The sequence below is a fragment of the Anopheles moucheti genome, chromosome X, assembly GCF_943734755.1.
Source record: "Anopheles moucheti chromosome X, idAnoMoucSN_F20_07, whole genome shotgun sequence".
NCBI lineage: Eukaryota > Metazoa > Arthropoda > Insecta > Diptera > Culicidae > Anopheles > Anopheles moucheti.
In genome coordinates, this window is record NC_069142.1 from 5,297,711 (window position 1) to 5,441,889 (window position 144,179).

Sequence of the window (144,179 nt, forward strand, 5' to 3'; positions counted from 1 at the left end):
TAAGCGTTACTCAAAGGACTTCCTGACGGAAAGTGTAAAAGCGAATCGGAAAGGCATGCACGCCACAATCTCGACCAGTACGGATGAGGAAAGCATGAGCGAGGACGGGAACCATGAGGATAGCTTGGAAATGTTGAACAACAAAGTTGCCGCTACGACACTGTTCGAGGCACAGAGGGATGTACCCGGGGCCGGTATTTATGGTTTCCAAACGCCCAAGAAACGAGGCTCAATGAGCGCTCTTGCGCAGGCTAGCAGTGCGACACGTACACCACGGTCGCCTCGTTGCTCGGTAACCGTGTACGGCAATGTTCCCACTACACCGCTGCACGTGCGAAGAAGGAACAAGAAAGGTAATATAATCGTCATCTATCCCTTGTTTGCTTGTTTTTGAGAATGAGAATTCATTTTAGAGTTGTCGAAGGCACTGCAAGCATCTATGCGAGAAGATTTTTCGGCTAGTGAGAGCGACTACATCCCGACCGATGAGGACGATGAAGAAGACTCCGAATCTGAAGAGGCAGAGGAGGATGAAATTGCGAGTCCTTCATCTGATGATGAAACAGGAAGTGAACGTCCACAAAAGGGACGCAAGTCGACGGTTGAAGCTAATATCACACCACTCACTCCAGCGGTTCCAGTTCCGGCTATGTTGCAGTCGCAATCAACAGCCACCGGCCGATCAACTCGCACCACCCGAGGTGCATCGAACAAGGCCACATCCGACATGCAGTACATCGTGGAAAGCGACAACTACTTCTCGGCCTTTTCCGGTGCTAAATCTGTCACTTCCGACCATACGCTTGATCGGCTGAATACACCACGGCTCGCGCAGGATGTTTTGCACCGACTGCTGCAGGCAACGAACGCCTCATCGCGGCATGCGTCCGCCATACAGGACATGCTGACAGAGTACGAGCAGCAGTTTGATCGCTGGTTGTTCCTGCTGGACGAAGGTTTCAGTGTGTTGATGTACGGGGTCGGTTCGAAGCGTTCGCTATTGCAAACATTCCACCACAAGATGCTGGCGGACCGTCCGGTGCTGGTAGTGAACGGATTCTTCCCAGGGCTAACCGTCAAGGATGTGCTGGATGCGGTGGCAAACGATTTGCTCGATCTGCAGCTACAAACCTCCGTCCATCACGAAGCGATCGATGAGATCGAGCACGAGCTATCGCTGCAGCCGGACCTGCACGTGTTTCTGCTGGTTCACAATCTCGACGGTATTGCAATGCGCGGTGATCGCATGCAGACGACCATGTGCCGGTTGGCAAGCATCCCGAACGTCCATCTGGTCGCGACAATCGATCACATCAATGCGCCGCTGCTGTGGGACGCATCCAAGCTAAGCCTGTACAACTTCTGCTGGTGGGACGTCACCACCATGCTGCCGTACAGCGTCGAGACGGCGTTCGAGAACTCGCTGCTGGTGCAGAGCGGTGGCGAGCTGGCTCTGTCCTCGATGAGTAGCGTGTTCGCGTCGCTCACCAGCAATTCCCGTGGCATCTTCATGGTGATCGTGAAGTATCAACTAGCGAACAGTGGTCCCGCAAACCCTCAATATGCCGGCATGCAGTTTAAGGATCTGTACTGGGCCTGCCGTGAGGCGTTCCTCGTCAGCAGCGACATTGCGTTGCGTGCCCAGCTGACCGAGTTCACCGATCACAAGCTGCTGCGGATCAAGCGCTCGCTGGACGGTTCGGAATATCTCAACATACCAATCGAGCACGGTCTGCTGAAGCGTTTCGTCGATGAAACTGCCAAGAGTTCGTAGAATACGTGTAAGATGGTGGCCCAGTTAGAACCCGACACATATTTCTTTAATTGCATTTTGTCATACCATTTTTATTACACTATCGTACTTTTGAATTGTTTGTTCCGGTCTTTAGAGGATAGAGAGTTTTGAGAAATTATATTTAACAGCAGCATCTGCTTTAGTTACGGTTAATGCTCAGGACAGGCCGCTCAGTGTTCAGCAGGCACTGTGAAACAAAAGGGGTTCAAATTACATTATGAAGTGCAGTAACAATGCGATCGAAGTTTATGAAGTTTAACGGAACTTAAGGGCATAATTAGAGAGGAGAAGAATATGTGCTCGCGGTCAGCAAGTTATTAATAATATGTTTTCATGTTTGCGGTCCTACATCAAAGGTCTTTCAATTCCCCTGCCATCTTCTGTATTTGCTTATAGATGGATAATCGGTCCTTGAATTTCGAACCGAACCTTCGGTCTAGAAACACACATGCTAACGGGTATATCACCTATTAGAAGCTATTACTAAGACGCATAGGTAAAAGGGATCAGGGATGCTCATGAAAAAAATACTGTAAAGAACATCGAATGTTAAAGGCCAAATGATAATACTGGATGGCTTTGTGACGTGCGTCCTCCAAGATTCTCTACAATATTTACGCACTGTTTACCAAAAGTTATTATTTGTGTTTTGTTTTCTTGAATTTGGCAGTTTATTGTGGGAACAATTAAACCAAAATTACCAACAAGAAATAGTTGAGAGAAGTGATTGAAATCACTTCTTTGAAGACACTTTTCTTTTAAGACATTACTAAATCATATAATGCCCCCTTAAACTTCGACTCCTCCCGCACACACATCCAGTGCGGGAATGTCATCGTAGACGCAGACTCGTTGCCGTTCCGAACTGTCTTCTACGCTACCATTCAGTTGGTTTGGCGTCCGACTGTCAGTACACACTGGCTGGCGGCACCGGGCACATCCTTGCTGCTCTTGCTACGAACGTACGGCACCCGCTGTGGGCGCCCGGGACATCTCCTTTCTCCTGGTTTTTTCTCACCACTATCTCACCCCCGGCTCGGGCTGTTTAGTTATCCCGCAGGAAGCGTTACGAGAACCCACCCTAAACTGTTCCCTTTACTTAAAGCCACCACATATTTTTCTTTCCACACACACACACACGCACACAGACGCGCGCGTTCGCTTTACCGGTCCGAAGCGTATCCTTTATCTTATTCTGTTAATATTCTGGTTAGTGAAAAGTCTGTCCTTAAAACCTATCCGCATCCCGTTTTGTGAAGTGAAGTGTCTGCTGGCAGCTCAGAAAGGTGATTAACCCTAACCTAAACCGCGAAATCATCTGCTTACGTGGAATCTGTCTCCGGAACAATCGCTTCCAGATGTCGAAGGATGTACGCAGTGCAAATTTTAGCCATTGTTTTCTTACACTGCTCGTGTTAATGCATACGAGAAGAAAAACATAGTTTAATATTAATTCCATCCGTCCCCATTTTAAGAAGAAACGTTCTTTCCTTCTTTTTACTTTTTTCCCGTGCGTACACACACACACACATGCGTATCGTATGTCCAAGCGCCTAACAGTAGGCAACCGGCATAGATTTTTAGTCGTATCCGGGAGCCTTAGGGCTTAGGGAGCAAATAGGGGAAACAAAAGGAAAGCATCATCGTATCGAATAGGAGTTCTTACAATCCGCGTAGTGTTAGTGAAAGTATGCTATTTTTGCCCTTTGTCAGGATATATCGTATGCGTATCCACCGCGCAGCACGACGTTTCTGAGTGTGGTTCAAGATCAAAACAAAGGGACGAAGTCTTGCGTGCGTACGATAAAAGAGCGAGTGGGTGAGAAAAAGAGAGCGAACGCGTTTCGTGTTGGAAAATTGTTTTCCCCCATGTAATGACAAGCATAAACATATCGAAATAGTGAAAAGGAGAACGAGCGTGAGAGAGAGAGAAAGCGAGAGACTTTAGAGTCTATTATGAATGCATCCTGAAGCACGTGCCTATTACGTGAGTCCTTCTGAAGTTTACAAGAGAAAAAAGTATAAACACACATGTAATTGCTGTGATTCAATTACATTTCACTTAAAAATATTATTTCTACGATTTGCGCCTAAAGGTATGCTACACACGTACATTGAAGTTTTAAAGCATTACGCCTAAAGGCACGGCAAGGCAAGGCAGGCATATTGTTAACGGCAAAACGCATCAGAACTATAAGAGAAAGAAAAACTGTCCCATTACACTCAACAGTAAAACTTAAGTGGTCTAAAAAACTATCAGTTGCATACTTTTAGGCGCTACAAACGTAAGAATCTATCTTGAGTACCAACGCTTACTGATCATTTTGTAACAAGCGTTACGATGAAATTCTTATCTACCTAACGCGAACAAAACGAAACGATTTCTTTTGATCGAATGATCTATTCCCTCCAAGTGGTGTAATCCGCCATACGGCAACCGAGATGACGTGTACAGGTTGGATGGATTGTAAACGCTAAATAATGCCAAAATCCACCTTCACAGGTGAAAGTGATTAAAAGGCAGTTAACGATAGGAAAAACACAAAGAGAAAATCGGAAAGCAAGCGAGAGAGAGAGAGAGTGTATGTGTGTGTGTTTTGCTAGTGAGGTCGGGTTCCGAACGTCGGGGGTTTAGACGTTAAATTCGAATCTTGCAAGAGTGGGCCTGCGCATATGCGGTTTCCCATCGCATTCTGTATGATGCTACTAGCTTCGCACTATCAGGCAAGATAACAGCAGCAAGGAGAACACTAGGCACTGGTTACACCGTACACAGCGAGAGACAGTGAGATTGTGGGAGCGTATGAGTGCTTACGCGCTCGTGAATTTCTCAAATCGCGTACAGGGTAGATGCACACTACCATTGCGAAAGGGGAGCTAGATTATACAACAATGCCATAAATATCCAGCCAGCAAAAAAAAGAGGCGGTTGGTTGGTTGGGAGAGAGGAAGGGAAAGGACGAGAAGGAACGGCCGAATCCAAATCGTTCGCTGGACGAAAACGTCACCGACAGCGACGGCGACACGACGTGTCTCGGACAGCTTTTGGTGTTGTATAACCAAACCATTTCGCAGGAGCAGCAGTAGCAAGCAGTCACAACGCAATCCGCTGCGAACTCGTACGCTCGCCCAGCTGCGTTCTTGAACTTCCGGGTGTGCAAATACACACGGTACCTTTTAGTGTCTGGTCGCCGCGAAACGATGGGACGGTAAACAGCTGCTTCAGGGCGCACACACAGAGAGGAAAGCGTTATAAACAATTTATGTGCAAGATCACCTGGTGGTTTTCTGAGGATAGGTTAGGATCCCGGGAAGTGCTAGTGTATCAGGATCTCCCGAATAGCCGGAGTGCAGGTGCGGAGGTGCGTAGTGTGACAGGTGTTGTGGCCACCGGCGTGTTCGTAGGCGCCGGTCCCTGGTTGGTGTACGGCGGTGTAAATAAGGCACACGCCACGTTAGACATTCCGCCAAGAGACAGTGTTGTTAGAGACCAGTTGGTTGTACCGACATCTACCAAAGGGTGATCAGTTTAATTCTTCTCTCTGTCTCTATCCCGTCCTGGGCTCCGATCCAGGTGGATCCAGCACACCATCAAACGGAACGCCGGCCTATTCCACGATCAACCTGCTAGCCCCACCATCGACCACCATCCATCACCAAATGCGACAATAGTATGGAAGTATGTTCGCCGCAAGGAGCATCCTGTGCCGTTTATATAATACTTTAATTTTCATGCACCGTAAGTACCCATTATCTGTTTTTTTTTTTATATTTGTTATATAGTTATGTATGCGTGAAGATTGTGTGTCCATGTGAAGGGTTATCGTGAGCGTACGTAATCCAATGTCGTAACGAAACTGTGACGTTCGGTGGATGCATCCCGCAGTGGCGGGAATAATTCTTGAGGATCTCTTCCCGCAGCAGTTCCAGAGTTTCTGCCTTTTCTTGCACTTTTTACGCGCGTGTGTGAGTGTGTGTTGTTTCGTATCCTTTTGCGGAATTGTTGGTCGCTTACTTTTGTAATCAATCATTCGTCTGGACAATTCGTATCTTTCTCTCTTTATTCGGTTCTCCAACTGCCTTGCTTCAATGCGACATGATCGATGATCAAGTGTCCACTTTCAGACCATTAAGGACCACCTTGCCTGACGTGTACTTCCCAGTTTATTGGTGAATTCTTGACACTCAGTAACATCCGGAACTCCAAACTGGATGACTGCTGGGAAGGAGACATATCCCGTGCTGGCACAATCAAAAGCCAAGCAGTCTCTTACGCAACGGTCCTCAAATTAGTCGTCTTTGTCGCATTCCTTGAGAACCTGATGGATTGATAGCAGTAAGTCGTTCTTGGAAGGCAACCCTGGATGTCGAAAATGTTTACCATAATTACTGACCACTAAGCTCTGGCTATAATTAACACAACCGTTTTGTGGATCTCGATGTGGATGTTAGTGGACCAGCTCCACAATATCCAGAATTCACCAGCAAACGGAGTAGATTGATTTAGCATAATAATTGTGCGTGTACGAGCTGGTATATTGCAGATGTGTTGTTGTTTGTACGTGGGATTTCCATATGTTACCGTACGTCTAATTGATGTTTACATCGATCCCGCTCAAATCGATCGACGAAAGTTTGTTGCCCCTAAAAAAACCAACCAACAGAACGCACTGTATATAATCGTCAGTTGTTTTCGCCTTCCATTTCTCCCTACATCACATCAGCATCAGCTCCACACGCATTTTAATCGGATAGGGCGATTTAATACAACAACCAAAAAAAAAAACAACAATCTCCAGATCAAACGTCCGTAGCGAAATCGGAATTTGAGCTCATCGCTGCTTTATGGTTGTTTAATTAATTTTCCAATTAAATCATTCGATCCAATAGCACAAGGGTGGGAAAGAGGTGAATGAGTTTGTTCCTTTCTTGTAACTCTCTTCATTGGTTTGACCTTGGAGCTTGGTGCGGGCATCGTTCAAGATAATCGCCACGAATCTACACCGCCCCAACACACGACGCCTGGCCTGACCGTGCCGGTTGCGCATGCAAATTGATGTGATTTATGCTGCATTAGTAGCATCTCCATCTGCGTGTGCGGTGTTGCGAGCGGTACGTGCGCTGGCGAAGGCAGCAGGAAAAGATGCGCGTCTGATTGCGCGTCCGGCTCGTCGGGGACCAAGGTCGTTTTCATAGCACGCATGTGAGACGATCATCAGCACATACGCCAAAAAGGGCCTAGATCATCTGCATCACGCTATCCCGATGATGGACCGAGAGTGGCTAAATATTTTGTTTATCGCCGATAATCTCAATCATACAACGTTGATTTTCCTTCCAACAATATCTTTAGTCTTATCGTCTCAAATCTTTTAAGTTAGATGAAATGGAACAGTTTAAAGCCTGTTCCATTCTATCTAACTTGAAAGATTTGAGACTACTTTAAAAAAGATTTTAAAGACTTTAAGGAAATTCACACCTCATTCTAATGTAGTTGGGAATACAATGGGTAAACTGGGTGAAGAATACTTGGACGAATTGATCCTAGATGTAGTAGCCATGTTTATGGATAATGCGAATGGTGATAACTAGATCTCGAGCCTTGGTGGCCTTGGAGTCTTCAATGGATAAACTTGTGAAGAGTACTTAGACGAAGAGATCCGAACTTTGGAAAATACACAGATCTCATACAAAGGCTACTAATTCCAACCGAAAGCAATATCTCTTAACTCTATTATTAAGTTAATAGTTAAGTTATTAAGAGGATATTATTAAGTGAGCACTAAACATCTGACGAGCTTCTAAAAGTGAGTGACAACCAAAAACCGATTTTTACTTAAACCAAGGTTCATTATGTTTAGTGCAAGTGCTAGAAATGTTGAAGGTATTTAATATGCACCGAAGCAGGTAATAGCAATCTTCAATCAGACATTACCTGAGCTGAGGGCACCCGCATTGAGCGACTCTATCCCCAACATTACCCCTTTCCTTTTTTGCGCACAAAATCCGCTTTAAACACATTGATTATTCATCATAAATATTAGCTATTGGCGGATGGTATGGTGTGGGTGCGCTTCCTGTATGCATGATATCAGTTTATATCTGCAGCTTCCCGTGGATAATTCATCGTCATTCGCTTCGTTCCCGTTCGCATTCCTTTTTCGTATCAACCACTGTGCCACCGATCAATTAATCATGCATACACACCAACTCCAATGCGGGATGTACTGGTGTGGGTGCCCGCCCGCGTTAGTTCGAGTGGATGCTCTGTGTCAGCAAAACGGTTCGAAGCTGCCTTAGCTAGTAGATAACTGGAAATTTCTTGGAAAGTATGGTAAACTCACAAACTGCGCCCAAGAGTTGCTTTCAAAGCGATGATCTAGCTGTTTTTAACAAAGCGGATGCTGCTCTTTGGGTGTATGTGTATGTCATGGAATCCGGTAAAGCAGCAGCGTACCAGATTGAGGTGTTGAGTTTTGACAGGATGTTGTCAGTATCAATTTGAACCTGGTACATCAACTTTCACCTGGAACCGACCTGTCAGAACTGGCGCACAAGCTCGAGGAATTCCCGGGTAACTCATACCCCTACCGGGAGCCACTTAATGAGCCGCATTAGCGTACGGACCGTATCGATTGTAACGGTTGCTTTTGCTCCCTCTTCACCGGTAATAGTTTTTCCACGAAACAATTACCCGCCAGGGTTGTTAGGGTATTGTGCAGGATGCCCTTTGTTGGGTAATCATTATGGTAGCACGCAACACGAGGTCGTCAAGATATTGTTAATTGGGTTGAAGAAAGCATTCTCCAATTAACGCAACGCACTAAGCGTGCGTTTGACTCGGGGACTTGCTGGCGTTCTGGTGCGGGGCAGAAACTCATTCCGGTTGGCAAGCCCCATTGAGTGCTTTTAAATTGCTTACCCTTGCTCCGCACATGATTGACAGTGCTCCCCTCCCAATGGCACTTCTTATGCAACAACCCCTGTTTGTTGTTGTTGTTGTTGTTCCCCAAACCCTTGTAAAAGTCTATTAAGCGCGGATATTACCATCCACGAGATGGGTTTCGATATTGTCTTGCCTGTCCCTGCAACTCGTCACATCAGATTTGCCGATCGCGACCCATCTCATGCTGTCCCATCAACCCCGGTCGCAACAGGTCGCTTTCGCTTATGTAAGCGGCCATGCGATTTATGTGCAGCAAAAATGGCCGAAGAAAGGCGCTAACAAATAAAAGCTTCACCCAACCAAATCCACCCAATTCCCACTCCATCCCCTGCGCGTTCGGTCAATAATTGTGCTGCCAGTTGGATGGAATTGTTCCATCCGCTAGCCTTTTGTTGCTACTCCGAGAGGGGGAGGGATGGCTCATTGACACCGATGCTAGCAAAAATGGTGACTTCGTGCAGCAGCACCATTTTGTGCATCATACCGACAGCAGCAACAAGCAGCTCTATACTTGCCACCGAGTGGTCTTCCTGTGCACTCTGGATGTCGACTGATTGTGTACGTGTGTGTGTGTGGCGTTTTTTTTTTATTTTACCCAAATGAAAACAACAGGATGGAAATAGTATTTTCCACCCACCCCATTTTTCAGTGTTGCTTAATCTATTTTTCCCACGAGATATACGTGAAAGGGATGGACTGTTTTGCAGTTGTTTTCTTCTCCTTGTCTTTTGCTTATAAAAACGAATCTAAAAGTAAATGAAACATCAATAATGTACGATGGGGAAATGGGGGTTTTACAAACCCCCGAGAGGGGGTGTCATTTGTGAGGTGAGAAAAATCGATTATTGTTCACCCACAGCACTTCGGAAGCTGTGTACAGTGAACGAATCAAAAGCCTGCCGGGGTGAAATCCAATAAAACCAAAACAAAAACGCAAACTTTATTACACTTTTACCCCCTTATGGTACGGGACTGTTGCACAGAATGACACCTTTGCACTTGCCTTCCTTTGCAATCCTGTTGGGCGATTTGGGGGGACTTTTGCTGGTGAGGTATTAAAAACCAAAACAACAAAACCACTATAACCTCAAAAAAAAAAACACCCCACAAGAACAAGGTTCAACAATGTGTGAAAATCAAAAGAAAAATGGTTTTCCCACAGTGGGAAAAACAAAAACAAGCAAAAGAAGAAAAAGAGAAAAAAATACACCCACATCTCCTCTTTAACCTTCATACTGTTTTTTTCCGCTAGGTGGCGAAATGAATGAAGCATGTCAACAAAGGAAATGAATGAGCAGAACACAATCGATGTGACTTCTGCCACACGCCACACTAACACACACGCGCACAGAGTCACCATTATCGTAATGGTGGATTTATTTCTGGACCTTCCTCCTTTTGATGGTGCTCTTCTTTTTTTGTGTGTGTTTTTTGATAAATGAGAGTTGACGAGGATGGACAGAGATTAATAAGGTGCGCCAAAGCACTGGAACAAAGGGATGTGCTTTTTCACCACACACCCACTCAAACACATCCAGCTCTGCGTAGTGTGGTTTCGATCATTTGCCAAACGGGGTGATCGTGTTGCGCCAAAATGTATGCAACCCGCGGTGAACGTTACGTTGCGCGTGTGACCGGCGGAGGCGGTGTTGGCGTCATGATGAAAGCGAAATGGTGCTGATGATGATGATGATGAAGATGTTCAACAGCAAATAGATTAGTTTGCTCCCAATTGAGTCATTCAAATTATCGTGCACACTTCATCTTGTCTGGGTGATTCGTTAGTTGTCGTTCCATTGGCCCCGATCGGCCGATGAGATCACTGAGCGTCTGGGGGATATAATAAGCGCAACGCGACAAGAAGTTACTTAAAGATTAGCGCTACTCTCCACTTTACATTAATGTCATTCTATTTGACATTTACTGTCATACTTGTCAAACAATAGTCATTTTAGTGTGAAACTAAGACTAAGATATTAGTGTTCTAGTGTTATTTTCAATTCTCTTGAAAGCAAAGTTGACAAACAGAAACTTTATGCGAAAACTTTGAATTCTGAAAGGACCTTTGACTACCCAGGATGTTTTAAACCGATTTTTTTCTTTTTAAAAATGTGTTCTCAGTATTAACTCTTTAACACAGATTTAATTCTTTCAAAGGAATTAAATTTCCCATCTCTATTCTCTCTAATAACCATTTGGAGCTCTGACTCTGATTTCTCTGAAATTAATTTTCCTATGTCTAGATAGGTAACCAAGGTACTTTGGACCGAAATATGCTAGTCTTGATTGTCGAAGTGATGTTGGGTATTGGAGTATCCTTGCTATTTCTAGCGAACAAGATTGATAAAAGTTATATGTACTTTTGCCGATGTATACTAGTACTAGATATATCAGATAATCGCAATATATTTAAAGATAAGCGATATAAACAAAAGAAGAGTATGAATATATGGAAGATTTTATTTTTTTTTTCATTTTGCAAAATGTTGTCTACAATGGTTTACCCACTAATTTGACTGCACGGATATTCGAGATATATAAATCTTCATAGCCCGCAATAAAGATGTATCTCCGGTACTACATGTGTGATGTTTAGTTGAGGAGTATTACGTAAATTTGAGGTTTATTATTGGACCAACTACAATAATTCTTCACCGTTGAGTACAATTCCCAACTGAAGCCTTAAGTATATCCCGTCCTCAGGATTCCGCAGCGCTCCAAAAGTTTTCCAAAATTTCCTTTCCATTTCCCGACCATGATCTGTGCCGTCAGCACCAATGTCACCTGAAGCGTGACAGGATTACTAGCTAATTCGAAGCAATTCCAATCGACCGCGCTCCAACCTCAAACGCTCGATTGACTAATCTACGGAATCAATCATTGCATTGCTCCATCGGTCGAAGTAAACGAAACCAAACCGTTCACCTTCGCCCGTACCGGGTGTCCCTTTTCTGGAAAAGGAAAACACTAAACCCCACCTGGGAAAGTCGACCGGGAAATAGTGTGAACCGGTCACCTGTTTCCCGTACCCGGTGCCGTGCAACTCCGTTCCGGAAAAGAAAATGCCCCCCTCTTGCCCCCCTCCCCCCTCTCCGCGCCATCAATTTCCTCCATCCTTCCCCATCACCCCTTGCCGCCTCCAATTGAAACACTCCGAACCGGGTTGAACGCAAAAGCGAAAACGCATTACGTAATGCTGTGCTGTCTACGCCAAACCCAACCCGTGGTTGGTGGCATTTTGATTTCCCTTTTTTTTTTCTTGTTTATAACTCTTTGTGTGTGTCTGCGTGTGTGTAGGTGGTTGTGCTTTAGTTTTAGTTTTGGTTGTTGCGTTTGGATTTGCGGAACAGCGGATTGGGGGGGGAGGATCGATTCGGTTGTTTTGTGCGGCCCGGCGCACAGTGCCCGGGGTGTTGTTGCAGATCGATATTTCGGCCTGTTGTCTCGGGCCTGGTCCCTGCAGTTCCCTGGCCCGCTTCCGGCCCAGTTCAGTGGATTATGGTTCGCTTTGCTAATTTATTTGCCAAACAACTTTCCCAATTTAAAGAAGGAACGGTGCTGGGTTGGGGTGGGGTGGAGGGTAGGGGACACGTTGTTCAGGTCCCCCCCTCATCCCCCCCGACAGCCGGGGGATCGATACGAGGGTGTGCGTTTTAAAATGTACTTGCCCGGTGTCCGTTCCCAGTTCATCTGGGGGTTTAATCCAATTGTTCGGTTCTTTGGCCGGCCAGTTTTAATTCGATTTTGTCACCCTCCGCCCCCTGTCTTTCCTTTCCCTTCCGATTCACTCATCATCCCTACGAAACAACCATCGCTTCGTCATCGTTATGGAGTTAGTTTCGCTTGTTGTGCTTTACTGCGTGAGCCACCACACGGCATTTCGGCAATGTTTACCACAACCAACCGAATGAAGAGGCGTGGCGACGAGGAGAAGCCGGAATGATAAAGTTCAGATATTAAAAGCATAGTTTTTCAACTCACCCACCATCCTGGTCACGGCACCAGCACAGTTGACCATCCTGGTCACGGCACCAGCACAGTTGACCGGTGAATGGGAGAAATCGAAGGAGTGGCGATTTTTCTTTTTTATTACACCACCTCAAAGGGTCTGGCTGACTGCCTTCCCGAATGTACACCGCTTCGGTTGGGAAAGTATTGATTCTTGCTTTGTTGGGTTCCGTCAACTGGAACGGGTCCTGGAACGGACGATGGCGAAAGTATGCACCCTTTTCGTGCGGTTTCAATATGAAAGGCAAGAAAAAAGTGGAGAATTAATAATTGAGCCACACACACACACACGCATATGGGTGAGTCGTAAGGACAGAGTTACCAGAGGTACCTGAGCTATCTCCAACACATCAAAACACACACGGCAAAAGGGGCTATTTCGCTCTGTTTTCCTCTCGTGAAGAACACATGGCTGGTCGCCATTGCCATTTCCAACTTCTACCGTGAGCCGCAAGGAATGTTGGAATTTCATTTCGCCTCTGGTCCTGGTGACCTCCTTTTTTTCTGTTGCTGCTGGGCACGTTACCTAAAGAGGCCCACCAGAATTGCCGAGTGTAAATTGACGGTTTGATTATTGATTCCCAGTTTGTCCGTGGATGGGAGTGAGTTTTTTTTGTCTCTACCTTGGTGTACTACTATTGACCCACAAAAGTTATGAGGGGACGTTGGAATGATTGGAATGTTTCGCATGTGTTGTCTAACCGGTAGAAACTCAACCAGAGTTGAGCTCCGGTAAATTTGAGATGTGTTTTGTTTAATGCTGTTTTTTCCTTCTTCCAGTGATCTACGTCACGCGGTCGTTCGGTGTCATCTTTGAGGAGTATGTCGTGGACCAGGGCCGTAACCTGACGTTACGCTGCGATTCCAAACATCCGGTACGATGGGTACGCGAGGGCCGACGGGAGGATGTCCGCCAGTTCCAGGTAAGTTATTACCCGTTGCTACATTCAATCAACCTGACCCCGTATTGGCTTGCCTTCAAATGCCTAACATGGTTTGAAGGAACGGAAATGGGGCTCCACTTAAATGACATCCTCTTAGCGGGTAACACTATACGCCGTCTCTTTCGCAGACCTGGTGTCACCTTGATACGTAGTACTTGTTGTTTTTTTTTTGTAAACCGTAAATAGGAAACTTTACGAACCAAACCGTACTTGTGCCGTGTGGGAAAGATGGCTCCATTCAGGTTGACTCCACTAACCACACCCCGATATGCTATCCGGGCAGGTAGACCCGGACAGGCTTCCGTTCCTTTGTCCATCGGTTAACAGGCATGTCTCTGCCCCGCGTACTGCCAGGAAGGGCTTTTTTAATGGTTGGGGGTTCGGAGTGTTTGCTTCCGTTGGGTTGTGCCGCACGGGAAGCGACCGCATTAGCAAACAGGAAGCCAAACAACGGAACGGGGGTAGGTTACCTGTCGGTGGCGTGTAACCATCGTACCGGAAAGTTTTGCCTGCTCGAATGTGGATACCGGACCCATACAGTATTGGACAGTGACATAAAGAGCCGGACAAACTTTCCGCCGGGAAGTCCCGAACCCTTCGCCTATACGTGCATACGAGGTCCGATGTCAATAGGTCACAGGTTTCGTACCACCAGCAACCACCAAGACAGACAGGTTCAGATAAAACGAAGCGGAAAAGCCACCCCACACGAAGCTATCTGTCTGCGGGCGAGATAGAAATGGTGCCTATTATTAGTACAAACAAGGCACACAATCCTGGTCACGGCACCGAACCGGAAGCCTAATTGGGCTCGGTGAATTCAATCGCAGATCGCAGCTGTTGCCCAGCACAGATCACGGCGTTTAATTTCACACCGACCCCGGCAAATGTGTGCTCTCCGGACGAACAATCGGGTCATCATGGTCAACACAGTGGCACGCAAGGCGACACAAACAATGGCGGCAACCGTTGTTATCGCAGCCAGCCCCTGAAACAGTGCGCGCCCATTATGCGGCCCTGCGGGTTGTACCTCCATTGTTCTACGGTATGTACTTTGTCTCCGGTATGGTTCGAGATGATGCTTACTCCCCGTTTTTCCATTCCCACTGCCACCGCCATCCTCGCTGGTGAGAATTTCAAAACAAAACTCAAAAACAAACAGAAGATCTTGCACAGGGAACAGCCCTACCAGCAGAACCACCTCTGTTGTTTGCTGTGCCTGTTGCTGGATGCTGCTGAGGCTTCGCCATTCTGTAACTGGGAGCCCCCTGTTGTGCATGCACAAACATCTTTGCTGGTGGAATTCTTACCCGTTTGGTGGAGTTAGGGTTTGAATGTGGCGCCAATGCTTTCGCGGCTAATGAATTCGTATCGCCCGTTTCCTTGGCGTTTCCGTTCACCATTTTGCGACCAAAATAGATGCTTGCTTGCCAGCCCTCAAATAACACCTCACGCCATCGGCACAATGGGCACTTGCGAGCAAACATTGGTAGCTACTTTTGATGAACTTTAAAGTATACCTCAAGATGGAATTTCAATCCTTCAAATCTTCAATTCTTCAATCGGTATTAATAAGTTTGGTAATATGTTGGTGATAAAACATTAGGATAATCTCATCCACAACAGAAATATATCGTTATATTCCAGGTGTTCCACTGATATCTATCGCTTTATATTAGGTAATCGCGTGAAATCCATCATTCTCGTGTACTACAGATATTCGAGTATCTTTATGTCAAATACGGATGCAATCTATCGTTTATACTTCTACGTTATAGAGTCTGTTTCGCTTATCTATTATTTTATGATCGGCTACTACTACTACTACTACTACTACTACTACTACTACTACTACTACTACTACTATTATTATTATTATTATTACTAAAATTATTATTATTGTTGTTGTTGTTATTATTATTATTATTATTATTATTATTATTATTACTCCTATTATTACTATTATCATAATTATGGTACTTATTATCATTAAACACTGTAAAAGCTTCTTCAACGAAGATTCAACCAGTAAAAAATCGCATTGCACGTGATTGGAATCAAATGTCCTTTACTTTATTAATGTTTTATAGTTCTTTTTAGTTCTGCCATGCTGCAAGCTACTATTTATTTCCCCTCCTTTTTTATTACACTTTAGAACAGCTGTTTTACTGCAAAATAGTTATCTTCGCAAAGTTCAAATTGTCTGTTTTGAACTACTTCGCGCTTTCGTGCCCATTGTGGAGCAGATGGGGCCAGCGAAATAAAAAGGAAGACAAAGCTGTAGAGCTATAAGAACAAGGGATAGCGAATAGAAACCAAAAGATCATCCTAACCCACCAAACCCTATACCAGCTGACATAGTTTTTCGCTATGGCATCCGCGCATCCATTCCATTTGGAAATTCCCCAACAGTGCGCTTTGTCCTTTTTCCTTTGTCGCTCTCCCCCCCGATCACCACGTGCTTGTGTGCGAATGACTTTCATTGTGTGGAGCGCATTATCGCACGCTGCTAATTTCTATTCGTTTCCTTTCGTTTTTCCATAATGGCCACAATCTAATGAAAAACCCACCATCGGTGCGTTGCGGGTCACCTACCGTGCCAGGCGCCACCGCTTGCGCCGGTGTTGTGCGGCCCGAAGAAGGGCGCACGATAGTGCACACGACTACAAACACCAGCGTTGCACGGTAAGCACTTTGCCCGCTGTACGCGCGGTGAGCGCGATTCGTCCGGAAAATAATAAATGTTTTAAGTTGCTGCTCGTAAAGCACCGCCCCGGGGCAAACCGCGGTACTTGCCTACGTTTCAGGGGCAAACGGGGCCCGGTCGGTGTGTGTGTGGCCGCTCTTACCCGATCGGGTGCTGGAAGCAAATATCGTTTGCACAGTGCTTACGCAAATTCGCTAAGCCGGCACGTCTCGGGTTTTCCCATCTCGTTGCTAACCTCGTCCCTCCTCCTTCTGCTCCTTCTCCCAATCCACCCCCTATTCCCCGGCCCTCCTCCAGCAGAGCTGGAATATGTGGTTTATTAGCCTTTCTACGTTGAGCAACGCAGAAATCCTCGAGATTTCATTATTTCACCCTCCAAGTCTCCTTCAATCTCTCCAATTCTCCCCCCCCCCCCCCCCACCCTCCTAGTAAAGAGAGTGGAAGTTAGAGAAGGAGGGATGTGTGTATGTGTGCGGCTACCCATATGTGTTGCTAAATTTTAATTAACCACAAGCACGGCACACACAACTGGAAAGCTTCACCCTAATCCCGGCACGCGTTTTGCTTGCGTAAGATGTAAAGAGTGAGCTGGCAACACAAACAAAATGGTACTTCGCATACAGAAATTGGTTGCCAAGCGTGTGGCCAATCGATCCATAAAAAAAAATCCCTTTCTTCAGCTCAACTTTTGAAACTTTACGAGACGCGAGTGAGGTTGGTAGTTGGAGTTGAATTTTACTACCCCACCGATCCTGCAGGGTGAGTGGCCGCTGTCCAGCTGAGCGTAACAGAACACCCCCTCCCTGTAGTCGAAAAAGTCCTTGGCGCTGTGGGACAAAAAATTGCCACATCACTGCTTTGTATGCTGGACGGTTAGGTCATCTTTATTATAATCATTTATTCGGGTGTCTCGGCGTAAGAAGACGGGCAGGCAGACAGGAATCAGCAGCACAAAAGAAAAACCACACACTTTTCGTACGGACAATAATCATTTTCTCCGCCAGCAGCAACTCTCGCAGCTTATGCAACATGCGGCCCAGCGAATAACGCGCGAATAACCTTGACATCGTTCAATAACGCGCGTTGTTACGCCGAGAAGCTGAAAATCTCCGGATTTCATATTGGCATTGACTTGATGCGAAAAAGAAAATAACGAACGAAATAATATAAACGAACGTTACAATCGCAGATCAAATACGCTTCCAAGCGCTTTACCCGACAAGCGGGCAATAAAAATGGTCGTTCCATTAGCCGGGAGGTCGCATCCTTGTCGAAGCAGCCAACCATTTGTGCCGATCCGAGTGTGCCGCTCCGGCAAGCTTTGCACTGAATGTTCGCCGAAATTTCGCCCAGCCGGGGGGAAATCGCGCCAATTTAGCAAACATCCGGGCCCGGGTTATCCGGTGGCAATTAGCGGATCGGAGACGGGTCAACCAGGCCGGAAAAAAGCTGACCTCCACCCGAAACGTCCATTCCCCGGGTGTGATTATTGTAGCTTGAGTGAGCCATTAAGCCACTTCCGGTGGAAAATGAACACACTGTGTAACACATTCGTTACAGGGTTTTTTAGTGATAAGCGAACATTTCTTGAACTCTTTCAAAAACAATGAGCGCTATAAAAAAGATGGCCAGCAACGACATTAGAGCTTTGCTCAACAATTTTTTGTGATCTTGTTAACATTATGTTTTATTAAATTCAATCACTTGCTGAAAGAGTGAAAATGCAGGGTTTTTCAATCGAAAAGTTGCCAGCCAACATCATTCATCCTTTTTATTTTCCAACAGATCTGTTGTGTAGTGTGAAGGCCGCCGCCGCTACCAATACACCATCGGACCACGAAAATATTCAGTTGCATAGATTTGAAATATCGTCGATTTAATTTTTAGTTACTGAAACGTATAATTAGTTGCTAAAAATCAAAAATTTCTTCATGATACATCCTTAAATCGTGAGTCTTTAAAAATCTATTGAAATTTAGAAGTCCTCCAAGAATTCTTTAAGTTTTGTAGAAGTTTAAAAAACTAAATTAATAATGAAATAGATGTATATACGTGTAAACGTGCGACGACCACAATTTTGACAGCTGTCATTTAAAAAGAACGTAATAAAAAAGACAGTGAACGAGTAAGACCGTCAAATCAAAGTGTCCTCGTATTTAATTGATTTTAAAGTTGAAAAGAATCATTGATCTTTTAAGAAACCGTATGGCTATTTACTAAAGACTCGCATGTACAACCCTGCAATATATCCCTTCGAGCAAACTCCTATAGAAATAAAGAATTGAGAATGTGGTGGAGCTTTTAGAAAGGATTTTGTGTAACAAAAACATAAATACGCAGCCCTGCATTGCTTGCAATTATCTAAAGGGCTTAGAAGTATGTGGGTGGTACAGTAAAAACAGATCGGCCCTAAAAGAAATCACGCATCAACGTCACTCCCAATCGGCAAACCAGCGCGTTCACCGCTCGCAACTGTCAGCGGCATCGATCCGAACGATAACGCTTGGCTTTGTTTTTATTTTCACCACCTCCCCCGGCTGTGGAATCCCCATCCCGGAAAGCATAAAAGGATAATGCTTTTCCTTTCTGCTGCTAAGGTTGAATGGTGACCGGCGGCGCGTTTGCTTTACCACCGGCCGGGTCGGCCAGATGAAGCGAGAGATGAAAGACGCAGGAAAAAGGCGTGTAAGATGGTTTGTTTGTGTTTGCCAAGCTGGGCCCAGCAGTCGCAAAGTGTCGCAAAAAAAAAACACAAAGGAGAGCGAAAATGGAGGCGCCCAGTGCCGATGGAGACGCCCGGTAGTTCACTCATAAAAATGTGAAAGTAAATAGAAAGCAACTTTTGAAACGGGCGTACGATACATAATTAAAGACACCGCCACACTTATCGCACAACGTGAACCGGTGTCGTTAGGGATAGTTTTTTTTGTTTTTAAACTCCTACCCCTTCCGTGCAATTATCTTTTCCATTTGCAATAATTTATGCCCCAAGTGGGAAATGTTCTTCATCGTGCCTTGACACAGCTGGTTGTGCTGTGTGTGTACGCAAAACAAAGGCAGGACGAATTTCAGCAACGGTATGGAACTTCCGCTTTTGACAGATGGCACTGCCGCTTATTTCACATCCCGCAATCCGACGCAAATCCTGCGGTTTGCAGCGGAAGTGTTGCTTTATAATTCACATTTTCTTTATGTTTCCTGTCCCGTTTCGCACTCGCACCCACAACCGGGTTTTTTTTTATTCGCGGCAAAACATGTACTTATGCCAGCGCCATACATCAGCCTGTCGCTGGAACTTTTAGAAAATAAAATAAAATCCGATTTATTTCCGTACGCCAGCAAAAAGAGATCCTGCCACCTGTCGCTGTGTTCCGTCCCGCAACTGCGCTCTCACCCTTACGGTGGACGGCAAAGGGCACACCAAAACGGTAGGCCAGTTTTCGTGCCCTGTCTGCCACCCACTTTCGCCGGGAATATCGATTTCCGGCAGGCGCTGGATCCGGACCGATGCAAATCACTGCCTTTCAATTCCCACGGTTCGGCACCATTGCGCCCGTGATGGTGCTTGCAAGTTGGCGATTGATTGATTTCAACAATTTCCCCCCCGCTCCGACTGGGTGTTACGTGTGGACGCCTTTCAGAAAAGAAGTATTTCTGTGATTGTTGTTTGGTGTGAGTGTGTGTTTCTGCTTTTGAAGAAACGTTTCCGCCCTCACCTGTTTGCAGCTGGCCCGAAGTTATTCGGTTTCCTCTACGACTGATGCACCGTCGCAAAATATTTAAGCGAACTGTGCCCAGCGTAAAAGCTTTCCTTTTCTATTACTTCGCCTCGGAACAGTCGTTTCCTGTAGGCTTTCGATTGCGATCAAACGCCACGTTCGGTGAACGGCACTCGATTTATTATCTGTCACGGGGCTTTTTTTCCCCCCCGGATGCCGCCCATAAATAGCGTTTGGAAATTTCATTTTCCATTCACTTCGCTGTTTGGCGCAATCTATATCGGGAAGCATTCATCCAATTAACGATCGAAAGATGTAGAGCGAAACGCAAGAAAAAGGCTCAACTTGGCTTGAACACGGCGGAAACATATTTTTAAAACGAACCTAAGTGGGAGAGGATTTTTTTCTTGCTAGAAGCAACACTGTCAGAACGCGTTAGTTGTGGTTGAATGGTTTGTGCACACACGTTGCAGATGGAAGTTGGCAGCCATCGGGCGGAAGGTGGAAAGCTGGAGCGATTGACCCGGCCCATAGCAGATGCGTCCTATATTACAGCATGGTCTATGGGTTATGCCATCAACTTTTAAGGCCAGTTGTGCTGTTTTATGCTCTATCCTTTAGAGTGTTTTCATGCTGACCTGAATATGCTGCGTTTCAAAATCAATTTAAGCATCACCCAGCAATCAGATTTATTTGATAAAATGCAGCCTGTAAGGTCAGCTGATAAATGCCACATTACGACATGGGATCATGAATAAATCATTAAATGATTGCAGTATGGAATGAACCAATTGATTGAACAGATACGGAACCATTCAATCCATTTCCTTTATGCCTCGTTGGAGTTATGAAAAATTTAATTTAATAGTAAACGATTTATAATCCACCAGGCGTCTCCATCGCTTGAGAGAAATTCTTATGGATGGATATATTTTAATCTTGTCGAACCATATTTAGGAACCATAAATTAAAGTGTTTTATGTATAAAAGTTATATTAGTAAAAAGGGTTATTTAAAATAAAATTGGAAAGTTTTTTTAAAATTAAAATTAATACATTAGTACTAAATAATTACAATAAATCAATTTAAAAATTTCTAATTATTAAATAATCTCATCCTGCATTAGGAAAATGTGCAAAGTGTACCGATTAAAAGAGAATCTAATTCACTGTAGAAAAAAAAATTCAAGACTTACATGAAATTCAAGACATTGTACAAATTCTGGTTGTGCACGGAGAATAGCATACTTGTCGGGCCGTTACCTCGTGATATGAATGTGCAAATTTTACCAACATTCAACATTTTTCCAAATTCTCCAAACATGGTAACTGTATGTCATCGTATAAACGCTACTGGGCGCCTCCATCGACCGAGAAGTACCGGGCGCCTCCATCAGCAAAACCGAATTGCATACATTTTTTTTATTATCCATGTTTACATTCTTACCACAAACAAACATTCGCCAAAGAAATTGAGCAAGCAGAGGGAAACGAATATTATTGTAATCTCGCTCTCTCGCTCTCTCTCTCTCGTTTCGTCGCAAGTATATCAATCATTTTTCCTACAAGCGACAGTTTATCCGTATCGCACTCACCCTCGATCGGGTCATAATTTACCCGTTTCGAATGGAGGTTTCTCCGCGCATTTCACGTATTGTACGTACGTATGAATGTTCGTTACAAACCGTCAATAATAAAATCTCGTCTATCGTTCGTAACGATTGATTTTTTTCCGCTCGACGAGTACGGTCAAGTGCACGAAAACTTCAAACGTACGATGTTAGGTGTTAGAGGTCAAATAAATATAGCGAGAAAGCTTACGAACCTTGGAGGTTTGCGTGCTCGGTACCCGTATAACTGTGTCGGTATAAGAGGAGAGAGAGATATATATATACATAAAGAGAGGGGGGAGAAGATATGGACCACATTTCACATGCTATTTGCCTTATTCGGCTTGGACCACATTCCGAGCCCGGAATTTGTTCCTCTTGGTTGACTAAATAAAAGCAGCCGAAAAAAACGAACTAAATAAACATTTACCAAGGTGTATTTCGATTCGGTTTTTGGTGGGAAGGGGATCGAAGGGTTGTTCTCGGTCAACAGTGCACACACGCTGCGATTTAATGATTTGCTGTGCTTTGATGTGTTTCCCTTTCAGCTCGACGGTTCGCTCGTGTTGACAAATCTTACCGCTAGGGACGGTGGCCGGTACACGTGTTCGGCCGCAATACCAACCCTAACCACAGTTGCCGTACTAGAGGAACCGGAAGCAGACACATCCTCTTCCTCCTTCTCCTCTTCCTCATCCACCTCCACCTCCGGCAATGACACCAGTACTGGGGCCGCTTACGATCCCGGTGACACCAGTGCCGGCTACGAGAATGCCACCGCAGAACCGTACGACGGTGAGGACGGGGACGGAGCATCATCATCCGCAGCGGAGGAACACTTTGTCGAGCTGCTGAAGGTGAACGTTAAGGTGCGGACGCCACCATTGGCGGTGTCCAACTTTTACGTTCGTGCGTCCACCATCATTGCGGTGCTGGTGTGGGAGGTGATGCCGAACCGGACCGGCGGGTACGCGATACGCGACTTTACCGCCGAGATGCGCAAGATGCGCGAAAGCAACGACGAACCGGAGCTGCCTTGGGAGACGATCGATCCGCGCCACATCAGCCCGAACGCGGTAAGCAGCAGGCAAACGTACCAAACTTCATGGAATTCAATGCATTCTGAGCGAAGGGGTTTTTTTTTGGTAATTACTCACTACAGCGTCAGCTCGAAATCTATCATCTCATCCCGAACACAACGTACGAGTTCCGGATCTGGGGCAACAATCAGCTCGGTGCCGGTGAGATCGTTACCATCCTTGCGACCACGCAACCACGCATGGAGGAGAAAGGTACGTTCCGATATGCATCTGATAGCCCTTTTTGACAGCTGCTGTCACTAGCGTCACACTACCTGTTAACGTAGTGTCAAACAATTGTCAAAATAGTTTGTTTTGCCCTTTGTTTCTTTTTTATTTGTCCGTACCGAACCGATCTTTACACCGTAGTGAAATGCATTTGACAGCTAGTGTCATAGCATCCTGTCAACAAATGTCAAACTAGTTTGTTTGTTATTATTTTTCCGTATCGCATCGAACCTTTCCACTCATCTTAACTCATGTTAACTGTCAACCTTAATTTTTGTTTTTTATTCACCATAAACATGATTATGCAACGACATAGATCTCGTCCGGCGCATCATGATCGATGCGAAGAATTTTGACACCCGCGTCTGGATAGCGGCCGTCGGCATCGTGATGGGTACGCTGGTCATCCTGTCGCTCGGTACCTGCATCGTGCTGTACAAGGAGTGCCGCGAACCAGCCGGTAGTACAAACGATTTTCCCCACCGCTGTTAACCCTTCCTTCACATCTTCCTCCCCCCTACCCTCCCCACCTTCTCACCTTCCCTTAGCCTACTAACCAGCTTCCACAAACCCCATTCTTCCCTTGAACATCTCACACCCCTACCAGGCTTACCGTAATGCCCGGGATTGTAGCGATGTTGTTTGTTTTTTGCTCATTTTCCCGTATTTTACTCTCTATGCCGTAGTAGTTTAGCGTAGTTCGAACTGTACCCCACTCTTCTTACGTGAGTGGTGGCCTGCTCAGTAGCAGTAGCTGCAGTAGTTAGTTGAGTTGACCGGAGTGTTTTGAGTTTTGTATCCTATTTTTAATCCGTACCGCCTACAGGGCTTCCCGTACGGTAATGAATGGCATGGATTTTGTTTGCGTTTGAATTATGTTTCTATCCTAAGCATACACACACATAAATACACACACACATGTAGCACTGGCTTGTGTTTTAATTCGTTAGTGCATCTGCATCCGGTTCGGTTACTGTGTTTACGTAACGTCATCGCAGAAGTACAGGGTTTTCCAGCAAACCTGGTACTAGCGAAATAAACCGACCAAGCTGACAGATCTGTAGCGCGTGTATACTGCCGGATTCGTTACTTTAGCTCCCGTGCTCAAGTAGAGTGTGCATCAGTACATCAGTATCGGGTTTGTAGAACCCAGTAGTGGCACTATTATTATTTAGTTTTATTAATATTGTTGTACGGCTGCTCGATACTCCCACAACAAGGAGCCAAAACAAAACAAACCACATGAAAAAAAAATTTTCAAACATACTCACACAAACTAACAGGTAACACTAGTTCATGTTTTAGTTTTTTTCCAAACCGTTGTTCACTTTTGTGTACGTACTCTACCATGTTCACCAAACCGGGTTTTTGTTTCGTTTCCTTTCCTTTCTCAACATGTTACATGGCCGTTCTGTTGCGTTTGTGTTTTGCGCTGTAGTTTGTTTGCGATGCACCGAACGCTACACCACTACCGAAGATCCGAAAAGCAAGGAAGAAAACAAAGAACAATTCGAGGTTCAAAATGGCGTCAGGTGAACCAAGGCTGGAGAATATATTGGATGGCCAGACAGGTGGAAGCCTGTTGTTTTTTTTTTTGCAAGCGGCGCTTGGCATAAATTTCGTCCGTCGGGGCACGAACGATGCGTGTGTAACACCGAGCCTGTACCGCTCTGCACGCAAATACACGCACGTTTTGCAAAATCGTGTGCCTTGTTGATGTTGTTGTTTCTGTTTGTTGTTGCAGTGCGTTATTTGTGTCCCGAGTTCGTTCAGACATAGTTACCCCAGCTCTTCCAGTTTTACTTTGTTTTTTTTTGTGTTTGTTTTTTCGTTCTCCATTTTCTAGACACTAGAACGTTTGGTTGTGTGCTAGAGTGTAATATAAAGCGTACCTGTGTATCCCGTTTAACCATTCACCTATATAGTACACTCACCAAAATGCCTCCAACACACTTACTACAAAACATAAACCCAAAACAAGCGTTATAATGCATCCTGTATCCCACGCCATTAGATGTATAACGATAGCGGCAGCGAACACTCACCTCGCCCTTCTCTCACTCTCTGTCTCTCTCTCTTTCTCTAACATGGTTTTTTCCCGTACTTTCGCAATTTAATTCACCCTCACACACACACATACACACAAACAAAACAACAACAAAACCGCCGGTACTGTGCAATCGACGCGCGGTTTGCCGGACTCCTGAACGAATGGCTTTAAACAACCGTGTTTGAGGGACCCCCTTTTTGTAACTGACCAACAACTGTCAACGGGGGCGTGTTAACTGTCAACAAATGCAAACACACACCCACACACAATCACACATACACCTACAGCTAACGATAAAGACGAGGAGCTGGACAGTCTCGAGCTGGTGCCGAACATCATCCTGAATCCGGGCTTTTGCGACTCGGACGACCAGGGTCAGAATCCACTGTCACCGCCTATACCGCGAACCCTGCCGTACAATCGGTACCGGGGCAATGGGCACGACGGTACTGGTGCTGGTGAGGACGATGATGACGAGGACGACGACGAGGAGGAACCGATGACGTTCAGCCGACGGATGTCAATCTTCTTCACCGGCAACACGATCAAGCGGATTTGAGTGAAAGTATTCCCGGAGGACTCCGTCTACTACTGAGCATCCAGCGCCATTTGCGATCCCTGGGTACCGTTCGCCGTATTTCACCTCATGTATTGAAGCGAAAGCGCGCACACATACACAATCGAATCGCAAAAATGTAATGTAGGGACATAATGGGAGAAAACGGCAGATTAGTGTTGTCAGCGTAGATCTAAGCTGAGCAACTAATTCTCGGAGGAGCTTTGTGTCTCGCACACCCATAGTAACACACGGACACACGAAAACGGCAGAGTGTGATTTCAAACGTATCCTTCTCGCCACAATCGCATACTGTTCGGTGCGTTAACTACCAACCCCCTCCGATATGTTCCACGATCATGATGGATGGGACGGCTTTCCAATAGATGGCGCTGTGCAGTAGACACTGTGTGTCTCAGTAACGCAACGCCAGGTCAGTTTCGCTGTTTTTTTTCGATGTGCCTTTGCTTTCATCTGCCGATTTGCCGTTTTGCGTACGCTGCGCAGAACACAGCCACCACCACTAGATCCCCCCGAAATCCTACAGTTCCTTCACGCATCTTAAATAATGTCCACATTCACATGTTTACACACGTTTTGCACCATGCAGGAAGTGAAGTTTAGGATGGTATTTTTGATTTCTTGCCCAAACTATTGGATATTCCTACACGCTATCAACCATTTTGTGGCGGCCATTTTGAAGCAATACGCACTGATGCTTGCTTCCGGACAAAATCGACTGACTGAATCGGATAGTGTATAAGGTTAATGAAGCGGAGGGGATGCATAAACTCTCTGCTGTTAAGCACAAGTCCTCGCACTATTTGGCGCTGCTCTGTAGTAGCCCAACTCCTCAACTCGCATAGGCGCCATTTTGAAAACTGCTGTTTTCCTAAGCATGTCAGTTTTCCCTGTTTGGGCCCATACACAGGCAGCAGTACAATAGCCGAGGATTGTAACGTGATCGCTGATACAATAATAAATGTCTCATATACAGGAAGTCAAAACCCGCGGTAAACTCGGCGGCTTGTATAAAGAACGCATGGTGAAAAATCTTCCGGCGTAACAGTAACGGGGTAGAGGTTTTGCGCTTGTTCTCGGTACGCTTAACACGCAAACACAAACTATGAGTGAAAAATTATGATAATGATATTCATAAGTAACCCTTCCTTATCCCACCAGAAACACCCCATTCAACCTACATCACTATTATCCCCCTCCCACCAAAAGGGGGAAGATATTCGCCGGCACATGCAGTAGCGAGTGGAGAGTTACAGTGCGATAGCTACTAAGTTACAGTACAACAACACATTCACAACTAGGAATAGTGATGCGATACTGTGACAACAGGAGCTAGAGGAGTAAAAACAAACCACAACTGGCACATGTTAACTTATCACCATAGTTACACGAAAATCCATTAACAAGCATGGAGATGAAATTCGCTTAACACAAAAACAAACTGATAATGTTTGGTTTATGCGCAGCCGGATGAATACTTTACGCAATCAAGCTGCAGTACGAGTGAGATGGTGACGCTCACTTCCGTGTTGGCAAGCTATTCGAATATTGTTCCCCACTGTACTCATTTGACAGCTCGTCTTAGTAGACATTTTATAGATATAGCCAACAAAGTTTATCCCCATTTGCTTCGTACTGATTGTTTGTTGGCGTGCGACACACTGCCTGACCGTTGTAATGTAGTTCGATCGAATGTCATATTTTTCTTTGCTCGGTGACCGCTGTCACATTAGCTGTCATGTCACATTTGACAATTAGTAACATTGTTTTTGTTGCTGAGCGAACTTGATGGAAGAATTCTTCAGACGATTGATCGACCCTCACAATTTCAGTTTTGTGTACTTAAATGCCAAAATTGTTGTTTATTTTTTTATCTTATTTGAGTTATTATGTTACACTACTTAATATCCGTCCGGAAGACCATGAATGCTCTCGACATGGCATTACGCGTACCGTGCAGAGCGCAATGGTGTTTACTTGTATTCACTGGACCATTAAACAATACAGTACGAAGCGTATTATCGTGTGCAAAAAATCCTACAGCTTTTGCGTATTACTAAGCTGCTTAACGTCTATTTGCTACTATCATTAACCCTATTTTCGACCGGTTGTGTACGGCTTCGCCGACTTTAGCCGGCCGCACTACGCTGCTATCCGACGTCATTTTGACAGCGCCGCCTACCGATACAAAAAATAAGTTTTCTCTCTTCGTCTTTGCAAATATGGCTCAACCATCCGTTCCCGCTAGAGGGCCGCCTATTGGCTTTCTAGACTAATTTATGCTACACAGTAAGCCGGATGCGATATACCTTGGTAACGGAATTTCGTTGGCGGCCTGTTGCCTGTGCCTGTTTGACAGCACGGTACGAAGAAGAGGAAGAAGAAAAGCAAACAAACATAATAATACAAAGCAAGTCAACATCAAAACACCTAACATACATCCTTAACCGCCTTTATAATCGTAAGTGAAGCGTTACTTGCAGGAGTCACCATTTGCTTTTGCAAGCTTTTGTGCATGGGTACGGTGACTGCAAATACTACGCACGCACTCTTTGTAACTTAACTGTACACATACACACATATACGAACACACAATGAGAGAGCGAAAGAGAGACACACACATCTGCAACGGGACGCCGAAAAGGCGAGGGCGAACGAATTTCAGCAAGTGCGACAGTTAAAGCAAATGGACAACAGCAACAACAACAACTAAAAAGTTCATGTGTGCATGTGTTTCGAGGCAGCTGTGTATTTATATACATAAACGAAGCCTGTTTTTGTATAAAAAAAGAAAGAAAAACAAAACAAAGTGGAATCAATACAATTTAGTGTAAAGAGTAGACAAAACAATAAGGCAGCCCATTCAGGCCGAATGGATAGAACAAAATTTGCAAAACCACACAGAAAGGAAAACAACAACAAAAAAAACAACAGGTGCCGGCAAATATCAAAGTGCCGCGAACAGCAGCACATAGGAGATGCTTCTGCATACATTAGTGTGTGTGCGTGTGTAAAAATGAAACCGAACTCGAAACAGGTAGTTAAAGCGACGTAGTACATCGGATCGGACATACATACAAAATGGCGTTAAAAATTGTCAGAACGATAAAGAGAGAGAAAGAGAGAGATAAACAAAAAATCACCCAACACACAGACACAGAGAAAAACTGTTGTACACTTAAATTCGCACGCTTTTTATATTAAAAAGCGTTTGCGTATCCGTAGCATTGCCCGTACGGTGGCACGATGGTTGTTGTTATAATGTTGATATCAAACTTACTTTAGACAATTCGGGATTTTGAGACAGTGAATCGGCAGTGACACCGAACGGAGGGGGCGAATAGTAAGACTGTAGCAGGTTGGAACATTAGCTCTGTATAAAGCCAAGACATACTATAGCAACAGCATACTTAATTGGGTGCGCTTCCGGGCGAGGTTAGTGGCACAACCCACTCCCACATTGCAGCATGTAAAACTGAACAGCCGCTAGCACTTTATGCAAAACTAGCGCCGGTGGTATCGGTTGCCTGTGCATTACACTAGAGATGACCGCTGTCCACGGTGTACAGTTGTGTTTTCCATCACCCCCTGTTGCTGGTTAGTGTTTGCCGATCGTTGTAGTTGGCTTCTGCTCCTGCCGGTTGGGTTTTGAGCCATTTGTTAGATTGTAAAGTGATATCCATCAGCAAACCGGTCTAGCCTAAACGGCCATGGGGAAGACTTGTAACGCTTCCCGAGCGGTGCGTGCTACACGTTTGAACTGTGTCGAAACCTGCAGAAAGCATGTTGGTCATAAAGCAAAACAACACAAAACACCGCGCCTACCGTATGCAGTTACAGTTAATCTCAATTTATGGTGCCATGTTCGGAGGCGCCAGCTGTCAAACACCGCTACTACTATTGTTAGTAATACTGCGCTACAACTACTGCTACTATCAGCATACCCTTACTCCTACTGTCACTGGGGTGTGGTTTAAATCGATGTTTATGCGAGACCGAACAACACAGGGTGGGTGAAGTAGTATCATCACAAGAACCTTCCGCACACCACACACAGTTGGAACAACACAAATGGGAGCGAATGGGGGACGACATAAAGAGGAGTCACATTTACCGAAGCAGAAGAAGGGGGTTAGATGTAGTCGTGCAGGTACTTCTAGTAAGTAAACCAAAGCAGGAACCAAAGATATACTGTCACCCTAGCCGCCAGTATATACCAGCCATATCAGGTACTATCAAACATAGCCCAGACTATGTGAACTAAACCGTGTGCAACTTTCCACTTGTAAATTCGCATACTAATAAAATAGACCGAACTTGGGATTTTGTATGCGAAGAGATAGATAGGATGCGCCTCAATGTCTAGGTCCCGAACGCGTGAGCAATTAAACCCAAAGCACAACCACTTACACAATTACACAACACACACACAGAGACTATTCGTATTGCGTTACAGCATCATCAGACCGATTTCTCAGTACATCTTCAATGCTTCATGGAGCTGTGCAGTGAATCTGTTCGAGTGGACCCGCACAGAGAGACTTCATACTTACGCCATTATCTAAAATCTCACTCCTCCCCGCTTTCCCCCCACCCCCCGCGCAGCGACAAGTGATCTTAAAGGAGATATACACACAGAAAGAGAGAGAAAAGGAGAGATATATGGGAGCGTGTACTTAAACTATCTTGTAAAAAAAGAAAACAAAAGGGACGAGACTGAGAGAGCAAATGCATGACTACTGATAGAACTAGCGCAAACAAACAACAACAAAAAAAAGAAACAAATCTAAAAATATACTTATATTGCATCGCAACAAACAAGCTGTAGCTTACTACGCCTATCTTTCCACCAAACCTATTCCGCTCTACTAAACAGTGCTGAACGAACGCGTTACGGTCCTTCATATCGTTCTTACGTTCCTTCACATCTGTTACTTTCACTACTTTTTAGTTAGCTAAGTTAACTCAACCCTCTTCTGTACTATACGCGCTACCTAGACAACATGCCAAACGAAACTCTCGCAAACATTCACATCCACTAAACAACAGCTTCCGGTACGGGGAATGTGTTTTGTTTTGGGTAACGCACTGCCGTTTCTTACCAGCGCCATCTAGCGGAAACACGCGCCATTCGACGGTTTAAGATCTTTGCTTCAATTCTAGGTGCATCTATGCAGTGTGGATCTTGAGGGCCGTTACTGCTACGACTGCTCAACAGATGGTGGCACGCAAAACAAAAATCCTCCCAGTGCTCGTATTTCACATCACAGTAACAGCATGATTTTAACCACATATTTACCAATCTAAGCAACCAACACCGCACTACTACTACGGAATGGGCTTGAATCGGCCACATTTACGAAACAAACCGAAATGAAACCATTTTGTTTTTTTCCTCTTTTTGTTTGCTTTCACTCTGTTACCATGCTTACATCTGACACTTGTTTATTGTTTTGTTTTTTTTTTCTGTTACTCTTGTTCAGCTGTACCGTAATGACAGTTTTGAGTGCTACTAAATCTACTTTTGCTCTACTACACCTACTCTAACTACCACCATGCGTTCGTGTTCTGTTTCAATTAACAAGCAATTATCTGCAAAAACTGGTCATGTTTCTTGATTCTAGCTCACCGTTTGTATGGTTTTTTTTCTTCTTCTCTCGATTACCATTTATCACTCTTGCTCTTAGCTCTTCTGCTCAATTTCTTGGCTCCGTTTACTCAAGTAACCATTTTTCTTCTTCTATTACTACTACTACTTCTACTACTAATACTTGTCCGTTTTTTTGGCACTGTTTTCTTCCATATTCTCCGTATTTTTCTACCACAATGGTCATGTTACCGGTTTTGCTTCTCGCCTTATTATGTTTTTCAATTAACTTCTCTCTTACCTTTCGGTTTACCACCCTGTACCGCTCATTCCCAAACTCCAACTCGTATCAACACTCCAAACCATTGCAATACCGTTCTACTAACTGTGTTCTCTTTTTCGCCTTGTTTACTGCCGGAATATCCTGTGGCCGTCTGGTGCGTTCCGTTCCGGTGTATTCTCCTGTCTCGTTTTTTTTTTAATATTTTTCTTCCCTTCGCCCGCAATCAACACACGCAGGTTTGACCGAGACAAGCGAGATTTTCTAAACCTTATTCTCTTGCTAGCGAGTGGCCACCTGTCACCTTAATGTCACCGGCGTTGATGACACGTGACGGTAGCGCGAGCAACCCTTCCACCCGACACAATCGGAGCACTGTGGGCCCAAAAATATTGAAATTCAAATGTAAAACCCGAGAAAACAGCAAAAGTGAAGCGAAATGACGAATGACACATTATACACCAATCGAGCTGCCCGGCAGCCGATTGACTAACTAATCAACACAAAATACACCCTTCGCCTTTGCGAACCAAGTTTTACAATATTTCGAATCGATTAGTACCATATATATGTATATATATACACACATATTTGCTAGTGCGCCAAATTAAAGGCAATTGAACGGCGCGCACTAATTTTCAACCTCTACTCCATTCACTATTCACTTTGAACTTATTCTAAATCGGATACCGATCCCGAAAGCTTTACTTATACACGTAAAAAAAAGAACAAAACAAAAATAAAACATGAACCGAAAAACCAGTAGTGTGTAGCCCTGCAAATTCTACGCCGCGTAACCACTAGTACAGCAGCGACACAACACTGGAGAAAAGCAATAAAGTGATGAATACTACTTAACGCGTTTACAAACTCGGGGAGTTCGGGGTTTAACACCAAACGAATCGATCAGCAGTGGATCAGCATGGACGGAGGAGGGCATGGTAAGATGGGCGGCGTGACCCTTTAGCGACACGGTAACGGAGGTAACGAAACCCGCCATTAGCTGTGGTAAACTTTTACAAAACCCAAAACAAGCATTGTGTAAAAGGTTCCCAGAAGGGTGCAAGGGTGCGTGTGATAAAGGCAGCACAAGATCGACACCATATCTTCCTTTTTTTGTGCGGACGTTAGCAAACAGTTAAAGAAGAATAAGAAAAAAAAAGTTGGGTTGTTGTATTGAAAGAGATTGGTAAAAGTGCGTTGTCATTGGATCGTTTCCGTCACTACGTTTTGAATTAGTTTTAGGCGCCTAGAAGTATGCAATCGCTCGAACGCTTTAGCATGCTTGTCGTAAATAATGGTTTGAAAGAAAAATATTGCATACTGCCAGGAGCGGATATTTCAAATGCAATTATAATTAACGCAACTGAAAGCACTTTTGCTCCATTTTAAAAATTGTTTACAATTCGTACCAATCCAGGAAAGGTACTCGAAATTTATAACGTGTTTTTTCTATATTTATCTTTTTTCTCATAGCATATATGTTGAATCAGGCATTTTTGTATAATGATGTTTTATATTATTTTATTGCGTCTCATTCAAAGCGCTGTTATCTATAAATTTCATACGGATTTTCATGTTATTACTTTTAATACAGGTATACTTTTAAATCGATTGCCATCTAAATTATCCCTCCCATATCTCTCTCACATTCTGTGTATATCTCTCCGTCGCCAAAAAAAAGGGGAATCGCTCCTATTCTGTCTGTATACCAGTGATCACACTCAATTATCGTACATTTAATAGTTTAACAAACAGTTTAGTTTAATAAACATCGCTAATATATCCCTTGTCTTATGACATTGTGTGAAGCACTTCTATGCGCAATCTTAAAACAAATGTCTTTTTTCAAACTTATTCCCTATACATTCGTTCTGATTGCCGCGTGTGTTGCGGTGAGGATATACAAAATCTTAATTATTTCAAGCAAAAAACGCCAACAAAAACAACATATTGGAAAGGACTTTAGTGACGGCAAACAGAACAGCACTAGCGACAGAAAATCAATACACATTAAGGCACAGAAGCATTACTTGCTAAACAAATGTACTTCCCTATATTTTCCGGACTCCGGTTAGAAGTCAAAGGGCAAGGAAATTAAAAGTGGAAAGAAACATTAGTGCTGGATGCAGGTGATGAAATTAGTAATGAATAAATAAATAAAAAATTCGAATATTTACATAAATGATTCGCAACAATCGACAATTGACACTGGTTATTTTGAATCGTGCTTTTTAACCGTAGAGTTGTCAACCATATTATATTACATTATTATTACATTATTAGTCATATTATTTTATAAAAAAGATACAAGTAATAACATTCGAAACCAATCATCATTCGCATATTCGCAATGAATCATGCGGGGATCATTCGTAATTAATTAAAAAATAAAATGTAAATATAAAACTGTATTCAAATTTACTCGCAACAACATATTGTTTGGAGATATAACGCAATAACATTATGGACGTATGGTTTGCCTCTGAGTTAGAAAAGTGAAAATGGAATTTAATGTACTCTTCACAAGGTTTTGAGGAATGTTGGACGGAGCTTATCTTGTAGGGTACGTTGCTGCTTGTTGCTCGTAGATGGACAAATTTAGAAAAAACAATTGCAACGTGAAAAGATTTTCGTGTACAATAATATTTTTATTGTATTTATTTATAAATTATTTATTTTTCTAGACTTTTTGTTACTTCACCTGCAGCGTGGAATAAATTCGCCCATCACTGGCACCTGGTACTACGCCGTAAGGTATGCAATGTTTATACACTAACTTTCCATACAAACCAGCTGTTTTCAGATTTCCGATACCAGGAGAGCATCCACGGAAGAGGTAGCACCTGGTACTGTTGGAGGTGTCCTCTTTTAAAACATGCTCTCCTGGTATCGGAAATCTAAAAACAGCTGGCTTGTATTGCATATCTAAAATCTATTTGATTCATTCATTATGTTTTTTTATGTTACGATAAAACTAACGACTCATTTTAAATTTTAAATCGATTGAATTTGACTCGAAAATAAGCACATTAAGAAAAGAAGCACAAGAGAAACGTCATGCTCCATACAAAATGTATGGAATACCAGGGTATGCTGGTTGCTAACTTACGTGGTAATTTTTAAAATAAATCAAAATAAAATACTTACTGCTTGTTGAAAATTACAATATATACACCGAAAAATCGGAAATAAAAAATTGGAAGGCTATTGAAATTTTGGGAGGTCAATACAAGCAATGAATCAAAAGTAATTGCAGTTTAAAGTTTAAAAAAATTCCAGGGAATTCGGTTGCCTACTTGAGGGTTAACGGATTTTTGTGATATTTACATGACGATAATTATAAACTCCACAAGTTTGTTAGTATTTCAAAGGTGGCAATACTTGTGGATTAAAAACCAAAACGATAGAGAGCTAAATTTCAACTATTGATTTATTTAAATTAAATCAAACTCATGTGCACATGCGAACGTACAATGAGCATGTAAAATAATGCCATCGCTCATTGACAGCCATGGGAAGAAGTGAACCCAGTGATTTATACGCATTACAGCGCTTCGGCGCTGGCTGTCACATGTCATAATTAACCCGAATGCTGGATTACACCAGCCAAAGAGAGCAAGTGGCCGTTACATGGTTTGGCTGTCTCGTTTTCACGTTCGCCCAACCCTGCACTTGTTCTCCAGCAGTATGTTCAAAACGAGGAAAGAAGCACGCCGGAACGAAACCAGCATCAACATTGAACGCTGCCAGTGAAAGCTTTTATCTATTTGTTATAGTTTTTGATGAAATTAGCTTGCCTGTAATATAGTTTAAACAGTGCAATCGTTAGTTTAATATCCAAATTAACAGTTGAGGGTAAGTAGCCGCATCGAGACACGTTGTGCGAAGGAACGAATAATAACAAGATTTGTTATAATTGTTTTAGCGTCTATTGGAAATTAATTTATGAAAATGTTTCCTTCCTATGAAAGAGAAGCGATAAAATCGCTTTAACACTAATAGGTAAGTTGTTGATAGCTCTTTGGCAAGAAATATTGTTCGTAATTACGCACCCATGCTAAAAATCTGCTTTGTTGTGGTTTTGTTTTAGTTTTCGAAATATTCTTTGCCAGGTTGCTACATTGGCAAAAGCGTTTTGTGACGGTAATAATTTGATAGAAAAGCGCCGAATTACGATTAAAGGTAAGCTAAACTTCCCTACAACTAAACATAAAGTCGGAGTAACTCTCTTTGTTAATTATGATATAAAAGGGATCAGTTGAAACGCGCTCGAACTGCCCCTCGCTCTATCGATTTCTATATTGAGTTACCACAATTCCAGCTCTATTATGTGGAGCGGTACTGAAACTATCACGTCCTGCTAACGGCACGAGAAGAGTAATTGAAGCTGTTTCTTTTCTAGCGGACACACCATGGCAACTACGAAAACCGACGGAAAAATCGGCGTTATCATGGCCCGAAATCTTAGATATGGTGCGGACGACACAATGTCTACGCGACAGGAAAGTATGGTCAACAATGAGTTTTGTTCGGATGTGACGTTCATCGTTGGGGCTAGTAAAAAGCGCATTTACGCACACAAGCTGTTCCTGGTGATGGCGTCCGAATACTTCTACGTGATGTTCTTCGGTAACTTTGTTGAGGCGAACCGGCAGGAGGTGACGCTCGAGGACGTCGATCCGGACGTGTTTCTTGTGATATTGCGCTACATCTACTGCCTGAAGGTGGACATCACGTTCGCAAACCTGCGCGACATATTCGACTGCTCGCAGAAGTACATGCTGACGGATTTGCATCAGCAGCTTGGGTGCTTTCTGCGCGACCAGGTGGAGGAAACGACGGCACTGTCGATCTTTAACATTAACCGCTATTACGGCTACCCGATGGTGGACGAATCCTGCCTGGAGCTGATCCGCAACAACCCGCTGTACTATTTCAATCACGTCGATTTCGCTACAATCCACCGGGAGTCACTGTTTAAGATATTCTCCTCGTGGGCGATTAACTGCACCGACGATCAGCTGAGCAGTGCGCTCGATATATGGGAGGAAGCAAACCGGGAGGAGGACACGCAGGACCTGCGTATGATCGTGAAGCTGAACAAGCGATATCACAACTGTCTGAAGCTGATCGTGTTCGGGCAGAACATGACGGACGTGTTTGTGGAACCGGCCGACGATCTCAAGCTGGGCGTCATGTCGGATTTGCCGCTATCACTGTACGGGCTCGGCGTGTACCTGCTGTCCAAGGCGAACGTCATATCGGTCGAGCTGAAAATCTACGAGGAGGACACGGAAATCAGCTCGGATGTGTTCGAGTGTCCGAACCCGTGCATCAGCACGGTGCACGTGGCGGATCTGTTCATCGAGGAGGTCGTCCTGATGCCGCGTAAAAACTACCGCATCTCGATCAACATGTCACCACCGTGCAAGCAGGTGTTGCTGCGCGAACCGCGTACCTATCACGAAAAGATTCGGCTTGTTATCCTCTGCCCACCGGGCGACCGCAAACCGATCGGGATTGCGCACGTCTACTGTAACGAGCGCAGTCGTGAGCCGAAAAAGAAATGAATGGCGCTCGGGGATATATTACGTGTGTACGACGTGAGTTTCGTATGATCTGTGAGAAACTGTGTTGGAAATTGTGCATTTTGTAGGATATTACTTGTTTTTCTGTTTGTTTGTTTTTCCCTCCCCTCCCCATTTCCAGCTGTAAGTTACTTTTGTAACATTCAGTGTTTCCACCGTGAGATTGTTTCATGAGAATATAAAACGAGTTACTTTGTGCCGCTATAGAATGGTGGGCATTTTCGACCAAAAGTTGCGAACTTTTCTTTTCTGACGAATTACGGAAAACTTGAAATAGATTTTTAAAAGTAGACAAGCGTGTTGAAGAGGGGATTTAAACTGGCAGAGATAAAATAAGAACTCAGGGGTCCGAGGTGAACGAAGGTCTAATTTAGACGAGATATAGTCGAGATAAAGACTCATATAGGAAGTAGTAGGATGGTGTATTGTTTATATAGACGCATACTAACGGTTAGACAGGAACACAAAGCGTCCGATCGCTTTTTAACTCGCGACTATTTCTTTGGTGGCGTCGGTAAGCCACTGGAAGGCATCTGGGTCGTCCTGCTGTAATAGCAGCGGTCCGACCTCGTCCAGCACCCGCCGATGGTACGCATTGAGCTGTGCAATTTCGGTCGCGGACAGTAGCGCCAAATCGAGCAGCCGCTGCTGGATCGGCACGAGCGTGTTCGTGTAGAAGGTGAGCGCACCGCGTCCGTTAAAATCGTACGGTACGGACGCTTTCACCACCTGCACAATGTCCTCGATGCGGACGCCGAATTCACCCGCCTGGTAGTAGCCGGGCTCGTTGGACGAGAACATGTTCTCCACCACGCCCTGATTGCTCGGTGACGCACTGTTGGAGACGAACGACGGTGGGTACTCGTGCACGCCGAGAAACGACCCAATGCCGTGGCCGGTACCGTGACCGTAGTCCAGCCCGACGTCCCACAGTGCTTTGCGGGCGAGTACATCGAACACGGTGCCGGACGCACGGACCGGAAAGACGGCCGTGCCGAGGCTGAGGAAACCCTTCAGCACGCGGGTGAAGCATTCGCGCTGGAAGGCGGTCGGTTCGCCGAGATGCACCGAGCGCGTGACGTCCGTCGTGCCGTCGAGATATTGACCGCCGGAATCGATCAGATAGATGCCGTCCCGTGTGATCGGTAGGTCCGTCTCCTCGTTCGGGCTGTAATGGACGATCGCACCGTTCGGGCCGAACGCGCTAATGGCGGTGAAGCTCAGATCGACAAACATGTCCTGCACGCTGCGGAACTCGTGCAGTTTCGCTGCCCCGGATAGCTCCGTCACGTTACCGCTGTCAACCGTCTGCTCCAGCCAGTGGAGATAGCGTATCACCGCCGCACCGTCCCGGATGTGGGCCCTCCGCATGCCGGTCGCTTCGACCGGGTTCTTGACCGCCTTCAGCTTCGCCAGCACGCTGTACTGCTGGATGCGCTGGTCGGCCGGGATGGCAGCGTACAGTGCCTGGCTGCAGGCCGTGGACACTATCAGCCGGTTGCCGCCCCGCACGTACTCCTCAATCCCGGCGAGTATGTCCCGATAGTCCCGCACGTCCACCACGATACCCTCCGCCTTCAGGTGGTCCCGAATGGTGTCGTTGATGCGATCCGGGTTGGTGAACAGATGCAGATTGCCGTGCGACACGATCGCGTACGCGAAGAACACCGGATTGTACCGGATGTCGGAACCGCGAAGATTCAGCAACCCTGTCCCCCGAAAAAGAAAGGAAGAATTTAGTGGAAGTCACTACTCATCAGGAGTTCCAAAACTTGCAAACACCCATTACATGCTATCTCATCCAGCGCACTGATGACGATCGCGTTCGCACTGTTCTCCTGGAGGATGACGCGCACTGCCTGCACCTTCTCGGACGCACGCTGCCCGGTGTAGGTGAGCGCTAGCGGGCGCAAATCTTCGGAGGTTTGCGGTGGCCGATTGTTCCACACGATGTCGACGAGATTGCGCTCGAGCGTGATTAGTCGGTAGCCGTGCTGGGCAAGGACCGCACCGAGCCGCTCGTACTCGGTCGACGCGATCAGAAATGGATCGGTACCGACCTGGGCGCCGGGTGACAGGTTGCTCAGCAGCCACTCGTCCCGCGTCGGCACACCGGTGACACCTTCCTTCATCAGCGTCCAGTACGCCGGATCGATCTCGTTCTCCGCCTGCAGATGGTAGCGCGAGTCCGTCCAGAAGGCGGCCTTGCTCAGCGTTATAATGGCGGTACCGGCCGATCCGGTAAAGTTGGTCACGTACTGATACCGGCGGTCATGCAGCGAGATGTACTCACTCTGTGGGGCGAATGGAAGGCGAATTGGTATTGTAAGACGTGTGCGAGAGGCGTGCGTGTGCTACGTGCTACATTACATTGTGGGCATCGACCGACGGTATGATGTATGCCTCGATCGAGTAGTCCTGCATCAGACTCCGTATCTCCGTCAGTATCACATCCATCGTCTTCGGTGTCGTATCCTCCATCAGATCGTCATCTTTGTTCAGTGCCCTTTAAACGACGAGGTTGACACGAGGGTGAAGTCCCCATTAGAGATGGGAGAAAAATTAGCATCAATCAGATAATAAAATGGCCCCATCGCTCCCCAGGCATGAGTAGGCATCCTCAAGGGCTTAATCTCGCCCGAGGAAGCATCCTCTGTAACACCTCCCATTGTGCGCTCTCCTGCGGGTATGTTATCATCCGCAAGTGAGCGCAATAAAGTGACAGCAATTGGAGCAGATAAGTACGCAGAAAACAATAGCAATTCTAACGTGAAACGCTGAGTGATACAACTTCGGAGCGAAGGGTTTATGTGAGGCAGCGTGAGGGATTGCTCCCTTGGAGTGATATGCGTTTTGAATACGCGTTACTAATCTTCCGATAGTCACGGTATCGGTCCGCAGCCGCTGCTTATCTCTCAGCTGCATTGAACAGCCTCTTCGACAACTTTAGAGCCGCTGATCGATGGGCGAAACAGCGCTCGGTGGGGATATTACGGCAGGTCTTATTCGGTGACACCTAATTCGCGTGGAATTTCACCAAGGTGAAATTCCAGCGCACAAATGATGCCGCTCACCTGCCGAGTGCGACACCACCGCCAACGACCAGCACGAGCAGGGCCGACACACCGACCAGGTAGCGTTTGGTGTGCTTCATCGTCCGCCACCTTGACGCCTGCTGCAGGTTGATCGTGCGGGTTGAAGATGTATCCGCGTTGTCCGCTATTTTGAGATCGATTGCGATTGGCCGTGCGCGCGCGGTACCACTTTCACTCCAAACTCCGAAACTACCGAAAGGTATGCCAAAATACGAAAACCGCACCACAAACGGGGGCGCACGTTTGTACCGGACCGCGTGTGAAGCTGAACTACTTATCGAAACCGAACCCAAGTGCTCACGGTGCTCCGTCAGTCGCACACTGGTCGGCGGTATTGGCCCCGATCGTAATTGTGAGTGACGGTCCGCGCCGCTAATGGAGGTCATTTGTTGTATGTGTGGAGCTGTTTTCTTCTTCTTTTGGGGGTTTATATCGACGATAGCGAGTGACCGGTGTAGAGCTCGTAGAGGGAGTGGGAGGAGAGAGAGAGAGAGAGAGAGAGAGAGAGAGAAAACAGGGACCGCTCGTGGTCGTAAAACACGTTGGAATTTGTAATCCTGTCAAGTGTGGTGTATGGTGATGGTAGTGCGAATACGCTACCACACGCGGCATATAACCTTGAAGCTTGGACCTCCGAGCCATACGGGCGTTGGGTTCCTTCACCCGACCTATCGTTAGCATCGATTATGTGCTATAATGTGCTGCACCACCACCACCACACAAACACAGCTACTACTCAAGACGCGACCCCTGCCACCCTAGTGTTAGTAGGTCAGGAAGAGGACGTAAAAGCGGGACCCTCACAAACGCCACGTGAGGGCGGATATCGTCCGGCACGCAAACCCGCCGTACGGGCGTTCGAAAATAGGCTACGGTCAGCTAGCCACAAGGGTCAAACGGACGCCCTGGACGGGTGTCACACACCACCAGAAATACAACGTTGTTGATTGGGAAGGTATGCAAATGAGGCCAGAACGGCCGCACTCCGGGTAAAGTTGTGGTAAAAAAGTAGCACGAGCAGGTGAAGTAATATACCGCCAAACGCGAATGACTCGCCCCACTTACACACCTACATCAAGCCCCAAGTCGCGGAGTTGACTAATGGGCTGGTAAATATTTTAACTCCACATCACATCCGGCCCAAAATCGTCACATTCTCGTGGGAAAGCCCTTCATGATATGGTGAAACAGTTATCACGTCTTGGAAGCTGTGGTTTTACTATTATAGTGTGTGTTTGCAACGTTTCACCAAGCTTGCGAATTGCGGTTGCTGGGCAGGAATACAAGAAAGACTCTACCACCAATTTCACTTTGACATCTCGTGTCAAGCAAACATTTCGTCTTGGTGGCATAATAAGGTATAGGTCAAATTTTGAAGGTCTTCCCGCACCAGCGAAGAACAAGTCGTGTGCGGATACATACGCCATCCATTGTCGCGCGAAGGTGGCGACTATTCTTGGTGAGAAACACTGATTTCATATGCCACAAACAAACCCGAGTGCCACTGTGCCCCAGATCGTAAATCACAAGTCCTTCCGGGCAGATGTGGGCAGAGCTTTGCAAGCATATTTGCTCTAGAATACCTTTAACAGTTCCTCTAGCTAGCATAAACAACTGATGGACGGGATTTGCTGGTGATCTAATAATATAAGTTCAACGTATTTTGAATGCATCAGACATATGTGAATACCCGAAATTCCCTAAGATCATTGGAGTTCTTTCGTTAAGCATTATTTGATGTTCTCTGGATTGGAACTAATAAATGAATCTTGAGTTGAAATTTGACTGTAGATAATATCACACTCTGGGTATCTCAAGAAAGGTAATAACAGTCTACTCTACTAACCTAGTCTTAAAAGGGTTCCAAGCCACAAGATATCTTAATTAAATCGACATCTGAAGAGGGATCAGGGTACCCACCGTTGGAATTCAAGTGAGGACCTCCACACTCCACTGTATGAAGCCCGGAACTCTGTATTCAAAATGTAGCTTCACGGGAACTCTGTAGAGTGGGCTTTTAAATTTCGAGATGACGAAAGGAATTGATATGACAACTTCAAGGATTTCCGAATATTGTGGACATTATTTGCCCACAGTTGGATAGTCAGCTTGTTTTAGCCACACCACATAACCGATTCAATGAAGTTATTAAACGCATGTTTAAAGGATTGAACAGCACGGAAAAAAAGATCAATGGCGGTATCGTCACGGAAAACGCCCACGCCCATCTCTAATTATGCTTTCACCCATTATAAACCACCATATTTATGCTGTCATGAATCAATTGAACGCCGCTCTTCGTGTTCGAATGGTCACTTTTTCCTCGGCACACCATGATTGTTAATTTGAAATTTATTACCACCCTCATCTGTGTGTGTTTATCGAGAATCAGTTCCCGCTGTTTACCTTCCCCTAAACCTCCTCCGCTCCCGCTTCGATTCGGTTACGATTTTTCGGTCCGTATGAAAGATGCACCGTAAATAATGACTGTTAAGCATAAAAAAAACAGCCCAGCATAGGTTACACCGAAAGCTCCATAAACAATTGTGCACTCGGTGGGAATACAGGCACAAGCACACACACAAACACATTAATGGCACGTTTCGCAGTATCGGCCAACAAATTGATACGAAGTCAATAAATTTTCCACATCGAACGCATCGCACCGTGCGGCTTGCATGAAGTCAATTTAAATACGCCCGATACATTCAACCCGATTGCATTTGTCTCCACTCGTGCGGACACTTCCTCCGCGGCACGGCTCTTTAAATTGCAAACGTTTTTGCCGGTCGGTGGTATGCTGCTGGTTGCGAACAGATTCGTGTAATGTATCAAAAATTGAAACATATTTGTGTGTCGAATATATGCATAACGCTGGCAGGAAGGCGGACGGCATGGGTTAATGCAATTTCATATCATCCGATTCGTTTGTTGACTTTTGCGTGTAATCAAATAGGTGACATGCTCGTGACATACTTTGTTAACTCACTGTTGCCAACGGTCTTTTCTGTACATTTTGATCGGGATAAAACTGTACTTTAATAACTCTCGTTGCTTGTAAAAAATGCACATGTGATAAATATCGATATTTCAGTAAATGAGATTTATTAGAAGAGGTGGAATAAATTGTTTTAGCAACACTCTAATATAAGACTCCGTAGTAGTTTCAATCTGCCTTCCATCACATTGGAAAAGGTTCGTTTCCTGAGGCTCTGAACAAACTTTCTGGATACCATCTTCATTAATGAAAATTATGGTTCTAACCAGCGGCGGATTAAATGGTAGGCGGAGTAGGCCCCTTCTTACTGCGCTTTTCGCCTTGTCTCATTTCAAGTCCCCTCAATGTCCCCCTTCCCTCCTGTATCGTTTTTAAAATTAGAGGCCCCAACTATAATTCCGCCCTGGACCTCCAAGGGGATTGATTCTCCATTGGTTCTAACCTTATCATAGGATTATAGATGATCTATAGTTCATTTCTCCATATCTCCAGCAGTAACTCCCTTAACTCCTTGCTTTTCTTTACTTTGTTACTATTTTATATCACGCTTCTTGGAGACAAGAACTCATCGTTCATACTCCAGAACTAGTTTTCTTCTTTAGTAGCTAAACAGACTTTAACATACTTCAGAGCAAAACAAACTTTAGCTGCCGCTTTCCAAATCTGTGATCATTTCGCACATCCTATTGCCTACATTTAGGCGAACTCAAATTTCTCCGAAATTTCTCCGATTTCCATCGTGGCTTGATGGATGTTAATACACATTACTCCATATATCTCTAACCATTTTCACTGCTCCGACTGCCTCCAACGATGAAATACATTTGTTGGGCGCCTAACTTTATGCAATTCGCATAGCACACGAGCTGCTTAAGCTCGCGTAAGCACTTCCCTTTCACCATCTGCTCGACAAAGACCACCTGAATAGCCACAGTCACGTGCTGATTATGCATCACGATTTGCTTTATTCAATAATAGCCCGTCACGTACAGTGGACAACATAAATGAGCAGTAAAATATATCTTTCCGTTCCGTTTTTTTTTTTTCTTGCATGTTCATCGCACACCAATAATGGCTACGGATCGAATGATAAAAGGAAATATTAATCATAAATCATCATATGCATAGAAAAGTTGTTCCTCGCAAAAGAACTACCAAGAAGGAATGTAATTTCCATTTTCATGCAATCGAGAGAAAGTACATACCAATCCGGTATGAATGCAGCCAGAACGGAGCTGTTCCGAGGTGGTCATTGAAGATCGGTGTGGGTGTGTGTGTGTGTCACCGTAGCATCTCGTTCGCTCTCTCAGCTTTTCCCACATAGAAGCGATGTTATTGGCTTCCACCGAATGTCCTCGCTCACACGCCTTTCCCAATCCTCATTGCCGGTCCGGCTCCACAACCGACACGGTTACTATGCGCGCGTTCGTATGGCATCAATTATTATGTTCATGATTTTTTGATTTGCTGCTCATGGTTCCGTTCTGTTGCTATCATCCGTACGGCAATAAAACACACCGCAGTATCGACAGTGGAGATCCGGACGGCGCGTACGTAATCAATGTTCCGCGCAGCAGCTGGACAGTACCGGACGGGATTGGATATGAAAATAGGGAAAATTTAACCAAAAAAAAAGAATATTAAAAAACAATTAATTGCTTTCATTGAAATGAAAAATAAAAACCATCATTGAACATAAATCTTTGATATTCGTGTTTTATTTACGTGTTTTACAGGCAGACCCCGAGATACGCGGATTCGGAGATTATATACAATACAATATACATTGTAATTTTTGAGACTTTCTTTTTTCTAACTTTCTTCACTGTCCAAAGTTATCTAATGCTGCATTCTGTTGAACGCATCTTCAAAGTCATACAAACAGGGGTTGAAGGTGAGCGCTAGAGGGCAATGGACGACCAATCGATGTTTGCTTGCTCTAACATGAAATATTTAAATGCTTCATAATGGTTAGCGTACATCTACCAGAAGACACTTCCGCGCAAAAGGCACAGGGTGGTGTTAGTGTTGTGTAATGCACGTGCAGTCTAATCATGCATATCCTGTAATGCCGTCCATGCTATCATCCACAAATCCGGCATACTTTGCTGCATTTAATCATTAGGCAATCAATTTTCAAAACAAGCAACCTGATAGTCCAACAAAATTCCGATAGCAGTACGGTAACAGCCCGGTAATGGTCTGAAAACAGTCCGATTAGTGTTCGATAATAGTCCGATAACATGCATACAGTAAGGTGCTTAATTGACGAACAAATAGAAAAATTGCATACCTTTAGGCGCGTACGAATCTTCCGTTGCCTTAGCCAGCGGCGGATCAAACGGTAGGCGGAGTAGGCGGTCGCCTAGGGCCTCGCCGTGTTGGGGGCCCCAAAAAATATGTGCCGATTGTGCGATTTTTGAAAATTTTACAACAAAGTTAATTTATAGCAAAAAAATTTATTTACAAGGTAGAAAATTGATCAAAAATATCTTCCTTGGTTATATAAAACATTTGTTTCTATGTGATAAATTAAATGCAGAGAAGAATATCGTTTTTGTGACTTTAAAGTATAAACGAAATTGCACCAGTCCCAGAACACTAATTTTACCGTTGGTCGCGAAAAATTTCTTCGAAAACTACCAGTTTCCGAATGTATAATACCAGGAGGGCATCCACAGAAGAGGTAGCATCTAGTACAGCAATTTTGGTCGAAAACTGCCGAAAAGTATGCAATGTTTAAACACTAACTTTCCCGTTGGTCGTGAAAAATTTCTTCGAAAACTACCAGTTTCCGAATGTAAAGTACCAGGAGAGCATGCACGGAAGAGGTAGCTCCTGGTACTGCGCCGTAAGGTATGCAATGTTTATACACTAGGTATGCGCCGTAAGGTATACAATGTTTATACACTAACCTTGCAACCAACTTGCAATGCAAGTTTGGTGCATGCAAGAAACTTGCAGTAAGATGGCGCGCAAGATGGCGCCCAACTTCGTACTTGCATGCAACAAACTTGCATGCAAGCTTGCATGCAAGTTCTTGCAAGCAAATTCTTGCATGCAAACTTGCATGCAAGTTTGTATGCAAGTTTGCATGCAAGTTTGTATGCAAGTTTGCATGCAAGAACTTGCATGCAAGAACTTGCATACAAGAACTTGCATGCAAGTTCTTGCATGCAAACTTGCATACAAACTTGCATGCAAACTTGCATACAAACTTGCATGCAAGTTTGCATGCAAGAATTTGCTTGCAAGAACTTGCATGCAAGCTTGCATGCAAGTTTGCATGCAAGTTTGTTGCATGCAAGTACGAAGTTGGGCGCCATCTTGCTGCAAGTTTCTTGCTTGCACCAAACTTGCATTGCAAGTTGGTTGCAAGGTTAGTGTATAAACATTGCATACCTGACGGCGCATTGCAAGTTGGTTGCAAAGTTAGTGTATAAACATTGCATACCATACGGCGCAGTACCAGGAGCTACCTCTTCCGTGGATACTCTCCTGGTACTATACATTCGGAAACTGGTAGTTTTCGAAGAAATTTTTCTCCACCAACGGGAAAGTTAGTGTTTAAACATTGCATACCTTTCGGCGGTTTTCGACCAAAATTGCTGTACTAGGTGCTACCTCTTCTGTGGATGCTCTCCTTGTATCGGAAATCTGAAAACAGCTGGTTTTGTATGGAATTTCGTACCAGCTAATGGCGATCCAAGTAATGGCGTTATGGTTCTCCTTAGCGCATACAAACGTTTATATATAGAGACTATCTTACTAGGCCCGTTTACAGGGCTACGCAACAGAACTCTGAGATGTACGCAAGGGAGCTTTCTGCCCGAGACTTTGCTGGTGTTGTTACATCATGTTTGAAGTACATCTCCCTAACACCGATAATGTCGTAGCAAAATTATGGGCCCCCCTTGAAAAATTCCGCCCTGGGCCTCCAAGGGGATTGATCCTCCACTGGCCTTAGCACATGATAATGCATGAGCTGAATAAAAGCGATGGCATTACACGTTTGACACCATTTAAGTTCATAATCTGGCATGGGATTTTTTTCCTTTGTAGCAAAAAATAGGAATTGCACAGAACTCTTCCCAAAATTAGCCACCATTTAGTTTTAAACGATTGCAACTGATTGCCAACCACTTTTGGACACTGAAACGTACGAACCATCGAATGTCGGCTGCTCTTGCTTCGGCCATCAAACAGCAATTACACGTGGAAGTGATAGTGCTTCCGCATGGTCGGACAGGTGCAACAAACAAAACAAAACGGCAATAAAAAAGCTTCGTACACATTATCAACCAGCCAGTTAGCCGTGCTTATGAATGAAGCAATGAAGCTCGCATCAGGCACCAAAAAGGAGCCCGGTGACTCATCGTGAAAAAGGCTATACAACGAAGCGCAACCGAAACGGCCCGAATCGTTTGCCCGAACACCGGACGGTTCGGGTGCTGCCCGGTCGGTTTGACAGTTCGCGGTGGCGGGAAATGATACCGGACCAGCTTGGCGCTCGGTCCCCATTGTCAGTGTGCCGTGGGTAACGTTGGCGTGCAGTTCGAGCAGCGTGCGGCTCCCGGGTGGTTCGTGTACTAGCTCGTGCATCGTGATGCAAACATTCGCTGACTCGGACGCCGTGTTTACGGTTGGTGATTTGTTCGTCCGGCGGTGCTGGTCCGGTGATGTTGCTAAACCGACGCGTTCTCGTGCAGTTGACCGTTGGTGAGGGGAGAAATTGTGCGATTTCGCCACGTGTGTCCATGCTGTCAACAAGTGGCTGTAAGCGTGTTTGTGGGTGACTTTACGCTGTGATCGGCTTATAGTGGCGGTGGTGTGTTGTTGTGCTCTGTTCACGATCGGCAGCTGATCGACGACGGTGGATTCGCGCTACACAATCAAACCCAATCCTTTTATGAACATTTCAATCAACCTCTAATAATACTGGAGCCATTCTCTAGTGAGGTAAGTTAGAAAGACTCTGGCTGGTAGAATTTACCAACGAGCCCTCCTTTGTTATTCAACGTAGAAATTCTAAATGAAAAAGAAAACGTACATAGTTCTTCGCACGACCTCAACCTTTCTATGTGAGTGTAGCACTCGTTTGTCACTGTCGACCTTACACATTCACACGAATCTCGTACATACCCTCCTGCACTTGCGTTTACGGCGTACTGTACATCGCTTCAAATGCTTCGAACCGCCTGGACTGTAAGCAATGAACAAAAAACGAGGGAAAAAGCGAATAATTCCAGCTGGGAAACTTTATCTTATCGCTTATTGCTTCCTTCTGCTTCCAGCAAAACCGTAACACTCCACTGACCGACGGAACAGGGGTCAACTATGATGTCAGTCACCATATGTACCGAACCGTGGTTGACATGGTGTTTGTTATTGGGGGTGCACAAGAGCAAAGACAAAAAAAAACGAAGGACGAGAAGAAAACATTCAAGAACTTTTCATCACCGAACCACCGGTGCAGTGTTGCCAGTTGCCATACCATCGTCTTGGAAGGTGGTCGGGCCTAGCAAAACCCCGGAAGTAACGCACAAAAACCGGAACGGACAACTATGTCAATATCGGTGGTCGTGCAGACAAATAGTAACAGTGTGCAGCACTTGGAATTGCCCTTTTGCCGGCTAAATCGACTCGGTCACACGTCCATATTGCCTTGGAGTTCGTAGCGAACACCATCGGGCGCTGGATTTACACTGTCTGCAGCATTCCCGTGCGGTGGTTTACAGCATTTCAAGACTTTCGGGACTCTCGGGGTTCTTTTATTTCCGTGATCCGCTGCCCCTGCCATCCCCTAAAATGGGGTGAGATATTGAATTTCAAACTAAAAATGGTCCAAAAAAGAGGAAGACACACATCGAAAAGTGGATAAAACTTGCCCACCGGTGACAGTGTGACCTGAAGTTATTGGTTACGGTTCGCGTGCTGTCAGCCACTAAGCAGCCACAAATGCATTTTTCCCAAATCATGGAAAGGGGTGATCTCTTCGACTTCCGGGATCGAAGTATCATCGAGATGGGTTGGAACGTTTTTTTTTTGTTTGCTTTGCTTTTACGAAACAGAGCCAATTAATGTGGGCCAATTTTGAGTGGAACAATATAATGGCGAACAAAAAATAAAGGGGATGCAACTGGGACTCGCTCGACAAGAAGTTCATCCCGACTGCATCGATTTCGCAAGCACCTCCTAGCCCTAGAGTGCCCCCCTGATAGCAGTGAGCAGATAGCGATCGATGGGTTTCGTATTGAAAAAAAAAGAAAACTTCACTACCTGCCGCAAAAAAACATTTCCCTGTTTTATTTTCCATCGCCGCCACAAGTTCAAACTGCAATCGATCGTGCTTTGAAAGAAAAGTTTTACGTTTTCTTCCAACGCTAAATAGTTTTCCACTCGCATCTACTTGTGCCAGTAGATGTAACTTTTCAAATGGTTGAAAGCAGACAACGAAAACCAAAAATAAAAGAACAAACACTCTCTAATGGAAAAACATTTTTCCTGGGCAAAACGTATTCAAGCGGAGTGAAATGATTAATCATTTGTTTAATCTAATAACATAGGGTTCCGAAAGAGAAAGTGTAATAAAACAAAACACACCGGAAACAAGATGAAATGTAAAAAAGCATATCCAACAAAAAAAAGAATACCGGTAATAACAAAACTGAGTAAAAGGGTCACTTCAGAAAATGTAGAGAAGGCAGAAGAGATGTTGATGGCCGAGACAAGATGGGTGTGTATCGTGGGAGATGGAGAAATTAAGAAATAATACTTTTCTCTGTGCCAAGGGCAATGAAAAGGGATCCCTGAGGAATATCATTATACCGAGGTCGACATTTACGAAGCGTAACGCGGGTTGCCGCCCGTCAGGCGTAACCGTTTGCTTTCGTCCAGCCGCAACGCATATCGCACGAACCCCCGACCGTACCCCGCGTCCGGCTGGTCTCCTGTACGTGTGGTTAGGGCATCGCGTACCGGACGTGCACCACGAAGCATGACAAAATTGAAATGTCACATTCGTGGTACGGGGTAATATAGCACTCATTGTGTGTGTGTATTTTTTTATTTATTTATTTTGGTCGAAAAATGGTTGATGCGCCCCATCGTTCAATCTCGATTGTATTATCCGATGATCGATCTCGTAAAGTCTCTCGTCCTCGTTGCCGGCGGGCTGGAACGCGCAGGATGAGCAGCCAATAAAGAGCAGCCAGACAGTGCCGGGCGGTGGAGTGGACTCCGCGCCACTAATCATGGCACTGTGAGCAACAACATCGACCCCTCAGGAAAAAATTAGCACCCCAAGGGCATCTTCCTCCCCCTCCCCTAACGCGGCACGATGGCATTAGGATGGTCGAGGTCACCCGGCCCGTCTACAGCGACGTCAAGGGTAGGGGGCCGTACGACTCGAAAAATCACCGTAGGACGTTCGAACGAGAAGGTGATGATTTTTATTGTTATGATGATGCTGCGCCAACGGAAACTGTCCCTGATGGTACACTCGGCCGACTTGTTGTTGTCAGCGAACTTCGGCTTTCATACTTCGACACTACGATACGATGCTGATGGGTGACTAGTGGGCATAGTAAAATATACCTCCCCTCCTATAACACTTGCTGATAAACAACTTTATTGCACTACAAGCGATCCGCAACTGTATCAACAAAGTGCATACGTGGGTGTTTGAGAGTGAAAAAACGAAACCAATTTAATTTGATGGTGGTGCGAGAGACTATGATAATTATTATTTTGTTCCTTTTATGAGTTATATCACTGCAAAGCATTGTTAATTTAGAGCAATAATTACATTAATTAGCAATAAAAAATAATTATTCGATGGAGACGCCCAGTCCTTCAACAATAGTCAAATGGAGACGCCCAGTCCTTCAACAATAGTCAAATGGAGACGCCTGGTGTTTTATGTGTGTTTTTTATTTTAATTTGTGTTTGAGTGTTCCTTTTGTTATTTTGTTTCTATAACTTTCAATCAATCACGTTCATTCGTGTTGCCTGCTTTATACCGACATTTTACACTTGTAGACACATTGCTTGCAAAACAATAATTAAATAAATTCAGTTAGTGGACGGTTAGCGTTAATCTGTTCCCCATCTATCTGCGTTTCGAAATTGATTTCCTACTGCTTATCATAAAGCTTTTTTTGGCTTAATGTATAGCACAAAGAGCCACTACAGAACAAAGACCACTTGTGCCCAGTAAAACATCACCATTGTGCGAGGGCGGGGGGGGGGGGGGGGCACCCTGTGGCAATGGCAATCATTCCGTGCTGCCCATTTTGTTAGAAGTGGTTGCTTTGTGTGTGTGTGGGTGTGTGCGGAGAAATATGTTCTTTTATTTTTAAAAACACCACGTTACCGAAATCCCCCTGCTTACCGTGATTTTAACCTGCCCTTTTTTTTTCTCTCTCTTTCTCTCTCACACATTTTCTGTAGGATTGGAACGTGTAGACCGAACGCACCATTGCGGACGCCCGCATAGTGAAAATGGAAAAGGCGGTCACAGCCGAAAGGAATGCAAATTGAATAAAACGATATCGACGGCCAAGGAGCGACCGGTTTTCGCGCAACGAGTCAATGGTTTCCCCGGGTGGGCTGGGAAGGGTGTGAAGGGCAGTGGTAGGGTGGGTTGAAGGGTGGAGCGTAGACAGGGGTGTTGAGGAAACAAAGCCTAAAATGGACCAAACGGGCGTGCAGTAGTCGGCAGTAGGATCAAGCATCAGGTGTATGGCAGCCATTTTAGAATAGCGAAGCCACCCCCCCTCCCCCCTCCCCACCAACCCCCTGTTCCTGGTGGGGTAAACGGTAGGGAAAAAATTCGAACGCTCACATTAGCTTCCTTTCCGGTCGAACCGGTGGCCTTTCAAAGCCGGAATAAGCGCCGATGTGGCCGACGGTTCGGTTTGGTTTGTGTGCGGTATTGCTCAAGCTATAAGTTGAAGAATTCCCTGCTTTTTTGTACCCTTGGATGGGTTCTCGTTTCGACTTTGTTTTTTTACTTTGGGATTTGGTGAAGAAACTCCCCAAAAAAAAGGGTTGCAAGATTGGTCGTAGTGGAAGAGAAAGAATTTCGCTAAACACCGGTAACACCTAGACCAAGAGCCAACCACAACCCAAACATTGCAATCGAATCGATAACCACCAAATGACGTCGAGAGGCTAGATTTTGTTGCTGAAGTGAAAGAAGCAAACGAGACACAGAAGTGGACTGGACTGGATACACACAAAAAAAAACAACTAACCATAGCAGAGGGCGAAAAAAATCAAACACTATCGGAGGGTGGCTTCACCCTACCATCCACCGCGAAGGAGTTGCCCTGGATGTGTGCTTGTGTCTGTGCTACGCGAAAGTATCGCTAAATCGCGTGTGATCGCGCGATTAGTCCGCTCATCAATTCGCAAAACGCAAAAAAGAAAGGAAGACACACCTGCACCGTGGCAGAACGGTGCAGCACCGATCGTGTGTGTGCGATAGCATTAGGCGCTTCGCGTTCGTGCAAGGGTGATTAATACCCTTGCGAGCTGCCGGGTCACAATACCCCGGGTCACAATACCGATCATCGAGCAACGCCAACGAGGGACGCGATAACCGAACGAAAACGAAAGCAAAAACAACGAACACAATACAACGCCGCGCGTGACAACATGGGTGTCAATTCGTCCTCCCGACAGGATGCGAGCTTTCTGTCGGATGAAGACGGTAAGTACTGGCCGGCTCGCTTCCCGGATGCTTCCGGTAGAGGAGTGGAACAATTTAAAGCACGACAGAGGCTAGTCGCCATTGTTCTCTGCTTTTCGTTTTTGAGACACTTTCCCTCATTTTCATTCTCGTGCGAAGCACGCTTTGCACATACTTCTGTTTTTTTTTTTCCTTTTGGTTGAAGATTATAAAAGAATCCCAAACACAGCACGGTAAATACTCATTCCCACACCCGAGAGCGTCTGAAGTAATTACGATAAGCGTATCATCTTCTTCCCTCGCTCGCGCTCACAATGGTTTTTGGTGAAATCACTACGAGCGCGAGCTTTAAGAGCACCGGAAGACGTGCAAGAATGTTCTGAAATTCCTTCGGTTTAGCACACGTTATGCTCCCAGACTGTCGGGTGGAGTGCTGCCGGATGGAAGGTCCATGTTAATATGATAAGAGTGGCTGTTTGGAAAGGTGTGCTTGTGGTTTTTTCTTTGTCGGTGCTGATCATTTTATTGCTTACTTGAAAGTATGCGTTATATTTACAAGCGTTACTTGACAACCGCATTGCATACTTTTAGGCGCACTGAGATCAAATTGATTTTTCTCACTTTACCGTAAGAAAGACGTTCCACATCGGGAATAAAAAATCATAAATAAAAATATAAAAATGTGAAAAGCGCATTAAATGTTTGTATAAGTTTGATTAGATTTTATATAACTGATAAAGCTCGATTGTGGGGGTACCCATTTGGAAGCTTTTTGATGTTTGTACGGTTGGCTTCTCGTGCGCTCTGCACACTCTGTGTCTTTCTATCGACATTTTCCAATTCCAGCGGTAGCTCGAAAACATGTTGGAATTTTGCGATTTTTGCGAGCTCGTGTAACCTATATTGTTCAAAACACCCAAGCGTACGAAGACATCTAAACACACTCGACAGGGTCGATGACAAAGAGCTCACGTAAACTCTTCTAATTAATGGCTTCACTGCCGAAAGCCTACCGGAGGAAGGTGGTTTGGAAGGTGGTGGCACAAAATTGGTGGGTTTTCCGATTTCCACAACGCTACACGTGCATTATAAAAAGGCAAAACCTTCGTTTCAAGGTCAAAGTATATCCGAGTCAAAGGCTAACAACACCCGGCATCAGCCGGTATTGCTTTCGACTTGAGGTGAAGTGATGCTGGAAATAAAACGACGAAAAAAAAAACATCCCCCCTCGGCACAAAATGGCATCTTCTGATTTCCACCGGGTCACGAACCGGGGGAACCGTAAACATCAACAAGCAATTATTTGTTTCCTGACATTGCATCTCACACGACCCATCTCACAGTAGCTGCCTCCGGGGAGGATCCCAGCACTGACAGAGCATCACTTCGATCTGTACTACGGTTCTACGGTTCGATATTTTTTGGGGGAACCGAACACACCGTCTGCTGAAACGAACCGAGAACAGTCTGACAATCGGGGGGGGGGTTTTGATCCGCTTCTAGCAGATAAAGACTTTGCTAAATAAAAACCCGCTGCCCCGGTACGGCACATCTCCGCGTACCGCGATCGGGAGGAAAAACGTAAGAAATGATTATGCTTTTAATCGTAATTAAATCCCATCTAGCCGAGGGGTGCACCGAACCGGCATGCACCTTGGTGGCAACCGGCGAGAAGGATGTATTATTCGGTAATGAGCCATTTTAATGAAGCTTATCCCGGTTCGCAAACCGCCGGGGTCAATATCGGGAATTTTCAATGCTTTCGTTTTTCGCTTTCGACATTTTCGCAATCATTCGCGAACCCGTTGAAGGGAGGGATGTTATTTTTAGTTCCGAGGGTTGACAGACAGATGTGATTGGCGTCTCAGTAGAATGGGACAAACGTAAGAAGGAGCACGATACAAAAAAAACTCCTCGAAATCCTTGGAGGTGATTTTTGCCGTAGTGAGCTTTTGAGAGACATTTTAAAAAATCATATAAATAAATTAAATTTTTATCAGAATCACTTTAATTTTACGAATCCTATTGGACCATCTCTTTAAAGAATAAACTTTCTTTACTTTGCAAACAATTTAATCTCAAAATAAATCTCAAAAACTGAAAAACACTTCACTATTTAAAAAGAAAATTATCAGAATTGCATACCTACTAGGCGCTGATACCATTCATACAACTGATTGTAAGGAAAAAGAATGATTTCTGTTTAAGATATTTAGATAACATTCAACCCTTCCGTCATGACAGTGGACATTGAGTGAATATAGAAATGTTATAACGAACATTTGAAGAGAATTTTGCAAGAATTTTTCCTTTGTTTGTCATTTTTCTTATTCCTCATTTCATCACTTTTCACACCCATTTTTAACAAATTTCTACTAAAAACAATATAATAGGCATTAATATACAATAAAATAAATTAAATGTTCTTATAAACCGTGTTCAAATTAAAAAAAAATGACAAAAACGCTGTTGTTAATCATGATAAGTATTACAATTGCATACCTGCCAGGCGCTATTCCTATACGTATAACAGAATGTATCGAAAGAAAGCTTTTTTTTTATTTAACGGTAACCCTGTTCTGCGTAATGATACACGAACCACATTTTGGTTGTTAGATTCTTAGTATTGATGGGATATGCTGGTGACAGCAAACCAAAACTGCTCCAGACAGATTCGTTCGCATGCTTACCATCTGGCCGTACTGGGTCCCATCACGCTAACCTACATTCACGAGTGCGGCTCGTGCTATAACGAAATAGGAAAGCACACTTTACCGCACGTCACATTTTCGGGACGTCGCACGGCTCCACGTAAAACCGGACCATCCAAAACAGGGCATTCCTGCAGGTCCTGCAGTCTGGCACTGGTACTGGGAGCGAACGAGAAAGACGTACAACAAAAGCCGAACCACAAAACAGGATTATAAACTCATTAAAATCTTGAACCCACTCGTTCCTTTTTCACCACACCGGGGTGGCATTTCTTTCTGCTGCCATCTTACTCTCTCATTCCCCGTTTTTTGCCGTCGCCATCCGATGCCGGTCGCGGTGGTGGGAATGGTGCGACTGGTACATTATTAAAATATGATACCGTACACACGCAACCCCTATAATTCCCTTTTTTTCGCCCACCCCAATGATACCAGGTCTGTGCAGACGCTTTGGACCCTCTTCTATTCTCCAGATGGCGCTTTTTCGGGGGGGGGGGTTCGTTAAAAACGGCTAAACTCCTTACATTTCGTTTCGATTCTTATTATTTCGGCAGTTGATTAGTTTTGGGTTGCCAAACGGAACGCATTGATGATTGCAGTGCACGTTCCCTGATGCTGAAAGGATTTCTCTGCCCCACACACTGCCTTTTCCTTTCGGCGTATGTGTGCGCGCTAGTGCGTGTGTATTATATTCGAATCCCCACCCGCATTTTGAGTTGGGAACGCACACACACACACACCCACACAGTGACACACAAGTGACACACCGTTCGCTAACGCCCCGACAACATTCTTCGGACGTGCCCGGCGTACACAAAGCCAAACCAAACCCAAAAAGCTTGGCGAAGCTTTGCACGCCGGTGCGATGCATACGTAAATTAAAATTGCCCACTTACACGCACCTCTTGCCCGGTAGCAATGGTTAGCGACGTCTTTTGCGTACGCCTTTGCCCAACCAACCGCTGCTCCGACCGGCAGCGGGACGTGATTTGCGGTCGGCTTTCGCCATCGTATACTGCGTGTCAGGTATGGACGTGGAATACGAAAACAAAACGCCCTGCTTGACATTATCGTCGGTGTCGTTTTAGTTTTTGTTTTGGATTTTGGTTTACTGCTTCTTGTTCGTCTTCTTCAGATCTAAATCTGAACGCCAAGGTATCAATAGCACCATTACGATACGCTTTCCCAGCGGCAACGAGCTGCCAATAACTCCCCCGATGGCGAAAGAGGAGTAAAGAGATAAGGTTTAACGCGTTTCAAATCCTCCTTCAAGTTTACCTGCCTAAGCCGCCTAGAGGGTTGTATGTTCGAATGCGAGCGAAACGATTGCTCCGCAGCATTAGCAAGCGCGTGCGGAAGTGCAACCCGGCCCGGTTACAAGCTGTCCCCGATACCTTGCGCCTGGATGTATGCTACCAATCAATACCGTTTCCCAATCGATTGCAAATGACGTTCATCTATCGTGCATGTGTGTTGCCGGTACGTGTTTTGCATTCGGTCGTTCCGTTTTGTAGCGAACTACGTGCCCCACGTACAACGTCCGCTCGCGGTCGCATTATCGAGCGCTATTGTTGCTGTGCTGTGGAGCACTGCTGTAATGACTGGTTAGAAGCTAGCGGATCTCATACACGCCCGGTTCTAATCCGATTCGATCATAGCCGCTTATGGCACGAGAAGGCACGAGATTTGGATGTAAGAAGGTTGCTAACCGAGCCGCGCATTACTAATCCCCATCCCGGGTCGGTGCGCCTGCCGAGAGGGTTATCTGTTTTGCGAAGATTCAATTAAATTTTGAACACATGTGGCCAAACCCCGATGCAAGGTAGCCTAGGTCTGGCCACCCGTGGCGAGAACAGCTTCTTGGGGAAAAAAACGGGCCAAAAACCGCCGGCAAATACGACGCCCACATCGCGTGGGTTAAAGCACCCCGGGACCTCCTTCGGGATAGTTCAAGGCAGTTTTTCCACACGTGCGACAAACGGGGTCATGTGGGCAGCAAGTTCCATCAGTGCTAAAGTTCCGGCGCACATTGGGTACACGAACCAGGCAGCAGCATCCACCCACCTTCAGGGCACACTCACGACCGCAGCAGGGCGAAAAAGGGAAAGTTAATTAACGAGAAAACGTGACATCATGCCGACCCGGAGCACGAATGGGATACGGATACGGCAGGATCGGTTGGAGGATTAATTACTATTATGAATAACCTTTTTCCCCCGTGATGAGCGTCTGGGTTACCGCGCGACCGTTGAACGATACCGCTGGACATGAAGTTGTCACCGCAAGAAAACTCGCCCCAGGCGTGCCATTTTTGTGTCTGTGTGTGCCAATTGTGGGGTAATTTCTCCCGTTGCTGGTCTCGCAAGACGCATTCCGTTAACAACTCCCAGCTGTGTCCCAAATAGCCAGATTTGCTTAAGCAGCCAATTTGGCAACGCTAAAGATCGAGCTTTAAATAGGTCGTTTGCAGTAGATAACCAGCCTTGAAGTTCCGCGAACTTTTAAGCAACCTTTAAGCAGCCCTCGGCCAAAACGTCAAAAAATGTGAATGCCTGACTACACGGTGGAGCTGTTCATATTTATGGCTTTATGTTTCTTTTTTCTTATTTATTACTTATCATTTTCTGAGATTCGAACCTAGGGGTTTTCAAAGACAGCAGAACAACTACTTTATTAATTCGGCCATTTAGTTTTATTACGTCACACCCTACAAAATGCATATATGAATGATACCAATCTGAATGAAAAAAATTAACATTTTCCTGTACATTGCTTTTTATGTTTTGTCTATTTAGGTATCATTTATTATTTCGGATTTTTATTAAATTATTGCAAAATAATTGTATATATATTTTTATGTATCGTTGACTTTTTATTACACAATAACACAAAACAAACGAATGCCACTTATTACCACTTTCAATCGGCGGGTGCTACGAACTTTGCCGTAGTTTGTGAGCCTTAATCACAGAAGAGTATGCGCTACGAACTATGTTGCAGGAGCAGATAACCTCGCGATCGCAAGGATATGATGACTGGAGTACATAAGGAGGACCCTCATCCTTAATCGTACTCATGAATCAGATGCGAATTGGAATCCAGCACGTTGACTTAATACACCTTTACGCGGATTAAAACCATTTTATTTTCACTTACAACTTCCCGAAACGGATGGCGTCGTTTGCGGAGCCGTCATTTGACAGTAGAGCTATCAAATTGTAAACAAAGTTCCATCGAGTACCGTGTGCTTCCAAAAGAACCGCATAGTTCCGTCGGGAACCTTTAACCGACTACTTTGGAACTCAATAGTTCCATCGGGCGCTGCGTGCGGTTTAAGCAACCCCAAGGTTCACACACGGTTCGCTTTTTCACTAAGCAGCCCTCTAGCAGCGTTATGGTTCGATTTGAAACGTTTCAGGCTACTTGGGGTATGTCTTGTTAACACCAATGAGCGAATAAGTAATATGCTTCTGCTGAAGGCACTATTGGATCAAAGTTTGCATAATGTAAGGCGCATCCCGGATGTTAGGGGTTGGGTAGTTTTGGGACGAGACTTTTAACTGTTTGGTTATTTATTTTATTCCCAACTTGGTCACTTGGTATTGGAACACTGCTGGGTAGGAATCAATTATCGTCCCGACATGAAATTCCAGCGAGACTTTAACTAGTGCCTGCCACGATTGGGAGCAACTGGTTGCATACCTACAGGCGTATAAATTGCTGTAGCGTCAAAGAGCGAACCACAACTTAGTCCATAATTCATTTAAGAATGGAATTTTGCTCAATTAACACACAAAAGCAATTAATCATTTGGTTGTACAATTATTACTGAGTAATATTTTTTTAATTTATTGATTTCGAAGAATATGTATACGTCCAACTATTAGCATAAAATAACATTTTATGGAAATAGTTGAATATTCCTTAGTTGAATAAGCTGAAATAAATATTCATGAACCTTTCGTTTTAACGGTCGGATTAAGTTACGGCTCGCCCAGCGTGTTGGCTCTAGTACAATTTATACGCCTACATTTATGCAACCGAATTCACGTCCACGTGGTGTACAGATATTATTATTTTACCAAAGTCCCATACATTCGCCCACCTTTCTAGTGGCACAAAGCCCAACTTCGATCGATAGTTGGCACAATTTAATCTAAATATAACTAATCCAAAGCAAAATCACACTTTCGCACGCGCATTTCATTAGAAAAAGAAAACGTATTAGAGTAAAAAGAATAACTAGACGAAAGATAATTATGTTTCGTGTGGTAGGTGATTCGGAAGCCCTAACTTTTGTCTGCCAACTAATTTTGTTTCACGTTCTGATCCTCTTCTTCACAGTGAACTTTGACCACTTTCAAATACTGCGCAACATCGGCAAGGGCAGCTTCGGTAAGGTAAGTTGGCCGACTGGCTGCGTGCCTGTCAGCTTGATTGGCTTTTGTTTGGTGCCTAATCGGGCGTTGTGCTCCACAACAAGTGTGTGTGTGTCCACGAAAGAAGACAAAAAAGTCGACATGAAGTGCGGGAAGCTGTCAGTCTATTCGGGCCCATCACTCAGTCCCGTACTTTATGTGTGGCTTGTTTGGCCGTTTCGCTTTATTATCCATTGGATCTGTTTGGTGCACATGTACGTAAAGCTGCAACTAATTAAAGTTATGCCAGAGGGTGAAAAACATATTGCTTTAGTTTGTTGGTAATTTCTTTTCCTAATTTAATTGTAATATAGCTTTAGAAATTATATCTATATTATATGTTTTTTTAATTATTTTACATACATAATTTGGTATATTGAATTTATTTAAGTGTATTTGCTCTACTATTAAAACGTATTTAATCTGTTTTGTTATGTCGTGTTTTGAACATCACGTTGGATTCTCAGATTAACATTAGCCAAACCTTAATATTTGTCAGAGGCCGTCTTAAAGCTTAAACCATCTAACTTAAAGTATGCACGGCCCCAATATCCACCGTAGCATTTAGCGCCTAAACTTCTGCAATGTGCATCAACCGTGGTTTATAAGGCTACCATTCCTTCCGCTTCATTTCTTTCTCATCCGAGCTAGCGAAATGCAATCCATAGCGATTGATGTAATAAATTTCCCTGTATTCGCAAAACGCACAAGTATGGGTGTGCGTGTCTCACGCGGAGTAGCAAAATCAATCGTTACAATGCTGTTGTTCTGGGTCGCTAGTTTGCTGCGCTTCCATCATTCGTTTCTGCCGATGGGAGGGGGCCATTTTTTTCCCCCCGCACTACCGTTTGCCCCATTATTCTTCGTCCTCTCGCCAGGTTTCTCCTCGCTCCGGTTGATTCGAAGCACAAATAAAGCTTCTTGCTGTTTTCCACCCGCCGGTGGCCCTAGCCACAGCGCGACCATTTTCATCTGCACAGACAGCACTTACTACGGACGCCGCGCGTTCGGTTTCTTTCTTCTGGCGTATGCCTTACCTTCGCCCAAACCGGCCTTTCATCATCATCACAATTCGTGCCGCGTGCCGGATAATAGCTCACTAAGTGACATTGACGAAATTACTGCTTTATCTTTCCATCTCGAACGTTTCTGCATCTCCGTTTCGGTCGACAGTTTCTTGCGCCCAACCACGGCAATGCTGTCCCGTTTGCCGATAATATTATGGCATTGTGACTAATGAACTGTTCTCGCAGCTCGATGGCTGAGTCACGGTCGTCAGTTGACGTTAGCGTTGCTCTGTGTTTTGATGCTTTTTCGCTCTACCCACTGATCCAGTGCCCATCCCACCCCGGGGCGAACCACTTCACTTCGGCGGACCGGGAGCACCATCGGAAACTCCAAGCTCGCTCGTCATCACCGCCATCGACCGCTTAACATGCTCAACAAATGCCACAATGAGATTGGTTCCAGCTCCATTGTATTTTCCGCAGAAGAGTCAGGTGCAAAAGGTTCCCCGGGAACCCACACCACGTGAACGTGAATTGAAATTGACAACCACGACGACCAAGGCACAACGGTCGGGAGGCAACGGGGTCCCTGCTACTAACAGTGCTGGATGGATGTGATCCAGCACCATTCGGTGCCAGTAATGTCATCGGTCTAAGGCGTGAGCGGAGGACATCGAAACAATAGACCCAACGCTTCCCAAACGGGCTAGACGGTACATCCGATCCGGTTTCCGACCAACCATTTCGCGACACAAGCTGACTCATCGCATTGTGTACGGGTGCGTTGGGACGCGTCAAGCACTTGAAAGAAACCCGTCATGATAATCGGTTAGCAAATATCACTGTGGGTAATGTGTAGCAACACAGCGACCCTCGACGGAAGCGCCCAGACGGAAACACCGCTTGGAAGTGACTGAAATCTCTCGCGTGCCCGCCGTATAGCAATGTAGCGGCACACGGTCGAAGCGAAAGAAACGTTTCTTGCTCGGTGCTCGTTAAATTTTGTCGAGTGTTCTCTTGACAGCCGGACCTAACGAGATACCTTTCGGATGACCACCGAGCATCGTCAGGAGCTGGACCGAATTGGACCTTCTCCGATCGATCCGCGCGCATCCGTGTACCATTTGCTAAGCAGGTCAAGTACGAGAAACGGAATCTTGACCGTATTATTTATAGCCTTTCATTTCCCATCCTAGCAGAGGGAAGAAACGGAACAGTGTGTCTTGTGGTGTTGATAATTATTTCTTGCAAGCAACACCCGAAAGCTTCTACCCAATCGACATTGCTTTGTTGCAATATGTTTTAATACGGTCATAAACTATCAAACAAATTATAGCGCCTAAATTTATGCCAAAAATACCCCAAATCGATTATTAGGAGAAAACGACGAAACAGCGAAGACTTATCATTCGCTCGTCAAAATTCATTTATCAGTCACTAGTTTGGCATCTCCAACATATAGAATGCTCCGTTTAAGTTCGATTTGCCTTTTATCAATGTGCTTTTATGAGTGTTCGTGTTAATAGTAGTATACCTTCAGGCGTATAAGCTTTCAGGCGACATCTGTCAAATAAGTCAGGTATCAGGCTGGACCATTCGGAAGCGGTTCGTAAAGGATTTAGCATTTTGACATAAAGAATGCATTAAGTCGAGTTTAATTATGCTTTTTTTTTACAAAAATAAATTGCAATCAGTTGATAAAAATAAATTGATAAAGTGACTCATTTAAATTGAATTATAAATGAAAAATTGTTAAATCGAATCAATTAGCATTTATGAGCTTCTTTTTTAATTTATTTACAATATTACAACTTTTTTTCATTTAATTTACATATTTCTCCCCATACTAGACAATAATGTAGGAAAATTAAAGCTTTCAGCCTGAAGGTATGCTATTTTCAGAACAAATGTAGCTCTTCTCTGAATCTTTCAAACCGCTCTGCTATAGGGAACTAACCTTAATGAGCTGTGTCCCTCAGGTCGCTTTACTGCTAATAGAATACGCAGCTTACATCATCCGCACATTAAACAGAGAGCATATTTACCGTAAGAGCATATGCTTTTGCGAAACAGTTCACAGCGGTTCTAACAAGGCCAGCGCAATCGCTTCATTCCCGCTTCTCGCTAGGTCGCTGAGGGTTTTTGTTGTAGAGCGAAAGTACGCCCTTTACCGAATGGTAGCCCACCAGCGGTGTCGGATGCAACGGTTTCATCCATCACACCGCACCACAAGTGGTGACAACCAGGAGATTCCCCACCTTCCCTCACCTCCTACCCCTTTCACACTCCTCCTGTAGCTGGAACCCAACCGAAACTACTCGGTACCGATGGCCGGACATCATCATTATCTCGGACCGACACGTCATCCGGAACGCTGGAACGGAACACATCCGGCGAAAAGCTAAACCAAACCCCGCCCACCCCGTGCTCCCAACCATCCTCGTTGTGCCAACAGAAGGTCCGGCTCTTGACAGCCGGTTGACGCTAACGAGCGAGAGAAAATAAAAACAAATTAAAATGCTGCTGCTCTGTGCACTTCCGGTGCACAACGGAGGGGGCGCAAAAGGTGCGTAACAGACGTACACATCCTTTTGCATGTGGCACGAACCGGTAACTTATGGGACCGTAAATAATTTCTGCCTCGTTTGCGTCTCACGTGCTTCGGTGTGTGCCCGAGTGCCGAGCTTACGGTGCACGGAAGCCTCACCATTTTTGTCTCAAAAGCACAGCACAAACGGCTTCCTTAGATGTGCTACGATGGGTTCACAACAGCTTGGGTTGATTACTTTTTTGCTTTCTTCTCTAAGGTGGTTCTTCGTTGTTTTTTTCTTTGTTTGGTCTACCTTCCACATCTTAAGAGCAATGTTCTCGAGGTTTGATTAGTACCGAGCGGGCCATACGATGTCATCATTGCTGCAATATTTAACCTCTCCCTGTTTTCTCTATGGGGAAAGTAGAGTGGCAGGGGGAAAGCGAAAGGGTAGAGAATGGCGCAAAGGGCACACAATTGGAAGCTTCCACCTCTCCATACTGGTACCAGCTTCATTTGCATCCGATCTGATCTGTATGGGCACGAAATGTGTGAGATTGTATTTCACGGGCGCCTAACAGTATGCAAAACGCAGCGCACGAGCAGCCACTTAGCGTACCGCTGCGATCGAGCGTATTATTTAGATTTTGGGGATGTTCATCCCACAGCTGGGGAGAGGGTGGGGGAGGGAGACAAAAGGAAGTTTATTGGGGAAGGTTGAGCCGCAAACCGGAACGATGTCTTTCAACTTTCGCCATGATTTATGCCTCTCCAAAGGGACCACCGGCCCTAGTGAGCCGCGAGCCGCGCAAATGACCTTAACGGAAAAGTTATTACACAATAATGAAGCCGAGCAGAGTTTCCTTTTCCGGTGCCTCCGCCCATCCCCCCCTCCCTCCCCTACCCATTCAACCACCCCCTGCCAACAACACCCTCTGCCCTTTCGATGGACTTTTCTTAATCTGCTGTTACAGTGTTTGGGGTTGGTTTTCTTGGCGTTTCATCAACCCTCCCGCGGCCGTTTGCCACCCCTCATGTCACCAATCGGCCATTTCGACCGCATGCGATGAGTATCAAGTCTGAAAGTTTTTTTTTGTGTGTTGTTGTTGCGTCTCCGTCTGCCGCTTCGATTAAACTTCTGCCCCGCGAACATGCGAATACCGTAGCATACCGTGCGCTTTGGTCAGGAAAATATGAAAATTAGCTCCCTCCATTGGGACTTGAACGTACCCTTCGGTAAGGGACGGCGGAACGTGGTCAGTTTGGTTGTGATTTCTTTACCGCAAAACGCATAAATCACTCACGGGCGCGTACACGCGTACACCGAATCTTGAACTTTTACAGAGGATTTTCTGGCTGTCAGTTAAGGTTTTTTTTTTTTTGCTTGCCGTTGTTGTTGTTGATGTGTTTCTTTTTCTATTCGTTTTTATTTGCTGCTCTTGCTCATAACTTACTGTGATTTCTTCCGCGGGGGAGGCAAAACTTAATGAATCTTCGCACCGAAAGGCTTCCTCCCCGTGGGAGTAAAGTTGGTCCCGTGTTCTTACTGCTATTTTTTCCCCGCAACGAAAACTTTGTTGATATTTAAACGGGCGTGGTGGTGAGTCAAATCGGTCTAAAACTTTCCTACCCAAAACAAGTCAATCGAATCGAACGAAGCGAGTTAGTGGCATGATTTACTGCCCAGTCAGCGTTCCCAACACACGGTACTTAGTTCGGGCGGTGTAATACATCACACCCGTGACAGCATCAGTGGCGCAAAGGCAAAGAAAAGCGTTTCCTTTTTATTTCCTCAATTTCCCCACACCGACGTCGTCAAGGCATGATAAAGAGAGCGAGAAGTAGAGTAATTGAGCAAAGATAAATGTTTTTCCTCCGTTTTAATAGGTTTCTTCCTTTTGGTTGGGAAATGTATCCACCTTCGTATCGAAACTGTTCCATTTATTGCGCTTGAACCCGTACCATTTCTAACCAGCTGGTGTCAATCAACATATCTATGATGCAATTTGCATTACGAAGCAGTTTGATTTCGAAATTCCAACGCTGGTGCATCGTTGCACACTGGGAGAAAGGAATGTATTTTGTTGAGATTGCAGTGCGCGTTGTATTGTTGCATTGCAGTCAATACTTACTGCTTCAACTGGTCTAAATATGAAACCTTCCAACCAATATCGAAGATAACTTGAAACATTGAAAAAAAAAGTAAAATAGTTGCTATTTTCATCAACAAAAAGTGATAGCGAATTAGAATATTTTATATAATCGTATCAAAATCTCGTAAAAATGCTTTAGTTTTCGTATATTAGTTCCATACTTAAAATAACTTAAAATACAATTTTTCTAAAAAAAGATGTACAATGTATAACAATTTTTGGTATAATGTTAGAAAACGCGATTGCATACTTGTAGGCGTATAACTTGTACTGGGGTTAATCCACTAGTTGAACAAATACAGTTCAGTTGAAACCGGCTGCCACAAAATTGTTCTTATTCTTTAGTAATTTTAACTTCTTTCTATCAACAGAATTTTAACCCTGTTATCCTTATGAGTTTATAAATTTTGTAGCTAAAATAATGTTCGAGTTAATTTAATGCTTAAAGAAGGACTTAAATACGCCTAAATGTATGCAATCAAGTGAGTGATTATCGGAAATTACATACTATACATATTACATGTTAAACAGTAATGTATTTTTTTATACAGTAAATAGTAGATATTAAAAAAAATGGAATTATAAAAAATCTAATCTACAAAAATTTAATAAAAACTAAATTGTTATCACTACATCCGTATAGGGTACGCCCAGTGTGCACGGCATCCATACAACCTTACGCTTCGTGAAGTCAATCGTCATATCCTTGCTGTCCAGCACTGGAAAAGCACTATCAAAATTCTAACAACTAAAGAAAACATACACACACACGCCAAGATCAATGATGCCGATTCAAGCACTTATGTGCTTGAGTTGATTTCGCTCCCAGAATCGTTTTCAGCATTGCCCAGTACACCGCTGTGCCGGATATGGAAGACCCTAGAGAAGCGCTTAACTGACCCCAAGCAGAGCTCTCGGTTTTGGTGCACTTCACAATTTTCACAACCTATTGCATTTGAGGTGCATTTATTTCCGAGGGGAAAAAATATTTTACACCCGAATAAAATCACACACAGACAATCACACATAAAGGCACTGTGGGCAATAAAAATAATCCCCACACCGGTACGAAAGGGCTCGTTTTTGCAAGATGTCATCCCTTTTTGGTGCTGTGTTTTTTTCTTCTCCCGCTATCGCTATCGCTATCAAACACAATCAAGCAAGCAAATATAGGTGTTGGTATTTTCTCACCTTCGACAACGCTATACACACCGCCACAAGAACAAATCGAACCCGGCGACAGTGATGATTGGATGGGATCTGCCAAAACATCGCCCCAAACCGAGAGCGGAGAGAGAGGAAGTAATTGGAATGAATCTGATTACTACAAATAACTATTTCATCTGAAATTCATTTCGCCTTCCCCCGGCAGCAACCGGTACACGCAGCCAAAAAAGGTCAACATTCGGTGTAGTGATGTACCGGAACGGTGCGACAACGGTGAGGGGGGGGGGGGGGAGTTGGAAATGGGGTTATGATGGTGGGGATGGTATCAGCTATGATTGTAATTTTCTGTTCGTCTTAAAGCGGCGCTACGGAAATGATTAGCTTTTTGGCATGACATTTGCGGGAGCGAGGAAGACGCTGCTTAAGCGCTACACGGCAGCACTGCTTTGTCCGCTGTGTTGCGCTTTGCATACGCGCAGGCGACGTGTAAGGCGCCGTCTTGCGGAGGAGGGGAGGGAGCCAAAAAGGAAAGCCACCGTAGGCAAAGCATAAGACAGATGGCGCGCATCGCTGCTGCCGGGATGGAATTTAATTAAACTTTGCTACATCTCGTCTCTTTTTGTCCCACCCCCATCCCTTCCGCGCCCGGCAATCCTTAGCCATTCCCCCCTTGTGTGCCTTCTAGCTCGTCGATCACTTTACCCGCGTACCACGATTGTCGCTATTTTTGCCCCACGTTCATGCGGGTTGCAGCAGTACGGGATAGAATTTCTCGTCATACCGCAACACCGTAGCCGTACCATTCTTTAATTTACCCCACTGTTGCCGGATGTGTGTCGGACGTACCCTGCGGCCTCGCTGCATTCCCGCCGCACAGACGCACTCTCGGCTGGCCTCGGCAAAGTTTAGCCAACCAACGCACCAACCTCGGGCACGCGAACGCCCCGACACATCGTCGTAAACTCTGCGCGATTATGCGCCCGACATCCTTTCGATCGATTTATCTGTAGCGCGAATAGGTTGTGTCACAGCACGAAAGGAAAAACCAACAGCAGCGTCAAATGCCACGAACGGTGACTTGTCTCGCCGGCTTCTTGCAAAGCGGCGCCCAACGAAGCATGTAGTTAGTGCATTTTAATCATGCTTGCTAACTGACCGACATTATGGCGGTATTCGGCGAATGCAGATGCGAACAAACACGCGAAGAATCTCAATAACCAACAATCGATATCGCAAATCATGGCACGAGCAGTTTTGCCATGCAGATTGCATCACTTTAGGCGTTTTACTGTGCCGTTTTTTCGTGCCTTGCAAACAGCGATGGGAACGATCGCCCAAAAGTATGCAAACCGCCCGTCGAAAGTGGCCCGTTTAAGAATTTGTTCTGCCCTGTAGAGCCCACAAGCGTTCAACGAGACCACCATATTCACCGCTGTGCACATCTTCTTTATCTGGCGCAAGGTTCTTACAGGTCCCAGCTTACATCACCTGTTCCAGTCTCATCACGGGGTGGACCTGTTATTTTTTTATTCCTCTTTTCGCTGTGCCCAAACATGCAAATCTTGTTTGCATTAGCATCACAATCGTTTCCCACGATGCACCTTCGCTTGGAAATCGATTGAAGGTGGGCTCACCCAAGGGATGGCACCGTTACACCGTGCGCCCGCTGCAAATGGGATGCATTTTCTCGGCACTGTTCCGTATGCTTTCCGCTGCTTTGCGCGATGAGTGCGGACCACCTTGACGTTAGACCAACACGCCTGATGCATTTGCAAAACTTCCGTCCCGGGCGAGCGTTCTAAAATATGCGAACGGACCAAATATTTGCTGGAGCGGTTGCATATCTAAGTGCGCGCCCGAAAGCTTGGCTGCACCCGAGGACAGTGGGCCGCATCCTGGTGCGCACGGTGAGTGGATGGACTTCCCCGGGGCGGAAATGTAACGATTTTGTGTGGTCGTTGATAATTTATGGGAATGCGTGTGTGTGTGTGTTCGCTCGCAAAAAGCGTGTGCACTGCAAACTAGGTCAGCACCGGAAGCTGTGGATTGGGAAGTCTTTCCGTACTTGCCCAACAGCTACCCCCCAGGTAACAAGCCTTGTTAACCAGGGCCCAAACAAGAACCGGCCTTAAAAGTATTTTACAATGCCTTAGTTCGGACCCTTTTTTTTCCCCCACACATTGCATAACGAAAGGCGCATTCGCTCGTTTTGCAAACAGTGCTCCGAACTGTGACAAAACTCCTAAAGTTATGCAAAGCGTGCACGAGTGCAAATCTTCTTACCGGTCAATGAATATTTATAAATTTATTTTTGTCAGTCGGACGAAACGATGGCTGGGCCGGCCTATGCTGCCTTGGCGATGATGACAAGAGTGTCGAGTCGGCAAAGTGGCCTCAGCGGCGGACTTGAAGCGGATAGCCGACTTTTAGGCGTAGCCGCCGTCCCTTTCACCATTAACCTGACACGGTGGTACAGCCAGAAAGGACGTTAGTGTTTCTTCGCTTTCCTCCCTCCCATTTTCAACTTTCCCCTCCTCGTCGCACCTTCCACGGAGAAGCTGCTAGAACGCAACTGGATTTGATCTTTTGAAATGGAAATTACCTACAACTTAAATTGAGAAGCATGCCTCTTCGCGTCAACTCTTCCGACCGGCACACATGTGTGGTCAATATCGTCCATTTGACTTTGCCCGCCCAGCCCGTACCGAAGTGGTTTTTTAGCCGGTGGCCTTGTTTGTCGGATGCATGGTGCAGCACGAGCCAACGGAAATGGGATTCTAATGTATGCCTTCGGAATGCTTCGGAAAGTGAGCAACGGTATGCAAAAAAGGGGTAAAATGTAACATTCTCTCGATAGTGGTTTCTCCTTTGGCCAATGGTCCCGAATACTCAGAGATGGTCCCGAGAGGTGGCGCATAAAGTCAAGGACTTTTAAAATATTGCTCTTGAGCGGTATTGCACCATGCAGTTTAAGGGGTTATTTTGAAGAGAAAATTAAGCTTCAACCTTTGCCTTTGGTGTCATATTTGCATTGAGTCAAGCACAGCATTGCACAACGCATAAATATTCATAGATCATTTAAAACTTCTCTTTAGACTGGGAGCTGCGTTTAATGATTCATTTCGAAGTAAATATGTTGCTTGGAAAAAGATAAAATCTTATCGATAACTCTTATTGATTCTCTCGTGTGAATGAGCCAGACAAGCTTACGTGTAGTGTTGGGAATTCCGTCACATCAGCCTGAGTCAGCTCCGGATCCGCCAGAGTCAACTCTGAAGTTTTACTGAGTTAAATTCTGAGTTAATTTTGGGGTATTACAGAGTCTAATCTGGATCTAATCTAACTACAAGTCAACTCCAGAATAATGCATAGTAAAATTCCGATTGAATTCCATAGTAAACCATAGTCGAATCTGAAGTTAGCTACGGAGTTAAAAGGAGTTAAATTCGGAGTCACTTCGGAATAACCCAGAGTCAAATCCGGAATCAGGTCCAGAGTTATTCAGAGTCAAAACCGGAGTTGAATCTGCAATAAACCTGAGTTAATTCCGGATTCAACTCCAGCGTAATCCAGAGTCATATCCGGAGTCAACTCCGCTGCATTCCGGAGTTAAATCCGATTCTAATCACTACGATTACTCCGGAAATGAAGTCGTCACCGGTTTTTTTCTCGATGTTTCAGCTTCGCTGACGGAAACGATTTATGAATCCGCTCCGGATCCTTCAATCGCTACTTACAAAGCAGCAAAGATCAAACATTTGCGACTTAGTGACCCAATGCCAGACCCGTTAAACATGGCACTTTCCCGGAGACTGCCAAATGAAGGAAACATTCTGCACCATCAATTCAATTAACAACTTCACAGTACTGCGGCGCGCAATAAAGTAATCAACACCGGCAGTGCCCGTGTTTCCGGTTGTAGCTTTGGCACGCGTGAACCGTACCAGACAGTGGCAATCGTTCAATTTCAGCGCCGAGCAATAAAGCAGCAGGGTAAGATGCGCCTGGCATAATGGCCGGCCACACGGCACTGGCCGGGCAGTGAAGTGAAGCAATGAATCGTAATTACTGTCCCGCGCGAAATGATGCGAAGTTTGTCGGCGAAAGGGACGGTTGTAAATGTGGGTGTGTGGAACTGGGCGAGAACATAATGCTCCCCTGCGCAGTTAAATACGGCTGCCGGAAAGAATGTTCCATCGGTACCATCCCGGTGCCCTATTTACCAACTCCACGCCCAAACTTTCCAGCACTATGATTTTTACGAGCACCGGAACCGAACTGATCTCTGGTGCTGGGGCGTACAATTGTCCTTGGTTTCACTGTGCTATGCTAATTTCCGGTGCTTCTATTTCAAAATGGAACCTCGATGGATTGCGTGGACCAGCAACCGGAAGCACCAGCACAGAACATGGGAAGGGGGGAAAAGAAACACTCCGGCGCTATCTCGCCGCTTCTGGGCGCAGGTTGGGATGGGGCGATAAAAAAAAAAGGAAATGGAAGTGGGTGTGTGGGAAGCGTATTGCACTAAGCACATCCTCAATCATCAGTACAGTGTTGCCCGGTTAAACGGCGCACCACGCCAAATAATAATAATAATAAAAAAAAACGAAGCGTGTGGTGGAATTTAATTTTATTTGCGTATTTACGTTATTTGCATAGCCGTCTTGCAGGCGCTTACAGCGAGCAGAACCGTGTCTGACGTTGATTTTGAAGCGAATTTGATCTCCTTTCTTCGGCACACGCACAGCGGCGCGCAGGAGACCGTCCTTTTCGTGTCTATGTATTTTTAGCCCGTTCTCGACACAGAACACACCGAGCTGTTCTAAAGCGAACGTTAAAAAAAAGAGGACTTTAAGAGATTTGTCGAGAGCGAAGGGAAGGTGGAAGGACAGGGGAGGAAAAAGAAATTCCCCCACAAAACCAGGCTGTTCGTCGCAAAAATTCGTGCCAGCTGGCAAATTCAATATCCATCTTCATCTGGATGTGCAGCAGTCGTCGCTAGGTGCTCCCCGCATCGTCCCCCGAGAGACCGAGAGAAGTGGCCAATTTTGAGCACACTGCTCTGGGGCCTATCTGTGTGTGTGTGTATGATGGTTTGAATCTCCAGCACATTAGCACCGGCACCACACCACATGCTGGGTGCAATATTGCTGCCCCACTTATGCGCGTACCGTCTGGTTAGCCAACGCCTGGAGCAGTTGGAGAAGAAGAAAAACTTTCACCCTCCTTCCCCACAGTCAGGGCGGCTAAACAAACGAACCAACTGCAACCGGAATACAATGGCGGGTGTCATCTTGTACCAGCCGTGGCCGGACTTTTGGGCAATTTTTTCCCTACCCTCCCTCCCTGCCAAACAAAACTAACCATGAACACAACGAATTGGTGCTTCAACAAGGTAGGAACATCGTCCCACCTCTCCGCGCTTTACCAAACTCATACCAAGAGAAGAAGATAATGACACAAGAAGGGGGGTGGGAGGGCGAGGAACAACCAAAGGGGATGAAAACTCTCACTGATCTTTCCTTTGGGCGCACAACATCCGGTTGTTTGCTTTTATTTTGTCATAAACTTCAGAACCGTGCAGTGGGATGGGGTGTGAGGGGTGAAAGGGGGAAACAGGGGGAAGGGGGAGATAAAATAAAAACGGCGATGAGGAGGAAAACAAGAGTTGCTACGCTACGCCACGCTTTGTAGCAGCGCTACACGGCCAAACATCGTGGCCCGTATTGCCTAGCCGTAATGCCACGCGTGATGTATAACTTTAGGCGTCACATTCTCCTTCCGCTGGCCTGGGGTATTGACACAAAACAGGAACCAAAGCAGCGATGCAGCGGTGGCGGCGCGAGCGAGCGCGCGCGCGTGTGTGTGTGTTTTTTTACGCGTTTATATGTGTGTGTTCGCTTTGCCAGCGGGATAGCAAATTTTCGCTCTCGCTTCTAGAGATTGATGAAGAAATTCTTCCGGCCCTTGCGGACAACACTGGCGTGTGTCGTTGCTAGCATTCCAGCTGAGCCTTGAAGCCTTAGCCACCCATCGTTCCCGGGTTCAGCGTACTGCCGAAAGGGCCTCGCTTTCGGCGCTTTGAGCGATATTGAATTTGAGCGTCGCACGCAGCAAAGGGTGGACACGGTGGATTGGGAATTGTTTGGGCGGTAACTTCCCGCGGGGTTTGAAAAGTTCTCCTCCCGGGCGGTACCTCTTTCGCCATCTTGGAACGTTTTTTCTTATTTTCTTTTTTATTTTCCACTTTCCACTAGTGGCACCACTGTACGGAGTCATGGAAAGATCCTTTCTCCGTTCCCCCCCTTGCCCGCCTGCTTCACTCTTCCTGCCTACCAACACACTGACAAAAGGCAGTGTGTATGGTTGAGCTCGGCCCGTTTTGGACACATCCAATCACGTATCCAATTGGTGAACGTTTTGCGAGCTATATTCGGGGCCTCCGTTTTACTGCCTGCGTTTCTACTTTTTTTTACGAACTTTGTTTGCTGTTGTTTTGCCTTCTGCGTGTTGTTTCCTAGCGGACCTGCTATGTGAAGATTGTCCGTACCGAGAGAACGATTACGCCTGGTAGTTTTTTTTCCCCTACCTCCTCATACTGGTTCCTGTTTTTTTTGCATTTCTTTTACACACTCACACCCATAGTTGGCACTTGCAACGAGCTCTGTGTAATGGTGTTTGACACATGCTTCCAGCAAAAGGTGTCCGTAATGCTGCTAGACGACACTTTTTATTGTGACAGGCTGGAAACAGTGGCAAATTTGGAGCACACACACATACACAGCAAAACAAAAACCAAACTAAAAAACTTGCTCCCGGTGGGAACTCTCTTCAAGCCACTGGCTGTTTGCATGACAATTACCGAGAGTCTCGGCTTATCCGGAATTTTTCTTTCATACTTTCCTTTTTTTTTAGTTTTTTGGTGCGATCGAATCACCAAAAATGTCTACATCTTGCCCTTTTCGGTATGCTGTCACTGACAGCTACCCAGTGAACATCTTCCGTTCTCGGTTGGGAATGGTTCCACTTGGCACAGGCCACAACGAAGGACATATAAGGTCGAGTTCTTCCCGCTAGACTTAACATTCGAGAACCATCTAAGAAGTTGATAAGGTAGCACTCACTCGTTGTACCAAGCAGATTTTTCTCAAACCAATCCAACCCCGCCCTCCAATCAACATGGCAGCGAATCGATTTCTTCGTCTCAAACCAGCACCAGTAAGTGTTGATCATCCCGGACACACATTTTGCAGCTCCGACTGAAGCGCAACCTATCTCATGAATGTTTACCCATCGAAGCGTGCTAGCGTGGGACGAGTTACAGCACGAACACAATCGATTTCATCATTTTTTTTGTTGCTTTCGTCGTAGAACAATCTCTCAAATGCACACATATCTCCATTTCTGTGCGATTTGCATTCGCGCCGCCTAAATGTATGCAATTCGCTCGTACGGAATATCTTTCATCCACTATTTTACCAATGCACGATAGACATTCAACCGGATTGGTGGTGGAGTAAAAAGTCTAGAAAAAGTTTTCTGCTTCAAACGCCTCAATGTATGCAATCAATATTCTTTTCCATCCCTTTTAATCACGATGTGGATACATCTATGCATTCAAATTGCATACTACTAGGCGCGCTCATTTATGAATTCCATCTTTGCAGGAAGTTTCGTACTTATTCGGCTAAAAGTAATGCGAGCCTACGGTAAACAAACCTCATCTGATTCTGTGTGACGTGCCAGGGAACAATATTGTCCTGGAAACGTCACTTCCAGTTAGAATGTTCCCCGCAAAGTAACCGGAAGCAGTGCCTTCCTAAAGTGTTTACACAAGCGTACACTCACGCTCGTGCTGCCCGTTCGCCCGTCAGATGCAGCCAACTTTAAGCAACGTGACGACAAAGACGTTGCGTCAAGGACGTCCTGCCAGCGTCAGACCCCTGGTAGTCTCCACTGTAAACAAGGCGCTCGCACATTCCACATTTTCACCAACCACCGCCTGCTGCTGAACTGCATCGGCAAAAAGGTGCTCCCCGGCTGCCTGCAAACCGAGGGACACTCGTAATGAAATTAGGCGAAACTAAAGTGCTAAAGGATGGCGTGCAATTTACGTACACCGTTTTCGGTGTGTTCACACTCACGTCAGCAGGGCGCGCGTGTGACGCCCTCGCAGCTGGGACCTGTCTGGGGTTTGGGTAGGAGAGCCGTGCTGCACCACAGCTTGACGGTTTTCCGTTCCGAGCTTGCGGTCCTGGATGCGATCCCATCAGCAGTGCTGTTTGGGTGTAGAAGGTGGGTGGGAAAGATGCCAAACCGATGTCCTCCGGTGTTTAGCCTCCAGTTGTAACCTATCAGACACATCAAGACCCCGTTTCCAGGTCATACCAAGCAGGGACAGGTGCAAACTGGTCGAAAATGTTTACCCAGCCAAAGGTGCGTATTATTAGTTGGAAACTTTCCGTCCCGAGTGCGACGACACTGTCACACCGTGCCAGTTGCTCCGAACCGCTCCGAACGGGAAGATGAAGTTTGCTCAAGTCTAATTGAATTCGCTCATGATTGTTCACCATTGTGGGCTTGATTGAGGCGCGATACGATGCTAAATGCTTCCGTACCGCATTGCTGCGGTACGGTGCGGTCGAAACGTTTTGCAGAGTAACTTTCTGTTGCGATTTGTCTCCCGGTTTGCCTTCCCGTGGCAGTAACACTGGCCCGGTAAGTTGTTGTTATGGCAAGGCGAGTGCATCTCATCATGGGGAGTTGCTGCTGTGGTAGTGCAGTACTTAGGGCTTGTTTTGGGGTAAAGAAAATCACAGAACATGTATCCACATTTCGTTACGTGTGTGGCATATTTTAATCGTTTGTCTAAGAGCACCGCCTCAATGTATGCAATCCGCTTGGCAAAGCAGCCTGAAGGTATACAATTCGCACATCGTGCCATGCTTCTTAGCGATTTTTTTTACACACAATTCTATGAGTCGGCTCAATAACACACTGTCTTTGTTTACCTTTAATACAATCGCAGAATAACGAGAAATTTGCGAAGGAAAAGTCGCATGTATGCCAGCCAGATGTGGATTGTAATTCCAACAACAACTCCCTCAACAACTTCAATGCATAGTTAAGTGCAATCGGTTGACTTTTTCACTATTCGTCATCTGGCAGGCCACGCTCGTTTGCAAAAGTTTCACCAAGCGTTACCATTCCAACGAAAATGTACCTGGTACAAGTGTCTATCAACACTTTGCACCTCGTCCCGAGTAACACCACCAGCGCCATGTTTTTTTTTATTATTATTATTTTCCATTTTTTTCCATCCGCCAAAGTCACGCTCCAGGTTTGCCGCGTGACTTTTTTTTCTCTTCCCCCCCACTACCTCCCCTTTCAATACACCATCATCCCCCCTCGTCGGCATTACCTCCACCCTTAACCGTGCGCGAAATGGTCGCCGAGCGAAAGCCGCTAAGCGTGAGAAAACACGGAAAAGTGCTTAGGTGCATCAGCTTGGCGTTTTTCAATGCCGGATGGCATAAGAAGAAAAACATTCTACCGCGCTGCGTGTTTGTGTTGCCTGATGTGTGCATGTGTTTTCTGTTGCGCATTCAAACGCTCGTTCGCTCTGTGCACGATTATTTACATACTCTATCTCTCTCTCTCTCGCTCTCTTTCTCTTTCTCTATTAAATTATTTTTCGTTTTTTTCGTACATTACCGCACACTAGATCACTTCATCCGAGCCTCATTTTCCACCTGGCCCCCCACCATACGCTGCACATTTCCACAAGGCCATTTGTTTGCTTTCTTGCACAGAATCGCCCTCTGGTGGCGCTGAGCGCAAGTAAAAATGCACTTCCACGATCAACCGCGTGGTAGATAAAGTTTGCCAGCTGTCAACGGTTTTCCCCTTTTGCCAGCGGTCTATCAATGATTATTCAATCGGAAAGGATTTATTGAATGTCAAGCAACCGCACCAAGTGTTCGGGCCCGACTCCGCTCTCTTTGTTTGGGCCGTTTTTTTTTTCGGCTGTTTTGTGTCTGTCTTTTGGGGGCTTTGCCTCCATCTGTACCGTACATATCCATCTGCAAACACTTGACAGGCCGGCTATTTACATAACCTACCATCCGAAATTCGCCAATACCGTGTCACTTGAACCGTGCAGGATTGACGTCAAACCAGGGTGACTTTTCCCGCTGCTTGACAAACAGCCGCGAATGGTGCGAATGTTAATGTGCTGCTTATTTATGTTAGCTGCTGGTGGCGTGCGTGTGCTACGTCGGCTTTTGTTAGCACGGCCCCAAATACATCCGCTCGGGGTTTTTTTTTCATTGATGTAGAATCTACTCTCCACATGGAGACTTGTTCTATAAATTGCCTTGGTTCCAATCTGATTTACAGTGGCTCTATATTCTCCAATACAAAAAAAAGCGTACTAAGATATGTCTTTTTGCTACTGGGGTGTGACAGACATCAATTTGGCAACTGAAGTTCCTTCAGAACTTCTCAAAAGATTTTGACATATTGACCTGACCTGCATTCTTTTTCCAACCATAGGACTCAGCTCTCAACTGACCTCACAAGGTCCTTCCCTAATAGAGCTAAAGACCTGTAACGTCGTTGACGTGTATCAACAGCTGGAACGACTTTTAAAAGAACACATCTTTAAATCTCCAATTAAGTTTCAAATCCCAACAAAAAACCTTGAGGAAATCAAATATCTCTCAACAGTTTCGCCCTCTCGTATCTCACTTCTCACAAGGAAATTTAACTTCAGCAATACAAATTCTACCTAGTTCTGGAAGGGGACATTAACAACAATACTTCCAATTTCAACCTGAATGAAGTTATTTCCTAATCCCAACTCTTAAGTATATTGAATGTCTTTCTTCAGGCGATGGTAGACTCATTACTAGACGACATGCAAAAACTCTTTTTGATACTGTTGATAATCAACGTACTTCAGAGACTTCAACTCTCAAGTTGTCTTAAGCAGTTGAGGCAATTAACTCTTCATCTTAAGGAACATCAGAATCTTCTTTAACGGGTTGCTGAAGGATGGGTATAGGATCCAACAAATTCCGATAGGACCAGAGATGTAATGAGGTCTCGAGAGATTAAAATTCAATTTAACAAGCTTCTTGCTACTCTTGGATGGCATAATTTCAAAAGGAACTCGTTGGGCTATAGAGTTAGACACTAACTGTACAGAAGTTTTACTTTGTCGTCACCTTCAAAATTGGAACAAAGTTGCAATTCACGTTCCAGAATACACTTCCGCTAGTCTGCTCCTCCGGATACACGCATTTACGAGACGGTTCCGCAATCTTCTCGACTAAAACCTGAACTTTTCTATCAAAGAACCTCTACAATATCCTATTATACCGACACAAACCGACCATCATCACCTTCCGCTCCACGCGCGCCACACGGTGTGTTGCACTAATGATTTATTCATCCAAAAACCTGGAAACATTTCTCATGCTGCCCTTTCCTTATCGCTCTCATTGCAGGTGTGCATCGTGCAGAAGAAAGACAGCGGCAACCTGTTCGCGATGAAGTACGTCAGCCGTAACGTGTGCATCGGCCGTGGCGCGCTCGGTGGCGTCCTGAAGGAGGTGGAACTGCTCGCCTCCCTCGAGCATCCCTTTCTCGTGAACCTTTGGTTCTCGTTCCAAGGTAACAAAGCCCAAACCGGCCACGAGACGATTACGCTCACGTGTCGTCACAACCCGGTGTGCGTTTCATAACCTGTGCAACCGTGTACACGCCTCCACCATCCGTAATCCACTGTAAGCGGGAAGAGCGGGATTAACGAAGCGCCCGCGAGTTGCCCCATGCGTGTTTAATAGTTGCAGCTTATTTAACTCTCGCACCCTTCACCACCACTCCGTTGCCCTGTGTGGGAGCACTTAGCCCATCTTCGTTCGCCCGAGGACACACAACCCGGAAGCCAGGTTGCCTGTCACGCAACAGTTTAATGTTTCTTTTATTATTTTGCGTTTTTGTTTCTGGTTTGCTTATCCTGGCCACCGGCTTCTATCAGATACGGTGAATACCGCCTGCAGCTGACAGCCGTGTATGGGTTTAAATTTTATTTACCACTACGTAAACAGTGAAGGAACCATTTTAAAGGCTTCTCGTTGCTTTCCGTCCCTGCCCTGCGGCACTGTTCGATAAACCTTCCCGGAAACGAAAAAATTCATTGAATCCATTGGATGCATCACGGACACTGTTAAACGGTTTCCATTGCCCGGCAACATTACGCTCATGTAGTAGTTTGGTTTAGTTTCTGCCACGAAATTCGCGCAGCATTGTGCAACGAAGTGTTGCATTTGTTTTAGTCGCACTGTGCTACAATTTTCTGTTTTATTTCTCTTTTTGGCTGTAAATAAACCGCACCACCGCTAAGTCCGCATCCGTTTTGTGTGGAAAACATTCTAAATGCTGTACATTTTTATCGTTCACGGTTGAGACTAAATCCAATGGGAAACTATTTTTCACAACAAACCATAACTAAAGCATCCCTGAACGCTGCTAGCATTTGCTCCGTGGTTTTTTTTGTTTGTTTGTTTGTATCTCAAAATATTTTACCTTTTTTTTTTCGTCGCGACACGATTCCTTGCGATGAATCACCGTTGCTGTATGTCCTGCAGCGCGACTACGATTATCAGTCGAGGATTTTTGTTTCATTCGGGCTGTGTTCGCTCCTTCGCTTAACTAATAAATCGCTTCCCGCTTTATACCGGGCGTACGACCGGCAGTGGAAGCAGCGAGCAGAATTGAAACGTTGAAATACATTCACTAACACTAGCACTACCGTATCCCTTCCTTCTTACGCCATCCATCGCCAACCCCCTTTCGTCAACAGATGAGGAGGATTTGTTCATGGTTTGTGATTTGTTGGCCGGTGGCGACTTACGGTATCATTTGCAGCACCAGGTAAGGAACGAAAGCAGCGTAAAAATTACATTTCATTTGCCTGACCAGCACTGTTGCTTGGTTTGGTATTCATTTCCGTCCCGTCCTTTTTTTTTTTTTGTTAATTTTCTTTTGCATCCCTGCGGTGTTGTTTTTTTTTTCGTTTTTCAGGTGGAATTTTCGGAGGCCGGTGTGGGTCTGCTGGTTTGTGAGCTTGGTTCCGCGCTGGATTACCTACAGAAGCAGCGCGTCGTGCACAGGTAAGCTGTTCCCCTTAATACATCCCTTAAACGCTGCCAAACGTGGGAAAGGATTTTCATTTCACCCTGTTTTTCACTCCATCTCCATTACCCTCTCCCAAAGAGAGAAGAGAACAAAAAACCACATTCTGTCCAGCAGCATTCTAACAGAGCAATCTTGACCAGATTTGAAATTTAATTAGTTTTCCGCGGGATTTTTCCTTTTTTTTGTTGCTTGTGATGCTTGTTCAACTCGTCCTCCAAGTTTTCAGCAGTATCATCACTAAAACATGCAAAACGGTTGTAACAAATACATGAAATGTATCTGTTCGCAGTGGCCCGATTTATAGTTCGAATGAGTATCGTTTACTGGGTACTACCACAAATAAATTCAAGCAATGAACAATCTTTGCTATGGTTTGGGCACATACGATACTCCAACGATGGAATTTATTAATTTATATTTAATTAATTTAAAATATTATGTTTTTTTTCATTTATTTATCTATTTACTTCTTTATTGACCTTTTTAGTCATGTAGTTATTTACTTACTCATTCATTTATTTATTTGTTTATTAATTTATTTAAAGTACATTTGAATAGTTTCGAAAACATTTCATAACTATATCAGCGATATCATTTTACCATCAACTGTAGATACTGCTCATTTTGCAGCATACTTTATTAAGCTTTCTAAAATAATTTGATTTTTAATTTAACATTTTACACATGTTTTCTTTTTGTTAGTCAGTTTGACTATATCGTCCCCTTTATTAACTCTTTTATAATTTTTCCTATGTAATTTATGATTTCGGTATGTTAACAGGTTTATATGTTCGTCGAGTTAACGCATTTCTCTTTAGTTTTTTCTTTACTTTTTAGTTCTTTCTCTTTACCAATTCATTTTGTACTAATTATTTATATTTTTCATTTTTGAATGATTTGTTTTTCTTTATTTTTGTAGTACTATTAGTCACTTATATAGTATATTTTCTGAATTACGGTTTCAGTGTACGAATTTTTATGTTTTTAACATACTTCTTCTTTGTACTTAAATGATCCGCCTGTGCTGCTTTTAATTACACGTGCCTGGTTCCATTGCTTTGCCGATTTTTGTAATCTACACTTGGTGCTTTCTAATGGCTTTTAAAGTCATTATCCAATTCCATATCGGTAAAAAACAAGTAAATAAGAAAGCAAATTGTCGCACAAACCCTGCATCAAGGTGCAGCTAATGAATCTTCAGGGGATTTCTTTTGTATTTTTTCCCCTCTATTCTTAATCGTCCCAAAGGAAGTTGCTGGGGTTTGGCTGAACATTTCTCAGAATAGTTTACTTGGGCGTCTTTGCTTGGTGAATAGCGCACGGTTACGGCATACAACCACCAACGAAAATGAATGGCACATCCAGCAGCTAGCTGGAAGTGTTTTTGTAAGAAAATGGCGACTAAAAACGGCTATTGCTTTCGCGTGTAACTCGAACCATAGGAACGGCAAAGTTTGGCGAGTGTGAACATGTTGGCGCTGCATGTGACACATCCTTTTTGCGGTTTTGTGCAAACACCCACTTAAGAACGCACACATACAACAACAGAAAAAAAACACCCCACCGCAGACGCTGGTGGCGGGGGGATGGAGCTGTCGCGCCGTGTAAATCATCCGCCCAGTGGGAAGTGAAGCAATTTTGCTCGCCTAAAGCTTTCGCAAACCATTTTAGATCTCAAACATGTCAACTTATACCATAGCACCGACAAACACGCGCACACTTCCACGAACGATTTCTTCCCATTTCTTCTTGACGCACAACCCGTGCGCCATGGTTCGTAATCCTTTCCGTGGTGTGCATTGCCTAATGTTGACATATTACATTTTTCATTACAAATTGAATCATACTCACTGCCGCTTTGCTTGCGTTTTTTTTTCCTTTTTCTGTCCTTTCCCTTACCATCCTCTCTCATTCACCTGAAAAAGAGAAAAGGGCGCAAACAAAAGAGGTAGCCTGGGCACATTGCGGAAAAGAAAGGCACTAGCCACTCGGAAAACAAAATCCCGGGCAGACAAAAAAAACATCGGATAATCGACGAAAAGCATAAATGAAATCCTTCGCTTCCGTCGGTATATTTACCAGGCCTTTATGAATATTTCATTTGGCACGTATTATTCACCTACTACCAAACATACAACCCCCCACTCCCCTTTTCTTTCATACCCCTTTTGTGCTCAGCAGCGTTATTTTCGGCCAGTCACCAAAAACGCACGTCGCGCCACATATGGAAAATAAACACTCACACACGAACAAAAAAATGAATATCATTTGTGTCACATTCGGCTACGGTTTTCGAGTACGTTGGCAGCGCACGCTTGGACAATCCACACATACGTACATGTGGTATGTGTTGGTAGTCCTTTTTTTCCCCCTGACTGCCAAATAGCTATGAGGTTGAGTGATTTGAAGTGAGGTTCATTTCGTCTTTTTCTGCTTCCCCCCAATATGCACACACGTACACATTTGCACATCTTAAAAGTTTTTACAATTCCTTTGTTCAAAACAAGCATAACGAAGCGGTTTCGTGTGAAACACCGGGCGTCTCCATCGGATCAATCGTTCTTTTTTTTAAAAAAAAAAAAGCTAAAAAGCTAAAATGGTCGTTTTATTGTAATCGTATATCACATACCGTACGAAACTCGACGTTCAGAATATTAAAATACGCTACGTTCGATTTGTTAAAGGACATGATTGAAAACAAAGGACGTACCGCCATTATGATGCGATTAGAGGCTAAAGTCCTTAAAATGAACGATGTTGTGCATCGTGCCCAGCACACACCATCCACTGTTTCCTGATCTCTTCCACGTCGTCACAGTAACCATTTCCTTTCGCTTCTTCACCCTTTACGTAATTACGCCATTTTAACAAGCACTCGTAATCAATTGCATATTTCCGGTCGGCTAGAGATTGATACGAGTGCCGATCGGTGTGTACACATGCCGAGTAACGTTCACACTTTATTCCTCCTTGTGTCCCATCACGTTTTTTTTTGCGACCCCAGCCATTCCAGCCGTGTGGCTTTTGAAAGCATCAAGATGGAGATGCCACACGAGCCGAAATAGAGCCCTTTGAGTAATCGTATTGTCGATTGCTCATAACTGTGGTATTACGTGTGCTCACCAAGGTAACCGGGTTTTGCGGGACGGGGCGAAGAAGGACGCCACTTTGCAACTTCACCGCAAAACCCACAAAACCCTCAAACGTTCGCACGGTCTGGTTCTAGGACACTCGCAGCAGGGAAGCCTCTAGTGCCAAGTCGAGTGGGCTTAATCCTATTGCTGTGTGTATGTGTGTGTGTGTGTGTGTGTGTGTGTGTGTGTGTGTGTGTATGGGTACGTTTCCTCTGGCAAGGCTTTACCTGATTGTGCCCCGAGCTCCGTAGCACAATGGCTCCACCCAACCCAATCGATTTGTAACGGAGTGGAGAGAGGTCACATTTCGGTGTGTGTGTGTTTTTTTTTTGTTTGGTTATTTTGTCGCCCGCATGTCCTTCAACTTCAACCCCCTTTTTCAGGACTAACCCTTCGATTTTGCAACGCCAAAGGGGTTGAGAAATTGGTCCAACACATGCTGTTGTCATGTCGGTCACATTTCACGCGCCCGCGCCACGTTTGCTCATCTTACGCTTCCCACCCCTCCCCCCTCCTTCCTCCCCAAAAACCATCTCGACCATATCTGCCATCTTGGCTTCCGCAGAAACCTCCCCGCTCTGTTCGCAAAATGGGGATTTGTTCGCGTGTGCGTGTGTGAACGGGTGAAGGGCAACAAATCTTCGCCAAAGCCAGCACCATTAACGATGCCTTCAAGCAAATCCATGATCCTCTACCACAAACCCCCCGCGAACACACCCCCCGGTGGGTGGCAGGGGGTGTAGCTTCCCTTTGTGTCGATATATCCATCACAAATCCATCCCGCTCGGGGGACTTCCGGGCGGCATAATAGCATCAGCAGGACGACCGGAAGAAACACTACACAATATGTGTACGCAACTCACCGTAATTGATTCCACGCCTCCTCCCCTGTCCCCCCCCTCCCCCTCTTCTCTTCCCCACCCTTCCTTTCCCACCCCGCTTGCGATGTTAGGTAAGTGAGGTTCCGTTTCCTTTTTGTGATGTTTTAATGAATATCATTCGTCAGGATCACCTACAGCTACCACCTTGGGTTTATATTAAGGATGTACTTCTATAAATATACGCGCGCGTGTGTTCGTTTTTTTTTTTTTTGTGGTACCAATACCAGCACACATGCGTGCTCGGGAAGACACACTTCTTCGTCGACGACACACAAATTATGCCATAAATAGTGTCACGTCACCGTGACCGGTTTGCACGCCACACTAGCGTTTACCACTGGCACCGTTCCATCGCCGGCATCGCCCTCTCCGGCTCCTGTGACTGACAGCGACCGAACTCTTCAATGACGCTGTCAAATGATTTGCTTGCGGGTTGACTGTTTTTCCCTCTGTCGGCCCGGTACCCGGTAACGGAAATGGAAAAAAAGGAGTTCCTCGATACTCACGATAAGCCACTGCCGCATCAACGCTGTACCGGAACGGTGATAGACGTTGACGTTGCTTATCGGATCGTTTGTTTGATTGTTGGCGCCATAAAAATACGTGCCTAAACCATTCGGACCAAACAGTTTATTACAACGAAGGTATGGTGCCGTCTGCTTTTATTGGCATTTAAAGATGCTTCTTTCGTATGCAAACTTCTGGGGGGGGGAAAAGCATGAAATCTGGTACAATACCCTTTTATGACAGTATTACTCGAGGATGATTCAAATACAAAAAAAAGGAATTAGAGCTAAAGCAGAAGAAAAATAATTTATTCCATTATTTCATATCTAGTTAATGCTTTCAATTGCGGCGAGATGCAAAAATAAGTATAAAATAACTAAAACACTATACAATCCGGTTTATAAATGGGAAGAATACTAAGCGGAAATATGAAAATTTGAATTATTAGTACGTATCATAAATGCATGATGGTTTTGTAAATATATGAAATATTTTTGCATCATATAATTTAAATACCTTCTTGAACTGTCATACTCCTGTACATTTTTCAGACACTGTATCATTGATTTTTCGACAGGTTTTGCGAGATAGTTCTTGGGCACGAAAATAATTGCTATCAAGAAAATAGTTGAAAAACATAATAATTTACACATATTGCAATAAAACAATTAGGTAAATTAGGTTAATAATTAACAATAAATTATTAGGTAACAAAACTATATAAAAAATCATGAAAACGGTTTTATCATAAAACCGTGGAAGGGTTTTGCTTACAACTATTTGACAATTTCTTTATCCTCAATAAAAAAGCAAATGACCCTAAAGTTATGTTACACACTGTATTAAACTGTCGTACCAAAGCTAAGCTTGATTTAGTTGTTTAATATTGAGTTTTTTTAATAAATTAGAGTTTCATTAGAGTATTATATAATAAAGCCTTTTATATATATACGTAAAATTGCCTCAAATTTGTTGGTTTTATATGTACAGTTCGCTTCAGGTAAATAACAGGAAGTCTGATATTAATTCCAAGCACTGTAAGACCCATGGAAATGTTCTGTAAGTCATCCGAGTTGCTTTTGAACTCGACAAAATAAACATTCCTCATTTCTTCTATATAACGTCGGTTAGACTTACCTTAAAGTTGATCCGTATTATTGATTCAGAATGGCATCTAATCTGCACAACGCAACTTATTTCCTACAACTGCAAAGGATGAAAGCTTTCTGCTTTATTTGCGCGCTAAAACATTTGCATCCTACACACCACGGTACGGTTCGCTTCCCTTTACATGGGTGAAATAATTTGTTTCTGCTTCAAATTTTTCACACCGTTCGATCCTTGCCCAAAAATTGTGATGCCCCGCTGCATAGCAAATAGCACCCATCCAAGCACCTTTCCACCCTTTAAACCCTGGTACAAACCATTGCCAAAAGCTTGATTCGATTGTTTGTCTCCATCGTTGGCGAATTTCGTACCACTTCATCAATCACCACGCCAGAAAACGGCCCTCCGTGGCCGTTCACAGCACGGTGCATGATTGAATTTCAACCACCTCAATGGGGGGTGTTTCATCCCCGCGGAAGGGGTGCGTTGATTCGATTTCAGCGATTCAGCAAAACTGGCGAAGCATTCCGCGAGCAGCTTCCCCAAAACGGGTGGCAAACGCGTTCGCACCACCATCGCGCAACTTCCTGGGAACTGCACCGGGTGTTTTGGGTACCACATACGCCACAGGTACCGATGGCGAACCACCCCCCCTCCAGCGCTGATCTATTTTGATTGGAAGAAAACAATCGACGGCAGCGTTACATTTTTTGGTGTTGTTTGTTATCCTGTTTGCCTCCATAAAAACTTCGTCTTGTTTGGTTCGTTTTTTGATTTTGTTTTTGTTGTTGAGGGGGGATTAGTCCTTACGAACGTTGCGTAAGGACGATTCCAGGGTCGTAAAATAAAGTACTGCCTCACTTCGCAGCTCGTGAAGCGCACACAATCAATAACGCGCTCCTCATCCGTATCATTATCACATGCTGATGGTGATAATACAGCATCGGATCGTCCCGTGCGCATGGAGCATCCCCACCAACCCCATAACGTTTCCCGCCCCAAAAAAAGAAAAAACATCCCCTGCGCCGGGCCGGGCCGAATGATTTAATCAGATTTACATATAAATGCAATACCGCTTTGTGCCATCCATGCCGGGACGGGATGAGTTTGCAGCGCAACTCGTACCGGTCGATGCGAACCTGGTGAAACTTTTCTCATCTCATCCCCTTTATCGGTTCCCTTTGCGTTTCCGAGCCCAACCCCGCTTTTAACCCTTTTATGCCCACTGGGGGCATTACACACATATCACCGTGACGCGTTTGCCGGTTAAACACGCTAGACGTAGCCATCATAATCATTATTTATGTATCACTCAGTCGCACACCGACGCCAGCACGTCCGGTTTTTTGAGTTTTTTTTCGTACATTTTCACCAAGTACCGGGCGCCTCCATTTGATAGTCGGCACAGAAGATTGGACGGGCGGCAGGGTATTTGCAGCGTATCAAGTTGCGCGAAAGATGTAAAATCTCTCTACGGAATTTTCTCATTTCTGTCTTTCAATTCCTTGCTCGATTGTGGCATCTTTACCGTTTAGATAATAAATTATAAATTAAAAACTTTCAACATTTCCCCACTGGCTGAGGCGCCAGTGTAAGAATGTAACACCGACAATATGCGAACTATTTTTTTTTTAATTAAAGGAGCACGAAGAGAATTTCCTAACTTCCTGACAACCACACACACTCGGTAGGACCCAACCACATGAAGAAATTTTAAAGTTTCTCTACGTCTATAGGGGTTCTCCATGTTGAGACCGAACTAACAGGTGGGCTGATAATTGTTTTTTGGCGATTTCGTCCTTCAAACGCTCCAATAACTTGATTTAGTAGTCGCTGTTAATGGTCTTTACTTTTTCGAGATAGTCGACGAAGATTATTCCTTGCGAATCCCAAAAAACTCGCGAGTCCATAACCTTGCCAGCTGATTGTTGCGTTTTCCCCCGCTTTGGGACAGGTTCATCGCGTCCTGTCCACTCGGATGACTGTCTATTGGGCTTTGGAGTGTAGTGGAGAAGCCAACACTCATCCACAGTAACATATTGACGCAAAAACTCGGATTTATTTCGCTCAAACAGCTCCAAACACTGCTCCGAATCATCAACTCCGATGTTGTTTTTGGTCAAATTTGAGCTCGCGCGGGCGGCCATTTTGCACAGAGCTTTCTCATATCCAAATACTCGTGAACGATATGTCCAACACGTTTGTCAGCTATCTCGATCAACTTCACATTATGGGTGTTCTTAACAATTTTGTGATTTATTTTAATGTTTTCTTCTATAACCACCTGATCACCTCGCTTATCTAAATCCCTGGGTTTCTAACACGCAGTAATGGGGCTCTATGAATTTATCTCAATTCTCGAGCAATTTCCCAAAAAAAAGGAAATGAAAACAAACGTCTTTTAGCTTCCTGTACATTAACATTCCCGACTATCAATGCTGAAGGGCAAATAGGTGTTAAATCGCTAGCACTGATTCTTGGAATATTTGGTGCGATCTAATCGTCACGAGTGGAGTGTGTTTGGCACAAGGACAAGTTGAAATAAACGACAACTCTCCGTACCGTGCATCCTCAATATTGAAGTGGCCTCTTAGCCTGCAGCAATGTTGATATAAGGTTGTGCTATCTTAATCATCCGTATTGGGGATGAACGTCCATCAAGGACACTAGAATAGGCAAACGGATACATCTTGACTGGGACCAAAAAGAAGAAGCAAAAAAAAAAACAACAACCTAATCGCCGTATTTAATTGATTTCGAAACGAGGGGCTTAAAACTGTCGAGGCCACCGACAAGAGTGGCTAATTTGAGACTGCACTCGTCACCAATTAGTGACAAAGTTGCCACCGTACTTCTGGCACAGGTTGAACCGTTTTATTTTTCCTGTTTAATCAAAACCGTTTTCTACTTATCTAAACCGCGCGACACGTGCCGATGGTGCGCTGGAGTGCCCACTAGAGCTGTGAAACAGGGTGTCTCTTACATCCTGAAGCGCTGTTCAACTCCGCGTTGTGTCACACCTGCGCTTCTGCTCGGCACCGTCCCTCCGCTCGGATTCTATTCAATCATCCAATTAGCACGTAATTTTCCATTAATTATGAAACGCACACATCCGAATGAGTCTCGCTTGCGCTGGTGCCGCACCTTCTAGCCTCTTTGCATTGCATTACATACCCCAAATCAAGAACCTCCTGGGAAACGAGTGAAGGGGCCAAGCACGAGATGGAGGAAGGAATATGGAGTTGGAATGTTGGTGCTCAAATTAAAACACCAAACAGCCAATTCTAGCGCACAAATTCTACCGTGTGTGGAGTGTGCTGTCAGTCTGCCTATGCGGACTCCCCGAAAGGATGCAACGCTTTCCATTTCGCCCTACCGTTTCCCTCCCGGCTTTTTACCCCTTTAAAAGCACCCCTGAAGCAGCGGAGAATGCCAATTAAAAAACTTTTTCTTGGCCGCGTACTGCTGGCAATGGTATCATTAAAAAGAAGGACCTCAGCGAAACAAATCAACAGAAGAAAAAAGAAACGCAAGACGAAACAAACACGACACGAGGATACGCTTTCCGCATCCTGTCGTACGGAAATGGGAGTTTGATAATTTACCGGAACGATCTGGTCGAATGCAGTGTTTTGGAATGGGGACATTTTATTTTTATTGACGTTAGGGGTTAAATCATTAACTTTCGCTGTTAACATATCTGGTTCGCGTTTCGCGTGCCCGTATTGATAAAATCATTACGAGTTTGTGAACAAACCATTGTTTAAAAACAAAAAAAAAACAAAAAAACAAATCCCCTGCCCACGGGAATCGAAAGACACAACTTTAATGCATTGCTGCCAAGCTTCCATTTCGCTCGCCATTAGACGACAAATAAATCTCCCAACTCTGGCCACTTTATTGCACCACACTAACGCGCTGCCTGTTTTGCGTTTCCTTCTCTTTCACGCACATTGCCGCACCGGTGCCATCCGTCAACGCGTACTCCAGGGACATCAAACCGGACAACATCCTGCTGGACGAGGAAGGTAAGTACGCGTCAGGCTTTAGGATGGTGACAACACTTCACGGGCGAAGGTTAATCCAGTGAAACCGCCAGACCGCCAGCCGAGGTGTGTTTATTCTTCTGCATCGGCTTGACAGCTCCAGCAACAAAGCAACGCGTAAAGAAAACAAAAGCGAACAAAAGGAACGAGACCAAACAAAACGAAAAAGCGGACAAACTTCCAAGAAAATGGAACAGCCCGAATCAAAACCCGTGTATAATAATTTTTTTTCTCTGTCAGCGCGCGCGCTGGCAGAAAACTTTGCCCGTTTTCCTGCAGGCGGTTCCGTCCCACACCCGGTCGTTGCCGGTATCGTCGACGATTGTCACGAAGGATGGCGCTGGGATATTATTTACATTCCAACACCCCCGCACACTTTCTACCGCGCGGCCGGGCCTTGGTGTGTGTGTGTGACTTGTCGGTTTGGCACTTTCGCTTCGTTTTAAAATATGAACTGACAATCATCTTCATAATTTTATCGCTTCCATCTTTTTTCTTTTGCGGTCTACCCCTCGAGGCCACGAACGTACAGCCCGGGCCGAGCAAATCGGAACATCCGGACAGCGTATTCGCACTGTTCTGCCCCTAAAGATTGATGGAGAAAGATAAGACTCATCCAACGGCAACATGATGGCTGTAGGTCAAAACGCACCAATGGCGTGTTTATATTATGCGTGCGATGAAACAACCCCTTTTTTGCACCCGTTCGTCCCCATTGATAACACCCCGAAAACAAGCTGTCAAGCAGATTTAGCTGTAGGGTGGAGAGAGGAAGGAAGGATGGAAGGAGGGGTGAGGGTGGTAGAATGGGGGCGACGTTAATAGAAAAACCAGTAGGGTATTGCATGTGTTGGGGTAGCTAGGATCAGACAAGCAGCTTAATCGACGCAGAATACAGATAAGGCGCCTGCATGTATGCAAAACACACAACACATCGTAATCGAGAATGACACCTATACTTCTATCATGACTGATGCGATTTTCTTCAGGTGCTTTTGCTTGAGTGGTGCTCATTTCATGTTTGTTAATAAAGCATTTTATTAACTCAAGGGTATCGTATTACAGTTAAAACTGTATACAGCATTGCATACATTTAGGCGCGTTGCATTAACAAAAAAAATGTTATTAGTGGTATTTTGCCAACTTGTGTTACTCTGCATGTTTATTTTTACTCGCTAGGCGTGTGCTTTTTTTTTGAAGATTAACCAAAAAATAGTCTTTCTGAAGGCGATTATGAAACCAAGCGACCAATGCTGGTTTGTGGAGTTAGGAAATCCACCAGCTTCACTAACTTTTTCTTCCTACAAATCGTGTGTTTTAAGAGTCAGATTTTGCACATAATGCAGTGTACGCAAACTAGTAAATTCATGGAAAAACATAATTGCAAATGTTCAAGAAATAGATTAGACCAGGAGCTAGAGGAGATTTAATAGAGACACTTATGCAACGAGTAGGACATGACTAAAGAGTGGTACAATAAAGCCATAATATAGCAAAAGAATGAAATAATGATATTATTACACCTTATCTTCTCTCCTCTTTTTTATCAGAATTAACTTAATTGGACGATTAGCACATTACAACTCTTATTTGTTCTGCTTCCGGTTATTACCCAAGGTTGCAGAAGTCAACAGCGTACACGTCTACCTAAAACAAGCAAGGAATGGGCTCAACATAGAAATAATCGCTATCGGCCTTCTGCTCACTATACATCTTCTAGCCCTTTGCTTTAGACCTGCCTTTACGCTTTAGAAGAAAACAAACGGGAATGCAAACAAAACAAAAAATGGCGACCCATAGAATGGAATGCAAAGCGTACAAAACTTGAGTAGCCAGTACCAAAACTTGCAAAGTTTCAATGCACGAACACTGCAGCAAAAAATAAAAAAGAAAGTCTAACAAAGCAACAGAAACGGGAGTGAAATAAATGAAGCCCCTTGCCTTCGGGGCCTGACCGAACTACAGCACGGCTGCAGCGGTGGCGAACCTCTTGGAGGCCGTTTTCATTTATTTTTTCTTTCTTTGCCGCTTGTCGCTGAAATCAAACAAACAGTAGCGTGCCGGACATGGTGGCAGCCAAGAAGCAAACACGAAGATGAATAGAACAATTATACCGTCGTCTTCCCGCGCATCCGGTCTGTACCGTGCTGCGCCATAGTTTCCTTCATTCACCGTTGCGCTGTGCTGGTCAAGAGCGGGAAATTGTTTTGCATATTTTATGGCCACTAGCAAACTACCGTTAAAATCTGTAGTGCATCAACTTCAGGAGCACACAGCAAAAAAAAAGGAAAGGAACCTGTCACGCGGCAGAAAAGCAACAAATAGTGAAAACTTGAAGGAGCAGTATGCGATGATGGAGAGAATTTTTTATTTCCCTCCACTTCCCTTTGCTAGGAAGCAGCAAGCAGTTGTGCAACGTTCCGGGTTGTACTGTGCTACTAAAAGAAAATAAAGCGAATTGAAAGCCACGCTGCCAAGTGTCCTCATTCACAATCTATAGCAAGCGACAGAGCGAACTGTCATCGCATCAAGCTCACTTCATGTGCGAATTTTTAGCGTAATCTTTGCACTAACAGGATGGAAGGGTTTGCTAGCATCCAGCAATCTAGCAATGCGTTTCCATTTTCTGCTACAAACTTTGCCATGGTCAAATTCTTCCTCTACTTTATAACAACAAAACAAATGTTGCTAACACATTAATAGCAACAGTGTCATGCTTTATGAATATACAACAACAAAAACCATTTTCTGAATTTTAAAACCATTACAAATGATTTTCATTCCTAATCCTATAAAATTCCAACAACCACGTGGTATGATGGAGACGCCCGGTACTTCATGAAAAATCGTCCAGCACTGGACTCGCATGGAAAAGCGCAGCAAAAAAAACAACAGCTCACACACTCACAAACTCTCGCTAGTAACAATTAGCACCGTTAGCAACAGTGTCAATCAGCTGGACAGTTCGCACACCAGCACTGCCGGAAGCATATTAATTGTTTTTAATTGCCATCCGTCAGCGTGCCGGTGGAGACGCCCAGTACTTTGAACGAAACCGAATCCGGGAAAGCGGATTCGGTATATTCCCATTCCCGCGGTCAACGATAATAGCAAAAAGTAATTATTTTATTAAGTACGTCCCCGTCGGCTGGTGCGAAGAAGCGATAAAGTACGTTGCGAAACTTGCTGCGAATGGAAAGGAAAAACCGAAATGTGAGTACGGTGGAAAAAGGCGGTACCGTTAGTGGGCTTACGCGCTGCAATTGCAATCCGAAACTGTCAAACCGTTCGATCGGGGTCCGTTGCTTCGGTTTTCCCACACCGGTACCGGTCAGCTGCTGTTACTAATGGCAACTTTCTCTCGCTGCGAAAAGCGGTAAAACCTTCGATACAGTTTCAATCGTCGCAGACCAACGTAACGCTCTTTGTGCTTGCATACTGGGCGAGCTTTGCTGGTTTTTTTCCACTGCATCTGCACAGAATGGCTGTGGCAGTCTCGAGCAGTCGCGAAGATAGTTGTGGAAAGTGTAATGAAATTATCAGTAAGCTCATTACCGCTTCTCAATCACACCCGCGTACCCGCGCGGGTACTTCCGACTTAGAAGTGCTTTCCTTGCAATGGGTTGCAGTTCTGCTATCAATCCAGTTTTCCAATCACCACTCCCACAGCTGGTTTTTCCCTCCCAAAGGGAGGGGAGTGCCGTTCTGCTTCGTTCGTGAATGCAATGGACAACACGTAATAAGAAACGCAAACCGATCGACTCTAACCGGCTGGACAGAGGGTCTGCTTTGTAAACGAGTGAAAGAGCATTTTATTAATTCGTTTCCAAGGAATCGCAAGAAAAATTAACAACAACAAAAATGTCATACCGTGCTGTGAGCAAACCGAGTATTTACTTTGCTCGAAGGTATTCCAAACAGCGCTAGCGCTGTGATTGACGCGACGCGGTGAACTAATTTCAAATATTGGTAAAGCAACGGGTACGGTTGCCTTGATTTGTTCGTCTTATTGATTTGCTTGCAAATGGAGCTCCCGCCTGCGTCCACTACAGGGGTTGAATTGGTTTTTTTAATTAACTTTTGGCACAACGCAACAACGAAAGCTTTGAGCTGAAAAGTACCCACACGACACTAACCAACGCCAGTTGGAACAGTGAGTGTGCCACGCTCGAATAGCATCTTCACAGCACGTGCCATCAAAGCGCAAAACAATACGGTGCAGTGCGGAGGATTAAAGGATAGCATATCAAAGGATCAGAGCAATCGGCATCGCACAATCCGGCTGGGCAACCGAAAAATTGCACAGCCGATTTCGCACCGACTCGTCATCAGACGAAGCAAAACACGACAACCCAAAACAAAAAAAAAGCATACAAACCCTCTTACCCTTCAGGCTACCCCCTCTCCCTCCCACCCCTTTCTCATCCCCTCAAACACTTACGAGAATCATTCGGGTACGGACGGTTTTTTGGCCACTGGCATGAGAATGATCGTCGGAACCAGACAGATAGAGCGCATCGGCAAACAGTTGGGCAGGCGCGTGCTGAGCGTGTCTGGGGGGGAGGGAACGGACCCCTAAACTCGGAGCCCCGAAGAAGCGGCAAAACCTTCGAATAATAGCTTCCTTTTCGATTGGATCCAATTTTCCAATCAATTGACGGTTCCGACCCTTGCCTGTTTTCTTGTGCACACCCGGATCAGTTACGGTGTTTGCATGCGTTGGGTTTGCCGGTCCGCCCGCTCGCCCGCTCGGGCTGCCTAGCATGCAGGAAAACAACGGGCAGACGACGTTCGATTCGGTTGGTGTGGTTTCCACCGGGAGTGCCCTTCACAGCCACTCAACGCCGACCATCGCACGCATCGATCGTGAGCGAACGAACAACGGGTCCGGAAATGGTTTGGAATGGTTGGCGCTCGATGGGATGGTTGGTGAGATGATTATTTTTACGAATTGCACGCTTCAAGTCGAGGCGTATGCGTGTGCGGTTAGCTTTTTTTTTCTTTCTCTCTCTCTCTCTCGCCGGAAGCCGTATATGATGGTGATGGGATCCCATCGTCCTCGATCGGCAATGCTTGAGGACGTGATTTCATTAAACAGCTTTGGGTTTTTTTCTTTTACTTCCCATTCCTGGCATGTCCTTTGCGGTTTTGCTGGTTGACCAGGAGGGGGGAACGTATACTTAGGCGGCATGCAAGGCGCGCTGGTGTAGCAATTTATTATGAAGCAGATTGTCCTCTTTGGTGGAATCGTTTAATTTAACCCTTTTTAGGTAAGGGATGGAAGATGCTGCTAGAAGCGACACGGTCTGAGCGTTTTTTTTATTGAGCGTGAAAAATATCCCCGTTTTATGGTGAACATTTACTAGACACTTCCAAAGAAATAGGAAAATCTTATTAAACACTACGACAAATTTTACGCAGAATGATATGGCGATACACAAATTGCATGCACAGATTTTACTTTATGCCATTTTTTTTTTTTGCTTTTCCATTGCAAGAAGTTTGTATTAAATATTACCAAAAAAGAAAATGTTTGATTATTTATAATTAATTAAAAAATACAAACGTTTTTTTTAATATGCTATATATAAATATAGATTAATTATAAAATACAAACGTTTTTTTTTAAGATGTTGTGAGACGTCAGATTTGAGGCAACTTTATACATTATTATTATACATTTATACATCTTTTCAGATCCTAATCCTAAACCTAATCCTAACCCTTAAATTTTAGCTTCAATTGCATACCTTTAGGCGCATTTTTTAAATGCAAAGTACATAAGATAGAGTTTAAAAGATTTAGAAGATTAAAAAAGCAGATTAAAGATTAAAAAGATTTAGAAGTTTAAAAGATTATGGAGCAACAGAAAATACATCAAAAGAATTTTTATAAACAGATTTCCTTACAGTGTAAATTGCTGCTTAAATTGCATACCTTTCGGCGTTTTTTTTAAACAAGGCCTAGAAGAAAGGGCTAATAGTGTATATATAGCTATATATTTGCCTAGACCGGTATATTCGAGATTATTTTTTAGGGCATCTCCATTTTAAAGTAATCTTAATGTTTATTAAAAAAAGTGTTATTACAAATAATTAAGTATGATCTTCTCTCTCCCCATCTTCCATTCGTAAGACCGCAAAACGTTTCGTTTGCAGCTATTTATTTATCTCAATGAAATCCCAAGCACCCAGCATGTTTCCCAGCAGTTCGCAGCAGTTTGGAAGAATGAAACAAAGCATTATAAACTATTATCCATCCCTTTTCGTACAGGGTGCCACTGTGACCCTTATTAACATACAAATATTTCCTAATGTGTTTTCCCTCCCGGTCTAAGACTTTTGCCCGCACCAGTATCATCCACACACCACGGGCTCGAACCGGGGGCTGTTGAAAGTGACTAAAATGGCTATCGTTCTTTACGACAAAAAAAAACCTCCCCTCCCGGTACCATTTTCGGTCGGCCCGGTCGTTACCCAACATTTTTGACGCACAATGGGTGACGTACCCTGCCCGGCACCCGACGCCCCCATCGCAAGCGTTCGGCAATCATGGCACGTCCGCAACCATCGAACCGGTGTGTCATCCTTCAACCGGTGCCACGATCACGTACGCATCCAAACCCCGTGCCCCGTGGTGGATCTTCCGGTTTCAATTGGCTGCAGGGTAACGGCTACTCACCGGGCCCAATCCTTGCGCCCCGCCGTGCTGTGTGTGTGTGCCGGGCCGAAAATGGGAAACGACAGTCATAAAGGAGATATTTTTCCTTTATTATTCCCAAGCGTGTTGCTAGCGGCACTGCTCCGATCGGGTACTGCGCCGCACCATCCCGGATCCATCAAACCGTCCATTGACGGCGTGTCTTTGCCTGACTTCTTTTCCGCGAGGAGACGAACAAGAAAACAGGAAACGACAAAAGCCAAACCCCGTGTCATAAGGCTCAACAAAACAGACGCGAGCCAGCAAATATGTGAACTCGTGTGTGTTTGGTTAGGTTTTGCTAGTGTTGTTGATTTTTTTTTCTTCTCCGAACATTCCCAAAACGTTCCTCGTTTCGTGATTGTGTTGCCACCGTTTACGCTCAAGATTCACCTTAATCCGTTGATTTTGGGGCATTTCTCGATTTTAACCGCCCATTTTGTTTGCTGTCTTTCTGTTACTGTCCTGCTTTTACATACACCGCTGGAGCAATGGCAAACATCGGCAACCAACGGCCATGAAAACAAACTCAGCACCACTTTGTTCACCGCTCGTATCTATTTCACTCGGTCGTAAGGAGTTTTGCGGAATGAATCCCAAAAACCGTTCGCGAACTTCTTCCGGATGTGTCTTGGATTTTTATTTTCGGGGGTTTTTTTTTTTATTTCCTGTGTCGCTTGTTTCTTGCCCATCGTGTCTTACGGGCTTTCCTCGGAGAGCCATAAAATTAGGAAATAAACGCCACAGAAAAGTCCCTGCCCACCTTCCGCGCGCGCGTGACCCTCGAGGGAAATCCCATCATCGCCCGCTTCACCATCTCTCGTTCACGGATGTGCGAAGCATGAACTTTACTAAAGAAACCAACCGAACGAAAAAACACCGGCAAGCCAGTCCAACCGATAGAATTAGGCTGAAACGTTCCCGTTTCCCTTTCTGCTCGTGTTTACCCATCTGGGCAATTCTAATCTTTTGCAGATGGTCCAATGGATGGGCTCGATCACTCGAGCTGATAGAAACCATTTTTAGTAACGCAACGAACCTAGCAAAAAAAAAAGGAACCTAAACCGGGCTCCACTTGTAGCCGGGCAGGAGCGTGGCACCGTGCGAGAGAGTTTTAAATTTTCATTCCACACCCCACCAGGCCAATTCGGGGAAACCCGTTTGTGACGGCCGTTTTGTTGCCTATCTCACAACGGTAACGAGGCAGCTGGAATGGATGTGTATGAAAGCGATGAAATCCTTAACTTCAACGCATTTTGATCCTTTTTATAGCCTGGCTTGTCGCCGTGGCCGTGCTGCGTTCATCGTGGCCACAGCTGGTGTTTAGTGGATGAAGAAACGACATAACTTTCACGCTTGTTTCAAATTCCCCACACGCAACATATATGAATATCTAATGCAATTTAGCTAAAACGTAATTAAAAGGATCAGTGGATTGTTTTTTTTTCACGTACTGCACCCAGAGAAAATGGCTGCCACTATTGAGTTTTTTTTTATTTTGTAAATGTTTAGCGTGAGGAGAAAAATACCTTCTGAGACATTTAATTTCATAAATTGTTTAGCAATTTATAGTCGTTGACAATATTTTATAAAGCCCACACCACTTGTTCGTTTTTTCAGTGTCAGTTATAAGCTTACAAATAGTGCTAGGGTCCAATCAATGCCTGAGCCGCATTGGAAATAACAAATAATTAAATTAGTTTAAAATACAACTATCTTTCGCTTTCCTTTTTGGTACAAAATATATCATATAAAAATAGTTAAACAAACTATGTTAAGACGGCCTACCTGATTGTGCACTTTTTAAACAGAAATATTTATCAACCTCGAGATTTAAAATACATCTCAACTTTATTGTCTTTCTTTGTCGCTCTTTAGCGCTATTTAGCGCTCCGTCTTAAGAGACAATTATGAAGAGATTTTGTTGTGCAAATTGCATACCTTCAGGCGTTTTTATTTCGGGGCTACACACAATTCCACATCTTCCCTTCTATTTAACTTCCATGTTTATCGACGTTTTGTTTCGATAAATAGCAAAAGTATAATGTCATGCAACGATTCTGCCTCTGCTACACATCGCCTTTAAAAAGCTCGACCAAGGATCAAAGCTGTCAAGCTCAGTGCAATGTTTCTCAGTCACCTGCAAAAAAAAAAGTACACCTGGGTAAACAAGAAAAGCCATTTGCAAAGATGAGAGACACACACACACACCAAAAAAAACCATCCTAACCGCCTCTAACGGGGTGAAGGATACCGAACCGGGCTCTCGAAACGGTTTGCCATTTCATGTCATAATCTTTGGCACGTTTGAAGTGTACCGTTCGCACAAGTGTTCGCCGCAGACGACACCGACCAAGATAAGACACGTGACCGTGTACATGTTTACGCTCGGGCAGCAAAGGCCCGACGGTGCTGCAAAAGAAGTGAAAAGTCGCGACTGCATACAGCTGGCACGGAAAAGCTGTAGAAGGTCGCAAAGACAACAAAAAACCCCCCAGCCTGATAGGCAAACGAACGATACGCTGGACATGATCGAACGGTTCTGTTGTCGTTTGGTATAGAACTGGAGCCTCTGCAGTGATTGTTATTCCTGCCCGGTCACCCGTAAACATCAAAGGTCTTTTCAATACGAGAACGGAAGACATTCTTTCCATTTTCTGCCGTTTGCTGTTGCGGTACACACTTTGACATTTTGCCGTTAAATAATCGTTGTTTGCGTCGCACATGCCGTGTTCAAAACATCCAACAAACGGCTGCCAACGTGACAGTTCTAATTCTGTGCTTTATTCCAATCTCTTCCATCGTGATCGTGGCGCGTAGGTCATGCGCATCTGACGGACTTTAACATAGCGACCCGATTGCCGCCGGACGGACTCGCCTGCAGCATGTCCGGCACCAAACCGTACATGGCCCCGGAAGTATTTATGTGTGCCTTAGAGGAAATCGGTAAGTCTTCGTGCGTCTCGGCACGGTCACGCTGCTGAAAGGCGTTAGGAACGAACTACTGCACCGTGTCTGGGAAACTGAACAGAATAAAACAAGCTCCGAACACCTCCCAACACTCCCAACCCAATCGCAAACCCGTCCCCGGAGCGGTCATAATGTTCCGCAATTAATAATAAACTCTACCCATTTCACCGGCGATAATTTTTCATCATGATGATGAAGCGATCCTCTAGCGCAACATTAGCAAACCATCAATCGGACGAGGTACCACATAGAGAAGCGAAAAAAAAACCATAAGCCCACTGGGCATACAAACAAGCGTACCGTACAACGACACACACAACAAAAAAATCAACACACCCACACCCGAGCGCTGCATCCCATTTCCGCTGACAAGGGTGAATTCTCCCTTTCGCTTCGAACGTGTCGGAATGCAGAGCACCAGGAGGAGCGGATGAAAATGTGTGCCAATAAACCATTAAATTATTCCACATCATTAAATTGAAACGCCGAACGTACACACGCTCCACAAACCCCGCTGGACAAACAGAATTGAGCGAATAAATCAGCTGCCTTCGAATCGAACACGGTTGCCGTACTCGATGCCGAAGATTTACTAACCACACTCGCCGAAAGTGGAATTATTTCCTAGCGGAATCAAATAGTTTCATCTGATCAGCTTCTTGAAGGGATGCGAGTTTTTTTTTGTGTGTTGCGCTGTGCATACCTTGCAGGCGACACTGCACACTGCAGTACTCTCATCTAAAGGGTTAAGAGGCCTCGTGGAGCTCCATCCCCCCAATCCCTCCGCCATCCTTCTCAACGCACACAAACCGCCACTCGACAGTAATGATTTCCGATATTTTCTTTTCTGCCAGCCGGTTACAGCTATCCGGTCGACTGGTGGAGTCTTGGTGTGGTCGCCTACGAGCTGCGGAGTGGTGGCCGACCCTTCGTCGTACACTCGTCGACACCGCTCGCCGAGGTGAAAAACATACTCAACACACAGCCGCACTATCCCCGCCACTGGAGTGACAACTTCGTCGATCTGCTCTCCAAGGTGAGTTCCGAAAGTAGCACCACCTCACGAGATAAACGTCGCAGCGGAAAGGATCATATCTAACTGCCCACAGATTCCTCACGAATGTAGCATACATTTAGGCGCGTTAATTGGGACTCCGCTTGGTATCGTTATCTTACACAGGAAAACGCCTAAAAGTATGCAATTTGTAAACAAGAGCATATCGAGACGATATTATTTACAGCTCGACAAATCATTGTCCTCTTTTTCGCAAAATAAAAACATTTCAAAGCGCCCAGCAAGCAGTGCAGGTTGCATACATTTAGGCGTACATTCTGAGCTTCAACATTAATATAACGCCTAAATCTATGCAATTGCAATAGTTTATTTAAAGTACTATGCGCTTTTTAGTGTTTTACCTACTTTTGTAAACACAATTGTTTCGATCACAAACACAAACACTCTGACAGCTTCTATAAACTTGTTTCCCACCGTTCATGATGTAGCTGCTGAATGTGCATCCCGGCGCACGCATCAGCACACTGAAGGAGCTGCATCTGACGAAGCTGTTGCGCGGCACTGACTTTGAGCGTGTGCTGGCCAAGCGCACGAACCCACCGTTCAAGCCTTCGAAGGATCACCTCAACTGTGACCCAAGCCTGGAGCTGGAGGAGATGATCGTCGAGACGAAGCCGCTGCACAAGAAGAAAAAGCGCCTGGCGAAGCAGCGGTCCGTGCACAAGGAAAACAACGACCAGCTGCACAGCCAGCTCGATACGCAGCTGCTGAAGGAGTTTCTCGTCTACAACCGCTACAAGGAGCTGAAGCGTAAGGCGATGGAAGCGAAAGAGTCCGAATGGCAGCAGGAGCTCGATCAGGCGATGGCCAACTCGCACGTGTCGAGCCCCGGCCTGCCGGTCGACCGTGGTCTGGCGACGATCAGCGAACGGGCCGAGCAGGTGTCCGGTGTCAGCAGCGTAACAGGAGCGACCGGGCCACCGACCCTTTCCCGCTCGGCCGACCCGATTGCGTCCGCCCCGGTACCGGTACCTGGGACGGGTCGGTCCGGTTCCACCGCCGACACGATCGACTACATCGACCGGACACCGTCGCCGAAGAGCAGCATCTAGCACCACCCACCGGGATCGGGCGAGTCCTGCCACATTATCTGAGCCGGACGGGACCGGGAGGCTTGTGATACACCAGCGGTACACCCGAGGCCAACGCCGCAGGAAGAGACTGACATCCCCACCGCTCGAAACCACGTGTCTACGCCGTAGAAGCCGTAGTGCCCGTGGGCTGGGGTGTGGCTACGCCGCCGTGGCGCGGGAAGTATATTACCGGACCCACCTGCATGCAACGTGCCGTGGGTACATTTAGCACCGGAGGCAATCATTTATCAACCAGAAAGAGCAGCTAGAGGTGGTACACATTCGCATTAAAACTGCATGCTGCATTTAGCTCGTAAGCAAACGAAACGGTGCTGCTAATGATCACGCGAACCGCGAGTGAGCTAAACTGAGCCACACTCACGCGGAGAAGTGGTAATGGTTTTTCTTTCGTTGCCTATCCTTTCGGCTCCCACCTGTATTTAGGCTACTTAGCAGAAAGAGAGAGAGAGAGAGAGAGAGAGAGAAAGAGAAAGAAAAAAGGTCAAATAAACCGGCGAACAGAAACGCCAGTCAATTGCACAGTACGACGATCGATTGCGCCTTGCAGTACGGCAGATGGGTAATTTATCACACCGACGAACGCTTAACGGCCTGCCATGTCTGTAGGTGCATGTACACCTACTCATCCCCTATCCCTACCACACACACACCTATTGTGTACATCCTCTAGAACGATTTTACGCTCCCGTGCTTATTTGCCAATCGAATAAATCACCCAGTCGTCAGACCGGTGGCCGCATAGCTGCCTACCTTCCAGGCGACTGTCGTACAATCGCAAAGCACCCGCACCGAGCGCATTTGAATGTAGCAAGTGCAAAAACGAAGTAGAACGTATATGTTAGTTTGTGAAACGCTGTGAAATAAAGAATATTAATTAAACTACTTACAACATTGAAGGAAACATTATACACACACACACGCATGCACACCACCACATTATTTATGAACGCCATTACACAAACGCTGAAAACGAAACTCATTAAAACAGGGCAAAGGTAGCGCGGGTAGCAACGGGTAAGTATGTTCATGTTACGTGCAACAAGGTTGAAAGTTTCGCTACATCATGCTAATGTCGCGATCCGTTACGGTTTACCTTCATTTTTTTATAGCAAGAAGAAGGTTACTAGCGTTAAGGTGTGCTCAACCATACAAAACCCTTCGTGGTGAAATGTGTGTTTTAGCATTTTTTCTTATCTTCTCGCGTACGCTTGTTGATGTACTTTCCGCCCCGTAACACACGCCAGCATTATCCTTTGCAACCGTAGAGTAGGCAGCGTGTTTTACCCCTTTATAGACGCTAGTTTTACTCTTCGTTATCAGTAAGTGATGAACTTTTGTTTGGTTGCCCTTGGCTTCTTCTACCTTCATGTCATAGTAATAGCACCCTATTGGCTGCACATTCACAAACCAACCGTACATTTGATTGCGTTGTGACATATCACATACTCATACTGATTAGTAATATGGGAAAAGGGTTGCGCCTGAATGGTATGCACTTCGCATAGCTCCGTTCCAGTTATACAAGGTCATAGAATTTATTGCATACTGTACAGGCGCAAATATTCTACCATTGTCGCTAATTCAACCGATGCCGAAATTTACCGTTATTAATTTAAAAAGTTTTATAACAAGTTTATTGCAATTTAAACTAAATTTTTTGAAAAATATTTCAATAATGTGTTACGTTGCCTAATGTCAATAATGTCTTCAATTATTAATCTTGTGTACGCCTATATCTATGCAATCACAATCTTGATCGCGCGATGGACAGGTTTTAATAGTTGAAGGGGAATTTCAACGTTTTTATTGAAACAATTAACGAGAAGTAGTTTTGTTCGAGCGTATCATTGACTTTTTCAGCCAATCATTTACCATACGAGTTCAACAGAATCGTTGAAAAATGCTCTCATTGGACGCTTCAAAATTGGAACTGCAACAATGTACAACATTGCTAACTTCAATGGTAACTTTGTAGCTGCTCAAAGCTTAACTACACTCCTGACAGCAATAACAGTAAACCCTACTCGTCAAAACCATACAGAAGATGGGGGATTACAATGCAATCTCTATACAATTCAATCACTTGCGGAAAAAAGTGCATGGCATACGCGAACAAAACAACATCTCGTTGAGCGTGTCAATAAAACCGTGAATACCCCTTTAAGCCATTGAAGTGAATGGGAATATTTTATTCCATCAATGCACGACACTGGTTCCACTTCCACTGGTTCCGCAGCCGTATGTGTATTTTCCCGCCTATTTGTGTAAACGATATCGTTCGGGATGGAATTCCGTAGTAGGAGTTTTTAATTGAATGCCGCTGCAATATGCAACAATCCAGACCACTGCACCGGCATGTGACCTGCACGGTCGGTTACGAACCAGCCAATTCGGTGCAATACTAGTAGCGCTGGAATCAAATGGACCGGTACTGGTACTCCTTCATCCCAACTCACCGGCCCCGTGCTTCGTTGCTGTGGTTTTACCTTTCGATTGTACTGCTATTTTTGCGCACGTCCGGTGAAGCACAATATACCGTCTAACACCGGCACTAGCAAACCATTCCTCTAAGCCGGCGTGTCTGCAAGCCGGAATGAATGGCTTTACCGCTAGCGGTGAAGGTACAGCGACGTATCGAATCGTGCAACTATCGGAGAAACTCGCCAAGTATCAGGTTAGACACCGGCAAAGCTCACCTTGACCGCCACCGGTAATATCCGGCTGCAGTGCTTTTGATCATCTTTTAAATTGATTTTCATACCCGTGGATGGACTAACGCTTAGCTTTGAACTGACGCACCACTCGAACGGATCAATTCCTTCCCCGCTGCCCGACTACCACTGCTTGTGCTGGAAGAAATGCAGCAAACAAAACAAAAATGCAGCAGGAAGTAACCGAAAGCACTATCTCGACAGGTGATACCAAGTTTAGCAGCAAACTTATTCCACCTTGTTGCACTTTGCAATCGCAAACCAATTCCCACGGCATTGCATCTCCCGATAGGGGTACGAGCGCCCGCATGTATGCAATGTTTTAATCAATACGTAATGGAAGCGTTTCCGCCGGTAGCGAACTGTTGCGCACGCGGTACGTGAAAACGAGCAAGCATACATTTCAGGGCGATTTATTTCAATTTGCCAAGCATGTGCCCAACCCAACCTATTGTGCCACCCACCAATCAGGTGCCTCGCGTTTGAAACGCCAGGCGTACGGCAAGCGGGCTAATCGTGCGGCGAATGGTGAGTTATAAGGTCGGTTGAAGGTGATGATAGTCCGCGCAAACCCCACAGCCCTCGGTCAAGGATCAATCAATGCTGCTAATGCTTTAATTCCATCGTGATATCAAACCCCTATTCAACGGCGTATATGTGGAAGCACCCCGTCGCTTGGGGGGAAGTTTGCCGAGCACTCAAATTAGAACTACAGATAAGCAAACAGGACAGTCACCCGATGCCCGGAGGATGATTGGGTGTGCCGGCTGCTCTAATCAAAGATTGCCGAACCGAGGAATGAGACAGTGGGAACTCTTCCCCGTCAGCGATCCGGCCAGGGTGGACTGGAGAGAGAAGTGAAGGCCTTGAGAGCCAGCGGGACTATCATCACACTGTGCGAGGATAAAGCTACGGGCAGCAAGAACTTTTCATTTTCCACTCCCGAAGAACAGCTGTCGGGGTGCCTTAGGTTACGTTCGGATTCTACTCGACGTACGGCAGTGGTAAATGTTTGTCTGCTGGATGATTTGACATCTACGCGAAAAAGAAAATCCCTGCACATGTTTCAACTCAATTTGAGCAGTTTATTTACCCCAAATACATATAGACACACTCACCAGCGTTCCGAATGTTTCATGAAACCACTAACAGTTACGCAACTACCTACTGAGAACACCATGCATAGCCTCGGTACAGCAACTCCTCGCAAAGGTTTTGTTTGTGTTGACCTTTTGTAACCCACGCCAACAGTAGCGAATAGCCCAAAGTCGCACCGTACATCTGGTGGAAGAAGTATGAAGATGAAGGATATGAAATATAAACAATTCGGCGGAGTTTGATATTGTTCTCGTTGAAGATAGAGTTCCTCGCTCCTATTCCAGGTAGGCTTTATCTTTGCTTAGTTTGACAGCGCCAACCTAATACACACCGCAAGGGCAGGGGTTTGGTTAGCCCGGTTCACACTTTTTGACAGCTCCGGTCAAACGAATGAATTCTTCAGCTGTTTTGAAGATATGTCTTGTAAAGCCTTCGACGAAATTGGTTAGATACCTAAAGAGCCCTGACTGACGGACGTTAGGATACCGTTAGAGAATTGTTGAAAAACGTTCGCATGATACTTCAAGCTTTATTGTACGATCCAAAGAGCAACATCACACCAAATAAACCCTCAGTCGATTAAATTGTCCATTTGCAGCACCTGTCAGAGCGGAGTACTGTCACGGTGACAAGTAAAGCGACTAACAATATCCGCACGGCAACGATGAAAGGGTAACGCAAACGTAACGATGAATTCTTCAATTCATCTGTCCTGTCTGTTGGCACAACATCCAACAACAGTCTGCTAGTTCCTAAAGACATGCTAATGAAGTGACAGCCGTAGTCGTACATCTGCAAACATTCTACCCCAACACTGTGCACCACTTTTCCATCCACTTCAACCGTTTATTTCCCCGTTTTAGCTTTCCTGTGGAAGGAAAATGGAAATGGAGAGAAAATAAAAGACAAATCTTCTGCTCTACCCGGTGCTCTACGCTCTATCCTCCTTACACCAAACGCTAGAACAACTAGATGCTTCCAGAAAATATCGTTGGTTCCTCGCCCGAAAGAAGCACTGCTGCAATATCAATTCGTAATTGTGCGGAAGTAAATTTGAAATCTCTCACTCACCGTCGCACCGGGGGCCACCCATTGGGCCACCACCAACCCCATGCAATACGAAAGCGAAGCCATCTCGCTGTGTTGCTGGAAAGACGCAAAAGAAGTTCGTTAGGCGGGTTCCGGGCATTCCGGACAAAAACTTCAATGATGGTGGGGTAGGAAGAAACATGAGCTTGCCGAGCTTCCATAGCTTGCTGTGCTTCCTCTCCTTTACTCTTATATCTTGTGACAAATACACACACACACAGCATGCACGTGCGTGTCAAGGACAGTTCGGTACCCCTGATTGCAGTGCAACCAGCTCGTAGATTTCGCAACGGTTCGCTCGTATCCGTTATTTTTTTTTTTTTTTGCTACCATACCAAAGTCACCGTGTTATGCCATTTTGGTTTCCAGCTTTCGCCTGCCTACCCGTGGTGTTTACACACGCTCGTTCGCTACCTTTCGCTTTTCGCCTCAGTGTTTTCTCTTTATAAAACAGTTTTGTTCGTTTGATTTGCGTTTTGAGACACATTCAGCTCCGTTATGCAAAACAAAAAAAAATGGAATTAATTGATGAGACGAACGCGAAGTACAGCGAAGAAGTACACGAGGGAGTAGAAAAATCGAAGTCGAGTACCATCCATGCTGAAGCGAATGGATAAAAGCAGCAGTACTGCCGTTTGCATACCCTACCAGGCGCAAATCAGTGCTGTCTCTCTCTCTATCACTCTTTCCGCTTCTTACTCGCTTTCGCTCATGCTGTGTCGCTGTATCTGCATGGTAGCGGAATTCAATGATGGCTTTGAATGTTTAAAGCTTCCGATTCGTTAAGAAGCAATACCCAGGCAGTTTCGTTTTTCTTTTTCTTACGAATCATCTGGGACCTGGCATGATTGAGGAATTCTTGCGGAATCGTAGTAAGTACGCTTTCCGTCAGGCTCATCAAAACAGAAGCGCAGTTGCAATTTAGTATCTCCTGGGTATAAGCTCCCTTTTTCTCGCATCGCGACGTTAAAACGTGAGCCTCCTTTCCAACAACTATTACATCGCCCATACCCGTACCCTGGGCCCGACAGAAAGATTCATCACATACTTGCTTTGGAAATGATGCAAAGCACGCAACAATCGTGCCATTAACGGGGTGTACTGTGCTCTTTTGTTTTTTAAGTTCCGTCCTCATGCATAGGCCAGATAATCAGCCGGCACAATTATGCAGTGGTGCGCACACGCGCATTCGTTCGCAAAGGGGAAACACCTGCACGTTTACCACACTGTCTTTGCCACGTAGCTCTAAGGCGAAACACCTTGTTGGCAAGCATCTTAAAACATAAGAACGTTGAAGCGTTGTGTGGTAAAACCAAAAAAAAAAAAAGATAGCTAAACCTTTATGTGTCTTAAAAAACGTTTCCCGCATACGAATTGCATACTTTAAGGCGAATTATCCATTATGCTTTACCGTGTTTAATTGTAGCGAAAGAAAGTTATCGTAAAATTATACAAACTCTTATTTTTATCGCACTTTTATCAGCATGGTTTGGTCTTTCTAACAAGCTCTTCAACGTGGAACCATTCCAAGGCTTCATCTACACGCAAGTAAGCGAAAAAAAACCCTTGCACCTTTCATGCATTGTGTCTTTGTTCGTAGTCGTTTTTAATGACTCCACAGCCGGTACGTATCACAGCTGTGCCCCTTGTTAGCCTATTGCAACCCTAGCCTGACTGTTGTCTTTGGTGCATTTGGAACTCTTTGATGCACTACAACCCTTACAACCCTGATGGCGATGGCACAATTCTTAACGAGCCGTACCTGGTTATGATTGAATGGCACAGCGTAGTGAAGAAAATGTTCAAGAAACAAAAGAGTCTGAGGTGTGATCCATTTCAATTTCTAGCATACTCGACATAGCCTAGCAGGAAAACATCAAAAACATGCTGTATCTTGTAGCAGCAAAATAAAAATCCTTCGTGGTACGCCTAAATGAATGCAACCGGATAACTTGACGGTATTTCTTATAATTGGGTTGTTGACAAGCACGGGTTTGATTGAAAATTATTCGCAAAAAAGAAAACAAGCACGCATTTCCGGAAAAGGAACAGAAAAGCCAATTATCAAAATCATCAAGACAAATACATTAACTAAGGCAACTGCTCTCATTACATTTTTATTGGAAAACTTTTGCATTCCTGGAAGGAATGAATTCAATTTAAAATTGAAAAAAAAACAACACACAAAAAGCAAATTATCTTATTATTTAAACACAAACTTTCTTACCTACACCGCGTACCTCCGGCGTACTTTTACCGGATCTGTCATCTACTGCACTTGCACGACAGAACTTTGGGGCACCTTTTATGTCGATTTGTTGTGTCTGGCTGCTTTCGTGTTTATTTATTTTTTGCAGCTACTATTTTATTATTTTTATTTTGCATTTTAGCTTAATGATGTTGACACGACCGTAATTGACAGTGTACTGTGAGGCGGAAGCTATTGCCACGGTGTATTATCCTTAATGAGCCTATTTAATGAAGGTATTGCCGCTTCTTGAAGGGAGTGGCAAGAGTCGCTTCTGTTGTTGAGGAATGTCAGCAATGTCTAACGCTCCCGTCCAGTTTCCAGTTTCTCGTAGTAGAGCCACCTGTACTCGTGTGTACTTCTGGCTGAAAAGTTCAAGGGTAATCAATGGACATAAAGGAGTTGCTTCGCGGTTGCGTCCAATGGTTGTGTTAATTCAAACGCTAATGATGCACACAGCAAGAGCCATTGCGGCGACTTCATTACACGGCAAGCCGGAACTAATTAAGCTACAAAAGAGGGTCTTTTAGTGTAATCTGATTGCATCTGCGAATCACAAGGATACGTGCCCGGGTCTTTTCACAGGTACGCATATATGGTGTGCTTGCGTGCAATTACAAAACTTGACGCACCGCACCAGATCCCACCGCCGGTCGGAAATCTCGGTGCCCCTTCATACTGCGGTGCGAAATACTTGCACAGCAACGGAATGCAACGTGCGAGGCTAGCCGTCGTTCGTCGTGCAGGGCGAACACAACGGAAACCCTAATTACCGTCGGCATTCAACGAACAGATGAGCCGCCTCCTTAGCCCAATAGCCTTACACGCCAGGCGCAGGCAACGAACACGAAACAGCGCCAACAAAGGCAAGACATTAAACGTTCGAATACGGTTCGCACACTTAGCAGAGAAGATGGCAAAGCAGGAAGATTGCAGGAAGCAGGGTGTGACTCTCTCTCTCTCTCTTGTGCGGGTGAAGCAGATGCAAAAATTCCGAAAGCGAAAAAGGAATGCAACCGGTCGAAAAGAAGCTGAATATTTCGACCCAAAACCGAACCGAGAATGCTGCTGATTGACTTAGACTTGCGGATGCCTGATTGCCTCACTCCCCAGATATTCAACCATTGTTGTACGGTTGTTGTAGGCATTCGGGATGCTTCCTTCATTTATTTTTTGGCCCAAGCACAACTGTAAAGCGGATATCACAACGGCACGGAGCGAGGATCTGCTAGAAAATTATACTACTATCCTGCTTTTTTGCGAGATTTTTTAAATTGCTGCTCCGATTTGGGCAAATGGGCTTACAATATATTCGGCGAGAATTGTAGCTCTTCCTTTTCGCAAAGAATGTATCCTCGTTTAGTACACTTTACATGGATTCTACCGAGTTGGTTTTGATCCCCCTCGTTCGCGTCGTAATCATAGCAAATTAATGTCAAACTACGCCAATTACGGATGCACCACAAGAAGAGTCTACAGCGCAGATTGCCACGGCAATAACACAAATTCCACCACCAGCAAGAGTGTCGTGTAGTTGTACCGATGCAACTAACCTACCACAACCCCCTTAGCAGCAGCATGCGAACTCTTTATTAATTACAATTTCGGATGAAAAAGGGTTTTCAAGCTTCACCGAACCATGTAGCATGGTTCAAGCAGCTGCAAACAGGGCCATTACATACCCGTGATCGTGCTGGGGGTTGGTCAAATTTGCAATTAATCTCACTTTTCACCCAACGGCTGATGTGACTCTCGGGCTTTGCGAATCATTCACCCGAAAAACACGACCTCGACCGACCGAAAAACGGACGCTCGGTCATGCGAACACCCGAAGCACGTTAGAACGTCGCTCTGCCCACGTGCACCACCGTGCCCCACCGTGGGCACACCGAACACAAAAAGAACAGAGTGTGACAAAATAGCTACACCAATTAGTTGCGTCCCGGGCAGTTGCTCACTGATTACGGCTGGAGGATACTAATTACAGGACTTCTAAGTATCTAGCTATCTGCTCGCCCTCCATCCCTGTGTGACCCTAACAAACTCGGGCCACTCTGCCACAGTCAGCCCGAATATTCGCTTTTATGTAGATGATTTATATTACCGCACCTCGTATGTTTGGGGGCCAAGGCCTCACTGCACCCACAACACCCACAAGTACCTACTCAACCGGTCAAAGTTTTGGCGCACTAAAAACGTTGCTTCAAGACACGTTTGCATAGCTTAGCCGTGTGCAGACAGGTCAGCAAAAGTCGGCCGAAAACGTCTCACCTCACGGCGGTAGCGGTCTGTGCAAAATTCCGACAAAGTTCGGTGCAATTGCTGCATGTACTTTCGATTACGGTTGGATGAAACCATCACGTCCAGATGCGAGACCGTGTGCGAACTGACCAGCAAACCACCGCACGCCACCGGCACATGATACGGCCTGTCGGTGGCAGCGCGGTAGACGCCGGTGTTGGCGAACACCGAAACTTTTCGCCATCTCAATTACCGGGCGCGGGCAACATACAGCTTAGCGTCCGACGGAAAGCCAAGCCCACCGGACGTCTCAACGTCGCGCGAACGAGCCCGTAATCGAAAGTAATTAATTTAATCAGCTGACACAGGGTTATAAATTAAACGGCCCCTACAACCGAACCGAACTATGCTTCAACCTTTGCGCCTACCTAGAATTGGAACGGTGGAGCCTGGAATGTGCCCAGAATAAGGAACGTGACCATCGAAGGCATTAGCCCATTAGTAGGTGAAGCTTAGACTAGCTTTCACGAGCGTTCAATCGATAGCAAATCTCGCAAACAGTAGAAAAGGGTTATGGAAATTTACCTAATTCAATTAATATTTAATCATTTCAATGCATAGCTCATCATTACACCCTAATTTCAGGTGATTCCATTCTTTGTTACTTACCAAAGGTGATAGTACACATCTAAACCTTAACAGTAGCATACCAACGCCTAATAGTATGCAATATATTGTTACATCTCGACCAAAAGAGATATATTGTTTGCATACCTTCAGGCGGTTTGCAACGAAACCCCATCTCGGTGGTAAGCCGGTACGGTTTACGGAAGAATTAAACCTGTGTTTGCACTTGTGGAGCGTAAGCACCATTACCTCCACAGGGAAGTTCTCCGTTGGTAGCCGTTGAGAAGTACATCACCGTCCTAGGCATGTGTGTTTATGAAAGCCGCTTTAAAGCTTACGCAGCGCTGAGCATAGCAAACAACAACAGCGATGAGACGATGATTATTTGACAGCTGACAGCGCGTGTAAAATGATTACTGCTGCCGGATGCACGCCACCTCGTATACGGGAATGAAATGGCAACTTCTCGACAGCTAGTTTGCATGCTCGAAATGTTGCGAAATCGATTGGCATTGGGGCTCCTCTGCTGGCGCTGTTTACTACCCAAGCCCAGCATCTTTCCTGCTTCGTTTGCCCATTTACAGCTTTTCGTTTGTAGCGCTGTTTGCTGATGACGTTGGGCTTAGTGAATTATTACGTTGGAACAACGTAAAAAGGGTAGTCCTACTTTTTTTCTGGAATTGTAGCACATTTTACCGCTCCCGGTGGTAGAAGCTGGCAGCAATTATCAACCATTTTGCAATAATTATATTAATCGCGATTCATTTCCGTCCCGTTGCGTGCAAGTAAATTTAATTTACAAACAGAGACAAAGCGAGAGCGAGAAAGAAACAAAAACAACACGACAGTAAAGCGTTCAGTATTCGTTAGAGGTGTAAATAGTATTCAATAATTGATTCTGACCTTCCCCATTCCTTCACATCCATCCATCAAACCTACCGCTTTGAGGGGGTGGGTGTGTCCACCCGGGTGCTTTGTATAATATTAGCTCAGCCTGAACAGGTGCATTTGCACAAGCGTTCACTGTAAAAAGGGAGACTGAAACGTCGCCATGCGAACGCAATGCAACTGCTAATTAATAATGTGACAGAAGCGTTGAAATAAAACGGAAAGTGTAATAAAATTACACCCCGTTTGAACCAGCTGCAGAAACTTTGTCCATCAATTTAAACGTTATGTAACGCAACCTCTAACCTATTTAACGGTCAATTACGGAGAAGAGGACGCGAATGTCATTATTGTTCCTCGAATCATCATTGTTCCTCGAAGAATAAAAAATTATGTATAATCCGTTTAGTAATGCAAAGAGCAAAATTAGTAACATCACAGTACTGCATTGCATACTTTCTGGCGCTTTTGTTAATTGCGCCGTAGGATATGCAATCCGAGATGCATTATGCAATAAACAGCGCTTTAGTACTTATTTACGAATGAAATCACACTAAGCAGTCATTAGATTCATTTGTTTTATGTCATTTTATCCTTCATTGACTCTTCTTCAATATTCTCGTTGGAAAACACAAGATAACTACCTTAGTTTCACCTCAATAGACAAATGGATTTAAAATGTACCAGAATTACCAGCTTGCAAACCAGCATCCTGTTAACTATGCATCGAATCATTCCTTCCGTTAACCTTTTGAAACGTACTGCAGGGAGTAAATGCCAGCGTCTTCTAACTTCAACTAGCCACAAGGTAAGATTATCTGACAAATCAACTGTAAAGGAAACGGACACTTGCATATATACCACGCCAAGGAAGAACCAATTTTACCATCCGTGCACGCTTCACCGCTGCAATGTCGACAATGCGGAACGTGAACCAGCACATTCTGGTTGTGGGTAGCGTACTTTCTTGTGTACTTCTCGGGAGCAACTCCCTTCCATCAGATATCTCGGCTCAACCATTCCGTGTGACTTCAGTAAAGCAGGTCGGTGTGCTGCATTCGGTCCGGTGTCTTTCATGGCTAATGCTATATCGACTAAAAACCGATGCCCGGTGGTTTTGAGGCGGTTAATCTGTGCTAACTGTAGTATGCCATCCTACTGCAACCCTATGGTTTGTTATCTTACACCACTAACCTAAGACAATACCTGGCGTGCATACCAGGTTGGAAAATGCTAAGCCTGTCTGTGGTGAAAGTGCAACCTAAAGCAATGCAACTGCAACTGCTGCCAGCTCTTCTATTCCACATGATCCACAAATACCTCTTGAACAACCAATTTACATCGGTCTTTAAATCGTAGTGCAGTGGAATTTATCCGACCCCCCCAGGGTTACACAGTGGGTGCACAAGTGTTTACGAAATAATTAACGATTTTACCTCATGCTCATGGTCCAGCGGAAGCTCATCTTCAACCGCACAATTCCATTACACGCAAGAATTTGTTTGATCTAATCATTTGCCAACATCCGCCAAACGGTTATGAAATATATACCATTTAATTAAAACAGGCCACTCACTCATTACCGACGCGCAAAATGATGACCTAAACCGTTCGCCAACTGGTGTGTTTCGGTGCGCTGGGGAAAACTCTCAAACTGTGGCCGAGTGTGAGGCTGTGCGAGGTGACTAAAGAAAAATCACACCGGAAGAAGAAACCGAGCGATCCTTACTCCGACCGAGACAAGAGCACACATGAGGAAGGTCTATGGTAAGCTGGTAATGGAATTCTTACACCAGAATCCAGCAAGCGCTACCCAGTATCGCACTACCGGTCCAATTAAAAGAAATTTAATAACAACCATTAATTTCTGGCATGGTGCGAGCCCCCGTGTATCGCTTCGCTGCCGTCCAAAGGGAGAATGGATGGTGCCCCCGGAAGGTAGGCACACCGCCGTGCGCGTGAAACAACCTCAATCGTATGGTAAGCGTATAAAAGCCCAATCATGTTCCGTGGGTACGATGGAGAAAGGAAGGAGAGAGACGAAGGGTGGAAAGTGAACAGCTTCTCACTGGTTATATGTTTTAGATTTTCAACGGCGCTGCTTTGCTGAAGGGAACCGGTGCCGAAGGTCATTGGTCAAACCCATCTCCGGCAAATGGTGGCTGCTGTGCGGGTCACATACCTTCCGGGCGCTACCATAGATTAGCATATTTTCTTCACCTTTTCAGACGGAAGAACACGCCTCACACCTCATCCAACATAGCTTCACCCCCGCCCCAGGTACTGGGTTTCCTCCCACCCCCTGCCTACCCACCCATCTTCCACTTTACTCGGTACCGTCTGCGGAGGATTGGTCAGGGATTTGACCGGCTGCAAAACCGTACGGTAGCTAATCGCTCATATTTTCCCAGCTTGCCCGCCCCGGGGGCCAAGCCATGCGAAAGCTTGGTGACTGCTACCGGAAATCAGCACCATGGCCAACCCCTCCGGAGGCGTAAGATCGTGAGAAAAGTGAAATATTGAATTACAGCCATTACCTCGGCCATTTATCAGACCAGCAGTACCGGTACCGATCGTTCCCTATTTTCGGCACCGTTTTCCACCAGCAACCGTCCACCGTCCGGAACAGGCAACGGGTCCACGGCGGGCGACCCTTAATGGCGATACTGGTCGACATGCTGGCCTCGAGAGGACCCTCCGCCTTTCCATCAGCTGGCCGAGGGCCAACATTTCTTCTTTTTTTTTTGGTATAACATCAACAAAAAGAGAAAACTTCCCGGTTCGGTTCGCTGTCCACACTAATAAAGCTACGGCTGAGCGAAAATGCAAATGCTGCACACCGTACCGTACCTCTGCGCCATCATCCCCGCAAAGGGGACCGTCCCGCCAAACGCCATTTTGCGGGCGAAGAAGTAAAGCGAGAGCCGGCAAATAAACGCGGAGAAAACCCAGAGAAAACGCGCCAGCAAAAAGGGAGCGAACAGCCGGGGAATACATTTACCGCTCCATCCCGAGGCAAATTAGGACCAAATTGGATACGACTTTGACATCGTGATTTTATCCCGTCCAAAAAGCGGTCGTCTACCACCAACGTTCGCGTTCCGGAAGGGCCACCACGAACCACCCCGGGGCGTTGAACGGGGGAAGGTGGGGTGGGGGGATGGAAGAAGCGACAGCGAAAAAAAAATCTTATTGGTAATCCCACTAGAAAAGAAAAGCGCAACTAGCTGCAATTTGTACCGGCACGACGAAACTCAAGCTGGATGGGTAACGCAACGGGGCAACGGGGCAATAAGGGTGGTTTTTTTTTCGGGATGGAAGGTCGGAACTCTGTAAAGCAAAAGCAAACGGGAACAGGGTGGAATCGGATCGATGCTGAAGCTGAAAGCCGATCGAACTCGACTAACTTTGCGCTTTGCTCGCTAATGAAGAGGTCAGAAGTTTACCGAAGCGCTGGGGCCCAGGTAAAGTTCTTGTATTGTTTTCGACTTCATCGACCCGCCCCCCCGTTGTACCGTCCGCATTGGAATCCATTATTGGTGCGCTGTTCTAGCGGTTCGGTTCAATACAAAACGGTCGCCCGGTACGATGGACGACACAACTTTACCACTTCATCTACATTTATGATTAATTCTCTTTCTCCTTTCGGCAAAACCGAGCGCTCCAACCGGATACTGTACGAAGGGATGATTTCTTGGTGATCCAGAATTCCAAAGTATCCGTACTGCTGCCATCGAAACATTACTCCGCGGAGGCAACTGTATGAAGAACTCCCCCGTTCCAAGAGCAAACATTTGTGACAATTCTTGCCCGGCTTGGGAAAGGAATCCCACCGGATCGAGGCCCATTTCGCACGTACTTCGTACAGATTAGAGGTACCGAAAACTTTGTTCCGCAGCACGCGTAGACGGCTGTGGATATTGTTAGAATTAGCGCAGCAGACGGCGTCGACTACACCCTCTGTCAACAAGTGCGGGCACTAGCACCCGTCGGCTAGATAAGAAAGTACGCCTACGGCCAGGTGTCCCCAACGTCAGACCGAGTGCTCCGATCGATCTGGAACCGGTGTCGAGGAGGAGGAGAAGGTAAGCGCGACCCGAACGCGAATAGAAGACGGTGTGTACTTCAGCTGTCAGCTGTGTCTGCTGCCTAAGGGTCCCGCTTGCATATCAGCACGGTTGTTGTGTGCGCTGTTTGTTGATACCCCGTTTATTGTTTACCATTTGCTGTCGGCCACGTCGACCATGGCCGTCGTTTCGTTCGCCCGGGTGATTGAGGTTTATTTATGGCAAAGAGACTAACACCAACAACTTCGTTTTTTTTGTTTCGTTGTTGTGGAGCAGTTTCGTTGTTTCGTAATGTATAAAGCATTATTCGACTTGGCACTAAACTGGCTAGCAACGTGTTGCACGATGGACCCTACCGCGCCATTGTTGATCCAGGTCGGGTTTTTTGGGAAGGTAGAGGTATGTTGGGTATGTTGACTTGACGTTTCAATTCTTTAGCAATTTTTATGACACTCCGTTCAATGGTACGCGCACCTTCATGTCGTCCAGGTGGTCCAGGTCCAACCTGAACGTTACGTTGGTCGGATTTGGTCTTTAAGGCGATGACGTACATTGGAGGTGCCTTGGTGGTTTCCCACCTCCACACTACACTCCATGCTATACACCAGGGAGGGGTCTGTCTCACTCAATAAGAAGGGGTTCACATTGATGATTGAAATTACGGCACCCCAAGTCGCAAATATGGAGTTCTGAAACTGACGGTACTTGGGCAACAACAATACCTAAGGTGGAAGCGTTCTAGACATGGGAAGGAAGTACTGAGCTACACCTGCACAAACAAGCTAGTTGAGTGCTCCAATATTCTCCCATTTTGTTCAGTTTTCAGGCGCATTCACCAAAACCACAACCACATTCTATAGCTGACATAACCGTAACATCGTTGTCATCGTTGTGTGCAATTAAATTTCTCATCTATTCTACCGTCCTCAATAGTGTGATGAAAGCACCGGACCATATCGACCTGGTGGTAGCCAGTGTTTTATGCATGCAATTTGTACACGCTATTAGCCTCATTACAATCGGACTGCCACCCAAACAACGGCTATCCCATTACTAGCCGGATTATCGACACTACTCGATCGCATGATGGGGATTGCTGTTGTTGCTGTGCTAAACGATACACCATCATCAACGGTGTACGCCTGGGATCCAACCACACCAGGTGGTACCATTACGACCAAAGTGATAATTGGAATTAATCGAATAAAAGCGACCATCTTCCGACATGTCACCGGTGCCGACACGTCGTACCGAGTGTGTGATACAGTTTTGTTTCTTTTCTCTTTCACCACCATCCCCCGCCTCTCACGCTGCTCCTCAACACCGATGAAAAGTGTTCTCGCGCGACAAGGACACAGCATTGGCCAAATGAGTAGCGCGTCGCTCTTCAGCTGTTTGCCGAAGCACTGCCAGCCCAACTGCGGAACGTACACAACCGGTACCGGTGCACGAACCTATTGTATATTTTTGACGTTGGTTTTAATTTCCGTCCTTTATGCTCCCTGCTACGGATCATTACCCTTTTTTTTTGTTGTACCGATGTTCCCCGATGCTATTGTTGTGCCACACACGGGTGCTGCTTTATTTGCATCCCATTGTGCTGTAATTTCTATTGTTGCGCAAATGATAATAGTCATACAACGGTGTAATTCACACTCGTGCGCGAGTGCGGGAAAGGGACACGCATCTTTTTTTGTCTTCCCCTAGGAAGATGAAAGCAATGTCTGAATAGCTGGATAAATTCGCGTTCCAGGATACGCTCACGTTTGTCACAATACCTTCAATTGAAGTAGGAGTAACGCGACATTGACGAGATGAGTGAAGTGAGTTGAGTGAAATAGTTCACGTGTGTCATTATCGAAATTCTAAAGAGGCTTTAACAACCAGAACTTTCTGGCCCGATTTGCCCAAACACGTGCACAAGATAAAACAGAACAGAAGACGCTAAGGATGTTGGGATTATTGGAGAAAGGAGTTGGACATGTAGTTAAACTATAAAGCAAATTATTTTAGATAAAGTTTTTTAGATTTTTGTACGAGTACAGAGCTCCTCTTCCTTATGAGTCCTTAAGAGTCCTTATAAATCACATATTTTCAAGGCTCAAGTCCTAAATTTCCAATATCTGTGCAGGTGAGTCATCCAGTATGTCTTTTTTAGGAGTCCTAGGAGGGAAATCCTAGAAGAGGACTGTTGGGGAAATGTCCGTTTACTTTTCTAAAGGCCACAAGACATTCAAACAGAGTCTTTACACTAATTACAGTTGATGTCGTCTATTGTTGTTAACAGTACACCTGTAATATCTAACTCCACAAGAGGATGTTCTTTTGCTCTGGAACAAGCGACGTCTATTTGCAAGACTACAGACTTCAAGGATTTTAGTCTTAACTTCTTGTCAATAAATTCACCCAACGTCCAGAAGCTATTGTACGTTCACCATTTCAGTTGGATTAAGAATAAGAGTACGTAAACCCTGCAAAGACCCAACGTGATTGCACTTCCACCTCTGTGTAAGCTGTGCTGAACACACAGGTAGCTGTTTCCGCGCTAAAAAGTTCTTTATCTCTGCCGAGATTGCGATATTAAATCCTAGTGCAAAGCGATGGCTATAGCAACAGGGCCTTAAGATATTATCGTCCCCCTCCAACAGGTAGACGGTGTCCCGGGGTTTGCTGGATGATATCCGACTTTGACAACAATTAAAAGGTAAAATTCGCACAGACGCTTGCGTCATTGTGTCTGTCAAGCCATTCAGAACTCTAATTGTTTTGTTGCTTCTTAAGTGATGAGAATTGTTTCCGAGAGCATCAGAACCGGGGCTCGGTACCTTGCCACTGCTTCCGTTCGGATTTTCTTGGGCAGCTTGTGTTTATATTTCCGCTCCCAAACCCCACTAGCGCGCCAGTGAGCTTGGTGCTCCGGACACTAAACATTGCCCCATTTCGTCCGCCCGCCATCTTGCCGTCCCGTCCAGAAAATCCAACGAAATGACTCGCATTAACGGTGAACGGTAATTTAATTTTCCAAATAGCATTTTTTCCGTTGCCCGTGCTTTTCCTGTGAGCGTATGTTTTCTTTCATTCTTTTTGTCCTCCCCCCAATTCTTTCACCATCCGCTGCTGCTACCGCAATCTAATTTAAATGGAATGTTGTCCGTTGTCTTTTCAGCGCGTTCGCGTGAATCGTTGCAGGGGTTAGGTGCAGAATTGTAAAGGCAGCGATCCATGGACATTGGGTGGGGCGTGGACAAAAAGTTGAAAGTAGCGATTTGGTAAAAAAAATACAGGCAACTGGTCAATTCGCCTTAGATTGGATTAATTGCTTCATTTTACTTTCACGAAAAGGCAAGCGAGATGGAATTGGATGAGGTCCGCTTGAGGTGAGGTGGGGTCAGTACACAAATAAAACACCCATATATTGAAGGTTATGCTCTGATGTTCTTCCTGCACGTTGACCATTCCCTTTCATGCACCAAAACCCAATTGCTTCGATTCGGTTGGATCCCTTCGCTCCGATGGGTTCCCTTTTTTCGTAACGCAACAACGTTGCATCCTGCTGGTTTTGCCTTCCGGCTTATGATTTTTTTTCAAAAATGTCATTTCACAACAAAAAACGATTTAATATTACCATCATAATCCGACGTCCCCATCGACCGGCTTGGGCTAGCGTCCGGTTGAATGTGTTATTTATTCATCCAACCATCCACCCAGCAATGGGGAGTCCCCGAGCGCAGAATACTTTCTTAGTTTGGTCCAAATTTTATTTTGTTTGGTGCCTTTTTTACACCCTTTTTTCTGGAAAATGTCACGACTTTGGACACATAATTTCCAACCATTTCCCGGTTCCCCTTTTTTCCCCGCCCCGTCGCAACAGTTGCTACCGTTTTATTATTCAAACTTGTCGTGAATAAATAAGCGCAAATTACAGAAAAATACCCAACGAGAGAAAATTGTTAACCTCGCCTTATTGTCTCCTTCCGTACACCTCCTCGTACCTTCCGGTCGAATGTAGGTCGAATCGGAAGCGATGGGACGTAAAATAGTCCCCCATCATCGGAAAAGGATGCGGCTAGTGTCGGAACCGTCCGGAGGTCAAACTAACATTTGAACGGCACCAGTCCACCACGATGATTTCATTTATTCGGTCGATGAAAGGCGTACGGTATAACTAGCCAAATCACTACCTTTGCGCTACAGTGCCGTACGATGGCCTTACCCCAAATTTAAGGTTGAAGCCGCAAGTCCCAAGAAGCTGAAGGAGCAGCAAGTGGCAGCATTAAATTGCCAGATTCCCGCAGATTGGTGCGCACCGGTGCGTAAGGCAGCGCATCAAAGCGAACGCGTCTCGCGTTCCGCAGCAAAAACCAAAACATACCATCACAACCAGATGCCTCTATCGTGCTTGTTTGTGTGACGGGGTGTGTTTTTGTTTGTTTTTACCTCCCGCACAACTTGCAGCGACGCGAAATGCACAACATTGCATAAATTAATTCATAACCCACGAGCGCGAGCGGTACACGCAGGCGGTGGCACAATTCAACGAACGGCTGAGTGCACAAATTGTGCCAAGTGCACTCGGGCACCCCAACACCAGGTTGAAATCATCTCAAGTGCACACCATCGTTTACAGCAACGATGGCCAACGTGCGATGGCGAAGCAAACCATGATGAGGGGTTTTGTTTTTTGCACGCGCCCGAAAGCATTCACCTGCGTAATGACGCCAATTTTAAGGGTGTGAATAATTTAGCCATTTACAACAATTTTGTAACAAGTTTGCAAAATTGATCAACTAAAGCACAATTTTTTCTCGCTTTTCAGCGTCTGCTTCTTTGGGAATGTTGAAAATAGTGTAATGTGTAAGAATATCATTATTTACTCTCACTCTCTGTTAACTGAGGAGGTTAAACGCCTAAAAGTATACTATTAACATACAGTTTATATTTGTTTATTGAATTACGAGGCACTGAAAGTCATGTAAATTGAAAAAAAACTGTATTACTACGAAAGACCATAATTCGAACGACTGTATCACGCAAAATGTTAAAAACCATCATTCAAATGGGCCTGTTTTGTAGTTTCAGTTTTATACTGAGTGTCATACGCATTGCATAAATTCAGGCGTACATTGTGGAATACGTTTTTCGATTTTAATTAACTGTTTTTTTTCATTTAAATTTACAAATATAATAGATAAATGTGTCAGAAAAAAGCCATTTAATTTAATTAAATTGATAAATAAATAAATAAATAAATAAATAAATAAATACAATAAATACTGTTCACTTTATTGATCGATCCACATTAGTAACATGTTATCAAACTGTCTGATTGTTCACTGTCTTACATTGTACCTGTCCCCGCTCTATCGGTGAGTTCCACGAGCAATCGATCGGATTATGCTGCATGATCAATTTCGTAACATTCGGTGACGTACTGTTTACATCAAAGGTTGTAATTTTATTAAATGCAGCATCCACTATTAGCGACCGCACCGGTATGAGCCTCAAGTCTAACTCGATCAAATTATTACCTTGAAACGCAATAGTGTTTAGCTTCGCGGGGAAATGTTCCGTGTGCAACATTACCGTGGTGAGTTGGTTGTGGGATAACGTAAGCATAACGAGATTATTTAATTGCGCTACACTCGCAATGGTGAAGTTGGACAGTTTATTGAATGCCAGAGATAACTTGGATAAATTCGTAAAGTTGCTCACGCATTTTGGAAGCAATTCTAAGGAGTTCCTTTCGATCGTTAGCTGGGACAGCATTGGCAAATGCCATCGGCACAAATCTAAATTCCTTAGCCCGTTATTGTTGATATTAAGCTTGAGCAGTGTGTTATGCACAAATCGAACTCCGACCGATCGTAACCTATTGCTGTCCAAATGTAGATAGTGCAGTTGAACAAAATTGGGAAACAATTTCATATTCATCGTGACTAATCTATTTTCCGACAGCACCAGCCATGTAAGTGAATCGTATGCGCCACAATACTTCGTTGATGTGTTGACAATGTATCGTATCCGGTTTCCTCTCAAATTCAGCATAAACAGACGCGAGTTGTCACAAACGCTAGCGAAATCGAGCTTTCGCAATTTGCACTTTCGTATCTGGAGCAGATGTAGCGAGTGCGCCTGGCTTACACTACGCGGCATTCTTACCAGATCGCAATATAATACAAGCAGCTCGAGTAGTGAACTGTTGTGTGCGATATCGATCCTTCTCAGGCTGGTTGATGAGATCGCAATGCTTCTCAAAGCCGTTGGAAGGTCAATCGATTTGATTACGCGTGAGTTGCTTATATGTAACACTTCGATAAAACTGGGCACATTCTCCAGTACCGATCGGTCCACATGCTCCATCAGTACGTTTGTCATATATATTTGAGAATAGTGTTCCGGAACGTACTGGTACACGAAACCATCGTTTGCCGACAGTTCATGAATCTCACAAAACAATCCATCACACTTGAAATGCATCGTGCAGACATAGCATCCGGAATATAAAACCATCAGCCACCTGTATGTGGAGGTCAGAAATATTTTTGCTTAATAAATGCGCTTTGAAGTAAATCACATCAACGTCATAGATTCAGACCATAACACAAAACGGCACATCTTAACAGCACTTCATGCAATAGAGACAGCACCGAAAAGCACCTGTTGCTGTACTAGTCCAAACCACCGGTTGAAAGCTATTTTATAGAACCGAAAATTCAAGCAAATACATGATTAATAATGGCTACCATTGAGTTATTTTCTAGTTAATGCGAAAATTAACTCTCTTTTTTTATTTATTGAGCATGCTATGTTTTACTAATGACGAAAATAAAAAAAAAATAAAACATTGAATAATATTATCGTTCCCGTTGTTCGCGTACACGTAGTATTAAGGTAAGCAATCACTTTATCCTCCACCCCTTACACTCTATCAGCTCAGTGAAAGGGAATCGCTCTGCGCCTGAATGGCTGCAAAACGCTGCAAACCGTTTCTTTAAGTATCGCTTCAGCAGCTCGAATCGATCACTTACTGCTCGAATCTCATTACTAAACCACTTAGTCATTGTCACTAAGTTCCCGAAGTTTGTTTAGTCTGCGGAACGGTACACACTTTCTCTTTCACACTACCTTACCTCTTCCTTTATTCTTCTACCATGAAACAAAGCTAGATTTCAGCTCTCTTTATCTCCCTCTTTCTTTCTTTCCATTCTTTTGCTGATTCCTGTACGATGTTGTCTACGATGGCGATGCATTTTATTCCCGTTTTATTTTATCGATTTCTTCCACTAGAACCGTAAGACATAAGACGCGATAAAACCGTTCTGTAATGTCTTCTCGCAGAATACGCATCATTTTTCTTTTCGCCCGGTATTACTTTAGCAAAAGCGTTACGATGCACGAGAGGGGAACAGCATGAGGATGGTATGGTTTCCTTTTGTGTGTGTATCTATTTTCCTTGAAATCCTTCAAGTAAACCTCCAAGTGGTGCACTTTATTTGCCAAAGCTAAAAGGCTTCTGCTATTTCACTACTTGCACGCACTCACCACTGCTACATCCAGATGATGGTGTACTATTTTTTTTAAGAAGAAAATTATACCCCTTACACATTCAACTCCGTACCCACGTTAAGCTAACTTTGGTGACGTTAGAAATTCTCTGGGAGTCGGTGGTTTTCCTGTGCTTCAGCCCGCTACTTGAGTTAACGTGCGATTACTGCCGGTTGGAATGGATACCAGCTACCACCGTGTATGGTAACACTAGTGCGAGCGTTGCTATTTTTCCTGGAAACTGATCCCTTTTTCCATCCTGGAAAAAGCTTGAATCGTGTGATACTAGTTCGGTTTGAAATGCAGCGACGATTAAAAAGCTCGGACGTGGTTGCTGGCGTAGCGGGTAAAAGGGCAAGCAAACACAATTTGAATTTCCAGGAAGAACCGCACCGAGAGGATTTTCCTATGGGTTGTGTGTATCCACTGTCAACATCATTTTCTTTTCCCTTCCATTTTTGTTGGTGTAGGTCGTTTATAAGCTTGCCCCTCGCAATATCATCTGTCCGGCCGGTTCAATTGCCTTTAAAAAACAATCCCAAAAAACACTACATCTTTCCGATGGCTTCCTTCCCTTAAATCAACTGGGTGACCAAGTTTCTCAACCACCACACCGAATGCTCTTGGTGGGTTCCTCGACAATAGACTAGCAGCAACATCAACAACAAAAAATGCGACACAAAATTTCTCAAAAAAAAAACCCCAGCAAAGAAAACGCTCCAAATGGGTCGCCGAAGCCGACAACCGCACATCACAAATCGAGCAACCAATCATTCGAACCGTAATTCAATCCGAGCAATTGTGTTAGCACACTGCTTCCGTCCAGTCCCTTCGGCTCGGCGGAACGACTGTCGGCTATCAACACACAGCAGCAGTCCAGGCAGCAAAAATCTGCAGGCTATTTTCGAACACCGGATGGCCGACGATTCGATTTGCGCCTTCTGCACGCTTTTTTCCGCTACCGATCCGCAGTGCCACAGGGCAGAAATAAAGGGCTGACCCCGGTTGAATGGACAAAACGTAAAATAATTTTCACCGGAAACCGGTATCTGGTTGATTGTTTCCTTCCGAAACCCCCGTTGGAAGGGGAAGCGGACAGTCCCCCATCGCTGTTGGGCGTGCGAAACACTAACATACCGACAGAACGAACTGTCCAGCGGGCCAGCGTAAAGTAATCGAATAGCAAAGATTTACCTCTGCCGGCTGCAATCGAATCCGGTTCCTGTTGCATTGATTGTATTTTTCCTCCCTATCTTTTATCACAAGGAATTGTGCTACTTTTGCAGCACATCGTCAAAAACAAACGAGACAACCTACTGTAACTTGTCATATTAACTCAGATGAGAATACCTAGCCTCAAGGTAGTTGCAAAGGTGACGTCTTTAGCACGTTTTGTTTGCGATTTGTCCTTCGTTATTCGGACAATCACTTAGCAGCAATGTTAACGCACGAGATATTCATTAGCCCGCACATGGGATCAAATCCCAACGGCCCCTTGTTTGCTTTACAATCCATTCAGCGATAACGTTCATCCACAGAGATAACGTGTTTGAATAGCTCCTGAGACAAATATATGAGCGAATGGGTTGTTGCAAGTCGTATGATCTCTCCCGGAACTCTCGCGCTTCTTCTCTCCATAACATCCATGCTCCTTTTGCTCTCTCTCGTTTTCTCTTTCACTTTATCTTATCTTATTTCTTTATATTCTTTATCGCTCTACAAGGATTTTAATAAGGGCTCATTCAATTATTACGTAACGCTGATAGGGGCGTCAGTACCAGCGATACGTTTTGTTACATAGGGGGTAGGGAGGGTTTAACTTTTTGTTACGTAACATACAATAAGATTGTACTTAGATTCCCGCTTCATACTATATGAAAAATTAACTTATTTTAGGGATTTTTATACAAATTCCATGTTATCTATCTACTTGTCGTTTGTCTAAAGGTCAAGTCTCTTGGTATCTTCTGATACCCATTAATTGAGAACTTCTGGTGTCTTCCCAGATGGTGATTTTGAATTCCGGTGTGTGGTGTGATCCAGTTTGCATCCATTGTCACATAGCAAGCATCGTCGACTCTTAAAACTCTCTTAACTCTTGGACAGGGTCGTCCGGTGTCATTTTCAAGACGTGACCAGCCCACCGGAGCCCAGGCTGGTCTAATCCGCTGTACGACTGTAGATTCACCGTACAACTCATGGAGCTCATCATTGTAGCGGCTCCATTGTCCTTCCACACATACGGGGCCAAAATACCTTCTGAGCATCTACCTCTCGAACGCGGCTAAGTAAAATTGTCAATTTTTGCGTTACGTAATAATTGAATGAGCCCTAACTTCGAACTACACTTTTCATCCATGATGTACAATTACTGGGATTTAGACGAGTTCCAATAAGCTGTTGTAAGCGGAGATACCATATACGATAGTGAATTCGTCATACAGTCTTGTAGAACTCTTCATTGTAGCGGCTCCTCCATTATTCTCCACACAAACTGGCTCAAAATGCTCCTGAGCATCTTCCTCTCGAACTCGGCGAAACTAATAAATAAGATCATTAAAAGCTGGAAATCGTTTTGAAGCTGATGAAATGAAGTGAAGATCTTAATCTTCAAGGAGATTATTGCACTATTGGTTGAGTAAAAAATAATATTTACCATTAACATACCTCGTGCATGACTCCAGGGATATGCTCTAGGTCCAGTACGAAAGGAGAGCAATGTTTAACAAACGAAAGAAAATGAAAAAATCCTTTCCATTGTTATACGAATCACACTTTAAACCGACTTACGAATGTGCCGGATGTGCACAAACGCAGCACTCTCGCTGGTCAAGTCACAGTCGCAGTTACAGCAGCAGATGCCATCGTCGCATTCTGCATGACAAATGGGATTACTTCCAATGGCACGGAACCATATGCATCCGGTTGATTTTCAGATTTGGATGGGCGAGTTTTTGTTTGTTTGTTTGTTTGTCTGCCAACATCTCTCTCATCTCTTTTTGATTCGACTGCTATTCCTGGTTTGTATAGTGGCCCCCATCCCCTACCAATCCTGCATGGAAATCTCGTTCGGCACCATTACCGGGCACAGTTGATTGATGTGCTTTTGATTGCCAGCGTAACGCCGGTAATTTTATCTTCGCTTACCACGGTTGTTACTGGCGACGGGCTTTCTGTTTCACTGTGCCCAACATTCGGCACCGCACAACCGATGTGCCCACCACCACTTCCGCCCCGTTTCCGCACAATAATCTAATTTATGCAATCATTTTACACCCGAAACGGTGGAACAATCCGGAAACGTTGTCGATGGTTTCGCACTGGCGCTGGAAATAAAAGGCTCGCCCCGCAAGGGTTTTGACGGTGGTGCCCCGGTGTGGCGATTGATGTGCTCCCATGCACGGTCGCCTCGCTCATTGTCACTGGCTGCACCCAACCGTCACGTCACATACAGACCACCGGTACCGGCGGAACTGTCAACGCCGGGGAACGGATCCCAAATCTTCTCACCGTTTCCCCCCCCGACGACTGGTTATGACAAGCGGGTGAGTGATTAATCGAATCACCCGGTCATAGTTCAATATCTCAATCCCGCCGCTGTGGTAAAGGGAATAAATTGGATTCAAAGCAAAATTCGTGCCACGAATCAATCGAGCATCTACCCGATGCGTCGAACGGTGTTTGAAACTGACGAAATTTGTCAAAAAAAAGGGGTGGTGGGGGATGCAAGTGGGCGAGGTAGTTTGTGACCGCCCCGCTCGGTGTTCCACGAGACACGAGCAATTTATTATCGTTCGCACTCCTCACATCCCGACCTTGGCGATTTTAGATGAAATCGATCGTGATAATGTTACGCTTTCAGCTCGTACAGTCGCATCCCGGCCCGGCTTCATCATCAATCATCAAAGCAGAGCAAAGGGACCGCCCTGGTATGCACGCGTGCGGAAAGTTACAAATGCTGCCAGCACTTTTCCAGCAAGTTGTCAACCATAATCTCGGCCAGTTTACGCTGGTGCGCTCAATTACTTTAGCGTTCGCCGGGTTGCAACAGCGATCGCAACGGCAAGATGTTTGATTGATCCCGGCTAAACTTCATTACGCGGTGGGGTTGAATTTCGAGCTAGAGAGAGAGAGAGAAATAGAGAAAGAGAAAAAATAGGGAAAGTTTCAACAGTGAATTAGAGTTTCAGCCGCACAATATGTCACCAGGCACACCGGCTAATCTGCTTAGCTGAATTCCATTTTCCAGGACCACCCTTAAAACCACTAACTAATAGCGCTTAAATACCACCCCTTTCCCCGGAAACGGGCAACAATTTTAATCTCAATGCCATAATCGTGCGAAGGGTGGGTGGGTTTATGTTTCTGTAGGCGCAAAAAAATCCACTCCCCCCCCGGTAAACCCCCCAAAATTCGCTTCACAAAAAAAAATGGCGGTGATGCGACAACACTGCCCGGATCGACATTCCCGATGCCACTAGATAAACAGCCGACCGAAAGAATGTTACCCGAACGATGAAGGACACTCACACAGTGGAATATTCAATTAAAAAACCAACATTCCATTCCAGCGCTGAGATGCTTTAAATCGGTCAAACATGTATAAGTTATAACCCAGGAGAACAGTGACAAAAATATAAAAAAGGCCCCACAGCAAGGTTGCAAACGGTGCATGCGAAATGTGGGATGAAATTTTAATCTTTCCAGCTGATTCATATTTCATGTTCGGATGTTTGATGCGCAAAGTGAGGTTCAGGATGATTTCATGTTTACTTTCATATTATTGGGCTATTTTGTTCCTTACGAGCGTTCCTTCTTTAAACTTCATTGGAAATGCGTTCGCCCACAGAAGAGTCATTACGGTATTAGTGTAAAATCATTTTTATAATAGAACCAACGTACAATGTGAACCTTTTCGTCCCGTTCAAAGTTCAAAGTACTGTCGGGAGTTTGTTTCCATCACGATACACCAGCTAAAGCGGAGATCTATTATCCACCGGGACCCTGTACAAGTTACAGCCGAGATACAGCTGAGATACAGCTGAAATGCAGGCGAGATTAAGCGCACTAGCCTTATTTTGCTCAAAAAGCTAATATTGAGGGAAAAACAAAACATTACCATGTTACGGTGGTCTACAAGGCTCAATGGATGCCTCACCCTGATAGCCTAATGGTGATTGGTTTCCAAAGTCATCGTCTATCGAGAATAAAAGGGAGACCTTTCCAAAATCTTGCTAAAAATAGTTTCGTGGAGATTTTAAAATTCACGCACACACTCACGAACTAATTTGATTTTGAAAGCAGGTGTGTGTGTATAGGTGGAGGAAGGTAATCAAACTGTTCCACATGGTGAACTTCGACAAGATACATGTAAGGTATCTTATTTGACAGCATATTATGACTTACTGAAAGAATCACATGCAAATATGATTTGTTACGTGTGAAACAAGTCCTACCATACGCCATTTTTAATGCGCTTCATTGTTCACTGACATTACCCAAACGTAGTTCTCTACCAGAATGCTAACTATGCATGGCCCTGTCACGAGCAGGCAGTATCTGCTAGTGCCTGAAAAGAGTAATTAAACTTTACATCCGGTATTGAGGTACGAAGGGGGCCAGCATATGGTGTCTTGTACAGCTTCTTTTCACACTGTTAGACATCACTCACGCCGCACCGATACAATCCAACAAAGCGAAGAAACAAAGCGCAGGTTTGCTTGCTGTCGGCTTGCCAAATATGACAAACCGGAGGCCATGTTTTGCGAATGCGTAACAAGCGTTCTGGTATGGGGCAGGCCATCCCCGGCAAAGCGAAAGCCAGAATCAATAACTTCCTCATCAACTTCTTCATCGGCAGACGACGCTGCGGCGACGTTGTCGGACTGGTCGGACGGAGGAGTTTGTGATTTGTCCCCGCGAGGGATTGCTTTCTCATCTGAGTTATCCTAACAAAGTAGGGGGGGATGGGGAACGGACAGAGCGGGATGAGTTTGGTTGGGAGGGCTCTTACATTGTCTCACCCCCGCCTCCGATGGTTTGGAAGTTTATTAATTCCTTCAGCAAAAAGGGACGGGACGATGCGACAGTCCTACCGCGTCGTTTGATCTTTGATGACATTGTTCCCGGTGAGGTTCGGTGAAGCATTCGGGGACCGGATTTTGATACTCCGCTATTCCATTCTCCTCGGCGCCACGTTCGCCATTAACGGTTCCCGCAATAGAGTTATGAAAATTCATTGATACATCTTCACAAATCACGATACGCTACACGGCAGCAGCAGCAGCATCAGTGTTATCAGTCACGATCGCGACTCCCTCAAACATCAGTTCCGAAAGCGAGGAAGAAGAATAAACCTCCCCCAACCCCAATAAAAAAGGCACACCAGGCACAGTTTGCTTTCGAATTATTTCGCCTCGTGCCTCATCTGCCTGGAGGCTGCCAAGCCGTTCGCCGCCCACCATTTGGAGGGAGGTGTTTTCCCGCCGCTTATAAACCAAAACCAAACAAACAAACACATAAATCCATGAATCATCAGCGTTTAGCGGAAAAAGTGAACGTTCAGCAGGAAAATAAATGATCGCACAAATCAGCACAAAAAACCCCCCCGATACCGGTGCGTTTAGAGACGTCACAATAATATAGAAAGAAACGAAACAAACACACCGCAACTCGCAGCCAAAGCACCGAAGCGGCCAGACGTGTTAAAGCCCGCACACCGTACCACAGTGTGCCACCACTCTGCCGATTGATTTTTGACTTTTGGGTTTTTTTTTTTGGGATAAGACGCGCAGGACGGGGCCTGGTGCTTCCGTCCGAGGCGAGGAAGATTTGTTTGAAGGTTTAACGCAGTTCAGCTGAAAACGGAAAACCTAATCAATAAACTGGCACCGTCATGATGGGAGCGCTGCCAAACAATAAAGAGAAATTGGTACGCGGACGTTAACCTGTGATGCTTCAACGATGAGCTAGAGGTGGAACGGTCTGGATGGGATGTTTTAACGTTGGTTTTGCAATGGTAAAACTACATAAAGACTTTTTGTTTACAATCAATCTTCACACGTGGGAGCAGCGGCGGATCAAACGGTAGGCGGAGTAGGCGGTCGCCTAGGGCCTCGCCGTGTTGGGGGGCCCCAAACAACTTGTGCCGATTGTGCGATTTTTGGATATTTAGCAGCAGAGTTAATTTATAACAAAAAAAAATTTTAAAGGTAAAAAAATGATCAAAAATATCTTCCTTGGTAATATAAAAGATTTGTTTCTATGTGATAAATTAAATGCAGAGAAGAATATCGACTTTGTGACTTTAAAGTGTAAACGAAATTGCACCAGGATTTTCGAATGTATAGTACCAGGAAAGCATCCACGAAAGAGGTAGCACCTTGTACAGTAATTTTGGTCGAAAAACGCCGAAAGGTATGCAATATTTAAACATTAACTTTCCCGTTGGTCGAGTAAAATTTTGCACCAATTTTACTCAAAAACCGCCGAAAGTTATGCAATGATTAAACACTAACTTTCCCGTTGGTGGAGAAAAATTTCTTCGAAAACTACCAGTTTCCGAATGTATAGTACCAGGAGAGCATCCACGGAAGAGGCAGCACCTGGTAATTTTGCCCGCCTAAAGGTATGCAATGTTTATACACTAACTTTCCATATAAACCAGCTGTTTTCCGATTTCCGATACCAGGAGAGCATGTACTTCAACTTTTGAATCTTTGCGGATTTCTGAATCTTTGAAGATTTTTAAACCTTCCGTGATTCATGAATTTTAGAGGGTTCATGCATCTTTGAGAGTTTATGTGTTTATTGAAATTCCACGAGTCTTTGAAGTTTCATAAAACTTTGAAGATGCTTGATTCTTTAGTATAGAGATTCAGAGTCACTCATTCTACATACAGTTCATACAGTCTTTTGATTGATTCAGAATCATGAATCAGAATTACCAGACCAGAAAACCATCAATTTTATTTTTATGTATGTAATTCGACTTCCTTTTATTTTTAGAACAAATAATAGTTTGAAATTTACAGCACATAATTGCAGTAGTTTCAGTGTAGCTCTCCAACGCGCAATGTTTGTCCTAGTGCAGCGCGTACCACTACTCCGACACTGACCCACTTACTAAAGGATTAGCGGTACCGCGCTCCAGGCAGATGAGGAAATCCTTCCCCCAGCAACGATGACCCTCGGTCTGGAAAATGGGTAAAGCTGACGACAGCACCGAGCCTTTTTCAAATGGTGGGTGGCTGTTGGTGGTTGGCAAAGGCTACGTTCGCTTGGTTTCGTCCGAAAAGGAAACCATTCTACTAGCTGAAAGCTTTAAAATGGTACCCATCTTCCGTGGTTGAACCTTCCGAAGCGCACGGTGTAGGATGACCGGCAGCAAACCCCATGTTGAAAAGCATATCGGATCTGGCTAAGCTGATGTACACCCGCCCGGCATCCGGGTGCCGGCGGTAAGATGAGATAGTGTGTGTGTGTTCCATTGTGGATGTAGCAGTTTGGTAGAAATCCGATAGCATCGAGTGGACGACCGGGCACTACTTATCGTGTCCTTTTATGTCGGTGACAGTCGCCACTTGCTTCATATTTTTGGGGCCACAAATTCTACGCATTGGGTAATGGTGAAGGTAAGAGAAATAGAAAAGCACATCCCAGAACACTGCCATCTGCCCATCTGAACCTTGAATGTCCACCTTGTGTTGACATGCGTATCCATAAATCTTTTCTGAAACCATTCTACTACGTTACCGCTTCCAGAACGAGTTCTCACCTTCACTTAGGCATCTGTTCCGTTCTTTTCATTTCATTTTCTCTTCCTCTCTCTCTCTCTCTCTCTTTATATCTGTATCTCCCTGTTTCTTCCGTTCCCTTCATAGCCTAATCTCTTTACGTTCTCTCCTCCATTTTCCCTGGATCAATCATGGTTCATGAAAATTCAACAGGACGGCATATTCTGAGGTTACATCTGTGGAATCTGGACATTGGACGCTTGGTTTTCCGATCAACCGCCGCTTACCAATCCATCACGAGACACACCGCCCAACTGTTGCACCGCCTGCACAAGTTCCAGTTCCCCTACCGCCTTGATTGATGAAGCGTACAATCGAATGGCGATAAGGTGTAGCACGAAGATGAATCACAAACTTCCAAAATTGCGAAACGAAATCAGGTAAGATGCGAACTGGAAGATTGGGCGAAGAAGTTCGACCAAACAACCGACCGACTCTACATCATTTGAAGGAACCGCGCGTTGAAGAAGTCAAGTGGAACTCCTCGAGAAAGCATCACAGTTGCGTCGAAGAAATTCGCCTACTGCAGCACGAACCACCGTTGGGAAAACGTAATGGTCAGCGAGGAATTAAAAATCAATAATTTAAATCTAACCTCTCTATCTGCGCTGGACTGGAGCTTCATTTCTGGGTAGTGGCAGCGAGAACTCCGGTCCGGTACCTAACCACTGGTCAAGAGGGCCTTACAAAAAGCAACGGACTGCGGATGCAGAATGTACTTCACCGGCAAACGGGAAAATCAAGTGCCTCCCATGTGAATCGAATCAAATATTCAATTTATTTCTATTTCTGATTATCGAGCATTATAACTAACTCGGCAACAAGCATACGAGCAAACGGTACCAACCGTTCCAATATCCGGATTGATTCGCAATCGTACGTTTGATACGTACAGCCGTGAGGGGGAGGGGTTTGTTAACGGTGGGTTCGCGTTACAATTCGCACCTGGCAGCTTGTCAAGTGGAGATGGGCACATAAATAAATATTAAAACAGTCCGCTTACGTTTAGCACGAATCGGTGCGGATACTGGTCCAATTTGAAACCCGTCCCGTCTATTTCAATAAGAGTTTTCATTTTCTTTTATTATCACTGCGCTCACACAACTTCCGGCGTGTTCGTTTATCGTGCTATTTTGTAGCAATCTTTTTTTAGGTTAGCGTTGATAAGTAGAATGCACACGAGAGATCTCCTGTACACTGCAAAGGTCCTTGGACATTTCATTTCGATGTGTTAGATTTGTCTACCTAGATAACATTTATGAAGAAGTATTGTATCTACTCATTGAGATATCTAGACGAGGCCACTCCATACGCCATCTGAGTATCAACATGATTAATAGAGGTTTTTAACCTGAGGAGAGATTTCAGTTGAGTATGACTTCAATTGTGCGTATCTAAAATTTGAGGACTCTGAGAATAGCAGTAGTATTGATCAGTACATCAATTCCATAACAAATCCTAAGATGTCTTCATCATCAGCAAATACCATGTTTAACTTCTTGAAGAATAAATTCCCCGAAAGCTCCCAAAAGAGCCTGCTTTAAGTATCTTCTAATTTCAGAACTCGTCTAAAATCTCGTCTCTTCCTTGTTATGACAAGCTGATCTACTGATATCAGCTATAGAGAGTTTCCATCCTTGAGAGATACTACATGTGAAAGACTTGACTGTAGTTGTGGACATTCTCGGGTCCTATGACCCTGATGACCTTCTGATATCTGCAAGACGACAAAGGTAAAGTTAGGAATCTTAGGGTCTTTAAACAAGAGGTTAAGCTCAATATTGATTAAAAAGCTACACTCGAAAGGATGGAACTCAATAAACTATCAAACAGCTAACTATGACGCTCTGATGCATGGAATGATTCACAATATAAAAGCAACCCAATAAAAATTGTTTAAATAAAATGGTTCTCCTCTTGTCTCACTGTGGTGTTACAGGTGTTTTAGGGTGTTTTTTTCTGTAAAACATTCTAAATAGCTGACGGCAAAATAGGAGCATACGTGTCGCGTGTGTGTCTCTGCCGACCGGTCAGCATCGCACTGCGGGACGTTAAGATAACACCAGGCACTGGTAGCCGAACCACCGTGAGTGTTTGCTTTCAATTTCCTCCCACCTTTTGGGTACCGTACGGGCACGGAGTCGCCACAGTGCGTTGCCGACCGAATGCCGCGTGATGAAAAAGGATACGAACCCGCAACGACAAACACAACTATTGATGGATTTCTATTTCCGAATGTCACCCAGCACAATCACGCTGCAGTGCAATTTGGCGCTATTTCCATTCCAGCCTGATGTGCTCGGAAAAGTGAAAGCCCGGTGTAGGTGTGTGAATGGGGGTTTTTTCCCCCCTTGGAGAGGATGCTTCACATGGAATACCAATTACACGACGACAAAAGCTCAACGCTGCGTGGCACGTTCACGTGTTGCCCCATACGAAACTCCCACACGCACTGGAGAGAACAAAAAGCATCCTCACCCCCATCTTCCGCGGGCATACTAAAGAAAGCGTGTAAGGGTGTGTTAAAGCGAAACCCATCGCTCAACAATCGATAAACGACCTATTGAACCAGCTTGGGGGAAAGGAACTAGAAAAAAAAACACACGCACCACCCGGCTGCGAATAGCAAACAACTCCGCAACAAAGCCAAACTTTGCTAGGCCATCACGAAACCGTCACCTTGCGGTGTAGTATCGGCCAAGAAGTACACGGAACACCTTCAACCGGGGAAGATGTCCCATGAGGGTGTGTGCTGATCGATGAGGATTGGTTTGCTGTTTGCGTTGGCTTAAGGATGGATGGGACAGGCCTATTCAATATGGACAAGCGCAGGGGGTTTTCCAACCGCACTCGAAAAGGTAAGGAAGATTAATGATCCTCCTCTCAACATTTCGCCACCTCAACCATGCTTACGACTTGCGGCGCACAAAAGTACGCTTCCATCTAGTACTGTGGTCTGTCGCAGTGTCAATAGTACTTTTAAACCTCATTGGTCGTAATATATGTCAAGCTTAAGGTGAACTGAAAAGTGACCCGAAATGAAACAGCACTCCAACACTATTTTGGGTAGGTTGGTCTAAAAGGAGTTTTCTTCAATAACATCCCCGAGAGTGGAGTGCAACGCTAATGAAGAAATTCTAACATACTCCCACATCAGCTATATCTGTAATGTGGTTTTAAATAGCACTATAACACAGAATTACGCTATATCTAAGAGGTCGCATCCTATACAGAGCTGGAATTCCTCCAGGAATCCCCAGCAGGTATCTCAATCAATGCTCAAGCACTGTGGGAATTCTGCACAACCTGAATGATTCACCTCAAAAAAAGGAAGCTATGATTGACTATGAACCATTGCGATGAGGACGTAGTTCCAGCAGAGCATTCATAGCAAACAGGTCGTTCCATCCTAGCTAACTCCAACTCCAGAATGCAACCAGACACTCACACATAGTTGAATTTTGAACGTTGGAATTTTGTTCTCGCTTTATTTTTTTTGCTGTTGACTGGGAGTGTTTGCTTCCATCACAACAAGCATCAATGGCCTGCAGATGGCAAAAATGGCCAACCGTGCTCCAAAGAGTTGCCGTACTGGTCGGGTGTGTATCGCATCTGGTCCATTCCCATGTTCCCAACGGTTGGAGTTTTGCACCCGTTACTTGTATTACTTGGTGTGCTGTGCAGTCGCGATACCTTCCGGCAAAGGCACGTTACCGTACCGGAACCCAGCATATCGGACAAAACCTGTGCGTTCTGGCGGATCGGTTGCAAATAACTCGTAAACAAAGCCAGGTCTTAATCGAATTCGGTACCCACAAGGGACGGAGCGTACCGTTGACTCCCGGTCGTACTTTGATTGGATGCAGTTTGGATGATCCGACCGGACGACCATTTTCTGCTTCGCCCGTACGATGGCTCCAAAGGTGATGGGAGGAGTTGCTCGTTGCACACCAAACCGGTACGGTGAACGTTCCTAATGGATATTCGTTTACGCGGCTTTTCAAAAACAAACGCTCCGCCAGCATTGCGATTTGATTTAGACGCCGGCGAATGGCTCATGCTCTCGGGTCGTACGGGGGACGTGCTGTCTGCGCGCGATACACGATCTATCATCTGCAAATGGTCGCTGCTCACGGTGAGGCGCCCCATTGCAAAGGATATCATTGATTCGATTGGATCAATTCGCTGTGTACCGCGCGGTGTCCGGCAGCTTCGTTCGGCGTGCAGCAACGAACGATACGCTTTTCAATCCGCTCCGCTCCAAACAACTTGGTGCGTTCGAACGATACCAGATCAAATGATTCCAGCAGCAGGTGGGAACACTCCTACCAGCACGCCCGCTTAGTGTATAAATAGATAAATGAAACAGTACCACTCGGTGGCATTCGCCAATAGCCGGAAGCGTTCAGCCATCCAAAACAAGCGCACCAAACGGTCGGCAATCGTCTTACGCCATCGCCTCGCTGCTCTTGAAGAAAGTGTTGCGGGAGTTAAGGAAAAATTTACACGATAAGGCAAAAGAGAGGTATATCACACAAAAAAACACACACAACCCACGTAAGCTTAAGCTGCTGCTGCTGCTGCTACTACTCAGCGAACACTTCACGGAACGGGGTTCGTTGAAAAGTCGTAAAAATTCTTTCCGCACAAGTTTGCCACCATCCTTTTTCTTTTTACATGTCATGAACATTTTGGCCCCACAGAGAACGAAACAAGTGTGCTGTTCCGCATCGGTATCATCCCAATGGAGTGTGCTTTATTTGTTTTGCACATAACACTATCAATTTTGAAGTTTGCATGCGACTGTCACTGTGTTTTGTTGTGGTGCAAATTTCAGCACTACTCAGCAAATACATCACCCCATAAATGAGACGCCATTTTTATTCAAAACGGATGAGGAAGAGGTGGAGTTTACATTACAGCTTCCCACTGCTGCGTTCCTAATCATGATACACAGGTCTGCTCATCATTTATTTACGAAAACTCCGACCCTGTTTACCATTTTCATCGCTTGGAATAGCCCTAATTCTAGGTTAAAGTTTCACTTTTCTTTATAGGCCCTCGCTTTTTTCTTGCATTCCATTCCCTACTTTCCCACTTACCTGCCACGTATTCCTCGGCTTAAATAAGGGCAATTGGTAGTCGCGATAATTTTATAGCCCAGCCGCAAGCCACACTGCTGTGATGAACCGAGTAGATAATCTCTTTACAAATTGATAAGTCTAAAAGTGAGCGCTAGGCATGGAACCGTTCTTTACGTACAGAAACCACTGACAAACCCCAAAACGTATTGAAGTTTGACAAGTGGTTTAATGATATCTACCATTTATTCTATTACAACGCTTTAGTACTATTTGTGCGATTCAATAGCACTCAAACCAATGACTATAAACAAAGGTAGACGCAGTCAGTGGGTCAGATCCCTGATCTGTCATTAGCATCGAAATGTGTCAAATCACGTCGTAAAATGCTGCTGTCGATCAACTCGGATCACTTACTTCGAATGCCTGACTGATGTCTGCGGTAATAAATTCTAATCACCATAACCTCAAAACTACTGTCAGCGGTGAGGGTTAGTAAATTGTCCACCATGTGTTTTTTTTTTGTTTACCTTTGATTATGAACGTTATCCTTCTGCTTGATTGCCACACTCCAACCAATCGGTTATGTTTTTCGCACCCATTCCACGTTACCTTAAAATGAGGCAGAAAACAATATATTACCGCCTTAAGCCTCGCTTGCAGCACTAACTCCAGACATAAAAGTGGCATTGTTTGCTACCTTCGGTACCAAACCATCCCAATCCCGTTGTGCCCGGTACACACTGAGTGCGTACTTTAGATTATGGACCATTTTAATGCTTACCTTTGGGGTCCACCATGGGGAAAACGGTTGAGTTTTCCCACACTTGCTAACCCTCGAAAAGCACTCCGGTCGGTACGTTCTGGTCGTAGCCGAATGTAGCTTACTTATTCATGGACCAGACCACAGCACAGGGATCGGCTGGGAAGCAGCTGTGTACGTCTGCAAAGCCGGGAACCCAGCTGCATGGGGTAGCGCTCTACCCGTTACGAGGTTTGTTTAATAAAAACTAAAGCTCCAAAGTGCTCCGTCCGAGTTAAACTGTGCAACGGTACGAAACGGACTCCTCGAGTAAGCATCTTGGGGTGGAGATTGAGGGAAAGGGAATATCCGCCCCCTCTTGGGAAGTGGGTTGGTTTGGGAATGGTTGGTTTGAGTGCCTTTGCCACGGATCATGGTGCCTGATGCAGGTTCTCGGTTAAAAAGTTTCCCGGAGACAAGAAATGATGAATATTGGATAATATATTAATGGAATATAAGGGTCCAATCTCTGACGAAGTGAAAAGATCTTAAACATGGCTAGCTTTCGGATATTATAAATAGGACTACCAGCACCATTTGACAGTCCTGCTTGCTTGTGGCTGGTAGTGGGATTGTATTACCAACGCATGAATGAGCTAGTGTGCGGTGACCTGCTACCTTGTCACCGCAAAAAAGCCACCAAGTAAACTGTCGTCACGCACGTGACATTGAAAAGCCAAAGTAGACATCAAATAGGGATGCGAATTCCTAAATATAATGCCTACAATAATTGGTGACTAACTATGACAATTCCTAAAAGGAGGTTTATTCTCTGATCAGATCTTCAAAGGGCCGCAGTTTTGAAGAAAATATTGTAACAAACTGAAAATATAGGGTCATATTTCTGAAGACCTCTTTATGACTTCAATGGAAAAGTATAAAGAATACTAACATAGGAATAGAATATCTAGATATGACATGAAAGTATTCTTCGCATAGCAACTCGCACAAATACTTTATCTACTGATACACGATAACCCAGTTTGGAATTTCTACACTGGAGGAGTCTACCAAGATATCTTCTAGCATGTCCTATGCATCAGTACCTCCGAGTCCTTCCAAGATGCCTGCGACGCACAAGATCAAGATGACACAAAGAGATGAATACCCTTTCCTCCTCGAACGTGGAATCCTCAAGAAAATCCTTACAATGCTATGAGACTTGGAAGTCTTAGAAGTCATCCAAAACATCAACTAGTACATTTAACAGAGCAGATCTTTGATGTCTTTTGTTACAGTCCTAGTCTTACGACCTATTATAGTTCCGGACAAACAAGTATGGAGGCAATAATACACTAATTTTTGCAAATCACCCGCCAACTAATTCTGCACATCGATTATTTTGATAAATTTGCTCCTAATACAATTGCGTAGACATTAATAGACTCTGTCTCGTGTTGAATGTTCCACAACCTCAACAACGTGCTGCAGCAAAGTAAAACAAAAGGCAGGAGGACTGGAAAAAATTCCCCCATTTCACCCTGCTATAAAGCAAATTATCTCGAGCGAATGATGATGGTTAAATAAATAATAAAAAGTAGCACCCTTCGCAAATGAAATATGCTAGAATATGAAAATTAATGGCACCGCATCAGCTAACATGACGCTTCGCGCTGAGTGATCATTGCTGTTGCTGGTAGCTTGCATACATAGAGATATACTTTTTTTTAATGCAATGCTTTCGCTTACCGCAACGTAACGCTTTGCACCAGCGCCATAATCGGGCTCCACTTGCTCTTGGTGCCCATTCCCAACCATTATCATGAGGTTTTGCGCCTTTCCGTTTTCCCGACGCGTTCCATTCCCATCCGCGCCAGCTAACCGCGGCTTCCATTGCGTGCCGAGTAAATGGAAAGGAGCTTCCCTGTGAGTGGTGAAGCAAATATTAAAAAAAAATCCAACAGTGCCTCACCTGACTATGTACTTGCAGACGCCAATTCCAACATGATGCCGCAAGTACCGTTGGGTGCTTCCCACAAAAAGGCTTTTTTATTGAAGAAAACAAACAACTGCGGCAGGAATTGCACGTCGGTGGTGTACCGACCGGGGATGTAGAAATGGCTGCTAAACTGCAGCACTCCCCAGCGAGACATTACTACATCGAGCCGGGGAGTTAAAATACGTTGTGGACGGTCTTCTTCCAGAAACCAGCACATCCAGCTTCGTTGGAAGCGTGACTCCACGCACATACACAACCCCAAAAAAAATACAAACGCCCCAGCATCGTACATTAACGGCGCATCAAAACCATCCCGGAGAAGTTGCCCGCATTCGGAGATGGCCACGGTGGTACCACAGTAAATGGTTTCGAAATGGCACATAATCATGCCCCCGAGAGGCACGCATGTCGACTGCACTGTCGTCAACGTAAGGTAGCACACGGCCGCGTAAGTTCCAACGTTTTGTCTGACAGTTGCCAGATTGTTAAAAAGCTATCCCATGCTGGAGTGTTGTTTTAATTAATCCCTTTTGCAAGCATTTTAAATTTAACTTTTGGTTTTTTTCATTACTTTAGTTTAATTTAATACCACTAGCTGCAAGTCCTGATCCTTTCGCACTCTTACGTGTCTCAAAAAGCCCACCGTGCATTGCGAATTATCGCCATTTAGGCGCAAAATCGGGGATGATAGATCTAGTATAGGGGTTGTGTAGTGTAATGTGAATAGTATATTCATCAACTCCTGAACATCGATTTGGTAATCTTGCTTTGTATAGGAAGCGAATATTCTTATCGAGAATAATCATCTCTAATATTGGAAGAGTAATTCATTTTGGGATTTGAAGTGTTCTAATATGACATGTTAATCAGAATATTGAAAAAAGCATGCTGACATTCACAATCCTCTCATAGTTACCTCGGAATGAATGAAGGCCTAGAAGTTGCATTTACATCCTGAGCGATAGACTTTCTGACATACAAGCGGTAAAAATAGCATACATGTAGGCGTTTTTTGTTTAGAAATCTACAGCAATATTCCTTTTTACCTACATAGGCAGCCAGTATTACGAGTTTATAAAAAAGTTGCTTGAAGGGGACATAATCAATCGGCCGTTTACAAAACATCTAAGGCAAAACGTACCACCAGACATGTATTGCTGCGATTCTGAGGAATAAAAATACCCTGCTATCTTGTAAATCCTCACATGAACCATACGTTAACGTAAACCAGCACCCAACGTGGCGGCCCAGGATTTATTGCAATTCCATTTCTATTTGTTAACTTTCTTCTCCTTCTTCTTATCTTATTCTTCTTCTTAATCTTTGTCTTCTTCTCGCATGCTTCTTGTGAACTATTGGGTGAACCTAACCACACTTTATCGCATGGATTAAGGTTCGCCACCGGTTTCGGGGACAGCTGCGGGGGATGGTTTTTTTTTTGCTTCGGTGAAACATTACTCTTCCACTCCAGTCGGCGCTGATATCAGTGCGATCTAACACAGAGGACCGGAAAGCATTTGCAACCGTACGACAGACAGCAGAAATATGATGTCGCGATCATATCCGAACGCCGGGCGGCTTTTCGATGCCTTGCGAAATGTGTGGAGCAGTAGACAATGCCGCACCCGTCGGTAAAAATCGCAACGTGCAAGCATCACTAAATATAGCACTTGCTGCACGAAACCGACGGTACCAACGGTCCAAACGATTTATTATTATTCATCCCTTTTCGCTCCATATCCGTTCCGCACGAAATGGTCCGGTTTTTGCCCGTTACTGTTGCTGTTGCTGCTACAGTGTGCTATTGCGAAAGTACCAAAAACAACGCATCATAAACGTGCCAAATGGTAGTTAAATTCTTTCGACCCTATATATAGACCGTAACAACTTGGCACATTTTACGACTCGAACCGATCTCCTTTGCCCGGGAAGCGAAGCGATTGTTGGGGCATACCAAAAAACGAAAGCAAGAAAAAAGAATATATTGCACAACACCCTGCCCAACCGACCGGTGACGATCAGCGACTTCTCATTAGCGATGAAACAATCGTTGAACCTTCCCCCGTCCCAAAACAAAATCGCTTAAAGGCCATAAAAACAAAGCCTACCCAAATAGCAATGCATCGACCGCATGGGCGAAAGTCTTCAAACAAGCTTCAAAACCAAGATGCCTATAACTATGCAGCAACTCGAAGAAATTACACCACCCCTCGGTGATATGTTCTGGGAAGGAGTCACACGCTCGTTTTGGACACCGAAGAACAACAACTTCGAAAAAAAAGGCTTACCCTGTTTTTATCGTGTACATTTTGTGTTTTCTGATTTTTGTTTTTTTTCTAGAAAAAAAAACAAAATATGAAGTTTAGTTTAGGCATGCCCTTTATTGCAGTGCTTTTTTTTGTTCCCTCAACACCAACACAAAGGCGAGCGAAGAACACAAAAAAAAACATTACCTTGAGTGACTATTTCCGACTCCCGATAGTCGATTTTCCCTCGGCAGCTTTGCACCACTTTTTTCTAGCATTTTATTTCGTAAACTTCAGCTTTTTATTGCCCTCGAAGCCATCCACGGGTGTGCGGATGGCACACACATGCTACATGGCTTTCACTGTGTGCGTTTTTTGTTATGTTACTGTACAGACACACAGGTTCCTGTACTTCCGGTCCAGGAAAAGTGTTTTTTTTTTTCGAAAGACACGTGAGTGAGGTTCTTTCACTCGTGAGTGAGGTTTTCAGTGAGGTATATTATTGTGTTGTACCAAAAGTTTCCACTATGTTCAGCTTATAGTGTCAAATAGTAATCTATACGCAAGTGTCAAACTTATTTTATTTAAATGTCTTGTCAAACTTATTTAATTGGTTTAATTGTCACAAACACGTGCTTATCAGATGTTCAGTGTACTAAAACCATCCCCATTACTTTCTGTACCGAGCGTCTTTTGACAGCAATTTGACAGACAGTTTTATTTTGACAACGAAACACACAAGGTTATTGATCCGCTACAGACTCCTAAATCCTTGTTCAAAACATGTATGATATATAATGCAATATTGACAAATAATCGTAAATGTCGTCAAAGCAACAACGTGCGCAAACTTTTTCGTCAACCTAATGTGACCATTTCTGTCGTTTTCAGTTTCCACAGGATGTCAAACTGCTAACATCTCAACCAGGTTCAGCTCAAACCAGACGAAAGTATAACCACTTGCTTCGCTTACGGGAACGGATCATAATTCGCTTGAAGCAGTGGGAAATGGTGAGGGGAAATAAAAATGGTTTCTTCAATGACAGGAACGATTTGCAAACGGACTTTGGCCTGTCAATGGGGAACAGTTGCACCCCCTGTCGGTACCAAAACAAAGAGAACAAAAACCACCCAACACGCACACAACTTTACAACAAATGTTGCCGATCGTTTCGCGTCCATAGCAGTGAGAT

General features: G+C 44.9%; 5 protein-coding genes across 5 annotated transcripts in view; 4 read left to right on the forward strand and 1 right to left on the reverse strand.

Annotated features, from left to right (window-relative positions):
• Nucleotides 1-1,861, forward strand: part of LOC128306987 (origin recognition complex subunit 2) — a 2,314-nt gene extending 453 nt beyond the window's left edge. The window contains exons 1-2 of the mRNA XM_053044678.1: nucleotides 1-353; nucleotides 414-1,861. The exon at nucleotides 1-353 is cut by the window's left edge and continues 453 nt beyond it. Coding sequence (XP_052900638.1) covers nucleotides 1-353; nucleotides 414-1,774 — 1,714 coding nt within the window. The 3' untranslated portion in view covers nucleotides 1,775-1,861. The remainder of the gene's footprint in view (nucleotides 354-413) is intronic.
• Nucleotides 1,862-5,417: 3,556 nt separating this feature from the next.
• On the forward strand, nucleotides 5,418-25,644 carry LOC128307099 (uncharacterized). Its single transcript, XM_053044826.1, has 6 exons — nucleotides 5,418-5,534; nucleotides 13,530-13,672; nucleotides 22,277-22,804; nucleotides 22,891-23,020; nucleotides 23,352-23,495; nucleotides 25,373-25,644. Exons 1-6 carry the CDS (start codon nucleotides 5,477-5,479, stop codon nucleotides 25,642-25,644), a joined length of 1,275 nt encoding a protein of 424 aa, XP_052900786.1. The 5' UTR covers nucleotides 5,418-5,476.
• Nucleotides 25,645-35,207: 9,563 nt separating this feature from the next.
• On the forward strand, nucleotides 35,208-37,345 carry LOC128307066 (kelch-like protein 41). Its single transcript, XM_053044782.1, has 4 exons — nucleotides 35,208-35,387; nucleotides 35,458-35,534; nucleotides 35,623-35,714; nucleotides 35,935-37,345. Exon 4 carries the CDS (start codon nucleotides 35,945-35,947, stop codon nucleotides 37,100-37,102), a length of 1,158 nt encoding a protein of 385 aa, XP_052900742.1. The 5' UTR covers nucleotides 35,208-35,387; nucleotides 35,458-35,534; nucleotides 35,623-35,714; nucleotides 35,935-35,944; the 3' UTR covers nucleotides 37,103-37,345.
• Nucleotides 37,346-37,529: 184 nt separating this feature from the next.
• LOC128307125 (xaa-Pro aminopeptidase ApepP-like) lies at nucleotides 37,530-40,384 on the reverse strand. The gene is made up of 4 exons (XM_053044857.1): nucleotides 40,195-40,384; nucleotides 39,491-39,626; nucleotides 38,910-39,414; nucleotides 37,530-38,829 (listed from the first exon to the last, which is right to left on the reverse strand). Exons 1-4 carry the CDS (start codon nucleotides 40,272-40,274, stop codon nucleotides 37,604-37,606), a joined length of 1,947 nt encoding a protein of 648 aa, XP_052900817.1. The 5' UTR covers nucleotides 40,275-40,384; the 3' UTR covers nucleotides 37,530-37,603.
• A 12,489-nt stretch (nucleotides 40,385-52,873) lies between these two features.
• Nucleotides 52,874-102,458, forward strand: LOC128306940 (serine/threonine-protein kinase 32A). The gene is made up of 9 exons (XM_053044620.1): nucleotides 52,874-52,928; nucleotides 59,963-60,018; nucleotides 78,404-78,569; nucleotides 79,762-79,832; nucleotides 79,983-80,071; nucleotides 89,716-89,753; nucleotides 99,291-99,416; nucleotides 100,295-100,476; nucleotides 100,944-102,458. The coding sequence occupies exons 1-9, from the start codon at nucleotides 52,874-52,876 to the stop codon at nucleotides 101,565-101,567; spliced, it is 1,407 nt and encodes a 468-aa protein (XP_052900580.1). The 3' UTR covers nucleotides 101,568-102,458.
• The last annotated feature ends 41,721 nt before the right edge of the window (nucleotides 102,459-144,179 follow it).

Bases quoted from the DNA above. Each gene is read 5' to 3' on its own strand.
- LOC128307099 (XM_053044826.1), top strand. From the start codon at position 5,477: ATGTTCGCCGCAAGGAGCATCCTGTGCCGTTTATATAATACTTTAATT. The intron at 13,673-22,276 runs GTAAGTTATTAC...TTTCCCTTTCAG, and splicing joins AGGATGTCCGCCAGTTCCAG to CTCGACGGTTCGCTCGTGTT. The intron at 23,021-23,351 runs GTACGTTCCGAT...GCAACGACATAG, and splicing joins ACCACGCATGGAGGAGAAAG to ATCTCGTCCGGCGCATCATG.
- LOC128307066 (XM_053044782.1), top strand. From the start codon at position 35,945: ATGGCAACTACGAAAACCGACGGAAAAATCGGCGTTATCATGGCCCGA.
- LOC128307125 (XM_053044857.1), bottom strand. From the start codon at position 40,274: ATGAAGCACACCAAACGCTACCTGGTCGGTGTGTCGGCCCTGCTCGTG. The intron at 39,415-39,490 runs GTAATGTAGCAC...TTCGCCCCACAG, and splicing joins CGTCGGTCGATGCCCACAAT to AGTGAGTACATCTCGCTGCA. The intron at 38,830-38,909 runs GTAATGGGTGTT...TTCGGGGGACAG, and splicing joins TGCGCTGGATGAGATAGCAT to GGTTGCTGAATCTTCGCGGT.
- LOC128306940 (XM_053044620.1), top strand. From the start codon at position 52,874: ATGGGTGTCAATTCGTCCTCCCGACAGGATGCGAGCTTTCTGTCGGAT. The intron at 80,072-89,715 runs GTAAGCTGTTCC...CGCGTACTCCAG, and splicing joins AAGCAGCGCGTCGTGCACAG to GGACATCAAACCGGACAACA. The intron at 100,477-100,943 runs GTGAGTTCCGAA...TTCATGATGTAG, and splicing joins TCGTCGATCTGCTCTCCAAG to CTGCTGAATGTGCATCCCGG.